This window comes from Vigna angularis, chromosome 10 (genome assembly GCF_016808095.1).
Source record: "Vigna angularis cultivar LongXiaoDou No.4 chromosome 10, ASM1680809v1, whole genome shotgun sequence".
In the NCBI taxonomy this organism is placed as follows: domain Eukaryota; kingdom Viridiplantae; phylum Streptophyta; class Magnoliopsida; order Fabales; family Fabaceae; genus Vigna; species Vigna angularis.
Genome location: NC_068979.1, coordinates 7,657,645 through 7,801,823, shown reverse-complemented (window position 1 = coordinate 7,801,823; position 144,179 = coordinate 7,657,645). Strand labels below are relative to the sequence as shown.

Sequence of the window (144,179 nt, the reverse complement as noted above, 5' to 3'; positions counted from 1 at the left end):
CCTTATATGTGATGAAGGAGTGAGATTGTTTTTGGCGTGGAAAGAAGTTTTAAAGAAGATGAATGAACATGAAAGTTGAGAATTGGTTGTAGGACAGAATCGATTATCTTCTGTTGATAATTGAACCGAAATGGATTATTTGCCCTCTTGATTCACCACAAAATCGGTTTCCTTCACATATAACTTGCACATAATAGATTTTAAAAATAAAAACGAAATCTCATTTGTAAAAAAAAACGATTATCTTATATGTTATAATATAAGACAATCATGCTTTTATATTATATTATATTATATAATACATAATATAATATAATAATAATTATATTCATAATAAATTATAATTTTGTAATTTTAAATAACAAATTCTATATTATTTTAACCTAATTTCTACTATTTATATTTAAATTTATACCACATTTATTCTTAAAGATAAAATATTTTCTTCACCTGTAATCTAGCTAAATGAGTATAAAAAACAAATAAACAATACCTAAAACGTCTTTTCTAAGTAATATTCTCTACAAAAGACACATCAATTATCTTTTTTTCACTAACTTTTTTTTTCTCACAAAAACGTTTAAAACATATATTTCGTCCTTTTTTAATTAAGTAGCCAGTTTAGATGCAATAAATTAATAATTATCCCGAGAAAAGTTGCATATCTTTTAAAATCAGTTCACCATGTACAAATAAAAATGATTTCATATGTATTTAAGCATATCACATAATCTTAAATTAAGGTTATTGATCTTTAAGTTGGAAACCTTATCTCTATATCTAACTTTTATATTGCTTACCACATTGAACTATACAAAATAACTTCTTTAACCACTCCCAATATCGTAGACTTTAATATTTAATTTTTTGTATATAACTAATTTTAAATAATAAAATCCTAAATATATGAGAAAAGTATAGAGGAGAATACAAATTATTAAGATTAAGATTTTAGGAATACTATAACGTAGAGTCCCCACAACTTAATATTAAGATTATGATTAGTCGGATATTGTTCAAAACAATATATTTTATAGGAGATGTGTAGGATAGGGTGTAAACGGCATATTTAGAGAGTGAATCAGCAAATAAGAAAGTATAATATTAGATAAATTAATGGTGCAGTTACGATCAGAAGGGCATATACTTATTTATTTATATAATTTCCTAATCACTCTCCAGCAATCAGTGGCAACACTGCGTCTCCCTAAACTGGACAAAACATTATGGTAAAAGAGTCATTCCACGTCTAAGTGCTGTTTTCTTATATTAATTCACTATCTTACGTTTGTCACTGATACAACCAAATCTCAAGATCCGTCACATACATCCATGGACAACCAAACAGCCCTCATATGAGTCACTCTGCATAATAATTAAAAACTAAAGCATTATTTAGTCACCGCAAATTTAGATGAACTAAAAAAAGATAACATTGAGATGTAATACATATGTCTGATAGAGAAAGATAAAAACATAAAATATTTTTCTATAAATTATAGCATATCTTTCTCTGCATAATTTCATCTTCCATTTTCTGTTGCCCAGTAGACTTTTCTGTTAAACGAAAGGTCACCTTAACATTACCGGCCAAAATCTTTGTTGTTTCTTACTCACAAGTTGCGTATTCTTCTTCTTCTTCTCTCTTTATCACGATGAATTGCGTATCTTCTCGAAAGTTTATTGTTGCTGTAAAGTCAATGGAAAAATCATTTCTAGAAACAAGGAAGCAATAATGCAACTTCTATTTTTTCGTACATTAAAAAAGTTATTAAGATAGTCTAACAATGATTTAATTAGCCAGACTAGACAATACATATCTTGTTATAGTGTCAAAGTAATTAATAATGAATGAAATGACACAATACTGTGTGAAAATACGATGATAGGGAATACAGACATTAAAGTAAGAAGATGTGAAGTCAATATTTTGGATTAATTAAGTGTAACTGTGTGTGAATAGAAATGCAGGGACTATATATGCCTGATATTTCTTTTATGGAAGAAAAGTGCCATATTACTTCCTCGTTAGTCATTTTGATTACATGTTTGAAGTTAGTTTTAAATTTTTTTTTTTAAATATTAACTTTAAACTTAACTTAATTTAACGAAATCGTTTATAAAATTTATATTTACTTATATATTATAAATTAACTTTGTATCTAGTTAATAATGTGTTAACATAAAACTTCCAACTAAAATGTTAGTGAAACTTTGTACAGACCAACGGTGAAAGAGAAATATGCACAGTCTTGGAATGGGAGCTCCCAATATTTTACACGTGACTCTTGTGTTAACGATGATTATCGTTTTATTTAAATACAATGTTTTGATTTCAAGTTTGTTGACACATAGTTAGAGTTAATCATAAAATATTCTTCATTTTAAAAATTAGAGTTTTGTTATAGTTTTTTCAATAATAAAAAAGGAAAAAGAATTTAAACTTTATTTGATCTCAATTTCTAAGTAATGTATGACTATTGAGTATATGGAATAAACTTTCCAATCAAGGACAACGAGAGTTTTTGTCCCTACATACAATGTTAATGCTTCGATCTCAAGACTATTAAGACATCGTTATGATCAATAATCGCATTTTTGAAATATTGTCAATTTTCAAGACTAAAATTTTGTCACAATTTTGTGCTTAAAAAAACATGAATTACTTAGATAATAACACAAACAAAAGCCTACAAACGTGTCACCCAACCTAAATGATAATATAAGTCCACGAATGTAGTATTTGAGTTACCTAGATAATAATAGAAGTTAAACCCAAAAATATAACACTAGAGTTACTTAATTCAACTAATTACTTATTGTTTAAATAATAATACAATAGTTAGTAATAATAAAATGATAATTCATTATAAATAATAACCATAATACTAAACTATCGAAATTAGTTATAATATATATGAATTTTGTTCAAATTAATGTAAGTTTGAACTATTCCAAAATAAAAAGACTTAATAAATCTTGTTGAACAATGTACTTTAGTCTCTTTACTAGATCAAATAAGAACAAATCCTAAACAGATTGAATTTAACTTAAAAAAATAAAGTTAAACTTATTAGGTGGTTAAATAATCCTTCATATCTAAGTATTAATTCGACTTGTTATTGTATGTATAAAGTCTTTAGTGTGTTTAAAAGTTATAGGTTATTCATTGTAATTAGTTTATTTTATATATTTAATTCCTGTAATACTAATAGTAAACTTATATTAAAACAAAACTTAAAACATAATTTTAATATATTTTTGGTTATTTTATTAAATTTGTCAATTGAAATTAGCTTTATATAATAATAAACTTAAACTCTTTCTTTTTTACATTTTTGGCAAGCCAGTTCAAAGATCCATTTTTTACGAAGTAGACTGAACTATCATGTTTTATCACTCTTACTATATATGTGTCCAGCACTAAGAAAACTTCCAATGTTTTCTTGATAGGAACCGTATGATAACGAATCTGACAACAGAAAACAAAAATTAAGCAAATTATATTAAAATCAAATTAAATGGGAACTCTTTAATATCTTAATAATCTCTTTCAATTTGCTGTAAACCAATCCACATAAAAAAATAATGAAAATTAGACTATTTTCCTATTACTAATTTAATTGTTATAAAAATGAACGTGACGAGCTATATAAAACAATTTACGATATGTTTGATTACCTTATGTAAGCTGATTAAATTTTTATATAAATATTATATTTCCTTTTCATTGTAATTAATTATTAATATTTTTCATTTGCAGTCATCTTTAATAAAAAAAAACCACTAGAGTTAAAAGATAATTAAAAAGGTTAAAACTACAAATACTAGAGACATTATGATTTTGTCCGCAAAACAAAAAAAAAAATAAAAAATATATTAAATCATTTTATGTGAGAAGTAAAAATAGTGACATGACATCAGTAACCTAATTAACTTTTAATATGTGTAGGTGACCCATCTTAGAGTGATTATGGATGAGACCGAAGAATGGATGGAGAAAAGGTTGAAATATAGTATAAATGTTAGGAATGTGACATTTCATTAGTAAAATCAAAGGTTTTCTTGCCAGCACAAATCAACGTTAGAATATGTATAAAGTAACATTTTTACTGTTTCAATTGCGTTCCATGTTTATCCAAATTTGCATCTTGAAATCGTTAATATTTTATCCAAGATAAGGTCTGTATCATTTGTCAAACGTTGTTTTTCAAATTTCAATTAGCCCAAGAATGTTTCTTATGTTCTAGATGTGTTTTCTTTTATATTAATTAACTTATTTATAAGTCTTAGAGATGGTTACTGGCATCACCGTTGAGTGGTACAAACATACTTTGCGTCTTTGAACTGAATTCTGAGACAGGGAAAACACGTTGCCGCTTATCGTTCCATTGCTGTAACCAATCAAATTCGAGAAACATATTCTCTTCTGTGTCTTTGTCTAGATATTTAAAGTCAAAATATAGATGCATACACAGAGAAAAAGACGGTCCTATAAAAATGTTATATATAAAGTCAGAAACAATATTGATAATTAAAATTATACCTAATAAAACAATATTTATTAGTTTTTCTTATTATACCTAATAAAACAATATTATATTTCATAATTCCCGAAAAAAATATATTAAAATACTAATACAAAACGAACCCGGAGAGTTAATACTATCTATCGCAGCATTTTTTTTTCATCTACGACCACACATCATAGGTTTGCTGGCACCGTTTATGCCAACCTGTATCACTAGCCATACACGTGTTTAAGTTAATATGTGGGTCCCATTATTTTATACGGTCGTGATTATTTATGTAAAATTTTGTTAAAATTAAATAATAATGACATAATGATTAAATAATTTATATTTTAATATACTATAAATATATAATATATGAAAAAAATCAAATATTTTAAAATTAATATAAAATTTTGTATATGTAATTTATGTTAAATAGATTTTTAATTTTAACATAAGTTTTTTTAAAAAAGTAATCAATAGTTGTATAAGAATTAATGAAAACTACACTGATATTATGATATAGCTGGGGCTGAAAAAGATGGGCTCGTTTTGAGCGCCTCACTTTCTTTGTAACTATTTTTGGTATAGTAGTTTCTTTCTGCACCTCCCTGTTTTGTACGTGTACCTCGTTGGAGTGGTGAAATGTGTCTCCTGTGCTCTGTAATTAAGATGTAATACAAAATTACATCTTATTATAAAAAGAATGAAATTTTTTCCATTGTCAAGGATTAATTGAATTATGCATGCATGTTTACACTTAATATGATCTTTACTTAATCTTATTAAAAATGCTTACACAATCTAAGGTAATGGTAGAACACTGGAAAATTCAATGCATTTATTTTGCATTTTACATATTCTACTAAATTTTATGAGACATTTTTGGAATGCAGGAAGGAAAAAAAAAATCATATACCGACATGATTATGTAATTATTTTTCTAAAAACAATTAAATTTGTTTTCCTATAGTTGAATAATTTTTAATTAACGAATTACTGTTTTCAAAATTTAGATTAAATTTTATTTTAGTTTAGATTAAATTAATGGAAAAAATGTAGTTTAAATTTATTTTATTTTAATCTAAATTATTTAGAGATTTAAAAAGGCTTAAAAGAAAATTAAAATAAATTTTAAAAATAAAAAAACAAAGTAAGAAATAAATTGGAGAAGAAACGGTTTCTCTTTCGTAAAAGTTTGAAAAATTGACAAAATAAGATAAGGAATTTCCTTTCAACAGAGATAATTTATTTAAATGAATAAAAAGAACCTGTATATGAAAAAAACTAAGTATTTATGTGCTGTTGTACTTTGGCCCATTCAGTTTCTATTTGCAGTCCCCTAATTACCGTTAGACTCTCTTTTCTAAATTTTTTTTCTCTCCAAGTATTATTCCTGGCTCTTCTAGGTCTCAAATTCCACACCCAAAATATAAAATAAAATAAAACGAAAACTTATATGACTTTTAAGAGTTTCCATTATTGCTCACATATGTTTAAACCACAAATGCAAAATAAAATGTAAAAACAACAAAAAATAGTAACTGACCAAATAACTTTTTTTTTTTGTACATATTAAATTTAAAAAATCTTTCATTTAAATATTTTGGTATTGAGCATAAATATTTAGTTATTTCTTTAAAAGTTGAAAGTAGATGATTTTAAAATTTCTGAAAAATTTAGACCCGATCTATCCAATAAACTTAGAATATTTAATGGTTGAATTACTAAAATTTAATATATATTTAATTTCGGATAAACGGAATATTTTTTGAAAACATTCTACTAATAATTTATTCCTCAGCCTAAAATAATAATTAAAATTAATTATTTTGAGATGAGAAGGAAAATAAAATTAATAAAATAAGGGGGTTTGGAATTGAAGATTATTTGAGGTGGGGAAGGAGGGTAAGAATAGTTTTATTTATAATTACAGTATTACACATTACAAGAATTACACAAACAGGCCCAGAAAAGCCTTGAACTTAAATGATGTACACTGATGTAACTCTGATACCTCAACTCAATAATCCACACACTATTTCATATGCTCCTCAACGCTAACCTTAACACTATTCTGCTGTGTTCTATGCCACAAATGTAGTTTCAGAGTTCCATACACAGCAAAATGTGCACAACAACGGCTTCACCACAAATGGCAAACCAGATCATCTTAGAGAAAAATCATCATTCTCTTTTCCTCAGTTATCTCAGTCAATCAAACACATCTAATCTACATCTTTCGATGCAAGCGATTCGGGCTCAACACGTTTCGAGAACCGATGCTTGCAGTTCTTAAAAGTCTGCGGAATTCTGGTAAGCTGATCTTTCCATCTTTATCAATGTCGGCTTCCTCGAGCAATGGATCAATGGACCCTCTCAAACCCGTGTGCTGAAAAACCAATAAACCATATCAGTTGCTAGCAGCAAATATGTAAAAGTATAAACTTTGATGAATGATTAAAAACTTATTTAATTATTTTATTGCAGGGCTACTATTTACTATTTTTTAAGGAGAATCTATCGTAAAAAAATGTTCAGGGTGCTTGAGAATAGACATGAGACTGACCATTCTAAGTTCATCTGGAGTAATGTAGCCATCCTTGTCCAAGTCAAATTTCTCAAAAGCAGCTTGTGACCGTTGCTGCCACTTAAAAGAATCATGTTCCTCCAACTGATGTACATGTAATGTAGCTGCTACAAACTCGGAGAAATCCACTAGCCCGTCTGTGTTGCTGTCTATCTGCCGGCACACAACAAAAAGCCACAACGGTGAATAAGAATGATTAGGGGAATCAAATCTATTGTCTCATTAAAAACATACAAAATATTTTGGAAAAAGAGAGAATCCTGTACTGTATATTTTAGAAAGTGAAATTCTCACTTTTCTTTCTCAAGTAAGGATTCTTAACACTCTTTTCTCTACTTCAGAAGTACACTTCATACACTATCCTTAAAGCTAGATAAAGAATATCTCTCAGTATCTGAAATTAAAAGTATTTATCCTTTGTACTGCATATACTAATTAAACACCCAAGAAACTCCATGTTTCATATTTTTAGTCAAAAAATGGCTGAAAAGTAACCAGCAAAAATGTGGTGCCTGCAGAGGATCGTCAGAGATACTAACCGCTTGTAATATCTCTAGCACACGTGATTCTTTCAATTTCCAAGGGAGATCTTGAGCAAGAGCCTGCACAAAATATGGCCTTTAGATCAAAGCAGGGAAAACTATATTTAAGGGGTTGATTGCTCACCAATTGATAAGTAAAGTGTGTGGATTTAATATATTCAGAAAGAAGTTGATTAATGAGTTACCTGTCTCATCTCTTCAAGACTGATAGAACCATTTTTGTCCACGTCTATTGCATCAAACTGATCTTTCAGATCAGACAACTCTTCTTCATTAAGTGTGCTCGCCAATGCCTGCACGATAATCAAGTAACAAATAATTGGCATCAAACAAGTTCCATTGCTTATAACATGCAAAGGTTTGAATTAATTTGTCCTTTCTCACCCTTAGTGCAAACTGTTTCAACCGACTATACTTCACAAACTGTCGCATGTTGTTCAGGACAGATATGTCAATAGGAATCTCTAATGCCTCTCCCCCTTCTCTAACCCATGGATGTGCTGGAAATATAAGAATTCGTGGATGCAACACAACATTAGGGTATGACTTTGGTTTAGATATGTTTAGATAAAGGGGAAAAGTATACAATTAGAATACAGTTTGAATCCAAATTATTAGATTAAGAAAACTCTGTATGGAAACAAAATTAAGCATAATTGCTAAGCAAATACGGAAACTGAAAAATCTATGAAAAGCTGATGCGTTACTGATTCGGTAAACCAAGCTTGACCGAACAAGTAACAGAGTTGAGCAGCTCTAGCTATTTCATAACATGTAAAGACTGTAGGCTACTCACAAATTTTGAAAATGACTATTTAATTACTGCCATTTAGATAACCAGTTTACCTATTGCAAATTTACTTTGTCACTGTTGCATACATGCACAGTAAATTTACATGGTGCAACGACAAGATTGACAAAAGAAAATAAAGACTATGTGGGCTGCAGGCTGACCAACCCTGCCCCGTCGTTGGCCCGGGCGGGTTGGCAGACTCAAATAAACATTTTGCTGTGTTTTTCTGTGCGGGTTAGCGGCCAGCTTGCATGGTCCGTCCCGCTTTGCCATCTCTAAAGATGCTTCCTTTTGACCTAGAGGTCATAGCTTCAAATCCTAGAAACAACCTCACTACTTGTGGAGGTAAGAATAAGTGCATTTACCCTCTCAAAGCACCATAACTGAGAGTCTCATGCACTGGGACACCCCACTTGTTGCCTGCTTGCAGTAATGGTTATGTCCCTCCTTTTTTCTTTTTTCAAGATAACTTTACTGGTCTTTTTGGTATATTTGTAATCAATTGTGTAGTATATTTTTCTTTGTCGTGTACTTCTTTTTCTCTTCGAATTTGTCCATCAACTTTTCTTTTGTACTTCAGTAATTCATTGAATTAAATTCGATTTTATTTAAGCAAACATCATTTTGATAGAACGACAAATTGGTCTCGAGTGGTAAGAAAAAAAATTAAACTTTTGAAATGTGGACATGATCGAAAGTCTAAAATGAGAGCAATTTTTGCAATATGCATAGCTTCAATATTTACCATCATTAAAACTGAAATTTTTTATTTGTTAGGGAAGAAAATCAGCACTTAAACTCAATGTTGATGAACAGCATTCCAAATTATATAAATTCAGTGTTTAAACTTAAAGAATTATTGAAGGCTCGAAAATTTGAGGCAGTGATAAAGCAGTAATTAGTTAGAGGAAAGGCAACTAGATAACATAATAAACAGCCTTCTCATGAAAAGAAATCAGTTGGATACGTACATAGAGCCTGAGCAGCAGTATATCTTGCACGGGGATCTTTTACCAACAATTTCTTCACAAAATCTTTTGCACCATTGCTTATGGTTGGCCATGGTTTCCGCCGAAAATCAGGCTTATTCCGTAAGACCTGAATGTGACAAGTTTTTAAATTAAAAATCAAAAGATTTTCAAATTCTTAATTAAAGGTATGAATGTAAAGTCCAAACATTTATTCTTGTTCCTAAAGAAACAAGAATAGATTAAAATCTCACATAAATTACAGGAGATTCATGTCATAAAATGAAATATACCTCCTTGAAGATACCATCCTCTGTCTTATCCCAAAATGGACGTCTCCCACAAAGTAATATGTATGTAATCACACCAATACTCCATACATCTGACTCAGGACCTGACTTTCGTTTTAACACTTCTGGTGCAACATAGTAAGCACTGCCAACAATGTCTTGAAACCTCTTCCCTGTTCTCAAAGAGAGAAAAATATAACTCCCAAATAAAGATTGCCAGAACATGTTGAATGCAAAGGGGGATAAATAAATTTTTAGTTCAAATAATTTTGCTCACCAGGCTTTATGAAATCAGACAAACCAAAATCGGTAGCTTTTAAAGGTGAATCTTCTCTGGTTGATTTCAAAAGAAAATTCTGCTTGCAAGGAGGAAAAAATTTTAATATATAGTAGCACATACAACTCCATATTACTTAGACATGCCAGAAACTTGAACACACCTCTGGTTTCATGTCCCGATGAACCAACCCATGTAAATGACACTCAGCCGCAACCTTAAGCATCTGCCTTACAACCACAGCTGCATCTTTTTCAGTATAACGACTGTCCTTCCTGATAAACAAGATGGCAGACAGAGTCAAGTTCCACGACAAGAAAATACAAATACTTGGAGGTATTAGGGATCATGGCTCTGAGATTTGAGAAATGTAAACAGTCAGGATCCATTCAGACCCGGGTGCGGGGGATGGGGATCACATCGGGAAACTTACTTGGCCAATATCCGATCTAGCAGTTCTCCACCCTCACATAACCTAAGATGGAAATTGTGATAAAGTTCATGTTGTTAATAACATTGATGTATACATAAAAGAACATAAGAAAACAATACAAAGGATTCGATGTATCAGCTCCCAAAAGATATACCCTGAGTATATTGCAGTTAAGTAATGCCCAAAATCATATGAACACAATGAAACAGCATAAAAAAGAGACTGAACACAAAAGCAACTTACTCCATAACTATGTACACGTATGAATCATCCTCAAAAGCATTGTAGAACTGAACCACATTTTCATGGCCTGTAAGTTCTTTCAATATCTTGACTTCACGCTTAACATCCTCAACCGCTATAGGGAGAACCATCTGCCATCAAATTCTAGGAATGTTTCAGGATCACACGAAACCTCATATTATAACAAATTGGAACATAAATGAGAAGAAAACTCCAAAAAGCGCTCAGAGTAAAACTTCGGAACACAAAACACATATTTCGCATATATTAAAAACAATTGCAGGCATCGCCAACGCTACCCAGATTCATTATTACCCCGCTGCTCTTTTATTTGTAGCGGAAACGGATCAGGATGTGGATTTTCACATCACAATCAGCCCTAACTAGGTCAACCCTAACTAGTTCTACCTTAGTAGTTTTTCACATCTTTGCTGTAGAACGTGTAACACGCTCAAATTCAAACTATTCCGTATGACTTTAATTAGTTCTATCATGACCTTTCAAGAGGATGCTGCCACATAACGGTGAGCTAAAGTTAAAGATAAAACTGAATTATCAATAACTTGTGAACCTTCCTTCTTCAAAGAAGAGGGGCAAAAAAAAAAACCAAGTTGCTTAATATACAAATTGCAGAAAAAAGAATAACTAATCAACCTTCTCGTGGTAGAGAAAAATCGGGCATAAAAACTTCAACCTCGAAATCAGAAATTCGAGCTAGTCGAGGTCAACGACGAACAAAATAAGATGCACTGGGGAATCAGCAGAATTCCAGAAACGCCTGTTCAATTAAATACTGTAACTAAAGCTCATCATTATCCCATATTCCAAATGAATATACCAATCTCCAGAACCAAAATAAGTAGTATCTCCGCGAAACAAAAAAAAAATCATAATTCACCCTGACCCATCAACTAAAATTGGAAAAAGAACATAAATTGATTTCCATTAGGATCTAACAATCACAAAATAATCTAAATTGGGTTTCCTGTATCCGCGGAAGAACAAAATAAACAACACCGAATACCTTGTTCTTCTCGAGTCTCTTAACGGCGACACGATCCCCATTTGCTTTGTCTATCCCAACGTAAGTGTAACCGAATTGGCCGTGTCCCAACAACTTCCCGAGCGAGAATCTCTTGTCAAAGTCTTTCTCGTATCCAAAATCCGTGCGCTTTCCGCAAGGCAGTGTCCCCCCCGGGCGACGCCCGTTCGCTTTCTCCTTGGTGCGTGGGGGCTTCCGCGATTCTTCGCGCCGCCGTTGACCATGCGACGACTGTTGCTTATGCTCCGCGGGCTCTCCCTGCGCAGCCACCGGCTCCGAGCATTTGCGGTTGCGATTGGAAGCACCGGCGTTGTTGCTGCTGGAGCCGCTGACCTTGGTGCTTGAAAAACAGATGCCCATTATGGAAGAATGGCAGAGAGATGAGAGGAAGAATGAGAAGATGTTACCATTCACTGGTTGATTAGCATAGAGAGATATACAGAGAGAAAGAGAATTTAGAGGTTTATGCGTAGAGTGGATGATTGTATGCGTGAGAGAAAGAGAAATAGGAGAAAGGAAAGAAGGAAGCAGGGAGGAGGAAGAAGGGAAGAAGGTGGAAGGTGGTGGTGATGGTCAAAAGAGACTTTTGAATGAAAAAAATGAGAGAGAGAGAAAGAGGAACAGAAAGAATGGCCTTCCCCAAACCAAAACTACTTCCAATAATTCCTTCCCATTGGGAATTGTAAATTTTATTTTTTAATTCTTCATTCTTCAACTTAGCTGTCAGTTCCCCTTGTTAGCCTTTTTTTTTTTCTTTTTCTTTTTGCTTTTATAAACACCTTAAACTTTGTTTCCATTCTTAACTCATTTTCTACATGTTTCATTTATTTTAAGGTTTAGCTCCTAAATTTTGATTCAGGATCTGATCTCATAACCTTGTTTTGGGTTGGTAGCTACTTAAAGAGTTACAAGATTTTTAATATTTATTACCAATATCAAAATATATTCATAACTACATTTTAGGAATCCCAAATCCACCTCTTAAGGAATTGTGTCCCTTTTCTCAATTTTGTTAGAAGGTAGTTGTTTGAAATAAATAAAAAATATGTTTAGTAAAAGCTATCCAACAAACTTAAAGTATAGGTCATTAATTGTGAGATTTAAACATAGTGAAAGAATTTTGTCTTTAAAAATGGTACATTGTGACTCAAAATCTTTAATTATTTTCGAATCATTTTAATTTTTCTATTATTATAAACTTTAACATGAATTTTCTTTATTATTTTCAAATTTTATGACTCAAAATCTTAATTTTCAATAATTCTATATTATTTTTTATAATTAAAATTAAGAATTATTAAGGTGTTTAGTGCACTTTTTCCACTATTATTTTTTAATTTTGAAGTGGTTGAGTACAAAATAAAATAAATACAAAGAGAACATATATCATAAAAATGAAAAAAAAAACGAAAATAAGAAGATGCACCGAATTAAAATAACTCGATACACAGTATCAGCTCAGCAAGATTAATTCGATCATTTGATTATGAAAATTTAAATTAATATTAAATTCTTAGTGCTACTTTAATTTAGAAAAATAAGAGCAAACCTGATCTCATGTGCATAAGAGATAAAAAGGGAATGAATACTAATTCAACATAAATGACTTTAACTTAAATCGATTAATTTTATATGGTTTGTTTACTTTTACTATAAACTTATCAAAAATTTCATATTACAAATTTAAGTGTTATATATATATATATATATATATATATATATATATATATATATATGGGATGTCATTTACATTTTGTTTATTTAACACATATTTCTATATTTTTTATAAAATTGTTATAGTATCAATTAGTCTTACATTTTAGATTACGTTGATATTTTTATTCTTACTTAAATTTTGCACAATAAATTTTCTCAGTTCTCAACAACTTATACCTTCAACACGTTTAATTTTCTTCTTCTTTATAGACATGTATTATACTAAAATCTATTTCTTTCAAAATATAGTTGGCTATAACTGTAAACTATTTTTCTACCAAAATAAATTGTCAAATGATATTTTTTTAATTCATATATATATATATAGGTTTGCTAACTTACATTAAAATGTATTAAATTTTAGTTAACAAAAAATATCATGATATTTTATGGATTGTAACTTTTAAAGTTAAGAATATTTGAATAATTTCTAATTTATTTATTTATTTTTTTAAATTAAAAATAAAAATTATTAAAATAATCATATGTTCAAAGTATGTATTTTTTATGAATACATATTTTTTTGTCAACTAAAATTTGGTATATATATATATATAAAAGTTTATTTATTTTTTAAAATTTTTAATTGATTAAAAATATTTGTGTAATATAAAAACTATTTTCAGTTTAATTATAAAATAAATTATATTGACACCATTTAAAATGTTGCGACATATGTTTCTTTTTTCGATTTATTTGCGGTAATATTTCTTGATTATTTTGAGAAAACTACGTTATGATTTCCTAATTATTTTTCTCATGTAGAAATTATTACTATTGCTAATGTACACTCCATTTGACAATCTTATATTTTAATTGATTACCAGTTCCTCTTAATTTAATATCCAATAAATCATGCCAAAGATTAAAATACTAATAAATACACTAATGTTGACCAAGTCTTACTCTTAAAAATAAACAATATCATTTAATGGAGCAATAATCAAATGAATTGCTATTTCACTGTTGGTTGGTGTCCTGGGTCCTTACCGTTGTTCTTTTCTGACATTTTCATTTCTCTACACTATTTATTATCACATGACATTGACACAAATTTAATATGATTTTACTTTATAATAATTTTATCTACTTATATGTCGTTTAAATCTGTATAAGATTAACAAAAGAATCTACAATTTAAGTATTTAACTTTAACTTATGAATTCAAATTACTAATTTATCAGTTAAGAAATTCACATAGCTTGTTAATATTAATTATAAATCATTGTCACGCAAGCTACAAATTATTTAAATAACATGAAGTGCAAGTATTAAATGCGAGAATGCTATTCTTCAAAGAAACAAAATCTCATACGCCAACCAAATCTAAAAGTAACTCTTGCAGATAAATATATCTGTTTTTATATTTTACTATAGTTAATACTAATTACTTTAATTAACTTATAGCTAGTCATTTGTTAGACTTATGATGTAACATATTTTTCAGTACACGTTCTTAGTCAAAATTGAGTCATTGTGAATCCAGGTAGAAAATACTGCAAAAAAAAAAAAAACTTATTAATACGCTTTTATACTTAAAGGAAAGGAAAGTTATTTATATTATAGATATTAACTCCAAGAATACTTATAAAAATATACTTATTATAATGAACATACTTATAAATATTCTATAAATATCTATAATGAACATACTTATAAATATACTTATAATATTCTATAAGATATTATAGAATATAGTTATAAAAATATTTAAAGTTATTAAATTAGCATTACATATATCGTAATAATGAAGATATATAGATTAAAATTTGAGAAGATAAAAAAGATGAGAATATGGATTATTATTCATGTTGTGTATTGACTGTGTTATGTTAGCAATAGATGAGAAAGAACATTGAGAAGGAGAGTGTGCATTGGGTTGATTGAATTGAGGATATTGTTGTGTGAGTATTTATATATATACCCCTCACAACCAATCAATTATTTATCTATTCTCAAATTTAATTTAATAAGAAATTAGACTTTGACTTCATCACTTGACTCTGGTTTTCCACTGAACTGTGTCTTATTAGGATGCTTCAATTTGAGACAACGCGTGGACTACAAAATTCAAAGATTCCACTCGGACTCAGACTCTAAGCAAGTGAAATTAATATACTACAATTTAATTGAACTTGGACTAACCCTAATAAAATCGTCAAACAAACCCAAAGAAAATTTTGTATTTTTAAAAACAAAATAAATAAGATCCTTCACACGTATTATATGCATAGGTGCGAGATATAAAGAAATTAATGGTGTGGATAATTATAATGTGAGAATATTAGATATAATAGAAAAAATATTCAAATTATTTATTTTAATTATTAAATAATGTGAGATTATTAGATATAATAAAACAAATTGAATAACACTTGTAAGTATGCCTAATCAATAGCGAGTATTAACATGACTGAAGTTTTAAAGTTATTTGTTATACTTAAATGCAGGTTTAGACATTAATGTCTATCACTATGAATCATTATGTTTAGTTGATATCACTACGTACACAGACATGTGAATGTAAAAGTACATGGTTATAAAGGTAAAAGGTCAAATACATTCTTGAAAGTGTGTAACATTATTTTTTTTTCCTTTGAAAAAGTATAATTGTTAAAAAAATCTGTAAATATAAAAAAAGTTGATCAATTCATTGTGATGTTAAAAAAGTTTATTTAAACAATCTTTAAACATACGAGACACTAAAATGCACATATGTACACATGTTTCTTCCATTGGCATAAGTCATTAAATGTCCTTTTACACTAAATTATTAACAAACAAAAAATTAAACTTCTCTTTTTTGGTTTAGTGAACACTATACACTTTCAATTAATATGTTTTATTTATTTTTATTATTATTTACTTATTCTTCGTATTCAATGAACTAATAAACATACCTTTTTTTATTATTTTCTTGATTTTGTAATTAAGTTATATGATTTTTGTTAAGTGAGTATTGATCTAAGTGGGAAAAGAGGACATGGAAGAAGAACGAAAAGTGTGTATTGTGTGATGCAATATGAATGTCTTCATTTAGGTTTTGAGAAGTGGGATACAATTTTTTTTCCACTATATTAGTGTAATTTTAAATAAAAGTTATAATAATGGTAAATTTTTAAAAAGTTACATGAACAACTTGTGATTGTAAAACTAGATTTATTGTGAAAAGATTTCATGTATGCAAGATTTCAAAATTTTTAAAGTGAAATCGTGTTGGTCCTATAAAATTTTTAGATACATATTTTGTTAATTTGTGACAAGAGTAAAACAATTTCAGTATTATATAAAAATAATTAAAGTTGTAACTTTAATTTAAATTAAAATAATAATAAAGGTATCAAAGTCACCCCATAGACGTCCGTTCACGAAAACTCCAACGTAAATAATTGACCGATGGCATAAACGTAAATAATTGAGTCAGAAGACGTCCGTCCTGGAGGGGGACGGACGTCTACTATATATGGACGTCCGTCCCCCTCCAGGACGGACGTTCAAGAGGCTGATGGGTTCACTACCCTGTCAGCCTCTTGAACGTCCGTCCTGGAGGGGGACGGTCGTCTATTATATATGGACGTCCGTCCCCCTCCAGGACGGACGTTCAAGAGGCTAACAGGGTAGTTGAACCCATCAGTCTCTTGAACGTCCGTCCTGGAGGGGGACGGACGTCCATATATAATAGACGACCGTCCCCCTCCAGGACGGACGTTCAAGAGGCTGATGGGTTCAACTACCCTGTCAGCCTCTTGAACGTCCGTCCTGGAGGGGGACGGTCGTCTATTATATATGGACGTCCGTCCCCCTCCAGGACGGACGTTCAAGAGACTGACAGCGTAGTACAACCCGTCAGTCTCTTGAACGTCCGTCCTGGAGGGGGACGGACGTCCATATATAATAGACGACCGTCCCCCTCCAAGACGGACGTTCAAGAGGCTGATGGGTTCAACTACCCTGTCAGCCTCTTGAACGTCCGTCCTGGAGGGGGACGGTCGTCTATTATATATGGACGTCCGTCCCCCTCCAGGACGGACGTTCAAGAGACTGACAGCGTAGTACAACCCGTCAGTCTCTTGAACATCCGTCCTGGAGGGGGACGGACGTCCATATATAATAGACGACCGTCCTCCTCCAGGACGGACGTTCAAGAGGCTGATGGGTTCAACTACCCTGTCAGCCTCTTGAACGTCCGTCCTGAAGGGGGACGGTCGTCTATTATATATGGACGTCCGTCCCCCTTCAGGACGGACGTTCAGGAGGCTGACAGGGTAGTTGGCTGTCAGCCCTTGAACGTCCATTCTAGAGGGGGCCGGACGTCTACTATATTATAGACGTCCGGCCCCCGCCACAACTGACGTTCAAAAGACGTTTAAAATAAAGATACACACTCCAAAACGCGAACCCGCGAGGAGTTATGCGAACCTTTCCCTCTGCGCCTTGCATTTCCAGGTTGGTTTTTATGTGTTTTGGGTCATTTAATCTTACTTTTGTTCCGATTAAATTGTTCAGTGATGACATATCTTTCATTTGGACCGATTAAAAATTGTTTTCGGTGCATTTTGGTGCAGTTTGTTGCGTGTTCTTGGGCGGCGTTTTTTGGCCTACATTTTTAGGTCGTTTACTCCTCCATCTTCTTCCATTTTCGTTCTGAATCTGTTCTTCAGACGTGTTGCAGTGCACAAACAAACGTTCAAACCCGTAATCCTAAATAACCCTAACCCGTAATCCTAAATAACCCTAAATAAGCCGTCTAATAAAGCCCTTTCTGCAGTAGTATATAGACGTCCGAGAGGTCACAGCGGACGTCTATATAGACATCCGGCCTGACACAACAGACGTCCATATAGACGTCCGGCCGGACACAGCGGACGTCCATATAGACGTCCGGCCTGACACAGCGGACGTCTATATAGACGTCCGGGCTGACACAACGGACGTCTACATAGACGTCACCCGCATAGACGTCCGTTGGAGGTCGGACGTTAAAAGGCCTAAAGAACGGACGTCTATGCCCCTTTCTGCACTAGTGTTTATGACTCGTATTTATAAGTTTATTTTAAAAAGTGTCATAAAAGTTTCACTTACCTGTACATACCTAAAATTTTTAAAATTTGTTTACTTGTATATTTTTTGTTTAAAATTTGAACTAAAATAATGAAAACAGTGAAACAATGAGTATAACATTGTGTGTAGTTATTGTAACACGAAGACGATATATAGTTCGAACTTCAAAAAACAGTAACAATATATGAATGATATTTATATTCATTGCCAAAATTAATACAAAATCAGTCACTGTTAATATCATCCAAGACTCCATTTACAAGACAATGGAAAATGTGATTATTTCCAATAGAATGATGTTGGTCATGAATAAAAGTTTATATGATCATGCCAAATGATTTGTGAAAGTTATTTTCATTATCAAAAAGTAACTCATTCGATTCCTTTATCTGATGAAAAAAAAATGATTTGTTTAAACCTTTTGATAAACTCCACATGCTTTGCATAAGTGTGAAAAATAAAAATTTTCATGTAATCAAATGTCTTGCCAAATACAAATCTCACTGTTAGCATACTCCAAGATTTCATTACGCGTAAATTGACTCCTGTACATTATAACGAAATTAATAAAAAAAAAAAAAAAAAAAGACATCTGTATATGTTAGAGACAACACTTTTCCAAAGCATTAACACTTAAATGCAAAAAGCAAACATTAACACTTAAATGCGAAAGCCTAATTTGCTTTCTCCTTCAACAACTAACAACTAGCAGAAAAATACACCCAATATGTCACGTGACTACAAATGATATGGCTTCTTCTCTCCTTCATCAATGGAAAGAGATTAAGACAGTGTTTCCATTTATTTGATAAAAGGTAAAATGAGAGTTTTTGGAAAATAAATTAATATTTTGACACACAAATCTTTTATATTTATTTGATATTTTTTTTCTTTTTAATAAATATTAACTTTTTTATTGGAAAGAGATTAAAATAAAACATAAAATGAGAGTTTTTTAAAAAAATGATATTTTGACACACACAATTTTTTTATATTTATTTGATTTTTTTTTTAGAAAAATATAAATATTAACTTTTTTTATTGTGATTTTATCATTTTAATGTATGTTAAATAAAAAGGTAAATGTATGTCACCGTATATATAATTTTTTAAAATTCACTTCACAAAGTAAACAAAAATAAAAATTAACTTTGTTTGTCAATTTAGTTCATCTCAATTATTATCAATGGGACATGTTTTTATATGTGCAATTATTGGACATGTGGCTACAACTGTGCCAAGTGTTTACAACCATGTGTTTATAAGTGAAAGGCTCACCAAATCTTCCTACACCACATGACGAAATTAAGTAATTTTCCACACATTTAGGAACTTTTAATGATTATATTATTTTTTGGAGGATTACAATCACAACACCATACATTTATAACGCGAATTTGGTCACTTATCCAAATTTTGATTTTATCTTGAAAATTATTATTAAATTATTTTACATTCAATTATTCTTTCATTCTTTTTAATCTCTTACTTGAAAGATATTTATTAAATATTACATTATTAAATTTAAATACTTTAATAATAAAATTAGAAATAAAGGCTGAAATTTAATATTTTAATCAAATCCAAATTTTAAATTCAATTCATTTAAACAAACGTTTCAATATCAACATATGTATTTGCCAAGTTTAAAAAGTAAGACATACTATTCATTTATAACTTATTTGATTTCTACCATATTTGGAGAATGTTCTCATCATGCAATGATCCAACCAAACATCAATCCGTTTATTGTGTTTTAATATATTACTCAAATGAATTAACAACCTTAATCTTCAAATTCTTGTTTTTCTCCAAACTGAATAATGTCTGCCCCTAAAAAGAACGCAGAAATACAAGCCAACAAAGAAAAAACACGTGGGTTAGTTTGGTATCACTTCTATTTTTTATTTTAAAATACTTTATGGGTGTTCCATTCTATCTCAATTAATATATTTAATTTACAGATATATCAGTTAACTATGTTGCTTTTTTATTAAATCATTATTTAGTCTTACAAATATATTTGACATAATAACGTGTTGATGGGATCCTGTATGAATAATAATAATTACAGGGTCAAGTTGACCAAAAGCCCTTTGGCCATTGCCAAGTCAATGAAACTGGTGCTTTTGATTTGTGCAAATATGTCAAAAAAGGAGACAACCTTGGTGTGAACGGATTTAAGTTCACGTGTTGAAGGAAGGCAAATCATAAATCTAGCTAGCCCAGTGATCATAAAACCATGGTCGTTTTTCATGTTTCAATGTCCAATGTCTAGAAACCCATTCTCCCGTATCTTGGGATTCAGAATTTATTTTGGAAGAGTGAAATGAAAATTTGTAATTGTTAAAAAAATAATTAATATTGCAAGCATATTATATTAAAATAATAACTGTTTTTCTAATTAATAACCAATATTCATATGATTCGTGGGTGGTAGGTATAATTGCACATGTGCTTATGTTTTGTGCCAGTAGTCACAGATTCACAATATTGATATACATGAATGATTTACGTAAAAATGCATTTTTTTTAAAGGTTATGTATGCAGAAAGATAAGAGAGAATTAGAAAATAACAGAGGAAATAGTTTATCTACCAAAGCTGATTTAAAGAAGAAAAACAAACAATTAATTAAATAAAGTGTAAACACCATAGAAACCATGTGATTTTAGCAGTCTAACTGTTCGAAAGTCAAATCTATTGACTTATATTATGCAGTGAAGTGTTGGAGATGTAACAAATTAACAACACAGTTGCTGCTCAATCAATATTCTAATTATTCTCACCAGTGTGTTTAATTTAACCTTCATTTGGATGGAAGAAATAAAATAAATAGAACTTTGAATTTTGAATGGATTTTTTTTAAAAAAAATCTCGCATTTTTTCGTTAATGAAATAAGAAACAACATATATTTTTAACTTATTTTGCTAAACAAATTTCTATTTTAGGTTTTGTTCACTTGAATAGATTTGGAAGAGAGAGATTAAGGGGATTTGAAGGTAAAATTTTTTTTGTTTATTAGAGTGGATTTGGAGGTAAATGGAAATGAATTTGGAAGTAAAGTTTATGAGAATTAGTGTAGGATTTGATTGATGTGACAGATTAAAAAAATTTACTTCAAAATTCACTCTCAATTATCTTCAAATTCACTCAAATAAACAATTTACCTTTAAATTCTCTCAAATCCCCTCAATCACTCTCCTCAAACAAAGCTTTAATGATTCAAATAAACAGGCAGAACGTCCCTCTCACCATTATAAAAGGATGGAAAAGCCATATCCCATTGTACTGATTCTCCTTGCACATCTAGTTTTATCTTTTAGTAAAAAATTATATATAAAAAAATAGATAAGTAGTAATTACTATTTACGAAAATATATTTATTATACTATTTATATTTAGTGAATCATTTTCAAATCTTTAATATTTTCTTCTTTGATTTTTCTTAAAATTCGACTTAAAAACTTACTTAATTTTAAAATTTAATATAGAAATTCATAAAATTTTGAAATCTAAGTTAAAAATTTAATAGATTTCAAAATTTACTTAATTTTTAAATTTAATTTAAAAAATTATTGAATTTTAAAATCTAATTTAAAAAATCACTGGATTTTAAAATCTCACTTAGAAACTTATCAAATTTTAAAATTTGATTAAAAAATTTATCAAAATTTGAAATTTGGTGTTTATTTCTTACGGATTTTAGAATCTGTTAAAATTTTTTATGAAATTTTAAAATTCAATATATTTATTTCAGATTTCAAAGTCCGATGAATTTCAAAATTCAATAATTATTTATCTTGAATCTCAAAATTCAGTAAATACTAGTGTAAATATATTTACGTATTTTAATTCATAAATAATTTATTATTAATAATATTATTTATATTATAACTAATATAATATTATTAATGATATTATAATTGATAGTATAATAGTATTAATGATATAATTTTTCATCATTATATAAATAATATATCAATTTTTACTATTTTTATTTCTTATAACAGAATTCATCTAGAAAAATAAATTGTATTCCTTAAGTAATTAATTTAATTCATGATATTTCATCATATTTGCTTATAAATAATTGATCTTTTTTCAAATTAATAATAAACTTTTTTCAAATTAATAATAATTCATGATATTTCAAATTAATTTAAGTCATTTCTATTTCCATCTAGACTACAACGTTTACAAATAAATATAATCGAACAAGACAATTTAATGAAAAAGAGAGTTAAAGAGAAGAGGAACAAGATCAAATCTGATGAAGGAGTGAGATGGAGATAAACAAAGAAAAAAAAGACAAGAAAGAAAGAATAAGACTAAAAATTTATCTTTATTTTTTTTCTAATTTTAATGGTTTGATTTTAAAATAGATAGTAATTTCATTTATGGATTTCTCATCTAATTTCATATTCAAATCCAAAATTTGTATGAATTGTAATTTTATTTAAATTTAATTGTTGTCATTGGTTTTAGTTAAGATTTAATGTTACATTTAGAAATAAAATAGGAAACATAAATCAACTGAAGTAGTTAATCTGACTTTTAAAAAATGATTCCAGTCATAAAATATCAAAATTAGTTGGTGCTTAGTAAAGAGTATATGGTATTAGAATAAGAAATTTTGTCCAAAGCACAAACTTCATTAAAAAAATAGAATTAAATTTTTTGGGAACAAGTTTACTTTTTTTTTCCATTTTTTCAAATTAACATTATGATTTTTTTAAATTATTATCTTTTATTTTTACACAGGCTATTAAATAATTAATATTAATTACATAATTTAATATGTGTTTTAGATATTATTTATTTATTTATTTGTAATTTAAATTTATGATTTTTTTTATCATTTTAGTAAATGATATTTTTAATTTTAAATTAAATTATTGGAAACAAAACTTCTAATGCATTTAAATAAATTCATATTTATAATATTAACTGAAATAATTAATTTAAATAATAACTTAACTTTTCAAATTTTCAATTTTTATTATCAATTAAATTTATCATTATTAAACAATTCAATTAGACAAAAAAATATATTTTTCAAAAATATTATATTACTTAAAAAATAAAAGATAACGATAACATATTATTTTATTAACAATTGTCAACTTAATTTAATTTAATATATATTTTGATATGTTAGATTATTAACTTAAAAAAAATTATTAAAATGATCACAATATTTAAGAAAATTGTAGAATGTTAATAATTTGTATTAATATATTATTATTTTTCATTTTATAACAATTTTTTTTGTTTAATTTAAAATTGATTTCATTATTTCATTTAAAAAAATAAACTCAATAAATAAAAACAAAATATATTTATTTAATTTTAAAATATCAATTACTGTTAACAGAACTATATATCTGATACCATTTAATTATTACAAACAAATTATTGCAATAAATTTAATTTCATAAATATGTATATATTATTTATTATTTAATTAATAAGCACATTTAAATATAAATACACTCAAATCATGATTTCAAATCAATTTTAGATTTTTAATATTTATTATCAAATAATTTAATGTTTTTGAAAAAATCTCCTTATTGACTAAATTTAACAATTTATTTAATTTATTACAACATAAATCTTAAATGTTTCGGAATGTTATACAATATATTTTATTATTATAGTTTTAATTTTTATTTTTTATAATTTTATTTCATTAAAAAATTAAAAAGAAAGTGAAAAAACAGTTTAGAATTCGACTCTAAGAAATCAAATTTTAACGTTTTCTTTACAATAATATGTCAACATGAACCTCAACAAATTTCTCAATAACTTAATTCTAACTAACAAATTGAGTTATTTGGATAAAGATGTAAGAAAATATTTTTTATAGATAAAAATATAAGAAAATATTTTCTATAGATAAACATATAAGAAAATATTTTTTATAAATATAGTATTTTAAGAACTAAAATGTGTTTGACACTTTAGCAAAATTTAATACGTTTGATATGTAAATTTTTTTAACATAATTAAATTAAAAAAAATTAATTAAAAATGTGTTTGACACTTTAGCAAAATTTAATACGTTTGATATGTAAATTTTTTTAACATAATTAAATTAAAAAATATTATATATATTCATTTTACTTGTAGATAAATATATATTAAAATTTCATATATAGATAAATTTTAATTTTGTGTTAAAGTTCAAAAATTAAAAATATATTCAACTCTAAAAAAAATTAAAATTTAATCTGATGTAAATACTAGTTTTTTTTAAGATTATAGAATTTTAAATGGTTGATATTACAAGTTGAATTTTCCATTTACAAGAAGCTAAAACTAGATTCATATAAAAAAAAAATTAGAAATTTGACACAACAACCATAGTCACGTCTCTTTATTTTGAGGTTAACCATCTAAAAAGAAAAAAAAATATTAGGTCTTACTCTTCTTTATCATCATTTAATTCATCAATCAGTACATTATTTGATAATTCATGTTATCATGGTAGTGTGGATCAAAATTCTTGAACAAATTTTCATTTAACAAAAGTAATTTTTTTTTAATTCAATCAAGAGTAATAGTAGAATAACACATTTATATTTATTTAACAAACATTATAAAGATAAAATAATTATAAAAAAGTAAACTTCTATACTTTTGAGAAAAAAATAAAAAATCAAGTAGATTAGTGTCAAATGAATATAATAAATTTGAAGAACTCTAAGTTCTTGACCATGAAGGACTATTCTTATTTGTTGCTTGATTTGTGGTAGGAAAATATGACTTGAACTTACAAGTGAAATTGAACAGCTAATGGATGTTTGTATCTAGGAATAGAACTTGATTAATTAGTAATCTTAGACTCTTGAAATTAATGTATGATTGTTTGTTCAGAATTCAAGAAATTGAAACTTGATAAGTGATCATAAGCTCAATCTCATACTTGATAAGGATCCCCGACAAATTATTGTATGGTGTGTATTTTTGAGGTCACAAATCTCGGGTGACATGTGAACCATGAATGAATGTAGATATTAAACAAAATTATATGTTGCAAAATATCGAGTGATGAGAAATTGAAGGAAATTATTGGTAACACATGTTGAATTTAAAAGAATTAATGCGAACACATGTTCAAGTCTAACAAAAAATATACTTCAAACATACTTCAATTCATATACTTAAGATTTGCATACCTAAAATGTTAAAAGGTCACGTGTCAAAACTTTAGTGCATAATATTTATTAAATTATCTAAAGGGCTTTAATAGTTATTCTTTAACAAATATACTACATATGTGAATCCATATATATGCTTATGTGTCTAATAAATAAAAATGACATACTTGAGGGTTATAAATTTAATTCGTAAGTTATGTTAGATATATTATTTTTATATTTTATTTTTATTTAATTTATTATTATTTTTCATTTATATTTTGGAATAAGATAGAGATAATATATCTTGAAATAAAATTAAAATTTGTGAATTACTAATAGTTTCTTACATAACTAAGTTGAGTCTTAGTTTAGTTTATTACTCTTCACAATTTTTATTTAAAGTGTTATTTTTATATATAGTATCTTATCTTCTCTGTTTACTCAATATATTTTTTTTTCACAAAAGAATAACATGTAAAATAGAACATTTCAAATAGAGTATATATTAACGATGGAGTTATATAGATATTTTTGGTGTTAGAAATTTGAATCATTAATATATTAATATTTAAACTTTAAGTTTTAATTATTGATGATGATTGAATGACTTAAGATATAAAAATATTATATGTTAAATATTTTAATATTAATTAATTAAAAACATATAGAATATTTATACTATTAATTATATCTTTATATATATTTTGTAAAAACAGTGACTTTGATAGATCATAGATACGCCTAGACCAAAATATATGAAAAAAAAAGAACAAATTAATACATTTTTGCTGTCATTTATTAGAATCCCTAACCATTAAATAAGTCTTATGTTGGTATTTTTTAAGATTTTATACATTGAATACTGCATTTTTAATTTGATTGTGTTTAATAATAAAATATAAAAGAATTTTATAAATATCGATAAATGTAGGTATTTTACCTTATTGAATGGATGCACAACATTGTGCTTAATAAGTGTCATTTGACTATCATTTCATCCTACTTTAAAACCAAAGGTTACTTCTTTGATTACGAGTAAAGAGTTCCACTACAATTTTTCTTGTCTTGTTCAAGGAATAAAATAAAGGTTAAAAAAGTTATTACTTTTTTTTGGTTTACTTTTCCCTTTCCATCTCTTACTTTAACCAAACAATACCCAAGAATTGGTTGATATAAACTATTCATAATCAATTCACAAGTTTCAATAAATAAATAGATTCCAACATATCTTGCATCAAGTGATATCACATGTCATGCAAAGAAAAAGTGATATAGAATATACCTGTATGATCATGAGTAAAAACATGAATTCTTACTGAACTGAACTCATTCACTATAGCTATTACAATACACAATGCATTTTGACTGTTCCCATACAAATCATGCGAGTTTTGTAAGTTTTTATTCAAAATATAATTTATTTGATTGATAACATCCCTATCACTGAAGGTAATTTTCGAACTTATCTACTGAATCTAGACTGGGTTAATTATTCAAATTTTAATAATACATAGATAAATAATAAAGTAACAGATTAATTCTCAACACACTTTAAACAGTCATTTACTCGATGATTCACAGATGTATACAAATGTCTTCTACAAATCAATGACCCCTTAATTATACATGTCGGTCCCTCATCATGCTCCTGTAACTAATACTCTACTGTGTATAGCTCTAGCCTATAGCAGAAGAAAAATGAGACCTAATATATAGCAATTTAACAATTGGATTCAACATATTAACTATCACTACTCTGCAAAGCTGGAATATGTACACATATTTACAGTGCTGTTACTTTTCAAGAAAAGACTACCATCAGAACTTAAAACCAGGGATGCCACGTTGGATCCATCATGCACAAGTTCCTAGGGTTCAAGGCTGCTTCAACCAATTCAGTAACACCCCTCTGCACAGGTTGTGGTGGATCCATAACATTCTCCTCCTATATAAAAAAAACATAAATACTCTAGATTAAAATAGCAGGCAGCATAAAATATACTAAATAGGTAGAAACTTGGGATAGATATAGTCAAAATTCTCAAAAAGTATTTTAAATACTATGTTCTAGAACATCAATTGTAGTGAAAAACACGAACTGGCAAACTTATTGATAAATAAGGAATGGGAAAATTGAAAAGGGAGAAAATAAAACGAACAAGTATCAATAATGACCGAGTGTAAGAACATTAGCAGGAGGCAGAAACTTACAATCAGTGATAATGAGTGGTGCTAACAGAAAAAATAGAAATGCAAAAAACCTTCATCCCCTTTCTTTCCTTTTGTCCAAGTAATTATTAAATCCATAAACATGTCCAAAAAGATAAAAGTGGACTGCTTTATTTTAGCTAGGTAACCCGTAAAATACTCAGAAACTTGTTACAAAAGAATTTATCTCCTAGTTCCATCAATCCAGCAATTAAAGAGAAAACCTTAAGTGGAATTTCTAAATTAATTAAATGAAAGGATAAACAATTTCAGAACACTGAGAAGGGAACGCAATTTTGTTTAGTTGCTTAATACCTCTTCAGAAAAATTTTGAGGAGCGATTCCCTTAACCCTCGTAATAACATGTTCCACATTTGTGATAACTTTCTGCTTGAAGTCAACTGGGCTCATGGTACCACCTGCAGCCATAGAGGCCATGGGCATCCCAAGGGGCCTTCTCCAAGACCAAGACAGTAGCTCATCGCGGAAAAACATTGCTAGATGATGCCACAGGTGCTGACTTTGCTGTAATACCAATAATTTAACAGATCAATTGATAGTATTGCATTGGAGAATTCAAGTTTATGTATGCACGCTCAGTTCTTACCTTAGGTGAAGCCACAGCCTGCGCAGCTGCACACATTGAGGATACGATTAGGCCTTCCACGCCATGGGAGAAGAAGGCTTGCATATTCCTTGTCAGTCTAAATGGGACTGGTTCGTTAAACTCAATCAACCCATTTGCATCATATGCAGGATGAAAATCAGTTTGGAATATTTTTCCAGTGTTCTTAGCAAACAAAATCTTATTCGGAGACCTCCCACCAATTTGTAGCATAAAGGACATGAAACTTGAAAGGGCTAACTGGACGGCAAACTGCTTCTTGAAAGCCCAACTATGGTTGCCACTCGGTAGTGTTTTATACATATACTGCGAAAAAATGTTGTCATTAACAAGATTTTTCGTTATCTCATTATAGGCTTGCAGACGAAGATCAACAACAGCTTCTGGTGATATTTGGCCAGAGATAGCTTGGTTCAACTGCTCCTTGAAATAGGTTATCGGAAGATCTGCCTCACGGTCATTCCTTGCACAATGATTCTCATAGACCTCAAGGAAAGTACTATACATCAAATCATCCTCCACCATGCGAACCTGTCCATACAAAAATTCAAGTAAAATTAGAGGATACTTTAAGCAGGTAAAAGTTTAAATTGTAGTCTTGATTTGATAGTCTTTCTTGGTTGCAATCAAGGCCATGGTTCCATCAATCTAAAACTAGTGAAAAGATACAATAATGAACTAAGAAAATTAATTTAACCTGAGACCAAACAGGAATAATTATGGGTGTGTGAATGCATATGTGACGGCGTCTTGATTCCTTGTGCTTCTCAAACATTTGGTTCATCACACGGAAAAGTTGCAATATGCGCTCATCACTTCTAGCATTGGGAGTCAAAGATGTCTGAACAATAAAATGACGTTGGGAGCCATCAGAGCCAATTAGTGTCAAACGGCGAAAACTGCTACCATGCCTCCGCACAATTGGAATATCTGCCGCAACCCTATCCAACTTAACAGTATGATCTGGTGCAATTTCCTGGAACAAAATAAATAAATAGGAATCAGTATGGGATGCACCAAATAGTCCCCGGGTAAACTCGGGGTCAGTTTAAGGAAATATCAATTCTGTAATATATTGTAGTGCAACACATTCAAATTTTGGCAATTTTTGAAAAGAAAAAATTCAGAATCAGTTACCTGATCAGTGAAATATTGCCCAGGAACTTCAACATCAATAACATGGAAGTCCCGCAATACCTTGCTTTCTTCTTCCAGCTTTAATACTGCTGGAAACCGATCCTCAACATTGCTTTGAAGAACATTTTTCCAGTGTTTCAACCGCTCAGTCAGTTGAGAGAGGGTAGATGGAAAAGTGGCAGTGCTTTCTGGATCAAGATCTCGTTCAAAATCCTGTTTGTACTCCCTCACAAAATCAACATGCTTATTTACGGCGTCAGCAGAAAAGCAAGCTCTACAAACACCAGAGAGTTCTTTCTTGAGAGACTGAGGAACTTCAGCCGTTGTAGCTGTTGGATATTTATAGCAGCGATGAAGCAAAGCATTAACCACTGCCAGAAGCCTCTCTTCAGGAAGAGTGACAAATCTTGAACCAATTTCCGTTAGCAAGATCTGTGATATAAAAGTTTTGTTATAATAATCCAAGTAACTTCTATTTTAGGTAACACGTAATGCAGATTTTATTTTCAGATACAATGGCACAATTCACAAAATAGTTATATAAAAAATCATTTTAACTCTTGTGCTAGTTCAATCCACATAAACATGAAAGACGAGCTTCCAGGAAGTACCACACAATTAGACAATTTTGCTACAAATCCACGTATATAAAAATTATCTACTGTCCTTTTTCATGTGGCTTTGTCCATGGTGTATCCCTTTATGTTTACTTTGCTACATTGATTCATAGCTCCATTCAATAAATGTGTACAATTATCTCATCGTTATTCCTAAGTGCTAGCAGCAATGGTTTTACGCATGCAACAGGGAGAAAGGGTGAATGGAGATGGTGAGGTTGAATAGCATCGACTTTAAACAAAGTAAAATAACTTAAAAAGTCTGGAAGATGATGACCTCGAGTTCACTAGCCAAATTAGCATGCTTGCCCCTAAGGGCCTCCATTATATCTTTTGCAGCATCAAAAGCACTGGCAGCTGAAGCCACAAAACCTAAAGCACCAGCAGCACGTCTTAAAGTGTTTTGACCACCTTCATTGAGGTTTGCAGAACCTTGCTGCAAAGGTTGGTCATTTCCATTGTGCATGTTGCTTTCTACACTTGTAGACCTTTCAGGTTCTTGCCCATGTGAGTTTCCACCATCATGAGATCCAATTCCACCCGCAGGCTGGGAGCTTTGGTGAGATTGAATATCAGTTGGCAAGTTACTCCCCCCTGGACCCTGTACTCTTGCATTTCCATCAGCCAACCCACCAAGAGAACCAGTACTAGTACCAGAAACACTCTGTTGTGTTCTTTGTTGAGCCATTGCAATCCTACCAAGTTCAGATTTATTCGCAACATCACGTCGTTCCAGTAAGTATGTGCGCAACCAATAATACAAAGCCTGAAATTCAGGAGAAGAAACTTGTAATAATTTAGGATCTATATAATATGTAATAAACAAATGCAATTATGGAAACACTCACCTGAGGATACAACGTTGCAATCTTCATAAGAACAAGTTTACAGTGAGGAGCTTCGGTCCTCTGAAGAGAGAGCAAGAGCTGTGGAATCCAAGAGAGCCAAACCCAATGTGGTATTTGTTCATAGTACTTATCAAATGCCCTTCCAACAGGCTCATTAGAAGTATCAAAGCTAAGAAGATAAAGCACACGAGCAAGATGGCTTCTTGAATTGGACACACCAAATTTTATACCTTGCAAAAAGCAGCTGACAGCATATTCCAACCAAATCTCTTCATGAGTTTCTCTGTAAGCCTATTTGAAGTAGATGTCAGATAAGTACAAAACTTAGTTAATACTTTATCAGTCATAGAAAGTAACGTGAAAAACAGATACTAATTACCATATCACAGTAGTCTCCCCAGCTTATCCATCCTTTCGGCAAGTTTTTGAAAAGACTAATGGCATTTGAATAAGCAACATTAGTAGACTCGGAATCATTCAATTTTAACAAGAAATCCCCTTTCAGACGGAAAATTTCAGCCTTATGCTTTGCAGGAAAATACTCTAGATTAGTGCTGTTGATCAGATTAATACCACTTGTAAGTTCTCCCTTACTTTCTAGGTATGCCTTTGCTTGTTCAGTAATCTTAACAAACGCTTCCTGTAAATACTTGACAAAGAGCATATCAGATAAAATCTACACAAGTTCTCAAATTTCAGAGTTCAATACAGTCAAATAAAACGTACTGTGAAAATAAAAAAGGTATGTTAATGCTGTACAAATAACATACAGATTAATAAAAAAACTGAACTTGCCATATGATTTTCATGTCAAAATAATCAGAAAAAAAATGTAAAGCGACCCCCAATGGTTAGGCTCATATAATTAAAAATGTACAGATAATGACAAAAATCAGATAATCCTCTAACTACAGATGACCAGATATCCTACCTGCACTTCCATAGTTGAATGGCCGTATAATTTTTCAAGTATGGTGACACAGACATCAAAAAGGCCTTGCTTGCGAGCAATGTGAGCAAGCCTGTTTACAGTCCACGCTTTGTCACGGTAACCAAGATGATGAAGTGCTGAATTTGTGGCACCAAAATCTTTGAAAGCATCAATGACAGAGTTGTACATTTCGTTCCTCCACTGCAGCAAATCATACCAAACAGACATATTATCCCATTCATTTGGGGTTCTAAGTCTCCATGTCTCAAGGATGTCCTTCAGATCAGCATAAAGGTTCCCTTGCACGCCAACCACTGAATTTCCTGAGAGTTTATTTCCATTGGAAATATCTATTAGAATCCTAGCTGACTCTTGAACTTCAACTATTTGTTGGAATTGCTGCAGAAGAGGAATTCTGGAATGAACAGACATTTCAGGCAGCTGCCACCATTGTTCTAGAGCAAGATCAACAGCTTTACCTACCATATTCTCAGCATCCCCCACACCATTTGTATTTTTATCATGAAGAGCAAAGTATGCTTGAATTAGACGAAGCTTTGGAGTTTCTTCCACTTGAGCTTTGGGAATGACATGCTCTTTCATATATGTCCAGTCAGGCAATTTCCAAAGACTGTCAAGCAGAATTTCGTAATTCTCAACACTCTTGCCAAAGTCTGCCAGTGCTTCCCATTGACTAAGTTGACTAGCACAGTATAACCACTGCTCTTCCCATAGACACATCTCAGCCTTAGGCACAGTGTTATTATATGTTCCTTGAGTTGCCTTCACCATGGCTTGATAGAAGAGACTTTGGGCACGATGCCAATAGCCATGCTGAACAAGAGAAAGGCCAGCCCGGGTTTCTGCAGTCACTGATCTCTTCTTCCACAGCCCACATCTCATATCCTCTTCATTGAGCAAACGATAGAGCTCAGCCAGAGACTCGGAGCATTTGGAATCATTGGGGAACAACATAACATGACTTTCCAACAAAGCTAGTGCAATGTGCCATGCATTATAAGTTTTCCCAATATATTTAATAAGCTCGCTTGGCATTCTGGGTTGAGGATGGCTCAACTGAAGCCCTTCTAATAGAGCTTGCACTACATTTGGTCTGTTGGCTTGCTGCTTCTTGTGGTAATCTTTAGACAAAAGATTAATCATAGGTTTTGCAAGTGTTACCTGTTCTTCTTTATGCAATGTAACCCAGACAATTGGAAATACCAGTACCCACAAATGGTACGCAACATTAGCATCTGTGTGAGCTAGCTCTCTCAAGGGAATTAATAGATCAACCACCTGGAAGAAATTTTATCATTGTGAGACTATGAAGTATGTGCCAATAACTGGGCACATCAGATACTTACAAATTTACAATGTGTGACAGAAAACAGTGATAGGCTGTAGTCCTCAATTTGACAAATCCAAAGTATAAGGCCAAAAAAAGTCTCAAAACATTTTAACGTTTTTAACAAACACAAGAACTTTTACACATAACAAGTACTGTGCCACTACCATATCTTGAAACTTCATGATGCAATACAATAACCAGAGCAATAAAACTCACGATCTACAACTTTAATAAAGAGAGTAAAGTAGTACTTAAGTGATTAAACATTCAGTATGTCAGTAGAAACAAGTTAGTTTATATAAGTATTACTTGTAAACCTTTTTCTGTACAGCTAGTAAGTCTCTTTGTACAGATGTAGATTTATTAGGGAGCTACTTAGTACAGCTGTGAGTCTTTATACAGCTGTCAGTAAGCGATGCCTATAAATACATTCTGAACTCATGTTTCAGAACTTGAGATACAATAATAAAAACATTCAGTTCACGTTTAGTTCATTCTTTCAAGTCCTCTTTCAGTTTTATACTAGTACTCAAGCGATTAAACATTCAGTAACCTGGAGTTTGCTCATGCTGTTAAGAAACTGGGCATGCTTATGCACAAGGGTCTCCAGTGTTAGAGGAGCATCCTCAGATCCTTCAAGTACATCATTCACCTTATGTGGCATCCCACTCAATTCCATAATAGAACCTGAAACGAAAAGGGGTTGAACTCTGGCAGAATTTGGAGCTAGTGTAATAGGTTTATCCTCAACCAATATTGCCAGGAGAAGATCAAGGCCTTGCTTGAGCCAGAAGACATCACTCAAAGCCCCCCAGTCTTGAATTTGGATGATAAATTGAAGTCTGGTAAAAAGAGTTTTTCCAAGAGACTCGTGATAGAGAGAGAAAAATTTCATCCTAACTTCTGGATCTTTGGCTCGTAAACCAAGCATATATAGCCTTTCCACCTTCTGAAAAATCTCTTGACGCAAAGGTAAAGGGTATCTGGAAATCATTTAAAAAATAAGACAGAATACATTTCAAGCATAGCACAGATAAACTTAAGATGAATAACTTACTTATTTGAATCTGCACAAATCCCGTATAGAAGTTCAAGATATTTCCTGTCCCACTCTTCCAGAGCAACTGGTGTGAAATTTTGCTTGTCAACTTGTGACAGCTTTTGAAGAAAAGAAACTATCTCCTTGGGGGTGAGAAAGGAACCTGGCGTGATTGGAGTTCCTTGTTTACAGAAGTCATCTTCAACCCACCCTTTAACCACATCAAGTATGCAAAGAAGTACACTAGCATCAATTGCTTTCTCTGAGAGTAAAGCATTCAATATTTGAGACACAGACCGCTTGCACTCAGAAACAACCATCACTCTATCAGTGATAAGTTTCAAAATTGATTTTACATTTGAAATAATTGCTCCAACATCAGCACCTTGACGAGAAGATGTGACTGCTGAATCTGGATCTGTTCTCTGACCCTTATAATGTATGAAAATTTATCAAAACTTGAAACATAAAAACATATCACACGAACTTCTTATAGATTTAAAATACAAATAACACAATCGGCAAGACAAAATATATGTTAATCACACTAGAATGGTCGGATAGATTTGATTTAATACAAGAAAGAAGTCCAAACAACCTTTGTTTTATAACCATGTCTATATAGCACCTTACCAAATAAAAACCAAGGCTGTAGAGTAGGTCTTGCTACATTACACCACGGAATTTAATTGTCAAGCAGCATATATTAACAATATAAATAAATAAAACTTCAATGCATCCAAAAGAAAAATAGAGGAACTGAAACAAACACAACTGCTTCAATCTGAATAAAATTAGAAGTTTATAGTCAGTATAATAAGCTTTTGCTGAGTGAGGTTAAAAAAATTAGATAAAAAAAGCAATTTAAATCATGCATGTGCAGACCGATTTATCATGCATATTTTCCCACTAAATTCTAAGTATTAATTTTGTTTCTACAATCATTTCTATTTTAATATAGAAATTCTTTCTATACCTGAAACTTCATAGAATATTATTAATTCAAAAAGGAAAACCACCATACTTGTCTTAAATGAGGCCCTGCCGCTGAACCCATATCTCGTTGTAGCCGTTGAAGAATGCGAACCAAAATTAAAGGATCAACAAAGTTCCTTTGTACCTCTGTCAAGGTTTTTATGACAAGCAATAGGAAACTAATTGAACTAGCATTATTGTCATCGCTTGCCGTTTGAGGAGCTGTGACAGTGGTAGCATGCTTCTGTATCAAATCATCAAGCTTCTGGTACAATAACTTAACATCTGCAGGTGTGGTAGGTGCTTCTTGAGGAAAAGCAACAAAAATCATCCTCAACAGTGAGCAAAATGATTTGCCAGCATCTAACAGTTTATGCTTGAAACATGGTTCAAGAATCTGGAAGAAAAATACAATTAATATAATAACTGAATCACTGAGGAAATGAAAAAAGAAAAAAAAAACATAACGTTAGACCCACTTGAGAAATCTGATTAATGTTATTTCTTATGAACAAGTGAGGTTGTTTCTCTAACACTTTGTTCATGACATCCAAACCCTGTGCAAGTGCAGTGGATGGATCCTTTGCTTGAGATGGCTGTATACTGCTCAGAAGCTTTTCCAAATAATTAAATTTTACATTAGCATTCGGCCACACCTCCAAAGCTTGTGAAAGTAGCTCCAGAGCTTGTTTGTACATGGCACTTGCCTCTTTGTCCTTTGGTTCTATGACCAGAGCAACCTAATGACATAAATAAGAGATAATCATCAATAACATCCTTATTAAAAACAGAGTGTTTTAAGAGTTGTTGCGAATGCATTGAGAATCTTATCAACAAGCAAACATATTTTGGCCTTGGTATGAAAGTACTCTGTATCATTCACTTTCATTCATATACATACATGTCATTTCTGGACACCCAAGGATAGATGACTATGATTAAGAAGCACAAATATAACTCAGGACACAAATTTGGTAAAAATTTTATTCAGGACATGTAACAGTTATAGAGTAACATAAAATTAAACTAAACTACATAAAAATCTTTAATAAAAGGAGAGAATGTTGAAATAAATATTCTACAAATGAGAAGAAGTCGCAGTAAACATGATAAAATGTTAAAGCTATCTAATTATCATTGTATCCAAGTTGTATAAATTAAGAAATAAAAGTAAATTATTAAAACTCAGCTGAAATTATTCAGTGTCCACACAACTTCATGCCGGGCAGGTACTACTATGTACAATACACAGCCAGCTACAACTTAGAAGTGTCCGTGATTAGGCAAGAGAATATTGTAATATTAAGAAACTAATAAGTTATCTTTTGAACCCTTAATCCACAAAGATGGCAATCATTAGAAAAAGCAGCTGCAATTTCAATACCACAACATTAAATATTGGAAAGTGTGTTTCCAAGATGTTAAATTATCTTGCAATGAATTAGCCAAATGGCATCATCACCATAAAAAACGTAAGAAAGCAGGTTAGAAGTAAGCCTCACTCTGATAAGAAAATTGATAATCATTTCCTCCATTGCAGCATTTGGTTTAAATTCTTCATCAGGTTGAGTGGCAGATCCAGGGGTTTCTACGTTAGTTATTGATGAAGGACCTCCAGGTGACATGACACACATGGATTGCAGGCCAGGTTCTGCTTTTACTCGCTTAGTTGTATCTTCAGGAAATGTAGACCCATCCACAGATCGCTTAGAATCAGCTGAGCTAGGATTAAAGACATCATTGATTTGGTTGGGTGCATCAGAATCGGTAACAACTTTCATCTCATTTTGTCTTTGCCTCTCCCAGTTAACAACTAATCCAGCAAGTTCAATGGCAAGTCGTCTGTTTTCTGCTGTGGTATTATAAGGCAATCCAAGCCGGCTAAGAGAATTCACCATCTGAGGAACAAATTGTGCTCTGCAGCTATAGAAGAGATCGGAATGCCGGACTATAAGTTGGAATATGTGAATAAGATTGGGAATTGAATGACCTTCTTCTACAAGGATTTTCTTAGTGTATCTTATCCATATGGGCATTCGAGAATCACCAAGGGGCAAACGTCGTGGCAGTGCTGGCATTAGAATGTCAAGAGCTTGCTTGACCAACATTTTATTTTCCGGTTGGCAAGTCCTGAGAAGAGCAACAAAAACCTGCAGTTGCAAATCAGAGTCAGGGTATAGATATACATGTTATTTTTTTTTAATTACCATTTTAGTCTTGTTATTTATTTATTTCATTCAATTTGGTCTCAATTTTCATAAAAGGTTCAATCATGTCCCCTAATCTTTAAGAACACGACAATGTGACGACTTTCAATCCAATTAGCAGCAGTGTTATTAAAAAACGAAAATTGATGGATTTATTTTAAAACTAACAACTTCAGTTTCAAGATACGATAGGGTCACATTTTTTAAATTTAGAGACTTGATTGAACCTTTTCATGAGAGATTCAGTTGGATACACAATAAGAGAGTCTTTCAAAACACATTCATATTTCAGATAAAGCCAACAACTTCTGCTTAGCTAGTCTCAGTAATAAATTCAATCTAGAGGCATCTAGTTTCAACCTGAGATCTACAAGTACTCCTAAAACAAAGAAGTTATCTCCAGCTTGTCAAATCCATAAAACTCATAAAAGGATGAGGATGAGCAAACTTTGATTGATGTGTAAATTGACAATTTTGAAGAGCAAGCAAAATATTTTGGTTGCCCCTAGGTTACTAGATCAATTAGTTTAAAGACATACACAGATTGGTGCAAATCAGGCGATGAGCATTCAAAACTCCAAAAATTTGCCATTCATGTAATTTACTCCGGATAAATTTTTGTTCTTGGTTGTATTCATTTTTGTAAAAAAATTTATGCTATCTTGAATTCATTCTGCACGAGATCCTGTTGTTTCTTGAGTTCATTCTGCATGAACTTTTATTGTTTATTGAATTTATTTAGCATGAGTTTCTAATGTTTAGATTCACATGTAGCTTCTCTAGAAGTGAGTATAATTGGAGTTCTTCTGAGATGATAAGTTAATATTAATTAAAGTATATCTCTAGAATAAAATCGCTAGTCTACTACTTGTTTACCATATTTATAATTGCGTATGTTTAGGTTCACACAAAGAGAAGGAATAGGCTAAAGCAAAGCACAATGAATGGTGTACTTGTGATGGCTAATTCAAGATTAGCTAACAAGAAAAGAAAACCAGTTCGTATGATGATGAGTAGTTCATGGAAGATGAAAACTTGGATTTGGATGAAAGCTTAGCTCCTATCGAAGTTGAGGAGGACATGGAACTAGAAATGATGGAATTGAAGGTTATTATGATGCTAACTTGTGATATTATCTTTATAAGGATTTTTTGTGTTGTAACTAGGATAGAATTCCTATTTGGAAATAATAATATGGAGCTATTGGTTTACTGTTTTGTAACTAGGATGGGGTGTTTACACCTATTGACTTCTTTTATATGTTTATTGTATTGTTTTTGTTTGTCATGTTGAATTGATGTTCAATTAAGAGTTTTGAGTAAGATATAATGAATTTCATAAATTTTGTAGGATCTTACAATCTGTCATACGATTATTTAGGATCCACACTTCCCTTTCCGATGATCGTGAGTAAGATCTCGATTTTGCCTACCTTGGTTGTAATAGACTCTTAGAGATGTTAATTTAAATCACATTGTAATAGCCTCACATCTATAACTAACTTTGCTACAGGAATCCTTTCAGCATCTCTACAAATAGGTTTTCCCTGCATGTAGAGACAATTATATTTTTCAGATCAATAATTCTCTCAATACAAACTCAAATATGTCCCTCCGCTCTCTTGAACTCTTCACCACTTTCTCTCATTTACTTTCAGTTTCCCACCTGCTGACGTTTGCAAGATAGTATGAGTAAGGAACATTTAGAAGTCAATGTTTCATACCTGGAGTATTATTTTTTCAGGGGCTTGATATGCCTCCAAGAAATGGCAAACATTCACAAATGCCCATTGTTTGCTGGCTGTGTCTTCTCGCTTAAGATGATTCCACCCAAACTTTATCAGTTCCTTCCTGTGATGGACAAGATCATTCTGAAGATATTTAAGAAGCAAGGTGGCAAGTTGCAGTAGTTCTATTCTTAATGGCTCATCATACTCAGCAGAAACCTACAGAAAAGGGAAACTATGTATTGTGAGACATCATACGTCTATGTCAAAAACAGAATCATTAAGATTTCAACAAAAGGCCAAATGAGAAATTAAACATGATAAGGACATACCTCCTCTGGAGGATCAAGAAGTTTATCAACAATTGTCTTTATAATACCAGGATCAACAACTTCCCAACTTTGACCATTTTGAAAGGCATGTGCAAGCATAGGAAGAATAAGCATTTGCATCACAGTAACCAAATGATCGTGACCAAGTTGTTTTGATTGGAAAAGGCTGAGAAAATGCAGTAAAAGAGCCTTTTTCATGCCTGGAGGATAACCTTCTGCAACCTAAAAGTCAGCAAAAAAAATTAAAATACAAGAAGGAACTCAGATATTAACAGAAATTTCAAAACCGATTATCAAGTACCTCAATAATGTAAAACTCCTTCAGGAATGTGTAGTCAATCCGACTGTGAAATAAGAATATGGTAAGTATATCAAAGAGAACATTCACTTCGTTTTTGTCATGTCTCAAGTAATTAAGAAAGCATTTGACAAGCCATTTACTTTCTTTAACCTGCGATACCATAATGACCATGAAAACAAGTTAACCAGCCAGTTAAAAGACAAGTCAAATTAATGAATATGCAGTTAAAAAACTATCTAAAAGAATAAAATGAAAGATTAGACAAACCATGAGAAAAGAAAAATAAAATTAATCAAAAATCAGCCTCCGACCAAGGTAAAAACTTTAAAATACCATGAATACTCATTTCACAACAGAAAACAAAGCAACATTACTAATTTTGATGATGAAAGAAGTAACGCATACAGTATCCACATTAATTCTCAAATGGCATGTAGATGTAGAACAACAAAATAAAAAATGAAAATAACTATAAATGTAACTTAGCCTCAGATTGTTTGCAAGGAAAAATGAGCTTCAATATACTAAGTAGTAAGGCTAAAATGTTAAGTGATGACATTGCATTGGTGATGCTAAAACATAATTGGAGAGGGGTGGAGATGCAACAAAAAGATATGCCACGAATCTATAAATATTCCTCATGAAAACCAAAGAGAAGATATCTAGAAAAAAAACCAATATATCAATACAAACAATATGGCCAAGGTAGAAAACGTTTAATATGCAAAAGTTAATTCAGAAGTAGACTGCAATGAAGTGGCAACTTCTCCAATATGTGCAAGACCATAAGGCAAAGCCGAGGGTTAATAGATGGCTTAAGAAAAACAAATTTAAAAGTTGGTGACTGAAACTGACAAGTTAATTGACGGAAAATAGCATCAAGAGGATGAGTTTTCAAGGCTAAATATGACTAATCATTCCCTTCTCCAAGCTGTTATTTTGTAAAATCAAATGGTATTGACATGACCAGCGTCTGCAATGCTGAATTGAAAATCCAGAGCCCATCTTCCCATTATTCTACACTATTAAAATTAACTTAGGGCAAAAGCTGATCAGATAAGAAGCAAAGAACACAAACACAATTAAAACTGTTAAATATTTTTACATTCCATGAAATTGAAATAGTTCATGCAATCGTTGAATAATAGAAACAAGAAATCATTAAAAAATACGCAATCAATAATGATGATACAACATTAAAAACATTCTATACTTACTTGCACTAGGTTAAGCTCCTGTTCCTTTTGCAAGCGAGATATTCTTGCAGGTGACTTCCAAACAAGTACCAATGTATCAAACACACTACGATTACTTTGTAACCAACCAGGGATTAATTTAACCAGGGTTTTTATAAGTGCTAATCCCTGAAAGTAAGCATCAGATGTTGTACTGGGAGGAGGAGCAGGTTGATTAGAAGCATCAGTTGATGGTGCAACACTTTCTTCACCTAATAAAGTAGTATGTGTACTTGTGGATGCTGGAGTCATTGTCACATCAGATTTGGGAAGAAATTCAGAGAATGCGCTTGCAAGTATCTTTTGTGGTGATTTTGCAAGTTCATCTCTTAATGGTTGGCCAGCTTCTGAACGAATTATATACATGAAACTAAATTTACAGTAAAAAACAAAAAGAAAAAACGTAAGCAACCAATCTTACGAGGTATATAATTAAAGTTCTGCAATGTAAAACTTACCGCCTGAAATACTTTGGTTCACTTAATCGAGCAAGAAAATAGTCTACTGCAAGGGATGCATATCTATTTAAAAACTTTGTGAGTGGAAGGCGATATGGACTATTGATTTCACTATATACTTGTCCTGGGGGTAGAGCTCCTTCCAAATCAATTGTCAAGGTTACAAGTTCATCCAGGAACTTTGAGGCAGCGGGAGGAAGCAAATGAAAAAGCTCAATTATAGCTACAACAATAGAAAAGACATATCAGCACAAGTATGGTCTGTGGAAGTTGAATTAGATACACTTGCATTAAATAGGTTAAACCATAGATGTAAAACCTGCAGCAATCTTTGGTTCTTCACCAGCCTTCCACGACTTCTGACTTTGTGCCAACTTCTCAGGCTCCAACCACCTCTTGAGATGCTCTAGAAGTTTTCCACCCAAAGTAACATTAAACCAGTTCGATAACAGTTCAAGCAGGCGAGCAAGACCAAGCAGAAGAGGCATACTAAGATTTTTTGTGTGTGCTAAATTCACCAATATAGGCCTAAGGCTGCTTTGTAGAAGTTCTTTGGGCATCCTTTGATTAATAACCTAGGTAAACAGGGTGACAAAGATGTAAATGAGGTTCAAAAATGATTCTATGCTAATACCAATTAGCATGCAAACTAAAGCAAATATTCACACGGATGTTTCCAATGATTCTCAGTCACATGGAACCTTAGGCTTGGCAATCCTAATTCTTATGTAATGCCAATTATTTAAAAAATGTAGTCTTGCATTATTGAATAAAAAGTAATACAACTTTCTGCAAATGATATGGCATTTCAAGCTGACTTTTCTGAAGGTTAAAAAAGTTTTTTTCAAATATTAACGTGTTGCTATCACTTGAGATTGAAAGTAATTCTTGAGGGCTTGATTGATCCCTCTCATAATCTTCTATTTATAAAAATAAATTGATACAAGAATACATGATAATTAGGGTAACCTTAGACACAATATAATCATGATAGGATAACCTAGACACAATATAATCATGATAGGATAACCTAGACACAATATAATCATGATAGGATAACCTAGACACAATATAATCATGATAAATAGGGTAACCTAGACACAATATAATCATGATAAATAGGATAATCCTAAACACAATATAATCATGATAAATAGGGTAACCCTAGACATAATATAATCATAATAAATAGGGTAAATATTCTAACACTCCCCCTCAAGCTGGAGCATACAAATTGTATGTGCCATGCTTGGAATAAATAAACTCAGTCCATAAACCAAATTAGACTCATAAACCAGCATAACCAAAGAGACTCCTCATAAGCTTATGAAGAATAATATTGGACAACCACGAAACTTCATCCAGCACCATGAACCTTCAAGTAGGATGACTTTGACAAGTTGATTTCCATCAAAAGTGAATGATGAGTGGTAGACAACGATAAGGCCTGCATGGCTAAAAGTGACAAAAATGCAAGGACTGCCATCACTGACTGATGAGGCTTGTAGTGGCTGGAAGCGACAAAATTACAGGGAGTGTCATCTTTGACTAATTGGGGCCTGCAGTGGCTGAAAGCAGGAACTGTCATCTCTGACTAGTTGGGGCCTCTGACTAGTGGCTGGAAACATACTCCCCCTCACTGCAGGGACTAAATTGTCACTACTGACTGATGGGGCCTGCAGGGACTAAATTGTCATCATTGACTGATGGAGCCTGCATGGACTAAATTGCCATCACTGACTGATGGGGCCTGTAGTGGCTGGAAACATACTCCCCTCATTGCAGGGACTAAATTGCCATTACTGACTGATGGGGCCTGCAGGGACTAAATTGCCATCACTGACTGATGGAGCCTGCAGGGACTAAATTGTCATCACTGACTAACGAGGTGATGGCTGGAAGCGACAAAACTGCAGGGACTGCCATCACTGACTGACGAGGTGATGGGGGCTTGCAGTGACTGAAAGGACAAAAATGCAGGGACTACCATCACTGACCGATGGGGCATGCAGTGGCTGGAAACATATTGCAATGGCGGAAAACATACTCCCCCCTCACGACAAACGACAGAAATGACGACGCACCCATGACAAATCGTGAAGGTGAAAAATCATAATGGTCTCTAGCATTGACTCTCCTTGGAGACTTGTAAATAAATGACACAAGCCATCAGAAACATCACAACTGCTACAACCAGAGATGGGTCGCGCTCCTCGATGCGCAAAAAACCCCTAACTTCGCCAGAGAAAACGAGACGGCAGCGACGACGGAGGTTGAACAGATGGCGCATGTGGCAGTGCTTGGATGAAAACTAGCCCTCGACACAGACATGGTTGACCATGGCTCAAGGAGGCGATCCAGATCCATTGGTCGTCGGACTAAACTGTGGCGGTGGTCGGCATTAGCGGACGACGTCGGAATGACAGTAAACAGAGGTTGATGGTAACAAACTTATGTGGAAAACTCCTCATAGTGGAAAAATAGTGCCAAGTGGACAAGGACAAACGACGCCAGGCAACTGCAAACGACACCAGACAGCGGCAAACAGTGCCAGACGATTGCGGACAGCAACTAGGGTTTAGAGACTAGATAGAAACCAGAACATGACTGCTCATTGAGGTATTTAAGAAAAGATAAAATTTTTAAGGCCGCCGGTGGCAGCGCTGACCACCGGCGGCAACAAAGACCGAGTAGGAAGAGACTCAGACAACCTGCTCTGATACCAACTTGAGATTGAAAGTAATTCTTGAAGGCTTGATTGATCCCTCTCATAATCTTCTATTTATAAAAATAAATTGATACAAGAGTTCATGATAATTAGGGTAACCTTAGACACAATATAATCATGATAGGGTAACCTAGACACAATATAATCATGATAAATAGGGTAACCTAGACACAATATAATCATGATAAATAGGATAATCCTAAACACAATATAATCATGATAAATAGGGTAACCCTAGACATAATATAATCATGATAAATAAGGTAAATATTCTAACACTATCCATATGGAAGTGTTGGCTAGTTTCCAAGTTGTTTAGAAGTTTCAGATTAATTAGAAGGATTTCACATGTGTCAACAAGTGCAGGGTAATTGTTGATGTCAGAAAAATGTCTGAAACTGCAACCTTCACACAGAATCTGCATCCGTATGTTGAGTCCCTAACCAAAGCAAGGAGGAGGGAGGCAGGAATGTGGATGAATGGATAAGGGAAAGAAGAGAAACGTCAGTTTGTAAAAGGTGAGTTATCTATTCCTATAATTTGAAAAAGAAAATCTCTTCAACAGTTCTGGTGAATCTTAATGATCTATGATCCCATAGATTCATGAGAATAAGGAAAATAGGGAATTGACAAAAATTCTTAAATTCTCACCATAAAATTTGTACTTTTTAGCTTGTGTACCGGTGTTTCATAAACTATTTAACTTGAATTGAAAATATTCAGTATAGCATCCATCCTGGGATCCACTATACAATTATAGCATTTTGGGGTATGGCTGCTCCACTATGGGATTGATAACTATGATTGACACAAATGATAATTGATCATATGCATGAAGAGTTCAAATATTCTATGAAATTACAGGTGTGCATATTGCTAGGAATAAATCTGTACATGTGTTGCAATCAAGCAAATGAAGAAGCATAAGTTATATATCATGAATACTAACTGTACCTGCCGCAGGCCCTCTTTTGCAACAACAACAATTTCTGGAGTTCGACAGGTTAAAGACTTGAAAAACATTGAAATAATCTTGGCACGCAACTCGGAGTGGTTTTGAGTTTTAAAATCAGCCCATGCCATTGTTGTACAAAGCAGTTCAATGCAAGCAGTACGAAGTTTAGTCAATGATGTCATCACTTTAGGGTTGATAAACTTAGCAACCCAGGCAGTGTCATCAGATTCTGCTATTTGCAAGGCTTCTTGCAGGAAGTTAACTAACTCTGGTGTCAACTTGAGAAGAGGTGGCCTCAATGCTAGACAGAAATTCAATGCTGTAACTGTTCCAACCTACACAAGATATAATAAACTAGTAAAAAGATAAAAGCTAAAGAAAGATCAAATAAACCACCATCAGCAAAAGAACATGTACCTGTTGATCAACAGTCTTCAACTTGAGTGATCGCACAATAAGAGGCTGGAGAAAAGGCTGATATAGTGGCTCTAGTAATTCTGACACCTCACTACCAGTCCTACTAGCTAAAAGTGCCAAGCATGATTGTACATTCTTTCTCACAGTGATAGATGCATTCTGGTTGAACAATTCTTGAGCGAGAAAATCAACAACTCCTTGAAAGCTCTGCTTTCGTGCCTCACTGTTAGCTTCATCAACATTATTTACCACTCGAAGAACTTGAGTAAGCACTTGACTTGTCTCCTCTTGCTCCTTGCTAGCATATATGGGAAGCTTTTTAAGAACATATATTAGACCACGCACAATTCTTACTTGAAAAAGGCATAGAGTCTCAACAGTGACCTTTCCAACCAAAGCACCAAGTCCCATGACGCCACCCATTTGAGCTTGCCATGTAAGCCCATAGCAACAGTGCAGAAGACGAGGCAACAGTTGTTCAAATACAGGTACACGAACACTAGGAGGTGGAGAATATACAGGATTCATTGATGGACTAGAGACAATCATAGGTGTACCTGGCCCTCTGGACATTATGAAGTCAGTATGTTTTGAACGAGCAAGAAATACAAGTGTTTCTGCAAACACATTTAAAGCCGCAAGAGCAGCTCTGGCATGAAGCCTGTTTTCATCTGCTAGTACTTCAACTAAAGCATCCAAGAATATTAGGGGGTCCAGCTCCTTCAAATTTGAACAAGCATTGCTTTTTAGCCTAGAACCAACATGAACGTTATTTGAGAGTGATGAACCCCCAAGTGCTGCTACTGATACATTGCTAGATGTAGAATCAATGTGAAATATTACTGCAAAATGTCGACATATATTGACAACAAAATCATCTGTGGGATCTGTGAGATCTGTCTCACCATTGGCAGCAATGACAGTCATCAAAAGAATTTTAAAAACAGACTTCTCAGCCATAAGTTGGGTCTTTGTCTTTACACCTAAGTCGGCCTGAAAATGAAGTGTCATATTTTTGCTAAAATAATAGTATAAACCCATCTAACTTGTACAAGTACTCAGGAAAATATTGGAAAGGATAAAAGACCAGTTACATATTGCAGAAACATTATACTACATATAGACCCATCTAACTTATGTAAGTACTCTCAATATATATTGGGGAGGATAAGAGACCAATTTAAGTAGATAGTACCTAAAGGTAACCACACTTAAATAAGTATATTGTGATGGAGAAAAAAGAAACTAACAGTAATCAACAGTAGCAGAATTTTTATAATTTAATTAGACCATCATGGAAGAGAGATTGATGAATACATTAAACTGAGTTATTTAGCTACACAAATTTATCAAAAGTGTAAGCACAAATTTATACAGGATATTAAGTGTACTTAATAACAAACTAACCTTGACATCCATTAACTCAGACCTCCGCGATGTTTGATCAACTGTAGAAACTAACAATGCAGATAATTGCTTCGACGTAGATCCATCATCAGCAACATTTCCAGGCAAATTGAGCTGAGATGACAGGCACACCCGAAGAAATTTTAGAGCTTGCTTCCGATAGAAAGCATCCATACCACAATTTTTATTCATTACAGCTTCCACAGCAAGATTTATGCATCGATCAAGTGGCACCAAGAATGGAGTTGCAGGCTCAAATGTCAAAATCAGGCGAAGCCCGTGCTCAGGATTCTCCTTACACTCAAGTGCGAGAGGTTCCTTGAGAAATCGTCTGTTTCGGCCTCCTAACTTGCCAAGAAGCTGCAATGCTTTTGCACCCCAAGGATAGGGAGCCGGTCTTAAGTGAGACCACAAGGCAAGAATCACCTCAGACATAACACTAGCCATAATGGGTTCAAGAAAATCAGGATTTAAACTATCAACCCAAAACTCAAGGGTTCTTAGACCAAGACTCACTAATTCATCACTTCCCTTGAGACATAATACCAAAGGCTTCATAAGACGAGAAAGGTATGGTAAAAGAGAGCTTAAACGTGCAGGTAAGGTCAAGCAGAGCTCCAATAAAAGATCTCTCATATCTTCTGCAGTTGGCCCTTCCAACATAGCAAGTAGCATATTGAGGCAGGGCTGCAACATGGGCACCAAGTCACGGAGCAAAAGTTCATATTTGCACCCTGAAAGTGCCTTGAACATTGTACGAAGCAACTGCATGTAGCCAAGAGGTTTTTCTACTTCGGTAGCATTTTTCATGCAAAATTCCATTATAACAGGAGCATGAGGCTGCAAAATCCGTTCAAAATCAGCTGGTGCTTTGGTAACAGCACCAAATATAAATTGAAAGAGATGCAAAACCAGTTTTGCAGCAGGTGAATCTGGTTGCTTCAAGGCATCAAGTTTTCCGCTCACAAGAAAATTAACAAGCACATCTGCAAATGGCCGGTACACTTTTGGGGCTGATAGAAGGGTAGAGAATATATGGACAAGTTGATTGTTGGAGATCATGCAATCAAAAAGCTCAGGCATACACAGAGAGAACATATCCATCAGATCTCGAGGTTCCATGATGGCCAAAATTTGTGAGAAGAGATGCATCATTTCCCTCTCCTCATCCTTCTCCTTGAAAAGAGCTAAACAATGAACACCACTTTTTAAAACACCAGAAGCTTTGCATACCTACAAAAGAATCTTAAGTCAACTTTGCCGTTAAACCTAAAAACGCAGATGTTAAAGTTAAGCCTATCTGTAGTACCTCCTCTTCTCTCATGCCCCTTAAGGCTTGAGGTGGTGATAGATTGGAAGATGGTGAGACAAGAGTCTGTAACGATCCATGGATAGGGAAATTCATATTTGAGAAATAATACATGTGTTAAGTGGCAAGATAAAATCCATGGATAGGGAAATTCATATTTGAGAAATAATACATGTGTTAAGTGGCAAGATAAAATCCACAGGCAGAAATTATTTTCATTACCTGAGGCCTAGGGGAATGTGCATGGGTGATGCTCCATATTATGGTCTTCATTCCTGAAAGTTGTAAGAAAAGTATTTAAAACGTATACATATAATAAAAATGTGTACATTTATGAGACATAAAATAAGGTGTCAAAAGCAATAAAATTACATGGAACATATGGCACTCCTAAAGATAAGAAACTAGTAGGGTTGACAGCAGACCAAATTCAATCAGTAAATCTGACCAAAACCAATTCAAACTAGAGAAACACAGGTTCATTTGAATATTCATATTAAAATGGATCAAAAGAGCTTGACGGGACCAACAACCAAATTGGGTAGAAGATCATTCGATCTCATCCAATGAAGGCGCAATCTTAGTTTTATTTTTTCTATTTTATTTGGATTATTATTAATGGTTATAAAAATTAAGATATATATATATATATATATGAGTGTTTGTGTGCAGATGTGTGTGGCTATGCACGGACGTGTGCACATAATACCAAATTTTATCACTGTTTATTTTCTATAATATTTCATTTTAATAACTAGAACATAATAAATAAATAGAATAAAAAAGTAACAATCTAACGACTTGATCAGATTCCAACCATTTAACCAAGTTGATTTGGGTCAGGTAGGTTGAAAAAATTCAACAGCAAAGATCTAATCCATCCCAGTTACAATTAAACACGTTGGAATTCATTTTGTCAAACCTCATTCAGCCCAAAACATGATCACCCTTAAGTGCAACAGAAGGTTTAAGGACAAATTACCCATCACTAATGTTTTTATCAAATGTTTGCAATCATTTACTTCCTTTGAATGCTCTACAGGAACTTGCAAAGCCAAAACTGCCTGCAAAAGAAAGGACAATATCACACAGAGCCAAAGACAAATGTTGATCTAACCATCATTAAAAACAACATCAATAGTAGCAGTATTTCAACTCAACATATATTATCAAACCATAACTATAAACAATTATGTATTGTCATTTCACAAGAAAAAAACTGGACTCTAGAGACACTAGATTTGTAAACTCCAATGAACAATTGGCTGACATATTCACCAAATCTCAAAGAGGAAAGATGATCAATTATATGACCTATATGTTCTAACTTAAGAGAGAGTGTTATAGTTATAGAAATAAGGATATATGACCTATATGATCTAACTTGAGAGAGTGTTATAATTATAGAAATAAGGATTTGATCTTATATAATATACTATACTATACCATATTTTAGTCATATCTCTAATGGATGTGAGATCTCTAACCTACTTTCTCATGCCAGTGATCAGACATTTCAAGCATGGGACTAGATATTTGTTAATGGTCTAATAGCAAGTGGTACAATAGGTCTAAAAAACCACATTAGGATAGGTTCTAGTGTCATCTTAGACTTTAAGCCTAATACAACCTCAGAACCAGTTTGCAAAATAAGGTTTATACCCACTTATATACTATACTTCAGTCATATATCTAGTTGATGTGAGATCTCCAAAACATCTCTTCATGCCAGTGAATGGAAATCTAAAGCATGGGACTAGATATTTGTGAGGAGATGCCCTTGAAGGAGAGAGAGCTCTCCTATTTTTGTTCTTTTCATTCTATTAAATAAAAATCCTTTCTTTTCTTTCTCGTTTCAATTCTTGGTTCCTAACACAATTACACAAAACCAAGTTACAAAGTCAGGCCTTCACCTGCTTGTATACTAAAGTTTGGTCATATATCTAGTTGACATGGGATCTCCAACACAAAGCAGCACTCTTTTTTCACACTAGAATTTCCAGTCAATTACACAAAAAATAAAGGACAACCCCTCCTCACTTGGCCAAAAATTTTATTTAAAACCCACAAATCCCAACACCCACTAATCTCCCTTTATTATTTCTTTTAAAATACACTTGATAAGTTTGTTTGGGTAGTTCAGTCTGTTGCCCAACAAAAGGTGAGTTAATAGAAGTTGCAGACATGATCACATCAATTTGTACTAGAGGCAGGAAAACAAACCGATCTGGCCTGTTTAAGGCATATCTGCAAAGACCGCATTTTAATTGGATCCAATGTCCACAAAATAAATGGCTTTCTTCTTGAGTCTGTATATGCTCCACAAAAGTCTGTTTGAGGGTATATTTTAAGCATCATATCCTCATCTCTTATAAACAAGAATTAGCAGTTTATTTAAATCCCCCAATATTCACTTAAAATTGCTAAAAAGGAATAAGTAGTCTCTCCTTTATTTCAAAAGTAATTCAAGACGGATAACTGTTAACCATCAAAATTTATTTCCTTTCTCTACAAGTGAGTAATATTTCTTTGTTTATTTCCAAAAAAATGCAAAAATAGCTCAAAACAATGCAAATCATGACAATCTGACGCCATGCCAAATGTGAAGATATAAATATCTAAGTGCCATTATATAGCCTGAAACAAAATCACAAACAGAACTTTTATAATAACCTGCACAGGGAGTTCAAGCTTTGATCTCAAGGTAGCACGATCCTTTCCTTCCTCACCTTCCTCCAAAAGCTATAAAAAAAATAGCAGTAAATCATATTACTAAAAGATTATGAAGATATGCAGTAACAATTACCAACAGATTCAAATTAATAAAAGTAAAATGCAATGAACTGTAAACATTGTGAGACAAATTAGAGATTACTGATCAACCACTGGAGAAAAAAGGGCTCAGGTGGTAAACCAACTCATTATAATTATGCACAATTATAATGAGGCAATAGTTAAACATGACATGGAATTATAAATTGACTCAAGTAACCTGGGGAATTGTCCGTTTGAAAGTACTGAATTTCCCAACAAAAGCATCCAGAATGCGGCCCTATAAAACAACATAATTATCATCAATGCGATAAGTGAATGAAGTAGAATACAAAATTGCAAAAATCTAGCATATATCAAGCAGCAGACCAATAGAATCCTTGCTTCATCTGTAGATTGCTGATCAACCCCTTTCTCAAAAATCGGTTCCACCTATATAAAATAGAAAGAAAACAAGATTTCAAGAATTTAATCAGATAACAAATCCTAATTTTGAGCAAAGGAGAAGACAGAAATAGAGGTTAAATTTTGCATGTCATGTTAGAAGTAATGATGGACAAATAATAACTTTAAAAGAAAAACACTCTAGAAGCAAGCAAAACAAGGTATTATTTAAGAAGAAATTAAAAGATATAGAAAACAATAAATAGTCCAAAGAGAGAGAAGAATAAAAAAAACATAGCGAAAAATAAAAATGATAATACAAACAAACACCCCGACTACATGAGAAACAGTTAGTCAGGCCCTGAACTCCTAAGCTAAAGAAGGCAGCACCCTATGTTTTAAATAATTCAATATGAACATCACAACTAATAGTAGTACTTCTACAAAAGCCCTTGGAGCTAATAGTAGATCAAGACAGAAATTGGAAAATTAAACCAGAGAATAAAATTAATTATATTATTAAGAGAAAGGATAAGCACCAGATTCAACATCAAGCGAGCACAAGTGGTGTGGATGCTCAGTGATAAAGAAGCATCATGCATATTACTTGAGAATAAGTAAATAATTCGCGACAGCTGCAACCATAGAGAGTTCAAATTAGCATGATCACGTCTAGCAGAAACCTTGTCAATTAAAAATATTTGCAGAAACAATTTCTCACAAATTCTATCGACTATAAAAATAATAGAACAATGATTTATATGTAGTTCAGAAGTATTTGGCGTAAATTAGGGAACAAATGTATAAAAAATAACTATGTATTGAACTCCAAGGAGACACTGCTTTTCATTTTAGAACCCTAGAAATCCACCTGCTAGTTTTCTTCTGTTTAAATTAAATGTAGAAACCATCTTTGTATTCGTAAACTAATTAATATTCCTTTCTTGTTTTCCCTAAATTAATTGTTAATTTATTCCCACTATTGGAGTGTACATCCCTTTCTTGGTGAAACATTAGCTATATATGAGGAGAAATTTAATTAAACAGTAGAATAAAGGAAAATTGGACTAACAGATCTTATAATCCAAAATGAAACTCAAACTCATATCCTAAACCCTAAAAAGAAAAAACAATCCAACTAGGCCAGGCTTTGAATCTTTCTCAATATCCAACAGAGAACCCCATTGGACTGGCCATTAGCTAACCATCACTAAAACACTCATAACACTACTTTATTCCATTTAAAACAATAAAACATTATCCATGAAAACATTCATCCTGTCCAATTAAACGCATCAAATTCACATTTGCTACACAGAAGCAAAAAACCTTCTCTATTTTATTCTACACAAAACACATAATTGTTCCAAATTCTCCACATTATATGGCTTGCTGAATTACTCCTCCCTTCTTTTGGTCAACTTTAATTTTTAGTTTCCAACGTATGTTTGGTTGAATTACTATATGGTTCCAAAAGTTATTTTTATTTCTTTAAAAAAAGGATATAATTTGTTTAAGAAAAACCCTCCTTGTAGTCCTTGAAAGAATAATTTGGTCCCCAAATGAAACTTTTTGACATCAAGAGTCCAAAGTTACTGTTTACTGGGACCAAATTATAGTCAATGTCAAAAAGCCATAATTAGATGACTAAGTTGATGTCCCAATCTTCCAATGACCAAATTGATATTTAAAAAAAGATTCCACAAATAATATATAGTTCTATGTTATACAATAGTATTAATCATTAAATAACTGTTTAAGATGGCATGACATTTGAAAGAATCCAATTACTATTCTGCATGAAATTGCTTGAATAACAGACATCTCCTGTCTTAAACAACGTGGAAGAAAATACCATACCTGTGATAAGGAAAGATCTTGCCGAACATGATGTACAATCTCTGCCAAAAGACTATAAGCCAAGGGTCTCAATGTCTCAAAGCATGCCCTTCCAGTCCCAACTAGAACCCTAAAGTTTGAATTATATACAACATTAGAGAACATTCAACAGAGTTGTATAAATGTTCAGATTTATTTACTCTGACTACTCTAAATTCTTAGTTCCCTTTTTAAAATATTCTACTTCATGACAAACATGGATTTATCCATTTAGATCCTCTACCCATAACTCAAAAGTTATACTTTGATCTAGGATCTCAAACATCTAATATTGGAAACACAAATTAAGAACTATTATCTGAGAGGCTACAGGAACATGGATAATAAACGACCCAAATTATGACTCTCAATACAATTGACAGATAACTATCAGATGCAAGTACAGTTCATACAGTTTAATCCTTCTTTACTCAACAAATACACAAGTGTACTTTCAGAAAAATTTAAAACCATCTAGTTTGTACTTTGACTTTGTCAAAAAGGAAAACAGAATCATCAAATGGTTCTCTGGACAAATATGTAATTTGACAGAATAATAATGACATTGGTTTTAAAGTCACATTTAAGCTAATATAGTAGACATAACTTAACAGCCACTCGACACTTAAAAGTTATTCATATTTCATGTAAAATAGTACTGACAGGAGTCCCTTAATTGGACTCCATCTAAAGTGTATCTGCATCAAGATCTCAGAATAGGTCATCATGTTACCTTTCTTCCAGTAGAGTATCTATAAGAGGAAATAAACCTCTCCTGAAATCTGTTCCAAGGACATGTTTCAGAGATATCAATAGCTCCTGCATCCAACATCTTTGTCTTTAAATCAATGAAAGAGAAATCAAAACAGGAAAAAAAAAACAAGAGTAACATCAGTATCACCTTTCTAATGGATACAGAATCAGAGCATGTAACAAGCAAATTCACAATGCTTTTACATATACTTTCTTCATGCGGCCTTATATAATCAGCATAGCTCTTCAATAAATAAGTTAAAAAGGAAACCGTCTGCAATAAAAAAATAAATAAACTAGTGAGTGTATAATTATATTACATTAGGAGAAGAATTAGTTAATGAATGGGGCTTTTCATATTCTCAATTGTACACCCCAAAATAACTATGATATAATAGAATATATATATAAATATATATATATATATACACACACACACATATATATACATATATACATAATATACCCACAGGTGAACCAAATGCCAAAATTGACCATCCTCAAGCTGTCTCTTCCACCTCACTTTTTCTCATAATCACTATCGTTGAAAATCTTAAAGGAATTCCAAAATTAACAAGCGACCAAAGAGATGCAAAAGGTTAGCAGAAAAATTATGAGTAAAAGAATCGTCTTCAATAACTTCAGTTGACTAACTTGTAAACTAATAAAATTTAACTATTCTGCAGATGAAAATTGAGGGTACCATAAAAAGGATGACACAACAGCTAGATATTTAAGGAAACAACTGTGGTTATTTCATTTGAAAATGTGGTCTTTACAATTTGTCATATATGTTCTAAAATGCCCTCAACAAATGGAAATATTTGAGGTCATTGTTTTCTGATGCAACTAATATGTTTTCACTGATAACTACAAAAATGACACCTTGTTTTAGTTTAGAAGGAAATAACAACAAAAAAAGGTTGTCTTCACCATTTCTTTCCCAGGAGTTTGTAAATAGGGAACACAGTGAAAATAATGTGGCACTTTTTTTATTATTAGTGAAAAAAAAAATAACAGAAAATTAAAGCAGACAGCAAATAAAACACCAGCTTTATTTCCCTAGTGACTGGTAGCCAATTTATGCCATGTTATGTGATAGGTGTTGAAAATTCAAAATCCAAGTAGTTGGTGCTCATGACGGTCATGGAGATCCAGAGGATTTTGATGTCATCACATATCTCATAAGCCATACTGAAATATGTTGTACTATTCTTCTAAGTACTAAAAATACTAAAATTTCAACTTACTAATATAATTATTAATAAAATCTAGAGGAAAAAATTTACCCAGCCTTCATTATTACCATAAACACCTACCTTAACCTGCGCACCCTTGAGCTCAATGAAATGAGTTTTCAAATGAGGAGGAACCCTTTCTGGGCCAGGAACTGATATAGCAGCAACCATCAATGGCAATAATTGAGGAATATTGGCTTGCACAAGACGACTGTATAATTGAAACAGAAACATCACCACCAGCGGACTCTCTGTAACTATCTTGAATGAGCGCGTACTTGGATTAAGCTGTGAACCAGTTGCAGTGGTGGTGTTTATACCTTGATCAGAAAGTGAAGTCTCCATGGGCTTGACATCTTCCCCAATCATTGCCATGTTGTCAAAGAAATGGCTAACAGTCAGTTTAAAATTTTGGTAAATCTTGCAGACAAAGTCCAGAAATGGCTGGACCTCATTCTCTAGAGTTGGCCTAAAGTTCCTCAAAAGGTCAAATATTATACGAATACAAATTAGGCCATTCTCTTCATTATCAGTGGTAAGCACTTGCATGGCAACCTTCAAGAGGTCCTGAACAAAGGGGCGAAGAACTTCACTGTGTGGAAGTCTATTCAATATCTCAACTACAATATTCCGAAGTTTGTGCTCTGGATTGTCCACAAACTGTGGCTTCGTAATTTGTAGCAGTATAGCCGAGAATGCCCTGAAGTAGCACTTTAGAAAATTCAAATACTCAGCCGTGTGTGCAATCTCTAGACTGTCCCTAACCTCCATCACCATCTGCAGCCTCCCTGGAATAGCTGTTTTCAACCAGGGAAAAACAATTTTTAAGAAAAAGAAAGGGCTAAATGTCAAAACTACATAAATCTGGAAGCACTTAAATGCCAATAAAACACAGGTATAGTTGAATCCATTTTCCTACTGCAAAAGAACGTGAAAGTAAGCACCAAATGTCAACAACAAAAACAGTGAGCGCTTAATTGCCAATACAACAGGCATATTGGAATCCATTCTCCTATTGCAAAAGAAAATGAAAATAAGTGCACATGTCAAAACAAGAAAAAAAGGATGCATTTAAATGCCAGTACAACACAGGCATAGTTGAATTGAATCCATTTTCCTACTGCAAGAAAACACGAAAAGAAGTGTAAAATATCAAAACGACGAAAACCGAAAGTAATTAAATGCCAATACAACAGAGACGTGGTTGAATCCCTTCCTACTGCAAGAGAACATCATAAGCACCAAATGCCAAAACGACGAAAACTGAAAGTACTTAAATGCCAAAGTATGGCACGGGCATAGTCAAATCTTTTTCTACGGCAAGAGAACATGAAAATAAGCACCAAATGATAAAACAAAGAAAATAAAGGCATTTAAATGCCAATAAAAAACCGGCACAGTTCAATCCATTTTCCTGTGGCAAGAGAACACGAAAATAAGCGCCAAATGTCAAAAGAGCGAAAATTGAAAGCACTTAAATTCCAATACAACACATGCATACTCGAATACAATTCCTTACTGCAAGAGAACATCAAAACAAGAAGAAGAGAGTGAAAGCATCCAGTGTCTAAGTTTCCGCCATAACGCAACCTTTTTTCATTTCAATCCTCTATCAAACAGTAAATATAGCACACAAAATGATAAATAATGATTGTTGCAGGAAGAGAGAGAACATACGGATGTCGGGCTCCACGAGATGACGAGAATGTTGTTCGAAATTCTGAACAGGACTCATTTTGGTACTGTATAAGTGAGAGGGAAATCAAAAAAGACTCGAACCCTAGTTCAATTTTATGAGAGAGGAACGATTCCGAGTCTAAAACGCTTATACTATGATTCTAACTCTAGGGTTCAATGAAGTAACGCTAACCCAAAGGTTCTGCGAGCAACCTAGAGCAGACCTCTCACTCTTGCAATTGAGAGGGAGTGATTTAAACAGAACTGAGAGGAATTGGAGGGTTAAAGAAAGAAGAATTTGCAGCAACTATGAATTAGAGTGTAGAATTTGCTAGGTCTTTAGAAGCAGCATTGAGTGACACTACGTTCCCTCCTCCTCCTTCGAGTGTCGCGTTCTCGTCCTTCTACGGGACTCGACTTGCCACCACCGAGAATTGCACTCGCTCGACCGGGTAGAGCTTTCGTTTTATAAAAATGTCAATTACAATTTTACCCTTGGAAAATTGTTTCTTTTAACTTAAGTTTAATGTCATCAGATTTTATATTCGACTTAATTTTTATTTTTACATATTTTATTATTTTAATCTTAAAATTGTACATTGGGTTTGTTAATTCACTTAGGCTAATGTGAAATCACTTCTAGTTTTAAATTAATTATGTATTTGTTTCAACTTGTGATGTTTATGTGGTGTGAACTTTTTTATGTAGACAAGGAGTTTCAGTGTGTTTAAAATTATCATATAAAAGATACTATATTGTAATTAATTAAATAATTAATACACATAATATACCTTCTTACATCAAATATTTATTTATGAGTTTTGAGCTATATTAGGTTGATCAGTTTTGAGATTAATTTATTCGGGTACTATTCATATTTATCAGTCCAATTCAAGACTGCATGTTTGCTTAGTAATCATCCAAGTTCGGTGATCTGCTATTCGAATCAATGTTTGACTTATCTGAGCTTGTACATGGTTGGTCGCCTTGTTTGGTGATAGGCTAGACTTAGTGTCCTGTTCACCGATATGATGTTTGACTATCCTTACTGGTATGTGTCCAATCTACTTGTTTGTTGGTCGAACGAGCTTAATGACTTGTGCTCCGAACAATGGGTTGACCATCTGAATTGGTTCATGGCAAAACGACTTGTTTAGTGGCAGTTGAGTTTGTTGGTTAACCAATCAAACCATAGGTAACCGTTCGGATTATAATTGATCAAACGTTGTATAACTTAGAAGACAATCATACCATACAATGTTATACCTCAAAAATGTATATTTTATTTTATCACTTAATTTTAATAATTTATTAATTTTATCACTTTCAATTTTGTAAATTTAAAAAGCTTTAAACTTTGCTTGTCTTTGTCATTTAAATCTAAAATTGTACATATTTTACTTACTCATGTTCACATGACGAAAAGAATATGTATATAACCAATGTTTTCGTTTAGAAGAAATTTGAGAAAGAGAAATATTATCGTGAAAAGAAGATTAAATATAAAACATAATTTTGTACACAAAATTTATTAAAATAATAATTAGTATATTTTATCTTAGTTTATATCATAATTTTCAATCTATTTGATTTATTGACCACCAAATATCTTTAATTTACTTTTTATGATTATTAAATAAACAAATCATTTTTAAATGAGTACATGGTAGGAAATTATATTAAATATTTATCAGTATGTGTACAATGAAATAATTTTACTATATATTAACATGAATATGTCAAAACATTTTGATGACTTATACTTATAGTGATTAATTTTTTTAAAAAATACCGAATTATTAGTTATTAATAGATAAAAAAGTATTGAATTGTCTTATTTACGTGTTTAAATACAAAAGTAATCTACAAAGAATAAGTACAAAAAAATAATGTATAATAAATAGTAGTCTATAATTGTGTTAATAAAAATAAATATTATCATAAAATGTTGTTGTTATAATTACGATAATATTACTCAATAAATAAAAAATGATATTATGAATAATTAAAATCAAGAGTCATAAATGATAGGATATTAAACAAAAATTTTGATTTTGTTTAAATTCTCTCTCAAACTGGTGGTGACATGTTCATACCAAGTTTGTCTTTTAACAAGTTAAATATTGTATGAGTGACAAATTTAGCCAAATAGTCTACAATTTGATCAAAAGTAGGAACATAGGTCACAGTTACTTCATTTTGTAGGACTTGATCACGTATGTAGTGCACATTTATCTCAATGTATTTAAACTGTGTGTGCATGACCGGATTAGAAGCAATTGACTTGGCACTTAGGTTATCACACTACAAAATTGGTTTTCTAATCGTTGGTAGTTTTAGCTCTGTCAACAGATATCTAATTCAAGTTACTCCAGTTGCAAGGTTAGTCAGGGCTTTGTATTCTAATTTTGTGTTTGATCGTGACACTACCTTTTATTTTCTTGAAGATTAGGAAACAAGAGTTTCTCTAAGAAATACCTGCCATTGAATTTTTGTCATCAGTACTAGTTGCCCAATCTGCATTAGACTATCTCATTATGTTAAGATCATTTAGGTTGTGTTCACTTTGGGGGAGAGTGAGTGGATGAATTTGAGGGTAAATTTTTTGTTGTTTATTTTGAGTGGATTTGAAGGTAAATGAGAGTGAATTTGGAAGTAAGGTTTGTGAAAATTAGTGAGGGATTTGATTAATGTGACAAATAATTTTTTTTTAATTGGTAGAAATTGAAAATTACCAAAATACCCTTAGTAGTAAAAGTAATATAAAATTGTAATTTTTAATATTATATATAATTGCAAAAATTATTATAAAAAGAGAAAAAATAAATAAATTTTAACATGAAAAAAATTATATTATTATTATTTATTTATTATTATTATTATTTATTATTATTATTTATTATTATTATTATTATTATTATTATTATTATTATTATTATTATTATACAAAGGGGAAAAATGGATAATTGAGAGCAAATACCCTCAAATCTTTGCTATCAGCGAAGATGGAATTAAGGAGTCAACTTTCAAATCATCACCTCCATCTCTTTGCAAATACTTGGAAATGAACACACATAATCTCACTAATCTATCCGCACAAATCGTCATAAACAGTAAAACCCCTTTAAGCGAACACAACATTAAGGGTTTATGTGCAGACATGAGTTCATTGTGTCTTAAAGATATATTATAATTCTTTTTATTCCTTGCTTGTGATCCATGATAAGTGTGCTCATGTATTAACTAAGTTTGTTGATAGCAAAGGCAATGTCTAGCCTTTTGTGGAACAAATATGCAATGCACCTTGTTTGTACAAAGTAACATTGGTCATTGGTTTTCCTTTTGTAGTGAATTATCTATCAGCCTCCATTGGTATTGGACAGGCTAAAACTATTTTCATGTTGAACTTCTCCAGAATATCTTTTATGCACTTAGTTTGCCTTAGTTACATTCCACTATTTCATTCTAGCTTGATTAGGGCTTCCTTAACATTTCCTAGTTCTTTGTCATATTCACAAATCTTTGTCAAGATTGACCAATATCTTCTTCATTTGTACCAATGTTGGTATCACCTGTGATTTCTTCCTGATAACTTATAACATTAATGTCAGGTTTAAGAGTATTATTGATAATGGTACTTACCGAGTAATTAGGAAGTAAAATTGATATAGTTAATTCTTTTAAAGAATTTATTGTGTCAATGAAATCTTCATGAAAAGAGAAGTGTTTCTCATTGAAAATCACATGTTTTGAGATGAAAATTCTCCTAGAGTTAATGCATTTGTATCCTTTGTGTAAATTATTATAACCAAAAAACACATATCTAGTTGTTTGAATTTGGAGCTTATTTTGATTGTACTGTTTGAGACAAGGATAACAGGCACAATCAAAAGGTTTTAAGTTTCCATAGTCAGGTTCTTTCTTGTAAGCAAAAGTTGAGAAGGTTTCCCACCAGTAATGTAGGGGCATTTTGGCTTGTGCTAACAGGGTTATGATTTTATTTTTGATTTAAGAGAAAATATCATGTGAATCTACAAAAAATCATCAATAAAATGAACATAATATTTGAACTCAAATGGAGACAAAATTGGAGTAGGACCCCAAAAATCAATATGGATTAAATTTAAAATTTCACTAGCATGTGAGGAAGAGCCTTTGAAAGATAACATATACAATTTTCGAAATTGATAAGCTTCACAAAATATGAACGAGTCACTAGATCATGTTTTCACATTGCATTCCTTCAAAACCTTTTTTAGAACTTTATTGTTGGGATGTCCAAGTTTCCTATGTCAATTTTCTTTAAGATACATGTAAACATAAGAGTTTTTATTGTCACATAGTTGATACAAATCATTTTTAAGTTCCTCTTTTAGAAGAGCTTTTTTTGTTAGTTTGTCTTTAATAAAACAACAATTTATATCAAACTCAACAAGAATATTATTGTCAGCTGTTAATTTTGAGACACTCGACAAATTTTTGGTGATTTCTAGAACATAAAAAGTATCATGCAAATGAAGATTATTCAATTTTGTTGATCCTGAGGTCATTACTTTTCGTCCTTCACCATTACCAATAAGTAAAGAATTATTACCATTATTTTTACCAAGTTCTTGAATTTTGTGACTTTGGTGAGTCACATGGTTTTTGGCTCCACTATCAAAATATCATTCATGATCTTGGCCTTGATAGGGTGAAGCCATGAATACACCGTGCGTTCCTTGTTCTTCACGATCAACAGAGGAAGTTTTCCCCTGTATAAGACTTATCAAATCAATAATAACATTGTATAACAATGTGATTAATCCTTCTGCATACCTTGCATATTGGTTTAGACATCTCACATCTTCCTCTACCACCTCTCATGTTTCTAAAATTATAACCTCTCCAGTCACTTTGGGATCCAAACCTGTTGCCTCCAGACGCATTATTGGAAGCAAATTTTGCAGAGACATTAAGATTAAAGCTGCAAAAATTATTGAGTTGATCTAATCGACTTCGTTAACAATTAGGTTTGTAATCCAACTCAACTTATGTTAATCTTATCATAAAGTCTGATAACCACGAGATTGTAATTAGAATCCAAACCGTTTAGTGTCTCAATGACTAAATCAGAGTTAAAAATTGTTGAAACTACCAGCTTTAGCTTATCACTAAGGTTTTTCATCTTGTTAAGATATTGTTTCATGTCTCATTTTTGTGTGTTGTGAAATTCATATTTAAGATGGACAATTATGAATCTGGTGTGTGCACCAGCAAGACTTTGAGCTTCATCCCAAAGTTGTTTAAATGTTTCACACTTAAGTAATTTAGTTGCAATGTCAATTGACATGAAATTTACTAGCCATCTTAAAATGGCTTGATTTGGGCTTGTCAATCCTCATAACTAGGATTGGTTATCCACAATGAATTGGTTAATACATTCTATTGTGTCCAACATATAACCATCAAATTTATAACCTCTAATCACTTGTAATATTAGAGATTTTCATAGTGGATATTTGTCTCTCTTCAACTTGACAAGATTGTAGTTAGAAGATCATTTCTTTGGTTGGTAAAGAATGATATGATTGTTGTGGTTATGGATCAAAAGCTTTGATACCAAGATAGAAAAAATATATTGAATTGTCTGATTTACATTAATCATGCATGTGTTTAAGTACAAAAGTGGTGCACAATAAATAATAACATATGATTGTGCTAATAAAAACTCATGCTATTTAATCTTATGTTGATGAATGTTTACAATAATTACTATAATATTACACAATAAATAAAAATTGATATTATAAATAGCTAAAATCGACGGGATATCAAATAAAATATTTTATTTTGTTTAACTTTAATATCAATATTTAAAAAAATATATGTAATCTGGAGAGATTTTGAAGCACGTGTACTAAATAAAATAAATTGATTTTAAACTTTCAAAATTTCATGTAATCTGACATATTATCTTTAATAGGTTTTTATAATTATGTTACAATGTTTTTCTCGATAACATGTATATAATTTACTATAATTATTAGATGGTTACATTATTTATTACTAATAATAATTTTTAATTTTTTATATATATTTTATTTTATTGAGTAGCTTCATTTAAATATTACTTAAACATCAACTCCATGTCAAATATTAAAAATATAAGTTAGAACTTTTAAGATCAGTGTAAATAGGAAAATAAAAGTTTAAGTTATTTAAATCTTGATTTTTATATATAAGACATGAATGTATATATACAAAGAGGGATAACAAGTGATAGATTTTTATAATATCATAACAAAAATATCCAAACACACTCAAAATGAAAAAAAAAAATCACCCAAATGACTCACTCTCATATGTAAAATAACAGTCCTGATAGAAATGACAAATATAGTTCTCTATTTTACACCTTCACTGGTCATAGTATCCACTTTATCAAAATCATGTTTCTTAAATACATTTATTCAGGTTAAGTTAAAGCAAGGCACATAAATAGTTAAACATAAATTTTATTTATCGTCTAAAACATGTGACTTGGCTCGAGAAAAACACTTCAAACTAATTATAAAACGAATTATATGTATTGAATCATAATAAATTCCCAAAAAGTAAATCATCCTTGGGAGTAACACTTTATTACAACCTATGAATAACATTTATTGTCAAACTACCAAAAGTTGTGGTGATGCCTAAAATAAGTTGATTAGAGTAAGTTAAGATAAAACTTTGTCAATTTAGTGGTTATAGAGATTATCTTAAAAGATTTTTTAGATAACAACAAACATGTCTCTCACAAAAGCACATGTGTTCCATTTTTTGTGTTGAAAAGTAAAACAAAAATTCAGAAGTGATATCAAAAAACAAAAAAAAAAATACTAATCTCATTTAAGATATAGTAACTTTTTTATTACACTTTTTCTCAATTCAAAACAAAATAATTTGAACATAATATACTTTGTAAATAAAATTTCATATAAATTATACTTCAATATAAATAAGTAATATTACTACAAAATAAGTCCTAACCTACACCAAAAACCACCACATGCCTATGAAAATAAATTACTCATAATTAATTATATCCATAGCCATTTTTGAAAATAAATAAATTTAACTACTATTAAATTATAAATAAATATGTCTAATTTGACTACTCATGTGACATTTCGAAAGGGTTAATGTTACCATATATGCAATTCTTCAATAGGACATTTTTTATCAACACATTATGAGTCTAATGACCTTTAATAAACTAAATTATCGATTTAAATATAGGTTGAAACAAGCTTAATATTCTCATTGAAATAACGTACGGGTAAGTTTGGGTAAGTTTCTCTCTAACCGTAAGGCCTCCATTATTACAAGTACACATCACAATATATAATAAGTGTCAATTAGGTTACCGTTTTGACACTCAGGGGACATTCAGGGGAGCTCATTGCTAAACATGTTGAAACTTGTTTGAATAATTAGGAGTTGAAGCGAGTCCTTAGTATCACTCTGGATAATGCTACAACAAATGATGTTGGAGTCCAGTACATCGAAAGAAGGATGTTATCATGGAACTGTCTTGTCTTAAAGGGAGAATATGTTTGTATGCATTGTTGTGCTCACATATTAAGTTTGATTGTGAATGATGGCTTAAAAGAGATCAAAGATTCAATTTCAAAAATCCGAAATGCAGTTAAATATGTGAAATCTTCTCCCGCTAGATTTGCTATATTCAAGGCATGTGTTGAACAAGAGGGAATTTCTTATAAAGGCATTGTTTGTCTTGATGTTGAAACCAGGTGAAATTCAACTTACTTGATGTTGGAGGCAAGCTTGAAGTACAAAGATGCCTTTGTCTTGCTAGATATGCAAGATAAGAAATTTGGTGCTGAAATGGCCAAAAGTAATGGTGGTGTGACACTAGAAGAGGATTGGGAATATGTGAGGTATATTCTACCATTTTTAAAGATGTTTTATGACTCTGCCCTACGCATTTCTGGTTCTTCTTATGTCATCAGTCATATGTATAAGAGGTGTTTGGAATTGGTAAAAGGATTCGACAATATTTTGAGAGTAGTGATGAGAGCATAAAATTGATGGCAATGAGGATGAATGACAAGTATGAAAAATATTGGGGAAATCCTAATGGAATTAATATCTTATTATTGATTTTTGTTATGATTGACCTTAGGAGTAAGTTGAATTTTGTTAATTACTTCATTGACTACCTATTTGAATCTAGTATGGCTAGTGATTCGAAATCAAAATTATTGTCATCTTTAAAAACACTTTATGAACAATATCAAGGTATTGAGGAGGGTTCTCAAAGTAGCCAGCAAGAATCTCAACTAGATGATGATGATGATGATCCTCATGGCATGAGTTTCTACCTAAGAGCTACAGGATGTAGATTTGATTATATATCAAAGCTTGATAAATATTTGAGAGAGGATCTTGAACCTTATATAAAGTCAATTGAAAGTCAACTTGACTAGATTTCCTATCCTTGCGAACATGGCTCAAGAGGTGTTAGCCATTCCTATATCTACAGTAGCATCAGAGTGTGCATTCAGTACAAGAGAAAGAGTGGTTAGTCCTTATGGTAGTTGCCTAACACCTAAAATAGTGGAAGTGCTTGTTTGCACACAAGATTGGTTAAAATGAACACCTTTCTCTATACTTTTTGATGAGGATCCTAAAGAACTTGATAAATTTGAGCAATGTGAGATTATATGACAAATTTATATATTTTTTAATTTATATTTTAAGTGTTCAAAAATTATGAAATATTTCATTTATTTTTGTAGAAATAACCTCTCAAGATGAAGTAGGACCTTCAAGTGCTGCTATTAATTTGGATGATTAAAGTTTTGCCACAATTTGTTAGTTATCTAAAGATTCTCTAGCAAGACCAAGAGGTGCTTTTGGACATGCATCTGTGTTTCCAAACAACCCTTTTGATTTCTCGGGGATGGCTGGTCTGCTCAATGTAAATCAGTACCTCTGTATTGTTTTTTCTTATTTGTATCATGTGTATGTTTGGTATAATTCTATTTCTTAATAACTATGGCTTGTTAATTGTTAATTTTTAATGATGTTGTGTATGTTTTCATGCATTTTATGATCGCATACCATCTTATAGATATTGTTGATTTTTACGAATTTTTGCTTTTACATGTCTTGGTGGTTCTCTGGATTTTGAGCGTCTGGGTAATGCATTGTTGCAGGTAACTATTATGTAAACTTCTTACTTATATTTTTTTCACTAACTTTTACCAGTTGATAGAATATAGACTATCTATGATAGGATCCATCTATGTCTGCCATGCTTGAAAATTTGCTAATCCATCAAATAATGACCAGCTTGAAGAAAGAATGACACGCATCAAGGAGGATCCATCACTAAAACATATTTTGGAGCAGATAGAAACCGGTGGTTCTGCGGCTATGATGAGGTTTAGAAAAGCTAAAAATATATTTTTGTTGTCTCACTATTTTGGCATTTCCATATTATTTTTTACTGTAATATGTTATGTCAATTAGCCTCTAAAGTGGTTCTCTTTATTTTAGGTACTGGAATGATGAAAATGTTTTGCGGAAGTTGGGATAGGCAATGGGTCTTGCAAATTCTGGAGACTAGTTTTAAATTTCAGCTTTGCATAGTGAATATTTGCATAGTAATTGTTTGTATTGTTTTTAAGCTTTCTAAATTAATTTGTTACTAGATAGTGTTAAAATCAAATTTTAGAACTAATGCAGTTTTATTAATGTAATTTTACTGGTTAGTGTTGTAATTTTTAGTGTTGTATAGTTAGTGCAGTTCTTGGTTAACAATTAGTATACTTAGTATAGTTAGTAGTTCAAATTATATTGTAGTTTAGTGCAATTTAATATAGTTCAGTTTAGTACAGTTAAATAAAATAAAAAAACAATTCAGTTTAGTTTGACTGAACTGTTTTTTAGTGCAGTTCAGTTTAGACAAACTAGTTTTTAGTTCAATACAGTTTTTAGTAGTAGTGCAATACAGTTCAGTTTGATTTGCCCACCCTTAACTAGATATAATTTGGACCTAAATTTTAGAATTATTTTAACAATTATAATTCTTTAATGTTACGTTTTATTAGTTTTCCTTAATTATTTTATTTCAATGTTATTATTGTGATTTAATTTTTTTGTTTATTTCATATTCAACATTTTGTAAAAAATAATTTTCATTCAACATAAATCCTAGACATACAAGACATTTGTTCAAGTGAAGCTTCATCACTTAATCAAATCCTGTTTGCCAAAATAAACTTGAGCGAGCCTTGATAACATTTAAGTAAGGCTTGACCTTAATCATTGAATATAATTTAAGTAAGGAATGATTTTAATCAATAAATAAGGACCATTCACATAAGTAATTATGATGTTAATGCTTGACTTGTAACCCTTACATATTTTAGTTTTAAGGAAAAAATTTAATAGCCTAGATGTTCTAAATTTAGAATTAGAGAACAAAGAAAAATAAGAAAAATCATATACATAAAGCTAAATTAGTAGAAACATCATGTTTCACTTTTAATCTTTTGGTATATTTTTTTTAATATTTGGTATAAGTATTAATTCATGAGTAGTTAAACAAATTATTCTTTAAGGTTAATATTGTTACATTCATGTAATTTTTTTTTCCTTTTCAACAAAATTGATTAATTATTTAATTGTTTTCCCTTGTTTGTTTTTTAATGTTTGTTTGATCTTATCAATCAACTCATGATTTCATAAATTTAATCTCATGAATACATGATTTTAAAGGAATTACGTCCTGCACCCTTTCATCTTTCTTCATGCACTCATCATTAATGTAAAATTCCAAGAATATCCTTGGAAAATATTTCATTTATCCCTGACCTTTTCCCACTCTATTCTTCTTTACTGTGACATTGGTGATTTGTGTTGGTGGAGTGGTGCCTGCATTGAGTCAATGTGGTGCGCAAAATATGTTTTATTCACTCATTATTTGTTTTGGGTTTAGTTCTTCTTTCGTGTTTTTTTTTTTCCTTTTTCACGAAATACAACATATAGTTTTTTATTTATTATTATTTTTGTTTCCCAATAATGCATTTATGTAACCGTCTCAATCTTTTTATACATAACTATTAAATTTTATAAAAATATAATAATATAAAGTTTTAACCAATTTATTTTTCTAAAACGGTTAAATTAGTATGAAATTTGTAAAAATTGTTCAACCACCAAAGATCGATTCCTCACTTATTTTTTACAACAACAGACTTGTGCAAAAAAGAAGTTTGGAGACATTAGGTTTTTTCAAATTAAACCCTCACCCCATATGTCTTTCCTTATTTCCAACAAAGCTCAACAAATAAATTAGAAATACAAAAAAATAATTCCACGTGAGCTGTCAAATAAGTAGGTAAAAATAAAATAAAGAAATAGTGGGTAAAATATCATTTCTCTAAAGAAAAACTCTTTCATGAGTAAAATAATATATTTAATCAAGAGATAAATACAATATTATTTGAATATGTTTGTTTAATATTTTAATGAATACGTCTAACGGTTAACACTCACTATTTAACTAGAATAATCTATTTATCTTGTCAATATTATTAGTCTTAGAAAAAAAAGCTCCAAAAGTTTAGAATGGTCAAATAATCCAAAGAGAACTTAAAATTAGGTATTAACAACAATAATCATAACAAAAATATGTTTAGATTGAAATATGGAAGTAGGTCTAACTAGAGGGTGTTGGATACCTATTTAAATAGCAATTTGGACGATGCACTCGAATGATAAAACTCTCCTCCTTAAGAACACGAACGTGCCAAGTCTTATTTTCTTTCTGAAAATGTTTTACATGGGCTCCACTAATGCCTGAAATGGAACCAAAAAGAAACTATATGCTATCAAAAATTTCGATATCATACAGATTGAACTAACTAACTAAACTAAACTATGAGGACAGTTCAACCACCCTTGTCAACTTCAATTAACGAAATATCAGTGAAGTGGACGCGAAGAAAAGAAAGGTTTTGTAATTCTACTAATTTTCTTTTCAAGTTACCCAATTATTACACCACCAAAACACATTACTAATGACCCTTAAGATTAGTCCCTTCATCTGTTGTATTAAATGGACCTTTGTCTTCACACATTCTCTCATACATATCTTACCATCGTTATTACCAACTTTCTCATTCTATCACGGTTTAGTTCTACACAAACTGAGGACAACTCGGCAACTAGTTAGCTCAAGAACAAACATACATTCAGTAGGAAAATGGTGATCATGGAACGCACAGAGATTGACACTCGTGCCCCATTCAAGTCTGTCAAAGAAGCAGTTATGTTGTTCGGAGAAAAAGTATTGGTTGGGGAAATTTATGCCAACAAGATCAAAGAGGTTCTCCCATTTCTCTTTCTACTCTTTAGTTTTCATGTATTTTCAGTTAATGAGAAATCATAACAGACACAATAGTTAACAAATTTGTCATACATATTAAGTGTATTTAGATATCGCTAATTGTTTTCTCTTCCTGTATCAATGTATTTACCTTGGTTAAAATATTATTGTGCCTTTTAAGAACATGCATATAACAATTACCTCAGGATTGCAAAAGATGTGTGTAGTTTGTTAATTAATTTTTCTCGTGATCATCATGCATGTGTCTCGACTGATTAAGATGCAAGTTGAAGGGAGTGCACAAACCAGAGGTGGGGCAATGGCAGCTGAGCTGGAAGAAACAAAGCAAAGTCTTGAGGGAGCCAAAGAAGAAGCTAGCATGCTGGTTCAGCGCATCAAGTCCCTGAAGAAGGAACTGGAACAAACAAAGAAAGAACTCGAAGACACAAAAGCAAGGGAGAAAAGGTTGCTGCAGGGACGGGATGATCCAGAGATTGAAGACCTCAAGTTCATTGCAACCAATGTGGAAATCAAAACACCAAGCAATGAGGAGACAGTTGAGTTCCAAAGGAGAAGATATGTGAAATTCGCTAGTCCTCATGCACTTGCTCATGTGATTCCTAACAAGGGTGAATTGCTTGGGAGACCCCCTTCTGTCAAGAAGACTAAGAGGAAGCCACTGATGCCTTTGATAGGATGGCTTTTCTCTAAAAAGAAAGGAAGCCACGAAATTGACTCTCCCAAAGCCTGAAAAGTCCTTCTCACCTTCTTAGTTCCCTAACTTGCCTCTATTCTTCTCAGTTTTCCACAAACATGTGTTGGGTGCCCTCAGTTTCTCAGATTAATAATTACCCCTCGTTTTTTTGTTCTTTGTTTATGAGGCGAAAGTTGGCCCCTCTCAATTTTGTAAATTTGTACTTCTAATTTCCTTACTGAGCTGGCCTGCTTTGGACCTTGCTTGGTAGAACAAGAGCTTCTGGAACAGTATGAATTCGAACATGGGACAATAAAGTGCTTTTGGGTATATTGTATTCTGTATACTCAGTAACATATATCTACATCTACCACTTAGTTTTTTTTTTGGTCAACAACCAAACACAGCACAGAAATCTTTACTTTTTTATCTGTAGAGTCATAAGTCCCTTTATCCGTAACGAGTACTCAGCATACATTAGCCAAAGTCCACTACAAAAACCGACACAATATGTTTGTAAGTCTCAAAACAAAGTTTATCATGGAAGCATTTTTAACTATTTTATTAAATTTTAACTACAAATTAATTAAATTTTAAGAAAAAAGTATTGATGATAAGCACACGCTTATCATCATTGTTAGATTTAAGCTAGCCAACGATAAAAGCTTTATAATAAGTAATAACTATAAGTGATAAATAAAATTTTCACCGATGAGTCTGGAAAAAAAGGCCTAGGAGGTTTTCTGCTAGATACCAGGAAACACGTTCCTCCACAACAAAATTGTAATGTACATTTAAGTTAGATTTTTAAAGGATTAAACAGGAGACTAAATATAAATTTAACATAAAATATTATAATCATCAAAGTATGACCCATACACATCTACAACCAAATACAGACTTTACGCAGAAATGCTATTAAACATGTCCGTTATTCTAAAACTTTAATATTTTCTGCAGATAAAAAATATTCAACACAATCTACAACGAGGACTATATACATAATTATTCATCCTTGATTTTCCAAGTTTGACCCCAAAGGGGGAGCCCAAAAAATTATAAAATGAAAAATCATGTACATTCATAACCAGAGGGTGGTTTTGACAGCTGAGGTAGCCCTTCCACCAAACTTAATTGTCTTCGCAGCTTAACAATGTGAGCTTGCACCTAGGACATTGCAACAAAGTCAACAACTGTTAAAAGACTAAACATTTAAAATAATGCTTTCAAGCTGTAAGACAGAGAGGCCCACATGTGCAACTGCAGTAGTTAAGTTAGTGCTCACTTCATATGCATCCAAAAACAATGCCAAACAAATAAAACATTTAGTGAAAACCACGGACTAAATCATTAGGTTTCACCATCCAATAAAAGCCTTCTAGACTTTGTTAAAAGATTATCTTGATTAGTTGCATATCAGTATCAGTGAATTTAATATATTTACTTTCATATGGTAACCTCATAGCGCATAAAATAATATTACTTTAAGGAACAGGAAGAAACGGCATAACATAGCATAGCATCCACAAGAAACTAATGCAGAATAAAAGCCACTAATAAATCCCTAGAATAAAGCTGCCAAGTTCAAGAGGCATGATAGAATAATTGAATAATAAACAATAACCTGCTGGCGTGCTGCTGCAAGTTTTAAGAGCTCATCCGCCTCAGAGAAGTTCAAGAACCACTGGCTTAGAGAATGATCTTTGGTGTCACCTCTCTCCTTGTCACTCATAGTATCAATTTGTACTGCATAAACCAAAATAAGGGAAAGCTTAAGGGTATAAGTCTTAAGGGGGAAAATTCGAAAAAATGGTAGGAATAGGAATAACATTCAAAGCAAAGTACCAGGACTTGGTAAATTCAAACCAGAAGGAAGCCTAGGCACATTAACAGCAGGATGATTCTGTATACGTGCAAGAAAACCCTCAGAGGGTTCAGGGAAAACAATCTCATTATAAGATTCAACAACTACAGGTTTTTTTGTAGACTGGGGGCCAGATTCATCTTCTGGATATAATTTCAAATGGTGATACCTAAAATATCGAAATTCATGAACATAAATTAGTAAAATAATGTGATCGTCCAAGTACCAAATCCAAGTAATCAGTAGAGAATAAGCCATCTATTTCATGTGTGACGTATTGCTCTTTCTCCTCTGAAGTCTCTAAGTAAAACAAACTACTCAAGTAACCCTAAAAGTATCAGAAATCATGCTAAATAGCATCTCACATATTAAATCAACCTTCAAATTAATTCTTAAAATGTACTCAAATAGTTCGAGAACGAAATTGATGTTTATTCAATCAGAAAAATATGAAGACCTAAAAAGAAACTCACAAATCCAACTGTTTTTCACAGACATCACTGTGGAAATAGAGAGTGATGGCTATTTCAAATTCACCCCAACCACTTTCTGACAACTCAAACGGTGGCGACTCCACAACTCTAGTGGGGTTATTAAAACTAGGATGTAATTGAAACACAACCCGCTTAATCACCACCCCAAGATCTTCATTCGAAGCTCCGCGTACATAGACTGTCCACTTGTGTGACTGGGACCTGGTAGAAACGAAGGATTAGAGACTATAGCCAAATCCAGTGACCCAAGAAAGAAAAAGAAAAAAGACACAAACAGAGACCCAACTTACTCACTGGCCTTCCTACCAAGATAGAATGCAATGGTCCCATACACTATTGGGACACAAATTTCAACATCTTTGATCCTATTGTTCGCATTCTGAACCAAAATAAAATCTTTAGGGAAAAAACTCGGTACCCAAAAACCATAAACGTGGGAAAAAGAAACCAAGAAGGAAAGAATCATCCAGACCAAGAGGAAGAATGAGACAGAATTAGGGTTGACGAAATTGATGATAGAAGCTGATTACCTTCTTGTCTGAATCCTCAGATGGTATTGCGATTTTGAGGCGTGAGGGTTTAATGGCAGAAGCACCATCATCGGACAAATGCTCACCTTGTCTCTTAAGGGGTAACGGTTGAGAGTGAGACATTTGCCAATTTCAGTGTATTGTTTTGGTTTTCCAAAATTGAGAAAGATACAAGCCAGAAGAATGAAGTTTAGGGTTTTACAGAAATTGTGGGCACTCTTACTGCCCGATTCATACGACTAGACTATGCCTTGCTTGTTGATCCTCAGCAGTTGTTCGGTTTTCTTGCTTTACTCTTGAAAAAAAAAATCTGGAATGGTGGTAGCTCTATCTGCGTGACAAAATCCAGATATTTTAACTTAAAAAAAGAAATTCAAATTTTTTAGAAAAAGAAAAGGTGATGAAGAAGAAATAACTCATTTACGAAAATATATTAGAGTATTTAGTCTCAATTTACCTTTGGATCACTGAAAATAAGTTGTAGTTATATTTTCATTACACTAAAGTATATATAATTTTATTATTTTCATGAGTAATTAATTTAGAATAAAATAATAAGACAATTTAAAAGAATATATATTTATAATTATTTAAAAGTAATATTATTAGAAAACATATATTTTGATGATTGAAAATTCTTAATAAACAATAACTTCACTTCTTATTTTAGGATCATTACTCACTTAAGCTAATTCAAATAAAACATCTTTTATTTTGTAAAGTTTGAAATATTAGAGTTTGAAATCTTAGAGTTTTCACACTTTTAATACAATTGTTTCCGGTGTATTTGTGACAATGATTTAAGAGTTAAGACGTGTATATGTTCTTGTAAAAAAATTCATTTTTTTGTAGAAGAACAAAATAAAGTCTGTATAGCTTGTAAGTCTGGGGTCAATGAACAACCACTAGCTGCAAACCGAATGCAAACCAAGAACCACCAAAAAGGTTACCTAAGACAAGCATTTGGCTAAGGGCACTACTACTAGAGACGACCTCTCAACGAGAGAACGATACCAAGGGATGTCGACTTTTAGTAAACAACATACATGCACCTGCCAAACCAAAATATATGATTAATATATAGAAAACGATTACAAGATAACCTTATAAATAAGAGTGAGTAGTAAGTTAATTTTTAGATTCCTTCACCATTCAAATGACTTCTTTCGAGAATAAGATAAAGACTAACTTAAGTGTGAGAGTATTTTTTACAGACACATCATCTCTTGTCCCAAAAACCAAACAAAGGACAATCTTAGTCGAAAATCAAACAAAAGAGAATTAAAGCCAAAAATCAAGCAGATGAGAAACAGCTCAAACACGTTAGAGAAAAGAGTAGAGAAGTGGTCTTGTAAAATTTATGAAGTCCTATAATACCATCTTTCATCTCAAATATAGAAAGTTAGAGATGAATGTTTACTTTGTTTAATGAGTTTTATGACTTCATTTCTCCAAACTTCTTCGTATTTCTAGGAAACAAACATAATTAGGATAAAATGAAGTTAAATAGTCTTTAGCTTAATTTCGAAACACTTTTATAAAAAATTCCAAGCACTTGATCTTTGTCCCATAAGTATGTGACAAACTCGAACACTTCAACCTTTCGGCGATGTTCATGCGTTTTTTTGTGTCCTCTATTGCCGAAGTCGCGAGTTTCAATGTTCTAGTGTAACGCGTTGGGTTGCGAATTGAGTTTTTTAGCTGCAACGTGAGACATAGTAATAGATACAATGACATTGTTGCAGTCATTTGACCCCACGGGCATGATTCTCACGCATGGAAATTTCATCCTTGTCCCATTGATGATGAGCACGGCTGTGAAGATCGACAACATGTTCCTTTGCGTTCAGCTAATGTTTCACATGTTCGGATTGATAATTAGTTGAGTGCAGCTTCTTAGGGACAATGTGATAGTGCTGGAGATTTCACATTTGAATAGAGATAACACAGATTTATAATATGACAATGTGATAGTGTTGGAGATTCCACATTTGAGTAGAGATAACAGATTTATAATATGTGTGACTGCTAATTTCATTTTAGAAACTGATTTTGCAAAAAGCTAAATTAGATTAAAGTTTTCTTCTTAAAATAACATAAGCGTCTTGCGTTGGCTAAATGCGGGCATCAGATAGCTAAAATTGAATTTAGAAAACCAATACAGAGAAACTAAAAACTAAAAACCACACTAAATTACTCTTTCTGTTCTTTACCGAAGTTTTAGTATCTATAATAGCAATCTGAGTTTTAACTAACAGTTTCTGGTGTGATATATCCATTAGTTTTAGTCGTTTTTTTATATTAATATAATAATAATAATAATAATAATAAAGATTATAAGCTAAACAGTATTCAAATAACGTTTGAGAAAATGACATAAACAAGTGAAATAAACTCAAGAATCTAAACCCTAAAGTTAATTGAAATGACATTAATTAACTAGTTAATGATGTGAGGTTAGGATTCAGGCTCAACGTATTTGGAGTAACGAGACACCCCATTCTCATTTTTTTTCTTCCCCGTGAAAGAGCACGCTAAGTTTACATTCCAAGCACAAGTATTTTCTGTGTTCAATCTTAACAACAATAAATGGCACCAGAAAATAAAATCAAGGCATTAATGATGTTTATGGATAACCCTTGTTTAATGCCTCTTCTGGATGAGAGGACCTTGTTCTTCATCCAGTGAAGCTTTCACTTTAGATGCCTCCATTGGTCAGCATAAAACGCAAAGCAACCATCCCTCACGTGCTATGGCATTTACATGTTTGAAGCACTCAAGGCCATTACCTTACATTGTTCATTCAATGCAAGAAGTTGAGCCTCTTTCTTGTCAAGCAGTGCACTCAACCTGACATTCTCTTGCATAAGTTTCTGAACTTCAGCCTCTTTCTGCATCTTCTCACCCTCTAATTGAGTGGTCTTTGCAACTAGCCTGCTCCAGAGGAACATCAGGCAATAAGAAATTAATGTACATATCAGAGGTAGAAATGAACATTGTAAATGACAATTCAAATGAATGTTTAACTGAACCATAGGCAAATGAGTGGATGTTCACAGTCAAGGTGTGTTTGTAAAAGGAAGGGTGATCATGAATTGGCGTTGAGTCATTGACGGCTATACAAACACACACACACACACACACCTAGTCATCAACATTTTACACTAAACCACCACAAGACCTAAGTTATTTTAACATAATAACAGACTTATGGACCAGAAACTTTTGCTTCACATATATGCCTACGACACCACGTTAGTATTTACTTAGGTTCCACAGATTATTTCAGTCATATGAATTTTTCCTTCTAAATAAGAGTCTGAGATAGATCACGGCCATGTGCATAACATTATTCTACAAAAGTAGAATACCTGATCCAATAAAATTTAATGATGCCATGGTGCCAAGTTAACATAAAATAAATCATATATAAAGCACAAAAATGCAGCATGAAGCATACTGAAGCATGTAACTCAAGCAACTTGATTTGGGTTATTATCAAGATGCGTGATAATATTGTTCATATCAATTAATATACTTACTTTTCAAACAGCCTCTCAATAGTTCGAAATTGTTTCTCTGAAGAAAGCAAGGTTTCTCTTACTGTGATTAGACCACTAACGTATGATTTCAGAGACTCAAATTCTCGCTTCACTCTAGAAAGCTCTTCTTCATTTTCAGCAGCTCGTTCTCTCTGTCTGGTTGTTTCTTCCACCAAGTCCTCAACTCTCTGCCGCATTTCATTTAGAATACTGTTTGTATTCAAAGCAAAACGCTCCATTTCCTCTAATTTCACAGACACGTTCTCTAACTGGGTAGACTTCCGCTTAATTTCTTCCTGACTTACACTTACTTTTCCCTTTTCTATTGCAGTTTCTGACTCAGCCAAGAAAACTCTTTTGACAAGGGCTTCCATCACATCTGCAACCATTTGTACAGACTTGAGTATCTCTCCTATATAAGCTGCATCTTGTTTGTCAAAGGAACCATGGTGATGGCTAATTTCCATCCAAGATTCTTCATCTGCGTCATCAAATGAAGAAAGGTCAACATTGCTGGACCAACCTGATAATGGTATCCCATTTTTGTCAACAAAGCCTACCCCCTCCAATTGTTTGATGCCACAAGCTGCATGGGCTAGGTGCGGAACAGCCATGAGCCTAGCTTTTGATTTCAAGTAAGTCAACAATGTAGAAGCAGTCTTGACTCTTTGCCAAAGAACCTCCAATTCCTTTTTTGCTTCTCCATCTGAACCATGATTGCAAGCCTTTACCTCTGTAAATTCTTTCTGCAATACATGTACTTCGGATTGGCTTCTTGTAATCTCTTGCTTCCATGTTTCGTGTGATTCACTCGGCTGGGACTTCACATCTAACAGGTCAGCATTTTCATCTGTTGCCATGCCCTGTCCAGTGTTTCACAGAAATGTCAAGAGCACAATATATACATGGAGGATATGTATTGTGTTAAGAATAAGCTAATAAAGGCCAATATTTCATCGTATGAAACCTTTGGCAAAGTTCCACCAAAGAGTAATCGGGAAGATACTACCTGTTATCTTAAAGTGGGCTTTGAAAGTGATTATATAACTAGAAGTATGCAGCACAGTAAGTTCAAATACATATTAAAACAAAGCAAACAAAGGTAAATCCATTTGTGCTTTATTCAGATACATGTCTGCCAGTGTCCTCATTTCAAACACAAGTACCATGAATACGCCCAAGAACTTTAACATGTTTAAAAATAACGTCTCCGGGAAAGCAACAAGGACAAAATCTATATACTTTGCTTCTTTGAAGCTTCAAAAAGTTAATAGCATCCACCTATATGAACTAGAAGTACTAAAATATTGTAATACAAATAAAAGACAAACATCTCGTTCGTCTGATATCAAACCTCTTGGAATCAGACTTCTACGTCACGCATTACCTGGTTAGCAATGGTTTATGTCTTCAACTTACAGCACACACAAACAGTTGACTCAATCAATGTTTTTTGACATAGAGACACTACCATTACGTTTGAAGCTAGATCTCACAGACAGAGAAAATCGTTCAAGCGGGAAAAAATAAATAATAATAAACAGACAAATAAATAATAATTAGTGTTTCTGACACTATAAAGCAGCCAGAAAAACACAAGTAAGCTTAACCCAGCTGTTAACTCCTGTGAGCTATAACCTCGGAAAACATTTCTCTCTCTCTCTCTCCTTTTTACTTAAAATTAACTTAAGCTTGGATTTTAAGCTGTAGTCAATTCAGCAAAGTTTGGTGAGCAACACAAGCACCGCCCAGGATCAAAACAGCACTTCGAATTGTTAACCAAACAAAATGAACTAAGAAAACAAAACTCTGAACAATCTCATTGCAGTAAAAGAATCAAACGTATTTCAAAAATCAAAAGATCTCGCCCCTTTCTCTAAACTGATCTTGTAGTGGAAGGGGAAAAAATCAAAATTTTACCCCGACCCATAATCAAAGGAACAAAGTTGAGACCGAATATCCCCCCAAAAGTGTTAAAACAGGAAATTGAATGCTTAAAGATAACAAAAGTGATTACAATTGTGGAATCTGGAAAAAGGGGATTAAAGTACAACAAAGCAATCAAGCAAATAAGAAGGTAAGAGGAGCACCTGCTTTGACAAGAAAAAAAGTGAAGATCGGTTGAGTGGAATGAATATTACAGGTCTGAGTTGGATCGTCTTCTCACTTACATGAAAACAGAAAAAAAAGGCGATGAGAACCAGAATCTGCTGTCCGCAACAGTTTGCTGCTTTACCTTTGAAAATGTTTTTTTTTTCTTACTTCCTTGAAATGAAGGTAAATTAGTCTAATACTCTATACTAAGCCATTCCATGATAAATCTTAGTATAGGATGTTTCTTAATCTCTTAATAATTATTTTATGAATTATATCAACATTTTTTATTGATTTATAATAACTTATTTCACACTCAACAATAATTATTATTACAAACTTTAATAAAATTAATACGACATTATGGATAATAACTTATTGATAACATATTTTAAATTTTATACCATTATCATGTGTTTAGTCCATAATAATGTATTTTCTTATTCATAAAATGAGCTAAGTTTAACATTGCTATTTAATACATAAAAATAATAACTATAATAATAGTTGTTAACATTTAAAACTAATTTTTCGAATATTATAAACAAAAAGAGTTTTCCTAAAACATTGAGTAGCAAGTTTGAAGTAATTGAGAAGTTCCGGACAGCCTTGTAGTTGGTAAATTGTTGAAAAACCAAGTGCTACATTTTTTTTTTCAAAAAATGAGTACTTAACGGCTTAATCACAAAGTAGTTTTGATAGCTAAAAGCTAACTACACCAAAACATTGGTTCCTTGCCCCTTTGCTTAGCGAACAAACTTTACATTTTTTTTATCACATAATTCTGTCTAAAACTTGAAGATGCTTCAAATGCATATCTTTTTTTAATGTTTAAAAATGAATTATTTAGTCTCATAAATGTAAAAATTCATTCTATCCTTCAGCGTCATTGTTTAGTCTCTTTGTTGTTGATGAATAACTTCCTTTCTACCTTATTCTTAGGTTTCAATTGTTTTGTTAGTAAAAGCAAATTTAATGACAACCAATACATGAAAAACATGATTATCTAAACAAATTAAAATAACATAAAAATGGTATATCATGACAACTTCATTGTGTTTTTTTTTTTTATATTATAATCAATTATAGGATGATTATATAATAAAAAAAGTATGAGTATTCACTGTGGTTTTTCACTCCCACCATTATTTTATCTATTGAATGGAGCATTGAAAGTTACCTTCATTTCAACCAAGCTTTTATCCTCTGTATTTTCCTTGTTTATCTATGAAAACTGGGTGGATGCTTTTTGAAAATTCAAGTGCAATCTATGATTGAAAATAGGTTGTTTCTTCTAACACCCAAATAAACTATGTTAAAAGGAAAATGGTAATTTAACATATCTATACTTATTTAGTATAATATTTACAATAAAAATGAAAAATAATGTGTCAAGTATGTAAAAATATATTATCTTATATTAAAAAATTAAATATATGTGAAAGTGGATTGTGATATGACTTTCATTTACTACTTCATACATTTGTATATTTTTAATATATATATATATATATATATATATATATATATATATATATATATATATATATATATATATATATATATATATATATATATATATATATATGGTTTGCTAACACGCGTAAGTCTGTTTGTTTTTTAGTTGGTATATTTTAGCAATTTGTATCGGGTTTTAGTAGACAAAAATACCCTTATATATAAGTTTTAAGGTTAAGGGTATTTTAATAATTTTCATTCTCAAAACTAAAAAAAACCTCAAACTCTTACTCACCTCTTTCATTCCTCTCAACCCTTTCTCTTTCATCTCTCTCATTCCAGCATTTTCTCTCTCGTACCCCAACTGTAAAAAAATCAGAAACACTCCTTGTTAAACAATTTCTTACAAAAAATAATTTTATAATGAGTTTTCATTTTATAATTTTTGTCTTATATAATTTTATCTAATTTTCACAAGCATAATGACATATGAAATAATTGGTAATTGGTTTGGAAAAAATCAGAAACACTCGTTATTAAACAATTTATTACAAAAAATGATTTTATAATGGGTTTTCATTTTATAATTTTTGTCTTATCTAATTTTATCTAATTCTCATAAGCATAATGACATCCAAAGAAATTGGTAATTGGCCTAGAAAAAACCAGAAACACTCAGTGGTTAAACAATTTCTTAAATAAATGATTTTATAATGAGTTTTCATTTTATAATTTTTGTCTTATCTAATTTTCAAAAGTAATTGGCTTAGAGGGTTTTTCTTAGAGATGATGCAGATGATGAAATTAGAGAGGTTAGTGAATATGATAAAATTAAAGAGATCTTGAATGAACATTTGCCTCAAGGCGAATATGCCAATGACTTAACTCTTTACAAAGGCAAATTGTTTAACGACGAATGTTTCTGATTTTTTCACTTGGGGATACAGTAGGGTGACAAAGAAAATGTTAGAGTGAGAGAGATGAAAGAGAAAAGGTTGAGAGAATGAGGGAGGTAAGTAAGGGTTTGGGAGTTTAACCTTAAAACTTAGAATTCATGATATATAAGGGTATTTTTGTCTACTAAAACCTGGTACACATTGCTAAAACGTATCAACTGAAAAACAGGCGTATATATATATATATATATATATATATATATATATATATATATATATATATATATATATATATATATATATATATATATATATATATATATATATATATATATATATATATATATATTGAATATGGATATATGGATATTTACTATCATCTTATTTATCTATCTTTACATATTTCATAAAATTACAAATAATTTTTATTATTCATCTTAACTATGTGTATCATATGATCATTTAGTCAGTCATAGATCAGACAATCAGTTATAACTCGGATCGTCTAGCGAGTTATAGTGAATATGGTCGATCATCAAACAAATTGATTGATCATAATTGTTTTCGAACCACCAAATAATATTAATCAATTTAAAAATAAAATATAATTAAACACAATTAGAGTATAATTAGATCAATATTAATTAAAAATTTACATTAAAACTTATAAATAAAAATTTGAAATAAGAAGAGAATATATATACATTTATTATTGCATTAATTATTAAACGGTCAAATATTAAACTGATTTTGATATAAGAATATTTATACCTTCTAAATTATTTAAACGAACAATTTAATATCACTTAAACTTTTGGACAACATTCAAACACATAACACAATCCAACTTGTTCTTGATCTCATATATGAAACTCTATGTATATTGGATAACGAGGTTTAACATTGTGATATTATTGTTTATCTCAAAAGGAGGGAGTGTTGCTCCCTCCACCACCACCAAATGTTCCATGTACCACTCCATACCTAATTTGTCTTTGTTATAAAACGTATGTCAGCATCCGTTTTACCTTCAAAGGATGTTGACATCCGTTTACATAATTTATATTTTAGTTTATTGTTTTTATTTAAAAAACAAAAGAAAACCTTAATGGATGTGGCCACATTCGTTAACGGACGTGGCACATCCGTTTAAGTAATTTTATAAAAAAATATTTAAATAATTTATTAAATAATAATACATAAATTAAATTAATAATAATAATTTTATTAAATAAAATTAAATTAATTCATATATAATTACGTAATAAATTTAAAAAAAATTAAATAATATTTATATATTAATTTAAAATATAATAAATTAATAAACTAAAAACTAAAAAAAAAAACCTCAACGATCCGTTTAAGTAGATTTATAAAAAATCTTTAAATAGTTATTTAAATAATAATACATAAATTAAATTAATATAATTATATTATTAAATAAAATTAAATTAATTTATATATAATTACATAATAAATTTTAAAAAAATTAAATAATATCTATATATTAATTTAAAATACAATAAATTAATAAACTAAAAACTTAAAAAAAAATAAAATTCAACGGATGTCGCCACATCTGTTAACGGATGTAGCACAGTCGTTAAAGTAGATTTATAAAATATATTTAAATAATTATTTAAATAATAATACATAAATTAAATTAATAATTATTATTTTATTAAATAAAATAAAATTAATTGATATATAATTACGTAATAAATTTAAGAAAAATTAAATTATATTTATATATTAATTTAAAATATAATAAATTAATAATAAACTAAAAATTAAAAAAAAAACCTCAATAAATACCGCCACATCCGTTTAAGTAGATTTATAAAAAATATTTAAATAATTATTTAAATAATAATGCATAAATTAAATTAATAATAATAATTTTATTAAATAAAAGAAAATTAATTTATATATAATTACGTAATAAATTTAAAAAATTAAATAATATTTATATATTAATTTAAAATACAATAAATTAATAAACTAAAAACTAAAAAAAAAAAAACTCAACCCACATGGATATGATATATCCATTGAAGAATTTTTTCTAGAATGGATGTCAACGTCCGTTAAAAAAAAATGAGAATGTAAAATATTTTAAAATATAAAGAATAATTTTGAAATTTTATTAAAATGTGCCGGTGGGTGGTTTAGGGCTAACCCTCAAACGAAGTTAACCCTGACACGTTCGTTATTTGAATGGGCTTTTGTGCATTTTGGAGGTCCATCAGTTGTGGATTTGATTCGTCCATGGTAGCCTCATATTTATGAACTGCAACAGGTTCTGAATCTACTTACCTAATATTTTATACATACTAATCTATAATTTTAAATAGAATAACTTAACTATATATATGGAGTAAAAAATGTTATTTTTCATGATCATTTTCAAAATCATAACTAAAATGGTTTCTAATTAATTTATTGTGAAAAAAATATAGTACTATGTTAAGATCAAACACTTATTTTGTTTATATAACATTTTACTTTATAATTTTTTAATTGTTCATATTATCATTTAAAAATAACTTATCTATAACTTTATTAAAAACAACTGAGCATAAAAAGAAGAAGTAACCTACTAGTAACATGCTACCATTTTTAAAGGATATAACCACTTAAAATCCTTTGAAAGCAAAACTTTATTTATTTAATTAAAGAAAAAAATTATTAAAAAAAATTTAACTTTAAATTTAATTCAACCTTACTAATTTAATTTTATAAAATAAAAATTTTATTTATTTATATAATATAAATTTATCTTATATTTAGTTAAAATGATGCACAATTTTCATCTCTTATTTTTATACCAATAATAAATAATCCAATAGTATAATGATAATAGATAATACAAAAAATTTAACAAACAAATTTAAAATAATTTTAATAACACCTATAAAAAGTAGTGGAGAATAATTAATTCTAACAATTAGGGAGAATGTAATGATGCATTGCAAGCAAGTATGTCTCGGGGGCAACAATTGAAAATTCAGCTCGATGAAAGTCTGAAATCTGATACACGACTAGACTTTTCAATGTTTTCATCAATCGGAAAAGGAATCTGCAGAGGATGTTATAAAATAAATAACATTTCATTAATATTCACAGAAAAAAGAATAAAAACTTAAGTACAAGAAGAAAGCCCACGCGCATGGGTTCGTTCTTGCTGTCAAATTCCTTTGTTCTGATTTTGTACAAAAGCCTCGTCGTGTTTACAAATCATAAAAACTTATTAAGGCAATTACAGGTATGAAATTGAAATTTGCAAAACTTCAACCTTAATTAATGTCATGTCTCAACTCTCACTTCCAGCCTATCTCTCTTTTTAAGGGATTTTAAGAAGATACGCATTCAACTTATTAAAAATCACATATTTTCAACTTATTACTTGTACCGTATATTCGTTTAGTCGACCTTTTACAAGTAGACTGACTTTATTTTATCGAGCTCTTACATATCAAACTCTCCATGCCTATATTTTACAAGTTAAGTTTTATAGGTCGATATTTTAGACCATGTCGATTTTTTTTCACGTCGAGTTCTTTAGATCCACTTCTTACATGTTAAACTTCTTGAGATGAATTGGTCTGAGGGTCGGTTGTCCTTCTTTGTTATGCTCTCTTTTGATCTTTAATCCTCTCCGAGAACACGATCCACTCTAATGGGTTGTTGACCTCCAAAAGACACTCCAATGCTCAAATCAAATATGTTTCATAAAGATGTTTATATTTTATTAGAATAGAAAATGATGATTGTACCTAACATCAGTTGTATTATTTATAGAGTTTGTGGCAGTCAAATCCATTGATTAGTTATGAGTATATTTTTAGGGACTCAAACCCAATAATCAATAATTAATACCGTATATTTGTAAAGCGTAAGGTAATCTGACCTATTAATACTGATAATTGCCCATGAATGATTAACTCCGATCAGTATATTTCATATAGTACATAAGCCCCCAAGCAAGCTCTTTTATTCGAAAGAGGTGCGTAGGGATTATTATGAGCTTTAAAAGAGGTCGTTCACGTTGTATTTAGGGAGTCTATCTTCGATGTTTTAAGTCTTCATTGTTCTCTGTACCGAGCGGCGAACTCTAAGAGTTCTTTGGATCTGTTCCCTAGACTGAATAGACTGAACAGAAAATGCTAAGAGTTCTCTTTGACACTTTTTCCTGTGCAAGAGATTTTCACTCAAAAAAATATGCTTTTAAATAAAATAAAGTAAAGGCTTCAATATTTTATAATTTATTTTTATAATGAAAAGGCATTGGAACTTGACAAAGCTGAACCTGTTGAGTAGTTGACTGATAAGAGTTCTTTTTCGAACTTCCTGTGTTGAGCGGGGATTTCTGAAGCCCTTTTTCGGACTTCCCCCGAGCGGCTTGAGGTAAAAGTTATTTTTCTAACTTTCCTGCGTTGAGAGCGGGGATTTTTGAAGTCATTTTTCTGACTTCCCCCGAGCGGTCTTGAGGCAGAAGTCATTTTTCTGACTTCCTGCGTTGAGCCGGGATTTCTGAAGTCATTTTTCTGACTAACCCCGAGCGGTCTTGAGGTAGGAGTCATTTTTCTGCGTTGAGCGGAGATTTCTGAAGTCATTTTTCTGACTTCCCCCCGAACGGCTTGAGACATGAGTCATTTTTCTGACTTCCTACGTTGAGCGAGGTCATTTTTTCTGACTTCCCCCGAGCGGCTTGAAGCAGGAGTCATTTTTCTGACTTCCTGCGTTGAGCGGGGATTTCTGAAGTCTTTTTTCTGACTTCTCCTCGAGCGGCCATTATAACCTGACACAGTTGAAGGTAGGTCTGAACATTTGTGCACATGATATTTTATAATTTATAATTTAAAATTAAGAGTTGGTAGAACCTAACCCAGTGGAGGTATGAACCTTCCTGCACATAATATTTTATAATTTAAAACTAAGAGTCGGTAGAACCTGACAAAGTTGAACGCAGCTCTGAACCATCCTGTGCATAATATTTTATATAATTTAAAATTAAGAGTCGGGTTGAACCTGACAAGGTTGAACGCATTTCTGAACCACCTGTGCATAATATTTTATAATTTATAATTTAAAATTAAGAGTTGGTAGAATTTGACAAGATTGAATGCATTTCTGAACCATCATGTCCATTATATTTTATAATTTATAATTTTAAAACTAAGAGTCGGTAGAACTTAATAAGGTTGAAAGCAACTCTGAACCATCCTGTGCATAATATTTTATAATTTATAATTTAAAATTAAAAGTCGGTAGAACGTGACAATTATTCATAGAGGGATCTATATTTTATTAGGACAGAAAAAGATGATTATACCTTATATAATCAATAATTAATAGCTTATATTTGTAAAACGTGAGGTAATCTGAGCTATTAATACCTGATAATTATTCATGAATGACCATTAACTCCAATCGATATATTTCATATAGTACATTTGTGAATTTGTTTTATTTATGCTGAACTTTTAGAAGAGTTGAGAAAATTGTTGAATTGAATGATAGACCGAACAAAAGTGGGGTTTTTTGTTTCCGTTTTGATGTGTGTCAAAGAGGTTGAAGGTTGGACTAGGTTGTTCCCGTTTCTGATGTGCTTTGTTTGTTTGCAGAACCAAAATCATATCACACAAAAACTAGCATTTATATATGTTTAACTGATGAAAGCAACTATTTACTTTAGAAGCTTGAGAAAATATTACGTGGGGATTTGAATGTAGATGATAGAGAATACAAAGAAAATGAAAAGTTGAGGACAAAAGGTTAGGAGTTTACTCTATATGGTTGTATAAGATGGAAAGAAGAAAAAGGAAAAGAAAATGAGAGCAGTAGACGTAGAAGGCTAAGGAGAGAGAGAGAGATATGGAATGATCTTTGTGATGTATGTTTGGAGATACGGGAAGAAAATTAGTGCAAAGAAGATGATTACCCGTAAGACTAGGGAGTGTACCACTGCGGCTGTGAGGTTTCTCTAGCTTATGAGGTAAGCACTTGAGGAGGATTTTGGAGGAGAGAGATTGGGTTGAAAAATGAAGTGTTGCTGCTAAATCAAAGAGAAGAAGAATGTGAGCTTTTAAAAATAAAATGAACAATAATCTGTGTGTGCGTGAGAGAGATTGCCATGTAAATGCATGATAAGGAAAGCCAAATCTCATGATGGCGGTGTCAAAATCAAGCAAATTATGCAATCTGAAAAAGTTGAAACATTGAGACACGTACACCAAGGATTGAATAACGTTCAAATCAGTAGTATATTGTTTCCAATGTTTTTGTTTTGTATCAAACATCAAATGAACCAGACTGTTACAACAGAATGAGTTCAGAAAGGAAAGATTGAATAGTTCCATCCACACTAGTTTCCCTGATTGGTTCGTTTTTATGTAAAACTTGTACAATGGTACTATTTTACTGTAGACTTATATGCACGAGAGGGAACCCAAAAAGCACTGGCCACTTCTTCTCTTTTCATTTCCCTACTACATACATGTCTTTTTTATTACTATTTTTTTTTTTAAATTTTCGAGTTAAATATGTATAAAACTATAATGTCCCAAGAGAAGCATATGTACGCACCCACATGCCATGACATGACCCAGTGTATCAGTACATAAAATTATGGACATGGATAATTTATTTTATTTATTAATTTATTACAGAGTGGTAGTAGTTTAGAAATCTGCAATGTTACGGTGGAGGAGGATAGTTATCAATAAATAAGGATACGATTGTGAAAATAATTGAAAATAGAAAAATGTGAAAATGGACATAAAATGATGGAGAAGAAAGAGTTGACAGAAGAAAATGAATTTTGTGTGGTTGAGGATTAATAAGTTGAAAGGTACATATAACCAAAACAGAGTTTGAGAAGAAGTGTTTACTTTATTTTTCTGTTTTTGGTGACTGCTGTTGTGTTGAAAGTTCAGGCATGCGAAGAAAGAATTAGAAATGAGCTTTTAGGATATCCCTTTTCTTTCAACACTGTATATTTTCAAAATCTTTGTCACATAGGGTGTAGTCTTGGTTGCACACGCATCATCTACTTCACAAGTACAACTTCAAATTATAAAAAAGCAAAAAGGAAAAACAAGAAAATTGGATGTATGAACATAACATAACATGTACATGCTTGTTGATGCATTGGTTGGGAATGATGAGAAGTTGAGAAATACATTTTTGCCCTCCCTCAACGTCCACAAAGATGAACATAAGATGTAGATGCTTGTTGATATATAAGTACAGTATATCTTGGTAGCATATAGAGTAGGGTTTTGTACATGTATATACACATGTGTGTAGGGGCCATATGTGATATCTCTCGGCTCCATGAAAAGAAGAACCTATTGAACTCCCAAATGACAACCCGCATCATTCCATTCCATTGCCATTCATTCATTCTTTCATTCAGAACATCTACTTTTTTGCTTTCCTTTCATCCAATATATCATTTCATATATTTTTCTACCTTTTTCTACTTTATTTCACATATACCTGGTCATGCCTTTTCGTCCAAGTAATTCCTGATAGTACCCTCACTTTCTAAGCTCTCTTTTGTCCCTTCCCTTTTTATGAACACCACTCTGTCAACCTCAGTCCTTATCTCCCAGATATTTTTTGTGATTTTCTCTCTTTATCACTCCATGTACTATGTGCCTGTGCCTCATCTATAATGACACCTATTATAATAAGTTCATATCATCGCCTCGATCACCTTCATTTCCTCCAATTCAATTCATGCACTCTCCCTCCTCACCTTACCTACCCTCTCATTCTCTTTCTCATTCTCATTCTCATTCTCATTCTCTCTATCCAACAAACAACATTCTTTTTTGTTGCCTTGTCTTTGTTTCCACTCCATGATGGAACCTCAACAACCACAAGGGAGCCAACCAAACGACGAGGGTGCCAGTGGAAAAGGGGGCTTTCTCAGCAGGCAAAGTAGTACACGGTGGACTCCCACAACCGACCAGATTAGAATATTGAAGGACCTTTACTACAACAATGGAATTAGATCCCCAAGTGCAGAACAGATTCAGAGGATCTCTGCTAGGCTGAGGCAGTACGGTAAGATTGAAGGCAAGAATGTCTTTTATTGGTTCCAGAACCACAAAGCTCGAGAAAGGCAGAAGAAAAGGTTCACTTCTGATAATGTGCCCATGCAAAGACCTCCTGCCCCATCTAATGCTCTTCCTTGGAAACCTGATCAAGATCCTCCTATTCATACCAACTATTCTAACATTTCTTCTACGGGTAAACCCTCTCTTCATTTCTCAACTATATACTCTTTTACTATGTCTCTCACCTTTTATTGTGCTTATATATCCAGGGATCTCTTCTGCATCATCTTCTTCTGTTGAGATCATTACTGTCGGACAGATGGGGAATTATGGCTATGGTTCTGTGCCCATGGAGAAAAGTTTTAGGGTAAGTTATAAACGACTCTTAACTTTGGATTTTACATATTAGCCTCAAAGACTTTCTGTAATTTTTTACTCTCCTACCGTTGCTCATCAATGCAAATTTAGCTTTGTGATGCATTAAAATGGAAACTAATATCCATGATCCATCACAGTCCATGTGCAGTGCACAAGTAAGTGATGATCTTTAACAACAAAATGTAGCGACAATCAGTCCTTTACACTGTTCATTCCTTGAAAGTTCCATAAAAGGAAGAGCCAACCCCACCGATCTCTTCACTCTTCTAAAACGACAAAGCAATGTGTGAAAATTTTTTCATGAAATAAAACTACATTTATGTTGAAGCCACCAGCTCGTAAGAGTGAATACAGATAGAATACAAAGTTCAAACAGTAGCTCACCAGATTTAGAAAAATGTTTTGTACAGAGTTATTAAACCATTTCAATCAAGTGTAAGTGTTGATTAATTCTTCATTTGTTTTAAACCCTTATAATTTTTCAGGACTGTTCAATATCTGCTGGGGGTAGCAGTGGCCATGTTGGAATAAACCACAACTTGGGATGGGTTGGCGTGGATCCTTATTCCTCACCCTACGCCAACTTCTTTGGAAAAATAAGGCCAACTGAAGAAACCCTGGAAGAAGAACAAGAAGAGGATGGTGCTGCTGAGATTGAAACTCTCCCTTTATTCCCTATGCACGGTGAGGACATTCATGGCTATTGCAACCTCAAGTCTAATAATTCTTACAACTATGATGGAAACGGCTGGTATCATTCTGAAGACGGCTTCAAGAATGGTTCTCGTGCTTCTTTGGAGCTCAGTCTCAACTCCTACACTCGCAGATCTCCAGATTTAGCTTAAGTATTCATGTATATTATATATATACACTCAACTTAGTCATTATTATAATTATATAAGCAGATGATGATGATGATGATAAACTTTCCTAATTAGTTATCATGTTAAGATTAATTGTAGTTATTAATGTCTCTGTGTGCATGTTTAGTCAGTTATGTTTAATCAGTGGACAAATGTAATGATCTCTAACTGTGTTCGGTTGAAGAGCTGTTCCCAAACTGACACATGTCATGAGCAGAGAACTTAATGGACTGACACTGACTAATTAATCATAGTTATCTTATTTTGTCCATCTTCCCAAACATTCTTTCATTAATTTGCTAATTGAAATGATTGGCTTTAGAACAACAATAATTAATAATAGTGATGATGGAAGATAAGCTTATCTGAAACTGACCATACATAAAACAAAGAACAATACTTAATCTATGCATGCAGCTATTGTCATGTTTTTTGACCTTAAATCCTGTGATTTTTTATGACTTATTGTTTTAGCTTAAGGTAAACAATATGACTGCATCTATTGTATTAAGTTTTGATACACACTAACACATAATTTAAAATAGAACATTTTTTTCTCATTTAGGACTATCATTATCATTGAGCAATGGAGATACCACCTCAATTTTCACTTATTTTAGAACTATTACAATTTTAGGTTATCACTTTATCGATTAGGTTTATTTGTGTGTTTTCTCAATTTTCACAATGAATTACATGTTATACATTTTAACACCAAAATATTATAGTTTGACAAAAAGAATCTGAATTAAACATGAACTAATAGGTTCGGGTGTATGCATACAAGTAACCTAACCAGTTTGATCTTTCCACAAATCTGAAACATTAGATTCCAAACTATAACGTTATTACTTTTCATTTTCAACATTGTTTATAAAGAAATATTTTTATAATTAAGTAACTACCAAAGATTCTATATATGAAAAAACGGATAGAGTTGATTTGATGATCGTATTCAGTGATGATATTTTTTTACACAACTGGTTTATTCGAACAACACTGAAAAAGGATGACATTAAAAAAATACCAGTGATAAAAATATATATAAAAAAGAAGTGATTATAAAGATTTCCTAAATTTGAAATATTATTGGTACAAATTACTTATTTCCTTTCTTACTTTTTTTTTCCACATATGTGTGTGTTTTCCAATAATATTTGTTGGATACGTTATCGAACACTAAATATAACTATATATTTTTACAATATTTCTTATCAACATCACAATAAGAAGCTATATTTTTTCTCTGTACCACAAGTGATTTAGAATTTCTTGCTTAGGAATGAACATAAACTACTTTGCATAGTGATACATGATAATTAATTGGTTGAAACCTATTATAATAACAATTTATTAGAAAAAAAAATGAACATATTATATGTAATTAAGGTTCCAAAACTTTTAATCATTATGTTTGAACATAGAATAAAAAATATCGTTTGTATTTAGAATTTAGACATAAAAAAGGACCAGTTATATTAAAAACTAAGAGTTTTTAGCTTAAGTTCTACTTTATCTTATATTAGAATTATGACATATATCATATTAAATCTCTTCATCTTAGTGAGAGTTGGTTTTCAGGTAAAGAAATATTACGTATATTAGATTAAATATGTTCACTTTAATACGGAACTAGCCTTCATACAAGTAAATATCACATATATTGAATTAAATCTGTTTGCATTAGTGTAGAGTTGATCTTTATGCTATGAATTATATTAGAAAATAGTTTTAAGTTTAATTTAACCTCGCAAAATTAGTTTGTTTGACGAAGTTTATACCTCAGTTATGTATTATAATTTGACTTTATCTCTAGTCGATATGAAACTTTCAATATACCTCTTTACGTTGAGATATAAAAATCTTGAATATATCAGATTAAATTTGTTCGCCTTAGTGCAAGGTTGGTCTTAGTTCCATTAAATATTACATATGTTGAATTAAATATGTTTGTGTGTAGGGTTCGTGTCAAGAAATATTACATGGATTAAATCTTTTACATCAGTGCAGAGTTGAATTGTTAGATATATTGATTTAAATTTGTTAGTCTTAGTGCAGGAGCTAGAAGTTATTACATATATCAGATTAAATTTGTTTATATGAGTGCGTGATTGACCTTGGTGCCAGAAGTTATTACATATATCGGACTAAATCTGTTCACTCACATTAAATCTTTTGTTTCAGTGTGTAATTGATCACTAAGAGTTATTACATATATAAGATTAAATCCATTTATTTTAGTGTGAGATTGATTTTTGTGTCAAGAATTATTTCATATATTAAATTAAATCTGTATGTCTTAATATGACTTTCATGTCATAAATTATTATCATATTAAATCCGTTCACCTTAATGTAAGATAATCTTGTGACATGTAACATGTATAGATTAAACTTGTTCATTTTAGTTCTAAATTGGCCTTAGTAAATATATCAAAATTAAAAACAAATTTATTAGTATATTAGATAAAAAATAAATATAAAAAATTCTTCAATAAATATTAAAATAAGATGAAACAAAATTTAACTAAAGAAATAATTTTATTCGAATCCATAAATTGATGAAAAAAATATTGTTTGTGATTAAAACTAAATATTTTAAAAATTATCGCAAATGAAAAATATTCAAACCAGCGTTCGAATATTAAATATATAGTCCATAATATATATATTGGGAATACCATAAAATAAACTTTTTCATGAAATCAATAACTTGTTTCTAAATATTTATTACATTTAATCAAACCATATTAATCATTTAAATTTTTAAATTATATATATATTTAATATGTGATGATATTAAATAAATTATATAATTTTTTATTTTCTCTTTAGTTTAATTTAATATAATGTCATTTTTACTTTTACCATGTCTAACGAGGGCTCCAAGAAGAGGTTTGGTGTGTACACGGTTTATTTGGGGCGCGTGATCGTGTAAAGTACTGTTTGTGTTTGTAGGGACCACTGAATCCCTATCCTGGTTGGGCAGTGTTGTGGTCTTAAGTCACTGGCAAAATATGTACGGCTAGTTTACTTCTTTCTCTCTCTCTCTTTATCTTATGCTTCAGCTTTATCTTTCTCTGACCATTTTATGGCGTTAGCTATCTATGTACATGACATGACACACATTCATACTGATATGATATGACCACCAAATTGCAGCATAATAAGAAAAAGAGAAAGCAGAAAAAGAGTTAATTATGCATATCATGAGACTGAGAAACCATGGACTCTGCAAACTACCACCCTGCAACTAGGAGAGTATATATTTTGAAGTTTGAACCCACTTCCAACTGCGGCATTTCATATATATATATATATATATATATATATATATATATATATATATATATATATATATATATATATATATATATAACATTATTCTATTCTACTCTTCTTTCAGATTTATAAATTTTCTCTAGTTTTAAAATTAACAGACAAATTATTTTTTAATAATGATATAACCTCCAAAAAGGAACATATTTGAGTGATTTCTAATGTTATTTTGGATGTTTAATAATAAATGGTACATTTCCATCACTCTTCTGCTGCATGCCCTTTCAACAATTTATTCCATTTCCATCATCACCCAACTGTAGTAATATCTGCTTATTCCCCATAGTAGATATCAAGTGTCATCATCAACCACACCCAACTCACCAAACTTATTTTTGAGTCTTTAAACACAATTGATGTAATATTCCGTCGAATGAAACCAAATATTCAATGTTTCAAGTCCAAAATTATGTATAGATTTAAAAATAAAAATAGCATTACTCGGATACTGTAGAGAGTTCGATTTACATTAGTGCAAATAGTTCGAAGTTTAAACCCTAATTTCAGCATCTTAGTTTAAAAAGTAAATTTTCTTTCTTTCTTTTTCATTAATTATACACTATATTTTGTTTTGAAATTTAGTTTAAAATAAATATAGTTGATTATATTACTTTCAATTTCCAGAAAATAAATGTGGCTTAGGGTTTGATTGAACGATATTTTTTATAAAAATTTCTAAAAGAAAAAAAAAAGTTTGTCTATAATTTATAAATTAAACGCATACGTTTGAAAATAAAAATTTAGAAAAACTATATAAAAGAAATTCTATAAAGTGAATTATGCATGTACATGTTATAAAAAAAAAAGTTATTCTGTTTTATTTTCTTATTCTTGTCTCTTAAAACCTCTATAAACTAAGTTTGTCAAAGCATATGTTAACGTATCTACACTCTGATAGAGTACATGCCTTTAGATGACTTATTTAGAGAAAAATAGAAAGCATGCGAAGTATAACTTTTTTATGTATAGTAATATAAACTAACGTTAGAATTTAAGATGGCACACTCATGTCATATTTTAGTTTAAGAAATCTAATTTAAACTAGTTCAAATAATTTAGCTTCTTTAAAAACTTAAATATGATATTTTCACGCTTTATTTTTACCTGCACTTTGCGTTTTATCGCAAAAAATCAAGTAAACTTCTTTTTTTATGTTTGTTTTTCTATTTTTTTTTCACATGAGATATCTTAATTTTGTCTATCTCTATTATATACTTGTTTTCTTTTCTAGCTCTCCATTCTTATCAAATCATATAATCTATAAGAAAAATGATACTTTTAACACATAAATTTTTTTATATTCATTTAACATTATCTTTTCATACTTTTTACTCACTTTATTTTTAAAAAATACAAAAATTTACATTTTATAACTATTTTATCCTCATACCATGTGTCAAATAAATTTAAAAATATGTCATGATACCATTTTTTGTTCAAGTATATATTAAGTCTTAAATGTATCTTTTTGCTGCCCATACATAATTTTTCCTAGTTAATGATAGTTTAAGAATAAAAAGGCGTGAAAGATTTTTGTTTCGAAATCTGATGGTAGGCTTTCTCAAAGAAATAGCCATTCCATGAGATTCACAGAGCATGGAGTATTAACAGAGAACAAAAGAACTAAGTAGCATGTAACCAAGAGATTATTCAACAGCCACAACAGAACGCAATAAGCTCCAAAATATTCTGTTGATTTTGGTTGCGTCTATTGGCATTCATTTAGGAAGGATTTGGTGACTGAACAAACGTAAGAGGTTTCCATTGGTGGGTGTTGGATGCAGGATTTCCCATATTTGGCTCCATATAAAATCACTTCTTCTGTGACTGAAAATCGTCCCATATTTCGTCTGGTGTATAAGGGTGTCCATCTTCTTCCATTATTGATTGATAGGGATTTAGTTGCAAATCGGAGAAGATCTTTGAAGCTTTTTCAGGCATCAAATACGTAATGCCCTTTTGCAGCAACTATAGCCATAGCATTCACAAGATTCCTTCAAATAACTTGTTTAACTTTCCGCTCATAGACAAACGAATGATTACCCTACACTTTACCTATTTAGTTTTTCATGAATACTGAAATTTATTTATCATATTAACGTTCTCTTTAATATATTTCTTCATACATTATGGATCTGGAATTGATTATCTGATTCCGCATACACCTTGCTTTCCGTCAAAGTTTCTATATATGTAGTTGTCTGTCAGATCCATCTGTACACTGTATAGCCATAAACCCAGTTCTGCTAATACAAAGAACAAACGAGCAAGCTAGACTCTTCCATAATAGAATTACTAAAAGAAACATCATTTATTAACAGTCAAGTTTGTCTCTAAAATAACTTTTGTGTGACATAAAGTTTCTGTCCATGTTAATCTTTTTGTCATGCACATAATGATACAATATATCTTATTATGTTAAAAAGGTATGGCATTAACATGCAATATAGTTTTTTTCCCAATGTAATTATAGAGTTTTATTACTCTCTTTTTCATTTCTTGTTCTTCCTTTGTCAACAATATATATGGTTAAAGGATATCTACTTTCTTTTCGTTGTTAACTTAATAATAACTCGAAATTATTAACATTGTTCTCCAATATATGAGTAGTTAATTACTCTCTTTTTCATATTGACAAATCCTTATTTATACATTAACATTGTTCTCCAATATATGAGTAGTTAATTACTCATATAGAGAAATTAATTCGCATTAAACAATTCGCATTTTATACTTTGAATTTAAACAAAACATATATCAAAAGTAATTTAAAGATTAGAGTTTATAAATACAGTATGACCTATGGAACATATTTGATTAAAATTGATTAAAACTATATTGATCTAATCACAAAGCTTAATTTGAAGATTAAATATTATCATAAAGAATTCCTAAAAAAAATAACAGAAATAATATTTTAACACATAAATTTTTTACATTTATGTTATATATTTTTTAAAAAAAGTACAAAAATTCACTTTTTTATATTTTACTTTTATAATGTAAGTTAAATGAATCTAATAGAAAGTAATTATTCTGCTTTTAATAATATATTATCGAAATGAATGCGACAATACACTATTACCAGTATATTGCAAATGAATTCGAAACTTATATTGAGAAAAATTTTGAACTGTACTTTTGGAAGTTGGATACACATTGGATGGTGGCTGTTTACTCCACGATACAGAATCTCAGATTCTGATGTCCCCAAACAATGGGAAAATAAGTACAACCTTAATGTCTGTTTCTGTTTATAATTAAATTCCTGAAAACTATTATCATTTCTCCTACTCGTACGTGGGTGCTTCTCCGTTTCTCAAACTTCTTGCTTACTACTTCAAAAACACGTTGTCCACCATGGATCAAAAATGATAAAAATGAACACATTTTTGTCCAGCTACCAAAAACAACACATAGACACATTATCCTATTGTGTCCCTTCCAAGGATTCCATGTCCATAAAATCAGCAACAGTAACTTGATGGGCTTCATTTCGCAGAAACCATCACAACACGGGCTTTACACTCATTGGCCCGACATATCATAATAAATATTAAATTAACTTATATTGTAACCAATATTATAGACAACAATTATTTGCTCATATATAACAAGAGAATTTTCCTTTTCCTTATTTCATCTTAATACATTTCATTTTTATTAACCACGACCCAAATACAATAGAATGTCTTTCAAGTACATAATTGCTGAAGAAAATAGCCATTCATTAAAACAATCCGAAATTAAGAAGTGTTTTTTCAAATGCCAAGAAAAGGTATTCAACTTTTAATTGCACTGATTTGTCATTATAATAAAGTACAATAAAAGATTGCCAGTACAATCTTCTAACATTGTATATATAAAACATTTTACCATATGCTTTCGGATTAACGGTCTAAAGTTAGTAAGTTGTTTAGGGTTCAAAAGTTATCATGAAGTCTATAGTGTTATTGTTTGTCAAAATTGTTGGAAAGATATATGAAGAAAATAATCTGATATCAAAGTCAGCTTAATTAGTACAAATATTAATAGTATAATAAATATAAATTATGTACCTTCTTATCTCAAACCTATATTTATAGGTTTTAGAATGCACTTTTAATTAACACTGGCCTAATTATGACCCAATTGTAAGTAATCACACTTTACCTCTAACTCGGTCAACATTATAAGATTAATTGTCCTAATTCACGAACGATTGGTTCATTTACATGATTATCTGATCTTCCTGGATTCAAGTAAAGGTTGACCGCCCGATCCATGGTTGACTAGACGATCATACGGTATAATATAATATACGCATTTGGAGAAATTAATTTTTCACCAATTGAGTGGAAGAACATTTTAAAAGTAAAAATATAAAACTAATATTGATGCGTGTTTTTTTTTTCAAAAAATAATGAACGGATTAAGGGATTTTTAGTAAAATACAATTTAAGTTAGTAAGTAAAGATTGGTTGCATTGAAGTATTAGACATTTAATATAAACAATACTAACATATAGAGCCATACATTGATGAAAAGGTGGCCTTTGGAAAAGAAAATATGTATTATATATAAAGAAAATTCTTACTTGCAGGTGCTATTGATGACCTTACAATAGTTAAAGAATCAAAGTTTTAACAATAATAATATATTTCTAATGTGAGTTTCAGTCTCATCATGATTTCTAAGCCATGTTTGTTTATAATTTTTTTTTATTACCGGTTCTTTGGCATGAAAGACAAGAACATCCATGATAAAAAAAATCGTCATCTGAAGAGCAAGAATGATTATAATATTCAAGTAAAAAAAAAGGAGAATAACAATGATTGGTAGTGCTTTCAATATTGTTGAATCAACGGGGTCGAAATCACACACCGGCAAAAAATTCTAATTCACCATCGCCGAAGGGGACACACCGGAAAATGGTTGGCCCATTAACTCAAAACATGCATGAGCATTAATTCTGCATCTACCACTTTGTCCACTTCCTACGAACAACCTTTCACAAACGAAAACCAAACACATAGGAAAAAACAAAACAAACACAATTAATGAACAAAATGTATTGTTATCTACACATTGCTTAATTCAACTTCACAAACGCATAAAAATCCGGAATTCTCCGTCCACATCTCACACCCTGCGTACATACATCAGTGGAGCCAAATATTACAAATCCATCATATCAAATTACAAAGAAAAAAGAAGAGCAAGAACAAAGAAAATAAAAAAAATGGAACTAGTATTTTTAATGTTGTTACATGACATGACGGTGGTCGAAACTACAGAGCAATAAAACACTATCAGTGAGGGTTTTGATTAACAGGTGTCGGTGGCAGCCTTTTTCTTAATGAACTCGATGCAATCTGCTACGGCTTCACTGTGCTGAGGGTCATGGGGGCTGCAGCGACGGTGTTGGCGTTCGCCGTCGCCGGAGCCACGGTGGTTGGTGTTGGCCTTTGAAAGTGCAGATAGCATCATTAAGCGGAACACTGCTTCTCTGAAACGCTCTAATAAGGTCATTGGAGATGGTGCTTTGTTCTTGCAGGAGTTGCTTTTCAAACGGGGCATGCACTGACCCTTCATCATGTTTTTCTTTCCTCTGTTCAATGCTCCTAATCTATGGATCTGTTAGCAGGAGATAAGTATATATACACACATATATAAGTACAATACATGTGTTACTTTTGTTCGTATATTTTTATTATGTTTTGTGAGTGTTAATTCTAAAGAAAAATGTATTTTTTAATTTATTCAAACATTTGCTTAATAAACTCATTAATACGCTAAAAAGAATATCCAAAACAGAAAATGAGATAGATAAATAACATAAGATAAAAGTTCAATATAATAAAAGACGAGAGAGAAAACACCCAAAGAAAGAGAGAAAAATTGTGAAAGAATGAAAAAAATAGGTGAATGTGGACATTAAATTTAGAGAAAATCTTCTTTGAAAAGAAAATAAAAGAGAGTGCACGATTAATTTGTATAAAATTAAATAAAAAATTTATAGTTATCGCATTTTCTTTTATATATATAAAGAGAGAATCTATTGCTTGGAACAATCGTTTATAAATACATGTTTGCATAGTTGTTTTATAGGGGATTCATGTGCGTGAGCTTTTTGGCTCGTTTGGATGGCTATTCCTGTTTTATAAGGGAATTTAGTTGAATAGTGCGTGACTTATTGCAAATGACCTGTGTTCGATTTCTCAGTATAAAAAAAAACCAATAAATCTTAAATTAGTTGGTTGAATATTTATACTAATAATAAATTAAAAGAAAAATCTTTTTATGCAATATACGTCTATATATATTTTTTCAAAAGTAAAGTAAAAGAGAAAGAAAAATGGAAGGAAAATAATGAAACATGTTGTAGTAATTATTTAATAATAGTTAAGAGCAACAATGTCCAACGAAGGATATATCACAAAATGGGAAGTATAGGATAATTTATTTCTACTCACAACTGAGAAAAGTAATGTTGCTTTTAGTTAGAAAATTTCATTATTAGAAATAAAGAAGAAAAGAATGAAGCAAAATATGATTTGAATCGAGAATAATGACAGAAAATATAGGGCCTAATACAGTTCACTATTTAGTTTATTTTTTACATGGAATCTAGCTGGAATTGTTACTATGGCATTCCAACTAAGAAAGTTTGACTATTATGTTGAGTGTGCATGGAAACTGTGATTGTTGAACGTAATCTTTTTTGCTATTAGGTTTTGTTAATTAAAGATATGTGTAGTACTACAACACAGAATTAGAATATAAATAATGGGTGAAAGTATATGTTGAGCCAAAAAGCAATGGGTGATTACGAAGGTCGTCGTGGTCACGGAAAGTAGAAAAATGAGCCATGCTCATGACTCATGTTATTCTTGTATTCAGATTTTGTCTTTCACGGGAAGGCCTCACATGGTTACATGTGCTCATTTAGACAAATTTAAAAAATGGGAAAGTTTATTTCGTAATTTATAAAATTGAGATAGTTGACTTCTTTTTTATAGATATAGGAAGACTGAATTATAGTAATGAATTTAACGATATTTTCATAAAATTATAAAATTATGAAAATGTGAAGTTGTTATGAATTAGGGTGATTTTTTTTCTAAATTTTTTGAATGAAAGTTGTCAAAATTCATAACGATTTTCATTTTGAATTAAAGTTATTATGACTTAATTATTCAAGAAAAAATTGATATAATTAAAATCATCATGAATCATGACTATTTTGGTTCACTATAAATCGAAAATCGAAAATCAGATAATTTTAATTCAAATTAGAATTAGTCATTGGTCCGACAACTTTTATTCAACAAATTTAAAAAAAAAATTGTCATAAGTGATAATAATTTCACATTTTCATAATTTTATCAAAGAAATTATAAGATAATGATTTCAATTAGAAAATCGTCAAAACTCATGACTTACCTTAAATCTGAAAAAAGAAATCAATAATCTCATTTTTATAAATTACAAAATAAATAATCTCAATTATAAAAATTTGCCGCTCATTTACTTTAAATATTAATTCCATCTCTTCAATTACTCACACATCCTATGGTTTCATGCATCATTCAATTCTATGCATTATGTTTAATTATCCAGGGATAATAAGCAAATATAAACTTCAAGATAGAACATTTTTGCATTAAATATCTTATCGGATGTACTAGAAATATAAGAGACTACGATATATTTTTAATATAAAACTTTAAAATTTAATGTTTATAATTTTTGTTCTTGTATGTCATTCAATTTTATCATTTATACTTATGTGTTTAATCACTGATTCCTGGACTTTAGCATATTTTCTAACCCTCTTAACACCTAATCTTTTAAAATAATCATTAGTTTTACATTTAACAATTAAACAGAGAATTGTATTTTGAATCCATGATTTCATACCTTAGCTTTCTGACGCAATGTTCTATGTTGATTGGTGGAATATGGCTGGGTTTGATTATGATAGCTTTTAACTTCTTTTTTATGTGAATGAGTAGTTTCAAAATGATTGATTAATGTTTCAATGTTTATTTTTTATATATTGATTAATATTTTTAATTGCTAATAAAATAACAAAAAAATATTTTAATTTTGTCCAATGATAAATATTGTTGTTTTGAAATGTTTGGTAATATATGTATTCTAATTAAGAAAAAAAGAAGTAAAGACATTTAAAAGAATCGATTTTAAATGAATATTTATTTTTTAGAGTCTTTATTTGTTTTTTTAAAAAAATGAGATATACTTTAAACATCAATAAAAATAAAATGGAAAGGGTATTTCAACAAGATACGGCTAATACATAAATAGATACTTATAATCATATTAGAGTTGCATAGAAGTTCATTACAAGATGTACTTTTGTACATTTTTAGTTTTTTTTTTTTCATTTTAAATTTCTTAACTAATATTCTTATAGAAGGCGGGTGTTTATTTAACATTTCTTTGAATAAAGACGACGAAATTTTATAATTTCATAGTCGCAGTTATTATATATTGTTATTTGATTAAGAGTTGAGTTCAGCTAATAATGTATTACTAAATAAATTTATTGAAAAAATATTATCTATAGTGTCAAGAACGAAAATTTTATTTTAATAATATAAATAACATAAAATAGCTGTATTTTCTTTTTAAAACACTTGGTTCCGATCAAACAAAGAAAGACGACGTTGATTGTAGTGAAAATTTCTCTCATTTCTTATCTATTTTCGAAGAAAAAAATACGATAATCAAAGAAGAAAAAATGTCATGTTTTTCAATGAGGACAAGTGAATTTACTTTTTTAATCATTACATTATTACATTAATGAATAAAAAAGTAAAATTATCACTAATAATTTGATACTATTTATTCTTTTTTTACTTTTTCACTTTTCATTCTATATTCAAAATAAGGTAACGAATTCAAGGATGAATAAAGAGTATAACCTATATAATAATAGACTATTTTTTTAATATTTGTAAAACAATCATTATATTTGTACCGAACATTATATTTCTTGCAAATAACAGTACATTCTTTTATGGTAAATCCTGACTATTTTTTATAGTTAGCGTATTTAAATTTTGTCACTACAAAATACAATATGATAATGAGATTTATATTATTTATATGTAAATTAATTTTATTTTTGATTGAAGTTGGGACATTCCATAAAGAGTTAATAATGAGAATATCCCTCGCGGTTAAATTTTGAAGTGTGTACTTTAAGTACTTTGTGCAATAAATACAAGAGCTTGTAGAAGGTCCTTTATGTAGCCTTCAATGGGCGACGTGTGTGTGTGTGTATATATATATATATATATATATATATATATATATATATATATATATATATATATATATATATATATATATATATATATATATATATATATATATATATATATATATATTTATTTGTATAGTATGATATCTAAATCGAGGGGTTATCAATCATAATTGATCGACCAATCGCCCTACCAACTATAGAAACGACTCGTCAGCTATTCACTATATTAAGCGCTCGTCAATTATCTTATAATTGACAGTACACGTCAAACATCCACAAGCAAGCCAAAGCGCTTGTCAAAAGTCAAGCGACATATGACACTCAGTCAGCCAAATCAAGTCAAGACCAGCGAACGCTCAGAACGGTTGTCAAAGGTTAAGCGACACAAGCCAGTATCCGCGAACGCTCGATTACGTTAAATGAGGTTGGGCCAATTAGCCCAACACTTAAATAATTGGATCAGTAGTCCAGATGGTCCAATCAGAGAAGAAATCGTCAACAATATCTAACCGTAATAATGCAGGTTACGGAACCAACTAACAAAATATCAAGGCCACGTGGATCATAGGCAAGTAACTGAATTTACCAACTAACCAGATTTTAAGGTAATCAGTTATTTTATTTTCAGGCTAAATACAGGAGAACCTAAGAGAAAAAGGTCCGTTTTTCACTCTAAGAAAAAGAGATTACATTACGAGAAATTCACTGATTAAAGAACAAAAGTTCTATCACTCATATATGACTTTGGCAACGGAGTATCTTCACAGGTACCCTCATTCTCATTGAAAAGGACATATTATACGGTGCGAGAAGTGTGAGCAAGACTGACAAACGTATAGGAGAGATACCACATCATCAACAAGGTTCGCATATCAGTCCCAACAATTATATTGAAACATATATATATATATATATATATATATATATATATATATATATATATATATATATATATATATATATATATATATATATATATATATATATATATAAGGAGAAAGCAAGTGTGTGACAAGGATTTACAGGAAGTGAGAGAATTGATTGGTTTCGACATTACTGTTTGTGCGACCTTAACGTCTGCCCTAATTTGTCTTGTTACAGAACTTTTGGAGACAAAAGTAACATGGCTTCACATGTTTATCATTTCATTTAGTCGCCATTAATCAAAACACCCAATGCCTTCTTCTGATTATTATAGTATGCTACATATTGTAATTAATGATTCTTAGATTAATTTTTGGTTTGGAGCAGATGATATGAAAAGGGAAGGTTGATGTATGACGAACATGCAAGATGGTTTGAAAGTATAAAGAAAAGAAGGGGAAAAAAGAAAAATAATGAGAAGAGAGAGAGATACTTCCTCCAACATAATCCACTGTACTGCAAAAATGAGGGGAAAAATGTTTTTGTTTTTAGGATAATGAGATACCATAACTAATTATAAATCAACCTCAATTTATCTTGGGTGTATTATTTTTTTAATTTTTCTGTTCTTATTATAAATATTAAAAAAATAAGATTAATATTAATAAATACAATTATTAATGACAAATAATTTTTTTTATTTTTATTCATTTATTTTCATCTAAATAATATATTTTTTACTTCTCGGTTAAAAATGTCTATCTTTTAACACCAAACCTTATAGTTTCCCATGATCAGATTTTTATTGTTCTATCTTCCTTTCCATAGGTATCAAAGGAGAAAGAAAATAAAAGAATTTATTGAATCAAGAGATATACGTTTACACATAAAAAAAAAGATAATTATATATAATAGTAATGACAAACTGAAAAATAAACAAACAAAAATAATGATTATATATATATATATATATATATATATATATATATATTATATTTTATTCTAATATATTTTTTAATTAGATAATAGATGTTTATAAGTATAAACTTGTTGGTGAAATGATTGAAGACAATTAAAAAGGAAGTACAATTTTGACATAAATAGGATGCCAGTCATTTTATCCATATATATTTTATTTAAATGGACAAAATGGAATTAAGTTTCGTCTTTCATACTAATGTAGTGGCTAAATCATGAATAAAATAACAATCAATATTTATATATTTAAATCTCTAACTGTTAAAGCAATTAGATGTAAGGAACATAACTTATTTGTTATCACATAAGAGTAAAATTGTGACAATTAAAACTTCAAGATATTTGGGTAATTGTCCAAACCCCTTCATGATAAAACAAATACTTTGATTTTATCAAAGATTTGAACACAAATTCTATCTTGTTTGACAAACTTTCAAAAAATTTAAAAATTATAAAAAAAAACACAAAAATCAATTATTTATTTCTTGGTGTCTAAACAATTGTCTTAGTCTGTATCATCGTATACTAAAAGATGAATTTTGACGGAGGTTGGAAAAAAGATAATTCAACCCAAAGTGAACTTTAAGTATTGTAACAAGCGATGACGTTAAATGTGTGGTCAATGGATTATTCATGTACTAACTTAACTATTGAATATTGCAAATGTAATGTTTGGTCCAAAAATTGGTAAGTACACAAGTTTTTAAATTAATCTTTTTGTAGAGATCTTCGAAAGAGTCACTAGCTTTGGGTTATTGCGTAATAGGTTTGCTATTATCAAACAAATATATTTTCTCTAACTAAAGGAAATATTACCGGATCTGGCAATTTCCAAGTTCTGGAAGTATTTGAGAAAGTCAAGAAATAAAAATATATATAATATTATATTATCTTATCTTGCTTAATATTTATTTATTTAAATTTCAACTTGAAACATTTGTTTTATTTTATTATTAGTTTTACATGCGTGTATTAGTAATATAAGGATCATAATTTATTATGATTCCAAATAAAATTTAGAATAAATAATTATTACATTTTACATGTGTTCAAGATATTATATCAATTAACTAGAGACAAGTAAAAGTATATAAGTAGATACAAATCTCATTATATAAGTTAGCTAGTTTGGTAAGATTGATTTAGGTTTTATTTCTTAAGATGGTATTAAAATTATCTAAAATATATCATAATGAGATTTGTTATTTGTTAGACTAATCATGCTATCCACTATCATATCACTATCGAAGTATTCACTGATTTCTAGTTTAACAATCAATATGTATATGTCTTAGTGTGAGTGAGGTGTGTTGGAGATTCCAAAGACTAATGATAGAACAAGTTTATAATATATAAATAGATATACATTTTATTTCACAATCTAATTTTTTAAAGTTAAATTAGACTTAAAACTTTACCTTATAAACTAGTTTTATATGATTGAGTTAAGTTTAAAGTTAACTTTTTAAAATATTATCAAAGTCATCCAAATTTTATCTAATAAAGTTTATTATTTGTTGAACTTATTTTATTGCCAGTGTTGAATCAACTAATGTTTTTAATATATATATATATATATATATATATATATATTTCTTTTTTCTTCTACATGTCTTTGTTCATTAGAAATAAAATAAATTTATGCATAAAAGGTTCACTCTAATTTTACATAGCAGTTTTATAAAATTAAATTAAATTTATTTATTTAAATAATATGTATAATTTATATTTATTTATTATTAAAAAATTATATAGAAGTAAGTATAACGACAATAAAAAAATATTAAATACTGAACTATCATTAATTAAAGAACAATTGATTGACATGAAATTTTAGACATTCACCCAATTAAAGTTATAAATGACAAAATAATAAATAATTTAATAAAATTAGAAATATCCATCAAACAGTCATATCATTAATAATATATATAACATAATTAATAAGATTAAGTTAGAGATATTCACCCTAGTGAATAATTACAATCATAAATAGTATAAATAAGTAAATAAGATAATGAGGTTGTTGGACTCATGTATCTTGGAATTGAGTGATGTGACATTATTTATAGATCACCTTCCTAATTATTACACTTGGTTAAGGTTTTGTTTACATGTGTAGATTTGTGGGAGATGATTTGAGGGAGAGGATTTAAGGGTAAAATTTTTGTTGTTTGTTTGAGTGAATTTGGAGGTAATTGAGAATAAATTTGGAAATAAAGTTTGTGAGAATTAGTGTAGGATTTGATTGATCTGACAGATAAAAAGAAATTGTTTAATTATTAGAAATTGAAGATTACCAAAATATCTCTAATTATAAAAGTAATATAAAATGATAATTGTAAATGTTATATTTAATTGTAAAAATGTTTATAAAAAAAATAAAAAATATTTTTTATAGATTATATTATATTTGAATTTGAATTTGACTATTTAAGAAAATGTTTTTTTATTTACTAATCAATAAAGTGAAATAATATTTGCTAATGTAAAGTTACTTTTTAACTATGTATAATGTAAAAATAAAACAATTGTGATGTTAAAAGAAACATTATATAAAATATTTTGTCAATAGAGACAAAACAATGTTCCCTTCACATCATATAAAGTTGGACAGGAGGAGTAATTGTGCTGCATGTGATCTCTGCTTGTTCATAGGGATAGAAAAGATTTTTCACCATAATCACCTCCAAATCTTATTGCATTCCTGGATGAAAAAAGCACCTCATCCCACAAATCAGCGAGAATCATTCGTTGTAAATCCTTTAATGTAAACACAATTATTTTCTAAATTCATCTTCTCAATTTCCTCCTAACAGTATTTTCTCTTCAAGTGAACACACTCTAAATCTTAATTTGATTTTGTAACTTCCTTTTTGATTGACCAGGATGTTAAGATATTAAGAAAGAGTGGCCTCAAAATTTTATCACTTATTTTGTTGTACTTTATTCCAATTTCTCAATTTCCGCAAATCCTACTTATAGGTCGAATTTATCGTGATTACATTTTATGATATTTCAATTTGATTTGTTAATCTCACCAACTTATTTTGATTTCTTTATTTAATTGATAACTATGGACAAGGATAAGGTGGTCTGCGGGCTTATCCTTCCTTCCGTTTTGTTTTTTTGTTTTTTTTTTTCTATCAAATTCTTCTACTTTAATACTTTTATATTGTCACTATATATATGGAAATAAGTTTAATAAAATAACGTTACACCATTGCTCTCAAGCCAATGTGCCTGCCTGTCTTCTTTAACTACTAATGAAATGGGTCCTATGGTTGAACCATTGAAAGTGTTGGCTTATCGTCATGCTCAAGAACAAAGTTTGAGAAAAGGGATTTAAAGATAAAGTATATTCGAAATTGTTCTTTCATGTTTATGACATATAAATGGTGCCTGCCATAACGACTTGCGTTGCGATGATGGAACATAAATAGGAAGAGAAGAAGAGAAAGAAATAAAAGAAAAATAATTTTTTATTGTTAAGTAATATATATATATATATATATATATATATATATATATATATATATATATATTTCTAATACTAAAAGGATATATAATATAAGACGATATATAATGTGATTAGATAACCTTTGGCATAAAAAGGTGTGATTACCTTATTTGAATAACTTTTCTTGGAGAAAACAAATTGACAAATTACGATTATTGAAAAAAATTGACATGACTTAATTATTTTAAAACTTGACAAAAGTTCATTTCAAACCATTTAATGAAAAATTATATATACTCAACATGATCTCAATTATAGACTTACATTCAAGCGGATGTTTTTCATTGGAAAGTGAGAGATTTGATTTTCCAACTTCTATATTATTAGATAGATGAATACACTTTTCTATAATTGTTTTTGTGTCATTTTATAATCATAAACTCTATACTTTAATAATAAAAATATTTATTCATTTCAACAAATAAATAATTACACTATCTTTAATAAAAATAACTACATATTTTTCTTACTAAAACAATTATTTAGAGTGGTAACACACATACTAACCATTTTTATCGAATATCCTATAGCTTTTGTTTATTTTATCATTTTGTTTATTTTTTGTTTTTAGTTATTCATGACCTGGAACAAAAGATAATTAAATGGGCAAGGGAGTGTGTTATATGTTCGTTTGTCTCTTTTTAAAATTTTAATCACCTTTAGTCATTACAACCACTTTTAAATTATGTATACATATATTTACAGTGCTAGAAAGAAAAAATTGGTAAAATAAATATAATACAACTAATTTATTATAATGGATAAAATTTATTATTATTTTAAAGTCCCGCAGATATAACTTTAGAAAAGATATAAAAAGAAACAGAAAGAGTATTTAACTGAAAAATTATACATAGATACTCAAGGTGTTAAATAACAATAATATTAAGAATTCTGGATAATAAAAAATAACAATAAATATTGATTAGGTGTTTTTGAAATAATAAATATTTATATTTCATTACTCTGTTTAATTCCCCTGGCATACAGAGAAAAAGCAGTAGAATACAAAAATGTACTTAAGTTTCCAACAAAATGTGAAATTTTAGTAATATTTAGTTATTGAGCAGCTTCATACATGGAACATGCTTTTGTCTTCTTGGTTCAGACCTTTACTTTTGTTGCAGGGTTTATGAAATCGTTGTTTTAATCCTTTCTTAACATAAGAAGAAAATAATAATAATAATAATAATATTCAATCACTGCCCATTATAAAAGCTTCGTATAACACATTCTTATTAGGCCAATTTGAAGGGACTTTGACAGTAACGGCCTACCAACAAACATAGGTTTTAATCACAATTGACTTCTACAGTGTCTATTGATTTAGACTCCTTTCATCTTTTAGTACATTTTTTTTTCACTTGTCTCAAATAGAACATAAATACTTATTCCATAAAAAAGATAATTGCATAAATTATTCGGTTTGATTAAATTTCAGATATAATCTAACTCAGATATATTAGATTTATTTACATATGAACACATGAAAAAGTTTAGAAGTACGTCATCAATATATTATAGAACAATCCATAAAAAGATAATTGTATATAAACACACCATCTAACAATCTAGTAAACTTGTTTTGTTTAATTATTGTCAAGTCAACACTCCAATGATAATATACTCAGTAGTTATTTAATTTTGGTTTCGTCTAATAAATTTACATAACTTTACATATTTATATAATCTCAGTCTTGTAAACGTAAGAGTAATCAAATATGTCAATATACCAAAATTCAAATTATATTATATTCATGTAAAACACAAACCTAGTCTCAATTCTATATATCATATTTCATCACACAACTTAGTCATGTACAATCATACAATTAACAATTACAATATATCAATCATGTAAAAATTGTGTCATTAGTTTCTCTTACTTGAAAGATGGATTAAACAACCAAAGAACTCTTATAACCACCCTTATCACATGAAATTCTATCTGCTCTTATGAACAACACAAATACGATCAGGACACACCATTTGGACCACTGATAAGCTCAGACTAACAAAGAAAACTCAAATACTACATACGAATAAAAAAGGATATCATGCAAAGAAAGAACAAACAAACAAACAAAAATTGACAAAAAATCAACTACTTTATTGAAGAAACTTATCAAACATAGATTGAGAGCTCGTCGTAAAGCGAAAAACCTCTAGAAAAAAGATTTTAGAGAAAATATGTATTTTTAAATAATTATAAATGTTGGAAGTCTCTATCGATAAGGCCAATTTAGAGTATATGAGTAAGTGCAAATTTCATCTTACAAACTAATTTTATGGAGTTAAGTTAAGTTTAAAGTTCACTTCTTAACAATAAAATTTCTATTTATAATTTAAACTTTTAATATTAAAATAATCAAGTATCTCTAATTTAAATATACTATCAATTCTAAAATATAATTTTCTATATTCTTACTATATGTCTTTATATAACCTTTTTAAATTTATTTTATTTTATTATTGGAAAATAAAAATAATAATGTATGCAATGAAAATTCCAATATATTTTTAGGTTGATTATAATAAGTTTATTATCTTAAAAGAGATTTTTAGGTTAATTATATGATACTTTTAAAAGGGCATATAGAAACTTAAAACTACATGTGTAACAATTAAATTGGTCAAAGACCCAACAAATTCTAAATTTGTCTACTTACCTTCTCCTTCTCTTTGAAAGGTATTATAGTCATATTTTGTTTGTATTTAGAGATTATTTAGAATTTGATTTTTTATGAATGATTCTTTGACAAGATTCCAAGAATTATGAAAAATTTACAACCAAATTTATTCCTGCGCCTTGTTTAGAGTTGGAATTTTTTTGTTCAGTACTCTTTCACATCTTTATTAATATAATTAGATTCACATATATTTCATTTCTAAAGTTTAATTATATTTTTCAGAAAATAATTTAAATTTTTATTGGAAAAAATATAAAAATAATATTTAAAATTATAGAAATATAGAAATTTTGTTGAAAAAAAATTATTTAGAAAAAAAATATAAAAATAGAAAATTAAAAATATAACAAAATATCAAAATTTTAATTGAAATTTATAAAATTCTAAAATAGAAAAAGTATTAAAATTTATCAAATATTTAGAAAATATATGAAAACAGAAATTTAAAAATGTAGCAAAATATATAATTTTTAATTGAAATTCATAAAATTTTGAAAATAGAAAAAAATATAGAAATTTATTTAAGAAATTTAATTTTAGAAAAATATTAAAATATAGTAATTTAAGATATTTGAAATAGATTTGATTATTTTATTGTATTTAAATATGTAAATGTAAAGAATTTTTTTAAGGATTTAGTGTTTTTATATTTAATTATTTAAATGTGAAGATGTTTTCTCTTACAATTTTTTCTGCAGCTTTTAAATCTTTTTCGACATAGTTGGAGGTTTTTTTCTATCATAGCACATTTTGTTGTTCAAATTATTTTAAAAAATAAATAAATTTATATTACTCAAACTTCTTAAAACTAAAAAAAAGTTTGCATAGAAAAGCTCCAAATTTTATTTCTATATTTGTTTTCTAAATAAAACTTTTTAATATATTTTAATAATTTTTATATGTTATAAATTTTATAAATTTGAATTAAAAAATTTGATATTTTGTTATATTTTTAAATTAAAATTTTTATATTCTTTTCTAATTAAAGAATTTTTTTTCTAAACAAAATTTCTATATTTTTTTAGTTTTAAATGTTCATTTTTATATTTTTTATAATATATATATATATATATATATATGTTTTTTTTTTATTTTTTTTTTTCAAATAAAAAATTGTGTTAATATTAAAAGGTAGTTTAGAAGATAAAATTGATGATAATAAAAATATGAAAGAGTTTACCGCTGAAAATTTTCTATAAGAGTCATGTAAGAAAAAAAATATGTGAGTTGATATAAGGTTGGATTAAAAGTCTCAATAATAAAAAAGTTAGACAGTTTGCTGATACATTATTCAATTATCATGTAAAAATTTATGTAACAACCTATCTGACAAACGCCTCAATCTTTCAATACCACCTTCAAGATTTTATAATAAGGTTTACGATTGAAGTTATAAAATTTGTTGTAGATATATTTTAGTATTGATACTTGGTAATGAAAGTTTGTGTAAAAGGAAATATTACTTTTTAATTCATTTGAAGCTTTTGATTAATATAGATATTTATATGTGCTGAAGATTTTACTTGATGTTTGAGACTTCTAGCATTTTGTTTTAGTGAATCCAACAGTGCCCATTTATTAAGAAGTCTAAGTTGAAGATATTTTTTATCAACCCAATTCAGTTCATAACCTATAACTCCTACCACAAATGCCGTTGATAAAGTTAACTTGAACTTGGATATTTCTAGCAGATTTCCTCCTTCTAAGTGAGAATTGCATGTGTTTAAGTACCAGTCTCGTCTTAAATAGAGACTGCTTCTGTTATATTAACAAAGTACACGGCTCAGAATAGCAGTATTTGGTAGTGTCATTGTACATGATTGCTTCAAAATAGTAAAATATAACACTACAGGACGAGGAACCCAAAATGGCAATGCAATTGAATGCTATGATAAATAGCTCTAGGACATGTTCCATATAGGCTTTAAGCTTTCCTTCAATTTGAAAACGATTTTCACCTTATCTATGTTTCCTACACGCCTAATTAACTGATTAGTTGTGAAAGTGTCAATTTGGTATATGGCAATTAAGGTAGATACCAAAACCAAAACATATCAACGAAAGTACCATGTTTGAAGCATAAAATCTAGCCACTTAATGCAATAGAGACACGTCTGAAAATACCATGTTTATTTTTACTATGTTTGGGACTCTATCTGTACTAATTAACACTGTTGAATTTGATCAGATTACAAACTAAAGAAGGAGAACGTATATTGTGCCACTTGCTCTTTATGATTACTTGGCGAAAATGCTGAGATGCAGCATCCAGCAGGAGCAAGAAAAGATGGAAAACTGAATGTGTGCAAGTCAAAAATTCCGACATGATAAAAGGATGAGTGAATGGAGACAAAGTGATGGAAAAATTTTGAGTTAAGAGGAAAAGTGGCCCACAATGTCTATTGGGGAAGGAGCAGGCAAACAAACGTTCACTGGTGTTGGAACTTGCGTTCCCTGATAAACAAGTTTAGCCTAAAACACTTTGGTCTGCTACCAGTCCCCACACCCACATGACTTTGGTTCTCTCTTTCACTGTAATATCTCACCATAAATACCCCTCCACTCTATCCCATAATCCACACTTCTCAAACCCTCTCAGACACAAAAAAATTCTAAGTTTGAAGGTGCAAGAGCAACATAATGGCCATCAAAAAATCCAATAAACTACCACAAGCTGTTGTTCTCAAGCAAATTGTCAAAAGATGCTCAAGTTTTGGCAAGAAGCAGACTTACAATGAAGAGGGTCTCCCTGATGATGTACCAAAAGGCCATTTTGCTGTCTATGTTGGGGAGAACAGAACCAGATACATTATCCCAATCTCATGGCTGGCTCATCCACAGTTTCAAAGCCTGCTCCAAAGAGCTGAGGAGGAGTTTGGCTTCAACCATGACATGGGACTTACCATACCCTGTGATGAAGTTGCATTTCAGTCCTTAACCTCCATGATGAGATAGGAAAGGAGGAACTACATATTTGAGAAGCGGAGGATTATAGTCACATACATCCCTTTTCAAGTGGTGATTCGCTAGTTAAAAGGTCCCTTTGTCAAGTGGTGCTTATGACTGGTCACTACTGTTAACATTTTACTTTTGTTGTTGCTATTGTATATACTATAGATATATAGATTGAAGTCCAAGCGTATTTATTCCTTGGCAATGTCATTTGTATCTTTGATGAGTGGTGATTTAAGCAATGTTGTTCATGGGGGGTGTTACCCTGTTGAATATTTTGATATCCTCTTTGCTATAATTTGCATTTGTCTGCTTTTTATATTAGCTTGAACGAGCTTGTTAATTAAATCCAAAGATATTGTTTGACATTCAAAACTGGCAAAGTTAAGCAATATGTATTTTCAAAGGTATTAAAATTACAGTGGTTATGGTGATTCAAAGGTATTAGGAGGAAAAGGGAATAAGCAAATGATGCAAGGGGTTCGGTTGTTGTCTTTTCAAGCTCCATTTTCTCAAATCCCAAACAAATTTGAGTTTCATCAGTTACCAGAGTTCTGATATTCTTGAAAGATGAAAGTCAAGTGGTGCATCAATAGTTGATGAAAGATGGAGATAGACAGGTTGTAACACAATTCTAAAACTGCAAGTTTATTAGCATTAATAAAGCAATATAAAACTGCAATGCACATATTTCTTACTAATCATGCACGATACATAATGGATCATTATGTCACATCCCTTTCAGATATGATGCGGGTACACTACATTCTCTCTCTCTTTCTCTGAATAGAAAGAATTTCATTGACCAAAAGAATAATCACTGCAAATAGGACAAGCAGAGAGCGAAGTAGCCTTGCAAGTTGCATGAAAAAGTATGCTTAGCCATCACTAGGATTGAACTCCTTTCATGCATTGCCATCTTTCTATCTCATCTAACGTCACCTTAAATCCAACTAACCAAAACTAGATGTGCTTAAATTCCTCGTCACAGATCATGAATAAGGTTTGTTTGTGTTTTTCTTTCGTAAAGGTCATATTATATACAGTTTTATTTACCTTAAGTTATATAATTATTTCTTACAAAGAAAGCTTTTTCATTCATATACAATATATAGTTTATCCAATCAGAAGGCTAATATGAAAATGGACATTCTCAATAATGTATGTTTTCATTTACTCTTACAGCCGACACAAGGGACAACGACTATACCTGTCCTTACAATTTCAAGTACTGAGATATTTTTCCTTCTAAATTACCTGAAAATTCTAGTACATGCATGGACCCCATATTAGTATATACTCAGCAAACGTGTAAATTCCATATTTCACCATAATTAAATTATACAAATGTGTCTTCTTAATCTGTCTGCAACCTTGCACATGGAAATGAGGGCGTCGTGGTTCATCAAATGGGGTCCCCTCAACAATTAAACACAGTCCTTTTGTCCCTTCCTTGATTAACAAATGACAAAACCTAATTATCTTAAGCCACAGAAATAAATCAGCTTGTTTTCTTTGATTTTGTTAGTCTGCTATACGATATGGACAAGTGTGTCACAGACAGTCACAAGCCCAGTCAGAGAAGATTTGATTCATTTTAAGCTCAGAGGTTTAAATTAATTTGGTTGCCAGTCACCTAATAATGTCATCGGATGTCTGCTTATATAGAGGACAAAAAATTAGGGATCGATTAATCACTGTATAATTGTCTTTGCCAGAACATTAATTATCACAACCAATGATATTTGTAGTAATACTTATTTGCCCAAAAAGAAAAGGACAAAAATTTAAAATAATACCAACACTTTCCGATGAGAAAAAGGAAATATTGACAACTTAACCACTAAAGTTCTCATGTGAAAGTACAATTGTACAGGACATGAACTCTTTATGTTGTCGACCTATTCTATCATAATTATGAAGGTAAGCATGGATCATTCTGTTCAGTTGCTCCTATGAAATGTTAGATGAACTTTTCATCATCTTCTAGTAAATATTCACTGCTTCAAATTATTTTGATCATCACTGGAACATGATTTGTTTTCATTGAAACATGTATCCTATTCTGAGAACTAAACTCAATAATCTTGCAGGTATGTAAAGTGATAAGCCTTAATTAGTAAACTCCATCCCAAGAGCTCTAGAAAATCATCATTAAAGCCAAAAATAATAAATGCAAATGGAAAAGTTGAACTAATCATAGCGTTGAAGTTTATGAATTTTAAAAGCATCCAAAGGCAGAAGAAGTTGAAGAAAATAATAAATGTCAAATATTGACTTGTATATGGAGATGTACTTTATAGACAAGACTTGCTTTTATACGCTGTTTTCCAAATCTAAACCCTGGTTTCGATTATTTGAAGAAGGACATAAGGTAGGTTCGGTTGCTGAAGAAATAGTAGGGCAGACATGTCAAGTTCATGAACACAAGCAAACCCTGCGTGCCCACGTACCCATTTTTTTTTCTGTATTTTCAATGTACTACACTCTTCAAAACAAAGGCTCAACCACTATGAAATTATAAAATAGGTATTTCAAGTATATATGTCTCCCAAAATTCAAACTTCATGTTCAACTATGACCTCTGCTTGCATGATTTAATGCAGACAAAGCAATGGCTTTCTCTTCTTTGGGTGCTTTTGCTTCCATCCAAACGTGGATTCCAGGTGCATCCTAAAATATTGTCCGCACAGTTTCGACTACGGATTTCAATTTTAATTGAGTTTCCACGTGAAATGTTTTCAATTTTTCATTTTTCAACGCAAAAATTAGTGTATATGCTTAGCTTTTCCTCCTTTTTTAATTTGCTGATTTTCCATTTCATTCGAGCTTATCAACACACGTGTTGGGTCCATGTTTTTCATGGACAGACCATAAAAATTCCACTTCTAATAAAGACTGTCTAACAAAAAATATTCCCAAGTCTAACTCTCTTCTAATATTATAATTGGTAAAAGAAGAAAGTTTCTACATATGATGAAATTGAAATAATGTTTAGTTTTGACCTTTTGTATAATATGTACCAATGTTTCCATCCTAGCTACATAGTCATATGTACTCTTATTTTTTATTTTGACCTAGTTTCATTTGGAGAAAAATAATACTAAACTATTTTGGATTGGACCCTACATCATTATAACTTAACTTATGGTGCCCACTTTTTAGAGTTAAGAAAATAATATTCCTCCTCATCATTATCTTTAATTTGGGTTTAATTGTAAACTCGTTCTCTGTATTTTATCAAATCCATAATTTTGACTTCCAACTTTTTTCCATCACTTCCTCAATTTTAATAGTTATATATAGATTTGGTTTTTTTAGTTTTTTTTTATATATAATCTTGATTCTTTAGTTATTCATAAATTTATTCAATTTTAAGTTTAGATATATGTAGTTTTTTTTCTCGATTTGGACATCATGTGGTAGATTAAGGAAAATAACGTAACGCCGAACTTGCGGCATTTTATTAAAATTGAAAACAATATTAGATACAGAATTGAGGAAGATGACGTTTCCAAAACTGAAAAATTGAGCAAGGTTATTGTATCAGTAGGGACCGGACGCCAAATAGGTCGGACGTCCACGTAACCATAATAGACCAAACACGCTACCCTTCTGCTTACCATCAGGAAGGGTTGGGCGTGGTAGGCCGGACGCCCGTACGTCCACGATCACGCTCGTACGTCCACGATCACACAACTTTACCGCTTGCCACCTGTAGAAACTGCAACTCGCATAAAGCCAGCCGGTCATACCGCTAACCAACCAGGTTGCCTGTATGGGTCGGCCGGTCATAAGGTCAAACCTCGCGAGACCGGCCGGCCACATCGCTAATTAACTAGGTTTAAGGTAAGTAGTGGTTAAAAGTTATTGGGCTGAATTTGGGTCGTGATTAACTTTTCACTAATCTCAAGCCCATGGCGAAAACTATAAATACAGATTCAGGGTGAGTGGTAGATAGGTTGCATTTACTGCGCATTTATTACTGTTCTATCGAGAAAGCCATTGCTCTCAAACTGACTTTGGCATCGGAGAATCTTTCGCAGGTCTCCTACCCGCGCGTTAAGAAGAAAATTGAGGAGCGAGGACGGAGAGCCAGACATACGGAGTACGAGTAGTGAAGGACGTGGAGGCATTGGATAACTCAGCCCCTCACAACCGAAACAGTTATGGATAATAAAAAATTTGGAGAATAAAATTCTATTAAAAATAAAAAATTACGGATAATTAAAAATTAGAGTTAAAATTGTAAGAAAACTAGAAACCAAAATTATAAATTATAAATTTTATGAAATATGTAAACTAAAACCTGTACTGTTTAAAGTTGTTAATCCCGTTCCCATATGTTTTATTTTTATTTTTTTTTTAACATCTCATTTTTAATAATGAAATACTACTAAAATGAATATTACATATATGATAATGAAACCACTATAAGAAAATAAACTTACGAAAACAAGATCTACACATGTAGAATCATCTAACTTTCCAACTGCTTCCTCCTCACCTTTTACTGGAACAACTGACATGACTGCATCCCTAAGCTCAAATCATTAAGGTGATCATCGCAAAGAGAAAACATCACAAAGACAAATAATACAAAAACAAGGGTAAGCCAGTTTACAATTAAAGAATGATATATATATATAAACTCATTTAAACAGGTTACATACAACAAACATATCACTACACAGTCATCAAACACTTTATGCATGACACTTATTATGAATGAACTGTTCGAACTTAGAATAAATGTCGAGTTATGGCGGGTTGTGCACTTGTGGTAGTCACTACTACTTTGCAAAGCTCTCGCCAATTGGGTTTCACCCTACCATACATCACAAGGTTAACGCCCTTTTGCCAAATGGAGAAAGGCTCGGACCTCCTGCTACTCTCACCTCAAATCTTTCTATTTGAGAATGTATGACCATTAGAGTATATGGATAACCCCTAATACTAAGCTCCCTGCATTCATACTAATACACTTGAAACCACTACTAAGAAGTTCTTCCTTGGAACTCTTTTCCACAACTTTGAAACCCTTGATATCACTTCACCTTTACATCGAAGCCATTTGAAACCATATACATATAACCTTTCATCATTTACATTGCATACAAACATATATAACATTGATTATACTTCAAAGGACCATAAACAACCCAACAAGTTGTAAAAAAATAACATGAAACCATTCCATATACATTAATACACAAGAACAATCCAAGACGAATCACTAAACAACACAAAACCCCTTAAACTCATACTTAGGCAAGGAAAAAAGCTTTGAAACCCTCACCAACAGCTTTGGAAGGGTCCAAAACTCTCCAAAACGACCTAAAGAACGTCTAAAACGGACATCCAAAACCCTGAACCCCCCCCCCCCCCCCCCCCCCACGGAAACTTGGTGCCCAGTAGCGCTCAACACCCAGGGGCTGACGCCTCTAGAAACGGGTGCTCAGGCGCTATTAGTAAGACCAAGACTCAATTTTCTCACTTTGAACTCTTACAAGCTACTTAATTTCAATTCTACACTTTTAAACCTTCATATAAGTTTATAACCTACATACACAAGTCTAAATACACTTGCTAGCACACTCCAATACCTCAGTTTCGTCCCAACTCTCCTACTTTCCATTTCCAACCCTTAAAACTCCTAAAATGGACTAAAACTCAACTTTTGAAGTCATTAACACTTCCATAACAGATTTTACTGGTTTTTAGCACCTAAACAAGTCCTAATATGTATATAACAATAGACCTCCAACCTTCCAAAACAGTTTATACTCACTACTCCAAAATCTCACTACTCAAAACCCCCTTTTTATATACCAAAAACACTTGAAAACTTCAACTATAAACTCTCATTTTGCTACAAAACAATTTTCAATCATCTAGCCTTCCTAACAAGTCCCAATTTATCTTATGACAACACCTAGACAATAGTTTCCTCACATCAGTCCCAAATTCTCAAACTCACACATACAAACCCCATTTTAGGCATAAAACCAAATAATTTCACAATTTCTCATCACAATCATTTGGAATTCAGTTTCACAAACACTTTCACATTATTACAATCACAAACACTTCATAATACCAGATATCATCATTTATACCTATCAAATTCTATATTACTATCACAATTTCATCCAATACATCATATTATTCTTATATATTATATTTTAATATAAATAAACATAATTTAAGACAAATATAGCTTTCCTTACCTTAAAAGGAACTCCTACAACTCTAAGAAGTCCCAACTGTTGCTTCCACTGCAAGGAATTCTAGAAAAGTCAATAACTCATCAATTGGTGATCGGAATCAAACCTTAGAATCTCAAATTGAATAAGAGTCAAGAAAGAAACACTTTTGATACATGCAAGAACAAATTTCTCTACATGATCATAGATCGGAATTAAAATGAAAAAAGAGATAAAAACTTACTTGTTTTAAAGAAAGAACTGATTTGGTAGAAGTGGAGATTACTCCGCCATGATCTCCTAAGTACCTCCTGATCGTTAAACAGATGATCGAGGAGTTATAACTTTTAAAGAAAAGATAGAAAACTCTAAAAAAATGGTTTCTAGAAAGATGGTACATTTTAAAGTAGTGAAACTCGTTTATAAAATTATTTATAATTAAACCATTTAATATTAAAATAATCGAGTCTCACTGTTTTTAAATTATCATCACTTCTAAAATACTATTTTCTGGAATTTTAGAGTTTTATTATGAAATATTATTTTCTGGAGTTTTAGAGTTTTATTATGATTAGATGACTGAGAAACATTGAAAACTCCAAGATGTTTGGGTCTCAATTCTTAATACATTACACTCGTAATTTTGTAACCTTTAATCAAATTTAATTGTTAGAAAGAGTACGTTAATCTTTTACTTGTAATGAATATAAATGCGTTAATATCTTATTAAGTTTATCTATTTAGACTACATGCAAAACCTGCGCAAATGTAGAATTTAAGTTTACATTTTTAGATGCAATTTTTTTAGCTCAATAGGCTAAAATAGTTTAATCCAAGACTGTCTACAATTAGAAAACACCGAGTATAAAAAATAAGTTAATCTGATTTATATGAGTTATGACTCGTTATAAGTTAAGTTAAAGATAAGATAATTTAATTTGATATATTTTATGATAAATAAAAAATTTTGTAATTTGTTTCATTCATTAATGAAGGGATAAATTAAGTGAGTTGACTATTTTCAATTGTTTTATATATTTATTATAATATAATCATAACTAATTAATTAAACTATTATTTTTTTTCTATAGCAATATAAGGAGGATATTCACCTATTTCATTTAACATTAATTATAAGTAAAAATTAATATTTTAAAAACACTAAACGAGGATATTCACCTATTTCATTTAACATTAATTATAAGTAAAAATTAATATTTTAAAAACACTAAATAAAAATCAAAATATTAACTTAAATAATTCAAATATTATCAAACAGTATTCAAGTATTAAAAAATAGTGTTAATCTACATGCTAACTTATTTTCCATTCGATTTAAAAAATATATTATATAATTCAATTTGACTTGTAAGAATATATTTCCACTCGTGATAAAAGATGTAAAAGAATATTTTTAAAATTTAAATGAAAATTTTAATCTATTTAGAGTTAGTTATTTTATGTGCAAATAAGTGAACATTGGAAGAGCATACTTGACAAGTTATAATATTAAACATATTTTATTTAGATTTGGAGTTGCCTTTTGAGACACTTAAACGTGATTATTAATTTTATTTATTGATCAACCTTTTAATGGTTTATGGGTCAGGCATATAGTATAGCCCATAGTTTTGTGATGCAAAACCTGTGTGGACATATCTTCCTGTACCTCCTTTTTTTCTTCTGGCAGCTCCATAAATCCACTTTACCTTTATTTTTACCATCTCCGGTTGCATGAATAACTTTTACATTTTTATTGTAATTTTTGTAAGGGACAATTTAAGAATTATAAATACTTTGGGGTGCAGGAAGAAATCAACGAGGTGCGGGAAGAAAAAGCCTATCTGTATGTATGCTAAAAGGAAGTCCATTAAAAGTGGTGTAAAATTGATGGATTAATTTCACTACATACTAATCCTTTTATCCAACCATAGTACTACTACTACCCTCATCCCAATTAAAACAGTCATATATTCTCAACAAGTGCATTAAATAAAGTTAAAATGTTCGGAGATTCCTATTTTTACGGATTCGTATCAATTGGATCTTAGTATTCTCAAAATTCTCAATTAAGTCCATGTTTTGGTAAAATTGACTCAATAAAACCCTTGCCATTAAATACGTGGCAGAGTAATAGGTGATTACGTGGATTTATTTTAAGAGTAGATTTATTTTAAGTTTTAAATATAATATATGTTGCCTCTCTCATTCTCTTCCGTGCCATGGATTCCAGTACCCCCAAAGTTTTTTTCTTTCTTCTTCTCCTTTGGTCTTTCAATCGCCGGATAATTTCTTCGTCAAACTTACAGTGGTCGTGGTCGGATAAAATAAAATAAAAAAGAAAAGGAGAAAGATGAAGATGGGTAACTATAACATGACCGGTCCCCTCCCTCTCCCTGTCGTCGCCATGATCGCCCCCTTGCAGAAATGTAGAGTGCATCGTACAAAAAATTAACAGTTATTTGATCAGCATCTAAAATTTAAAATAAAATAAAATAAAACCCAAATTCATTCAGTGAAGATGGTAAAACAAAAACATGCTCAAAATTAAACAGAGAAAAAGAATGCAACGAAGTCAGCATCAAAATTGAATGCAGAGAAACTCAATCCAGTAGATGATTGAAATCCAAATATGGCAAAGAAACCCTATGGGAAAGTAAAAAGTGTTGGAATAGGAAGAGAACCGAGGGTTTGGACCGAGTGCGCCTAACCGAACGGTTTATGATGCCAAGTGTATCTAACCGAGCGGTAATGCTTCAGCACCGAACGCTATGGACACACCAGCAGAACACTGCAGCATAGACGACCGAGAACGACCCAGCAAGAACACGAACAACACCGAACGGTCAAGCCCTTTACACCGAACGGTCAAGGAGGTGAGCAGAGAAAGGAAGAGTAAAACTCAAACGCAATGAATTCTCGTATATTCAAAAAATTTAGTACAACCCAGCCTTCTCGAGGGTTTTGCGGTGGGTGGTGGCCATGGAGACACTGTCGAGGACGGCGTCAACGGTGACGCTTTTGCTCGTTGAGAGGAACTTTCATAAATTTTATAATCCCCTGCACTCTGAACCACGCTGATACTGCCCGTACCGCCAGAATTCGACGTCGTTTCCAGTGCTGGTGATTCGATTTCGATGATGGATCTCCGACCAGAACCGGAACTCGCTTGAACATCGAGAGTGGCAGCGTTCCTTGGCGTCGGAATACATGCAAGGAAGGATTTCACCGAGGAGGTTTGCGTGGAGGACAATGACCTTTTCTTTCTTCTCTCCCGTTCTTCTTCGTTGTCGTCCTCGAGGAGTTCGGTAGGGTTTGGAGAGGGATGATTGGGGGCCTAAATTGCACGACGTGTTTGGGTTGTGGTTTTGGGATTTGGGGCTTAGGTTTAGGGTTGGCGGTTTCGCTGGAAGTGGCGAGGGAAGGTATTTTGGGCGGATGAAGAGATTTAAAGAGAGAAGAAGACAATGATTTGGGTTTAGAAAGAGATTGAAAGAGAGAAGATGACGATTTTGGTTGTGGAAGAGATTGAAAGAGCAACGATTTAGGTTGAGGAAGAGAGGAAAACGACGTCGTCGTTTTGGATGGGGTTGTTGTTGTTGTTCTTCCATTACAACAACGACAAGGAACATCTGATTTTCTTAAATTTTATAATTTAAAATTTTATAAATATCCACGTAGTAACCGCATTTGTGCCACGTTACACATAAAAGATACCTCAGCATGCCACCTCGTAAGAAAGTTAACGTCGTCCACAACAATTAACGTCAAGTGCTTTATTGAGTCAATTTTACCAAAACAGGGACCCAATTGAGAATTTTGACAATACAAAGATTCAATTGATACGAATCTGTAAAAATAGGAATCTCCGAAAACATTTTACCTTACATAAAAATAGTGAGAGAGTTGTGTGGTTAATCAATTGACGACAAATTGAAAAAAGAAAATACAACTAAAAGAACATAATTTGTTTTTGGACAAATTAGAAAGGATAGTTTTGTAGATGAATTTGGAAAAGTATAATTATTAAAAGGTAGCAATTAATTTAATATTTAAAATTATATTTAAATTTTAATGCATTGAACTATTCTAACCGAGTCAAAAGTTATACTTTGTTATTAAGTGTATTTTTTTATTTTAATGTATTATAGTTAAGTATAATGATTTTATTGTGACTTAACCTCTAGTTCTTGGAATAATTTTTTGACAATTGTTTCACTATAAACTAAACTCGTGATTTTGACTTTCATAGATTTATTAAAGAAAAAATTGTTATAAGTCACATCACTTATCTCATAATATATTCTATAAGAGAAACAAGATTAAATCATAATCAAATATTGGTGTATAGATTATTTATACTATTAAGTAGGGATAATTGCATTATAGCTACAAGTTATAGCATGTAATGATATACTTAATCCAACAATTAAAAAAACAAAGAAAAAATGTGCATTATGGCATAAGAAGTTTAATGATCTTTTAAGGATGACAAGGTGTCATAGATAGAGTTATGATATGTTTATTTATGAATAAGAGTAATATCCGAAGTTTTTAATTATGTATCGTGTTTTCGAAAAATAAAAATAAAAACCATTTTGTTCTTAGTATCTCCTCTTTAAAAGAAAGTTAAAATTAGAAGAAATAGTTTTGATGTAGTTGGAGGATTCACCGGACATATATTTGAAAAGCTTGTAAATCTATTTGTTCTCCGTTGCATTATCACATTATTAATACTAAATAACATAGTTTATTGTAATTTTTTATCAATTACTTTTTTTTTTATAAAATAAGATCTTATTACATTAAAAATAATATCTTATTCCATGAGCATAAAAGAAAGTTTTTCTTCTCAATTCGATATACTTATTATTAAATATTTTATTAAAGATATTTATATTATAGAATTGAATATATTTTATGGAATTTGTTATATTTTTAGAGTTTTGTATGCTTTGTGAAAGGGAAATGTCCACAAATAATTCTAACTTTGTTATAATTTTGAAGTTTTTTACACTTTGTTATATTTTCAGAGTTTTATACTCTATATTTTCAGAATTTTGTAGGCTAAAAATGTAAAAAAAGAATTAGAATACACTCGTTGTTTTAGATGTTGCACCCATAACAAAAGGAACAAACCTAAAAATGAAAAAAAAGTATAATATATATATATATATATATCAAACATTCCTTATCCACCATCCAACACCTTTTATAGCTAATCTTTCTACCTCTTCAAATACTTATGTGAATTTAAGTTAAATAGTACAATAACAATAGTACACATTGCTTTTTTGTTCGGTGCCATCATCAAGTAACGTAACTCATTTATCTCTCTGCCTGTAGCACTTATTTAATTTAATATTATTCCATCTTCTTTTATCCTAAGTGGCCCCACCAAATTGCATCAACTCACTTTCACGTAGACTAATCTTATTCCTTGGAATTCCTTATTATTTTAATATAATAAAACCATCTCTCTGCATTCATTCTTTCGTCAATATAAGAAAACAGAGGACAAATATATTATCTTTAATGTAATTTGCAATCAATTTTCAAAAACCCCTCGTATACCTTTTTTTTATATATACATAAGCATTTAATGGCTGCATGATATGTATATTTACTCATAAAAACCGAAACAAACAGTGGGATTACACCGAGACTGACACTCATATAACCCAAACAAAACCCAGGTTAGCATCCATACAATGTGTTCATTATCACCAACATCTCAAGGAACCAAAACAATGGTATACAAACTCATAAATAGCAACCCATACTAGAAAGAAACTCAAGCTAACTCCTCCTACCTCAAAAGATCCAAGCTTCTTTTTGTCTCACTTGCAGTCCAAAAGTCTCCCTCTTCAAGTTTTCCCTTTCTCTCTAATGGCACTAGTGCAAAATGGGGCTAAGAACACGGGTCATACGTCTTGGTTTCAAAAAATAGAAGCATATATAAAGACAGTGACATTTTTGCAATTTAAACGAACTTATACACCTCGATTGTAGGGGAACTGAAGCATAAAAACCAAATTACCTCGGTTAAAAGCCAAACCGAGGCGTAATGTTCTGCCACTTCCCACCTAAAACTGGATATTCAACTGACAACTTTTTGAAATTGCCCTACTGCCTTGTTTCTCTGACCAACCGAGACAGAAAGGTTTTGTACACTGCCCTTAGGTATCCTTTCTCGCGAGCCTTGGGTATCCTCCATTTTTTATTTCTCTTCTTCATTCGAAATCCAGAAGCTTAAAGCTTCTGCTCTTTTTCTTCATCGCGGTGGACTTAACGTTGATGACGAGTGCGGCGAGGCACGACAAGGTCGTGGCGAGGTCGCGGCGAGGGCGTCCTGCAGCAGTGGTGTTTCTGCGAGGGTTCAAACTCCAGCTTCTTTCTTCACTCTTATCTTTCCCGACTTCACAAGAAGGGGAGGCATCAACCTTCATCTTTTCTTCTCTCTGTTCTGGTTTTGCCTTGCAGGAGCCTTCCTTCTTCCCCAAATCGTTCTCAGTTCTGGTTCTTTCTCGCAAGGAGGGAATGTGAGTTCAAAATTATGGTGCGACCCAACTCCACAACACGTGGATTCGTTCGCTGGCGTCTCTACGGCGGAGAATGTCTCGGTCTGCCAGAGTTTAGCGCCGGTGCATTGCATTCTAGGGTTTCGATTTGGGACTTTGGGGTCCTGTTCTTGCGTTCTTAATTAGGAATGTTCTTGTGTATCTGAAATTGAAAAAGAATGAAATTAGAGTTTTGATCTTGTTATATTTTTTCGATTTGAGAAGGTGAGATTTTCCATTTTTTGAATTTGGGTCTGGGATTTTTGTTTGATCTGCGTTTGGGTTTCTTTAAGAGCTTCGTTGCATCTGCGTTGGGTTTGATCGTTAGGAATTCCACCTTCGAGGTAGCCAGTAGCCAGTGACGACAAACAAGTTCAGACTGGATGGCAGTAGACTCTTTGGTTGGGGCGGATTGAGCTTAGTTGGGTCTTATGCAATTTTGGTCATCTTCTGTTGTGTCGCACACTTCAAGACCTTTGTGTCGCATTCACCGCCATTTTAGTTTTCTCTCTCTGCTCTTATAGTTGAAATAAATATGCCAAAGTTGTGTTTAGGAAAATAGTGCAGTAACCAGTGGTGTGTAATTAATTATGTTCAGGTGTAAAGGTGAATGGATTTGCCTGCAAGGCAGAGACGAATGTGACAAAAGATGATTTCTTCTTTGCTGGTTTAGCCAAACCTGGAGTTATGAACAACACATTGGGATCTTTGGTTACTGCAGCCAATGTGGAAAAAATTCCAGGACTTAACACATTGGGAGTGTCTTTCTCTAGAATAGACTATAAAGCTGGGGGACTTAACCCATCTCACACACGCCCTCGTGCCACTGAGATTTTGTTTGTGTTGGATGGTCAATTAGACGTGGGGTTTATTACCACAGCCAAAAAGCTCATCGCAAAGTCCATTAAGAAAGGTGAAATCTTTGTGTTCCCGAAAGGTTTGGTGCATTATCAGAAGAACAGTGGAGATAAGCTTGCTTTAGTGCTTCCCGCTTTCAACAGCCAACTTCTTGGAACATTTTCTGTAGCTGTAGCTCTACTGCTCAAAAACCACTATATTGCCTCGGTTCAGGTCCCAACCGAGGCAGTAGAATCTGGGTTGACTTTTTGCCTCGCCTGTATATGCCTCGGTTGAGGAACCGCTGCCTGTGGACGAAAATAACTGTTGTCGTTTCCCTTGACTGCACTAGTGTGGCTTCACGCGGTACACACACAACTTCCTCACCGTTCTCTCTTCTTTGCCGCTTCCTTTCTGTTATATCTATATAACTCCCCTCCCCCTCTATCCTAAAATCCTAAAATATTTGAACTCCAAAATAACCAACATCCCTTCTTTTTCGGTCCTCTCCCCCTTTTTCTTTAATTCATTCCAAAAACCTAATATTATGTTTTATTTTCATGGTCTATTCTTTATCCAAAATACGTGTGCCCCAAACCTAGAAAAAATCTGCACCAAAAATTTCCTTTTTAAACCTTCTCATATGCCCTCTCAACATTCACAACATTCATGACAACCATGCCACAATCTTTTCTGCTAACGTAATGCACAAAAAGCATATATGACTCATACCCACAATAATTAATATACCCATAAAAATAAAATAAATAAATAAATAAATAAAATGTGAAGAAACTTTTGAAATAGCATGAGACCCATTGTGTGATTAACTAGGAATGAGATTAATTAAATAAGGGGTGTGTGTGTTTAGTAAAGATTTAATTAAGTGTTTCTATTAATTTAATCTTGATATCATATTTGCATTTAGCAAATATATGTTTGATTGTTTCATATTTTTGGTTGATTTGAAATAGTTATAATAATTGTTTGATTATTGGCTTGTGAATACCATTATGTGATGGATAATTTTCGGAGGAGTTGTGAGACGACATAGTTCCGGGTATGAAGCTGAGTATGGGAGACTTGTCGTGTGGTGGTATGCGGGTGAAAAAAAGACAGGGTGTTGTGGGATCGTTGCACCGTACCCAGTAAATTCAGGATGACTCTTTTGACCGTGGATGTGGGAAAGAGATTCTCTTCGGCCATGGATGCGGGAATATATGTGCATATTTTTGGTATGATATGAAATAGTTATGTTTTTATTAATTTAATCTGGATATGATATTTGCATTTAGCAAATATATGTTTGATTGTTTCATATTTTTGGTTGATTTGAAATAGTTATAATAATTGTTTGATTATTGGCTTGTGAATACCATTATGTGGTGGACAATTTTCGGAGGAGTTGTGAGACGACATAGTTTCGGGTATGAAGCTGAGTATGGGAGACTTGTCGTGTGGTGGTATGCGGGTGAAAATAAGACAAGGTGTTGTGGGATTGTTGCATCGTACCCTGAAAATTCAGGATGACTCTTTTGGCCGTGGATGCGGGAAATATATTCTCTTCGACCGTGGATGCGGGAAGATGATGAGTTCGAGTTGATGACTCTTTCAGCTGTAGATGCGAGAAAGAGATTCTCTTTGATTGTGGATGTGGGAAGAGGATAGGTCCGGTGACGAATGAGGGGATGACTCAAACTAGTTAGTTTTGATGAACGGGAAGTACGGTAGGGTACAGGGGGATAGACTACTTATTGCTGATGATGATGAGTAACCATGTTGAAATTGTAGGCGTGTTGTTGTTGTTTTATATTTGTGAGGAATATCTAGCGTGTATGTGTGTTATGTTATTTGTTTATGATTGATTCTCAGTTAGCTCACTCCTATGTTTGTGGTTGTGGTTTCCACTTGTAATGACCGATTATTTCGAGAACAGATGATTGTGTAGATATTTCAGTTGTGTTACAACACGACGAGCAAATTGAGAAGGAGTTGGAGAATTTATGGGTTATTTTAAATAAATTATTTTACTGGAAATTCTATTCTGTAATAAATTGAAATTATGATTTATTTTTGGTTAATTGTAAAAAATTATTAAATTTGGATTTTTTATGATTTACATTTTTTTTCAAAATTTTACTTGTAACCATGACATAAAAAAAAGTTGTTACAAATGGTGTGTAAAAAATGTTTGATATTATGGTATATATATATATATATATATATATATATATATATATAGTTATGCTTTCTTTATTTTTAGGTTTGTTTATAACTCATTTTTTTTTATTTTTCCTATGTAGAGAGACTGTAATAAAGCCGTGGTTACAAGTTTGACTTTTAGCTATAAAAGATTACTAAGAAACCATAATCTAAAACAATGAGTAAATCCTAAAGTTTTTTACATTTGTAGGGTACAAAACTCTGAAAATATAACCAAACATACAAAACTTTGAAAATATAATAAAGTTAGAATTGTTTGTGGACATTTTCCTTTGACAAAGGTACAAAACTCTGAAAATATAACAAATAATAAAAATTATGAAAATAAAAAAGTTAATATTTAAGAAACATAAATAAACAATAAAAATTGTAAGCATAGGGGTCGCTGTTAAACAATTTATCTTTGTAAAGAGTTTAATAGTTGGCATTTCGCCTTTAAACAAAGGTTCATTCAAGATCTCTTCAATTTCATCATCTTCACAAACCTGTCCAATCTCATCATCTTCGGACATTGAATCATCATTTCTAAAAAACAATTCAGACCAATTATCAATTCCTTCGGATGTTATTATGCTTGTGAAAATTTAGAGAAAAGTCCAACCTAAAAATTTAGTAAAATAAAATAAACATGAGTAATGATTTATCACACCAGTAACATTCTTCACCTTGCAAATTAATATGATTTCTCAAAGCATATCAATTATTTCGTTATTCATGTAACGTCCCAAAAATATACATCATGCATATATAATAAAGACGTTATCATACGTAATATGATAAAGCAGTCAAGAGTAATATTAAGGATTACAGTCATCCTCAGAATAGAGCGGAAATTACAACAAGGGTAGATAGAATTTCTCCATGAAAAACGGAGAGAAAATAAACTTAGAATACACACGAGTTTATTCCAAACATTAAGAACCACGAAGAGAAACTAGCTAAACTAAGCTGCAGCACTGCTGTCCCCATCAAGAGCTGCTTTCAAAGTATCCTCATCACCATCTGCTCTCATCCAAGTGGATGATCATCGCCAAAGAATCATACCCAAACAGCACACAACACAAACAATGCAAGGGTGAGCTAGATATAAAAAGCATGTTATACAATTTAACGTGATATACAAAAGTCAATCATACATGGTAAATCAATATCACAAGACTTATTACATTAAACCCCGACTTGTTACTTTATATCCCGACTCGTCCGGACCAGAATGATTACCGAGCTATGGCGGGTCTTGCACTCGTGGTGGCTTTATGGAACTTGAGCACTCCCGCTCTGGCACTCCCGCCTGGTGAAACTTTGGGCACTCCCGCCCGGCCACAATCACGAGGTTAATCCGTTATCACTCACCTTGGATCATATGGAAGCATCCAAGACTAGGACCTTCTGCTACTCCTCACCACATGTTCAATCCTCTCTACATGAGAAGAAAGACCATTGGAGTTTCAGGATGACCCCCAAAACTGAGCTACCATGTAATCATTCTATACAACCCCAAAACACCACCATGTATCCTCTCCTTGAGGATCATGGAATTACGTCCATGAATCATATTGTTACTTTGAAACTTAACCACAATTATGAATAATCAGATAGCGCCATATTAACACAACAAATCCGACATATTTCATACATTCACATATTTCATGTCATAGATAATATTCCAAACATTGGTACATAATTCAATCCAAAAGCAAAGGAACTTAAAATTCAACATATTTGTAAAATACTATTTGGACGAGCACTATTCACTGGACACTATTGGACGAACGCTCACTCACTGTTTGGACGAACGCTCAACTATTCGGACGAACGCCAACTATTCGGACGAACGCTCAACTATTCGGACGAACGCTCACTCACTGTTTGGACGAACGCTCAACTATTCTGACGAACGCTCACTCACTGTTTGGACGAACGCTCAACTATTCGGACGAAAGCCAACTATTTGGACGAACGACAACTATTTGGACGAACGCTGCTTGGAACGAACGCTCACTATTTGGACGAACGACAACTATTTGGACGAACGCTGCTTGGAACGAACGCTCACTATTTGGACGAACGACAACTATTTGGACGAACGCTGCTTGGAACGAACGCTCACTATTTGGACGAACGTTCAACATGCAACTCAAGGACGAACGCTCACTATTGCATCGCGCGCTCAGGCGCGACATGCCAGGCGCGACTCTTCCAGAGGCTGGGGCGCCTGGGCGCGACAGGGGAGCCCGGGCGAGAATTCTGCAGAATGCAGAATTCTGCAGATTTGAGGCCAGAACCTCGTTTTACCATTTTCAACCCTTTTTATTAACTTCTAACACCCTAAATTCATGTTTTATACTAGATTGGACTTACCTAATTGATTATAAACGTTCCTTATTCAATTCTTAAGGGATTCATACTCCAATTCAACCATAAAACACCAATTTTCACAACTTAGATACTCAAAATCCAATTCTACCACTTTACACCTATTTTGATCAATTTGATGGCTCTAACAAGTCATAATACAGTGGGTGAAACTGTTCCAAAGGCTCAATAACACTCTAGATCCCAAATACTCAAAATCACTACCTCGCTTCCTCTCCAAAAAAACTAAAAAGCTATGAAATTCCAATTTCCTTCAATTCCAAAACATACAAGATTTCATACATGAATCAACACATCAATTTCAGTCCAACCATACATACAACCACAATTTTCCAGCATCCTACTCATGCAACCACTATCAACATCCAGAAAATCCAACTCCCCTTACCTCTTGAAGACCTCCTAGCAAATCTTGAATGCAGTGAAATTCCAAACGTTCTCTGCCTCACCACTGGATGCAGCAAGCTTCCTCTTCTCCTTCTCCCGTACGTGCAGTAAGTTTTCTCCTTCCTCCAGATGCAGAATCCAAAACTCCCTTCAATCCCTGGTTCTCTCTTTAAGAAGAAAGGAATTGGTGTACTCCACTGCTGGTGCCAGCTCAGCCGTCCCCTTCTCCATCCTCAGTGCTCAATCCCACTATGAAGGTAAGTGATGATGGTGCTTGGAGCACTTCTTGGTGGCTGGAACACTCCAAGGTGGGGAGACCCACCACCATCCACTGCTGCCCACTTGAAGCTCCACTAGTCGCCCACTTTGAACCCTTCCCTACCACATCCAATTACAGCCGTTTTCCCCCAACTTTCCCTGCCAAACGGACGCTCGGTCCTTACATTCTCCCCAACAACAAAATTTTCGTCCTCGAAAATTAGGCTTAACAGAATAAGTAGGGGTAAGCTTCTCTCATCTCGTCCTCTAACTCCCAGGTAGAGTCACCCGTTCCACTGCTCCAGATAACTTTGACAAGTCTGACATCTCTTCCTCTAAGTTGTTTGTTTTGACTCTCCTCAATCCTTATTGGTTGCACCTCAATTGACAAATCTTCTCTGACTTGCACATCGTCAACTTCGAGCACATGAGACGGATCAGACATGTATTTTCTCAACTGAGATACATGGAACATTGGATGCAAGTTAGCTAACCGAGGTGGCATGGCTATCTCATAAGCTACGGGTCCTACTCGTCGAAGAATCTGGTAAGGACCAAGATATCTAGGAGAAAGTTTCCTAGCACGAATGGCTCTTCCTACACCTGTAGTAGGAGTCACTCGAAGGAACACATGATCCCCAACTACAAATTCTAACGGTTTGCGTCTCCGATCAGCATAGGACTTCTGCCGACTCTGAGATGCTCGCATCCTCTCTTGTATCAGCTTCACCTTCTCTGTAGTCTGCTGAACTATCTCTGGTCCCGTCAAAACTGCTTCTCCATCCTGAAACCAACAAAGAGGTGTTCTATAGCGCCTCCCATACAACGCTTCAAACGGTGCCATGCCGATACTAGCCTGGTAGCTGTTGTTGTAAGTGAACTCAACCAGTGGCAATATCTCATCCCATACCCCTAAGTGATCCAAAATGCAAGTCCTCAACAAATCTTCAAGCGATTGGATCGTCCGCTCAGACTGTCCATCTGTTTGGGGATGATAAGCCGAGCTCATCTGTAGTCTACTTCCCATCTCACTATGAAGAGTTTGCCAAAATCTGGACGTGAACCTCGGGTCTCTATCCGATACAATACTCGAAGGCACTCCATGCAACCTTACTATCTCCTTAACATACAGCTGCGCCAACTTCGCCATAGACATTCTCAAATCGATCGCCAAGAAGTGAGCACTCTTGGTCAATCGGTCCACTATTACCCATATTGCATCATGCCTTCGGATAGTGCGTGGCAAATGGGTAACAAAGTCCATAGCGATGCTATCCCATTTCCACTCTGGAATTTGTAATGGCTGCATTAAACCTCCCGGTCTCTGATGCTCTATCTTCGCTTTCTGACAAGTCAAACAAGAAGCGACGAACTGAGCTACATCTCTCTTCATACCGGACCACCAAAAAGACTCCTTGAGGTCTTGATACATTTTAGTCATGCCAGGATGCATGCTAAAACGGCTTTTATGACCTTCCTCAAGGATTAACCTCTTCATTTCTGAATTGCTAGGGATACAGACTCTGCCTTTAAATCTTAAGATACCATCAGTCCCCAAAGCAAAATCTTTTCCTTGCTCAGTCCCAATCAAACTGGATGACGTTTGGAGCTCAACATCCTTCGACTGCTCTTCTTTAACACGCTTCAACAAGTCATTGGACACCACCAAATTACTGCATCTGATGCTGTCAGCTCCAAATTCTACCTGCAACCTCAAATTTCTGAAGCTTTCCACCAACTCTAACTCTCTGACCATTAAGGCTGAAATATGCACTGACTTCCTGCTCAATGCATCTGCCACCACATTAGCCTTCCCAGGGTGATAAAGGAGATCGAAATCAAAATCTTTAAGAAACTCCATCCACCTCCTTTGCCTCATATTAAGCTCCTTCTGATCAAAGAGGTATTTCAAGCTCTTATGATCACTAAACACCTGAAATTGCGCGCCATACAGATAGTGTCTCCAAATCTTCAAAGCAAAGACCACAGCTGCCAATTCCAAGTCATGAGTGGGGTAATTCTTCTCATGAACCTTAAGTTGCCTTGATGCATATGCCACTACCTTCTTCTCCTGCATCAGTACACACCCTAATCCCTGATGAGAGGCATCACAAAAAACCTCAAAAGGTTTACCTGTGTCAGGGATAACCAAAACTGGTGCACTGGTCAATCTGCTCTTCAGCTCTTGGAAGCTAGTCTCACAACGGTCGGTCCAAACAAAAGGTTGATCCTTCCTAGTCAGTTTTGTTAACGGTGCCACAATCCGGGAAAAGCTCTCAATAAAACGACGATAGTAGCCCGCTAGACCCACAAAGCTCCTGATTTCAGTAACAGCCTTAGGTCTCTCCCACTGAAGTACTGCTTGCACCTTAGCGGGATCAACAGCAATTCCTCCAGTTGAAATCACATGCCCAAGAAAAGAAATTTCTTCCATCCAAAACTCACACTTGGACAGCTTGGCATACAATCTTCTTTCTCTCAGCACTTCAAGTACTGCCCTAAGGTGATTTTCATGTTCTTCCCGAGTTTTAGAATAGAAAAGTATGTCATCAATAAACACCACTACGAACTTGTCTAAGAAGGGTCTGAAAATTCGATTCATATAGTCCATGAATATGGCTGGAGCATTAGTCACACCAAAAGGCATAACCACATACTCATAGTGACCATATCTAGACCTGAACGCCGTCTTTTGCACATCATCTTCTTTCACCAAAATCTGATGATAACCCGACCTCAGATCAATCTTAGAGAATACCGTGGCTCCGTGTAGTTGATCCATCAGATCATCAATCCTTGGCAACGGATACTTGTTCTTGATCGTCAACTTATTCAGCTGTCGATAATCAACACACAACCTCGAACTACCATCCTTCTTCTTTACTAGCAACACTGGCGCACCCCATGGCGAAGCACTTGGCCGGATAAACTGTTTCTCTAACAACTCTTCAATCTGCTTCTTCAACTCAGCCAGCTCAGCTGGAGCCATCCGATAAGGGGCTATGGATACTGGTCCTGCTCCTGAGACCAGATCAATAGAGAACTCAACTTCTCGCGGAGGAGGTAAACCAGGAACTTCTTCAGGGAAAACATCCATGAAGTCATTCACAACCAGAAGGTCTACACTCTGGTTCACAAGCGCTGAAGAATTCAAACCAGAAGTCCCATCCTCATGGAACATGATTAGAAAACAACTGGCTCCCTCGAAGATGTCTTGTCTCAAAACACCGAGTGTCAATGACATGTCTTCATCTTCTTCGGGAAATATTAGCTTCTTGCCGCCACAATCTAAAAGAATACGACTGGCTGCCAACCAATCCATTCCCAAAATTACCTCTAGCTCCTGCAGAGGTAAGCAAATAAGGTTCACTCTGAACCTGCGGCCCTCTACCTCAATAGGACACCTGGAGCACACATTAGATGTCCTGACTAACCCAGCTGCTGGTGTAGACACCACCAGATCACACGGAAGCTCTCTGACAACTAAACCAAGCCTCTCCACACAAGCCTTAGACACAAAAGAATGTGTCGCCCCCGAATCAAACAAAGTCACACACGATGCTCCAAATAACAAACAACTGCTGACAATTAAATTACCTGCACTGGCTGCCTCAGTCCCGGTCAATGCATATACTCTCCCTGCTGCCTGAGGTCTGTGCCCACCCCTCTGAATAGATCTGCCAGCCTGGCCTGGCTGTGGTCCTACCCTCCTAGTAGTAGGACAGTCTCTGGCATAATGTCCCTCTTGCCGGCAGATATTACACCTCCTATACCCTTCTAACTGAGGGCAGGAATTCTGGAAGTGCGGTCCACCACACTTGAAGCATCTAACGGAACTGGCAAAACTGGATCGTCCCGATGACTGAGAGGAGGAATCCCTGAATCCGGATGAAGAAGGTCTAGAAAAAGGAGTCCTTCTGGAAATGGATCCTCCCCGGGACATCACAGGTCCACCAACCCTAAGGGGTTGGCTCTGTTGTTTCTGAGGCCCCTCTGGTTCTCCCTTGGTCTTTTCCATATCACGGGCCATCTCTACCAAAGCAGAGAATTCTCTAATGCGCAATCCCTTCACCAGAAGCTTTATATCTTTCCTCAAGCCATTCTCAAACTTGCGACACTGCCATTCCTCATTAATCTTCATGGTGTAGAAGCGAAGCAGGTGCTTAAAACTGTTTGCATACTCTGATACTGATCTGCTGCCCTGAGTCAACTCAAGAAACTCTATCTCCTTAGCAAACCTGACACTGTCTGGGAAGTATTCAGTGTAGAATTTAGTCCTGAACATCTCCCAAGTGATAGCAGTCCCGTTACTCTCCAAGATCGTCTTCACACTGTTCCACCAATGTCCCGCTTCACCTGTCAGCAAGTATTGGGTGTAAGCCAGCTTCTTCTCATCAGGACATCCCTTGGCTTCGAATATCCTCTCCATGTCCCCAAACCAGTGATCGGCTTCATCAGGGCTACACTTACCAGTGAATCTCGCTGGGCGATGTTGCAGAAAGCTCTCTAAGCTCCACTCTTGTGCAGGAATCACAACTGAAGAAACACTCGGAGGAGTCCTAGCATTAGTCATAAATTCCATCAACTCCCTCTGAGTGTTCTCGGAAGACACTCTCGCGTTCTCCGCCGATACCCTTGCGGCTTCAAGATTTTGCAATGCAAAGGTATTCTGTTGAATCAACTCAGTATTCTGCTGTTGCAACGTCTGGAGCACCTCATTCAGCATCTGATTAGAGCCAAGTTGATCGACTCGCGGAGGAGAACGATGTGGAGACGTGGGTGCCATCTTCTGCCCACACAGAGAGAAAAACCATTAGATTGATTCAAGCTAACACAACTTCCTATACGAGACTAGAGTACGCAATCACAAACGAAGCACACTCATAACCTACAGGTTTCTAAGGAAGAAACTGCTCTGATACCACTAATGTAACGTCCCAAAAATATACATCATGCATATATAATAAAGACGTTATCATACGTAATATGATAAAGCAGTCAAGAGTAATATTAAGGATTACAGTCATCCTCAGAATAGAGCGGAAATTACAACAAGGGTAGATAGAATTTCTCCATGAAAAACGGAGAGAAAATAAACTTAGAATACACACGAGTTTATTCCAAACATTAAGAACCACGAAGAGAAACTAGCTAAACTAAGCTGCAGCACTGCTGTCCCCATCAAGAGCTGCTTTCAAAGTATCCTCATCACCATCTGCTCTCATCCAAGTGGATGATCATCGCCAAAGAATCATACCCAAACAGCACACAACACAAACAATGCAAGGGTGAGCTAGATATAAAAAGCATGTTATACAATTTAACGTGATATACAAAAGTCAATCATACATGGTAAATCAATATCACAAGACTTATTACATTAAACCCCGACTTGTTACTTTATATCCCGACTCGTCCGGACCAGAATGATTACCGAGCTATGGCGGGTCTTGCACTCGTGGTGGCTTTATGGAACTTGAGCACTCCCGCTCTGGCAATCCCGCCTGGTGAAACTTTGGGCACTCCCGCCCGGCCACAATCACGAGGTTAATCCGTTATCACTCACCTTGGATCATATGGAAGCATCCAAGACTAGGACCTCCTGCTACTCCTCACCACATGTTCAATCCTCTCTACATGAGAAGAAAGACCATTGGAGTTTCAGGATGACCCCCAAAACTGAGCTACCATGTAATCATTCTATACAACCCCAAAACACCACCATGTATCCTCTCCTTGAGGATCATGGAATTACGTCCATGAATCATATTGTTACTTTGAAACTTAACCACAATTATGAATAATCAGATAGCGCCATATTAACACAACAAATCCGACATATTTCATACATTCACATATTTCATGTCATAGATAATATTCCAAACATTGGTACATAATTCAATCCAAAAGCAAAGGAACTTAAAATTCAACATATTTGTAAAATACTATTTGGACGAGCACTATTCACTGGACACTATTGGACGAACGCTCACTCACTGTTTGGACGAACGCTCAACTATTCGGACGAACGCCAACTATTCGGACGAACGTTCAACATGCAACTCAAGGACGAACGCTCACTATTGCATCGCGCGCTCAGGCGCGACATGCCAGGCGCGACTCTTCCAGAGGCTGGGGCGCCTGGGCGCGACAGGGGCGCCCGGGCGAGAATTCTGCAGAATGCAGAATTCTGCAGATTTGAGGCCAGAACCTCGTTTTACCATTTTCAACCCTTTTTATTAACTTCTAACACCCTAAATTCATGTTTTATACTAGATTGGACTTACCTAATTGATTATAAACGTTCCTTATTCAATTCTTAAGGAATTCATACTCCAATTCAACCATAAAACACCAATTTTCACAACTTAGATACTCAAAATCCAATTCTACCACTTTACACCTATTTTGATCAATTTGATGGCTCTAACAAGTCATAATACAGTGGGTGAAACTGTTCCAAAGGCTCAATAACACTCTAGATCCCAAATACTCAAAATCACTACCTCACTTCCTCTCCAAATAACTAAAAAGCTATGAAATTTCAATTTCCTTCAATTCCAAAACATACAAGATTTCATACATGAATCAACACATCAATTTCAGTCCAACCATACATACAACCACAATTTTCCAGCATCCTACTCATGCAACCACTATCAACATCCAGAAAATCCAACTCCCCTTACCTCTTGAAGACCTCCTAGCAAATCTTGAATGCAGTGAAATTCCAAACGTTCTCTGCCTCACCACTGGATGCAGCAAGCTTCCTCTTCTCCTTCTCCCGTACGTGCAGTAAGTTCTCTCCTTCCTCCAGATGCAGAATCCAAAACTCCCTTCAATCCCTGGTTCTCTCTTTAAGAAGAAAGGAATTGGTGTACTCCACTGCTGGTGCCAGCTCAGCCGTCCCCTTCTCCATCCTCAGTGCTCAATCCCACTATGAAGGTAAGTGATGATGGTGCTTGGAGCACTTCTTGGTGGCTGGAACACTCCAAGGTGGGGAGACCCACCACCATCCACTGCTGCCCACTTGAAGCTCCACTAGTCGCCCACTTTGAACCCTTCCCTACCACATCCAATTACAGCCGTTTTCCCCCAACTTTCCCTGCCAAACGGACGCTCGGTCCTTACATGCATGATCCAATAAATTCTTGATAAAATATTACTAAAACATTATGAATCAACCTAACATATAACCTATTATTTTTTGCAGTTAAAACGATTATCCAAGAATTAATCATGCAAAAGAAATGGAGACATATGGCTTAAAACGAAGCTAAGTGTAGCTACAGTTTCAACAAACCTACAGAATTCCTTCATAAAAGTTTTTCAAAAGTATATAGATATTAACATGGAGAAAACGTTTGTTATCTGAACTGGGACCATCAACAAGGATCCATGACGCCACCATAGTCGACCCTGACAAGGTAAATGACGAGCACTACTTACTACAAAATTGACAACTGCATCATTCTTTGTTCTTCTGTAAAAAGTTCAAGGGTTTATGGCTTCTCACCTTGTGCCAAGTGGACAATGCATCCATAATAATAACATCATCGCCAACACCTTGCTTCGAACAACTCCTCCAACACTGTTCATGATGTCGACGCTTCAACTTTGTGATCCTTAAAGCAAACACTTAGTTGCCGTTGAAACCACAAGTAGTGGTCACGTATTTCTCTATCTATGATTCCAAAATTAACCGCAAATAAAACTATGGTGTTAAATGTCATATGTGATATAATTTCTAAAAATATAACTTTTTCTGAATGTCATGTCCCAATACAGGGTTGTGACTGGCACCAAAGTTTTGGTGACATGATCCATTTTAATTAAACTTTGTCCAAACTATGATTAATTAATAGGGAAGAGTGTAATAAAAGAACTTATGAATGAAGCTTTCTGACCAATTAGAATGGAGACATATCCAGCAATCGTCAAATGCACACAACTATAGATATGTTTTCACACGTAAACTAACAGTTGCATACCATTCATCAGGTAAATAAAACAAAATATGTGTTTTATCTTGATTTATTCTAATCTGTTTATCAAACGAAATTTGACAATTAATCGTCCAATATGGAAAATGCAGTGGATCAAATGCAACAAGTGCACAATAATTAATTGTATTAATCATTAAACAGTATGGTCACTGTGATTACCAGGAATATAAAGCATTTATCATATATCTCAACAGACTATGATATAGTAACAATTATTTTTGACAACTTTTTGTGTGTTACTGTTTTATTGACCAATTATAAATTATCCGTTGTAAAAAAAACATTTTCTTATCTTAAAATATGAAACATTATTATCCCCTGCTTATTATAGTTAGGAAATGTCTTATCTATACTATAATTATTCTTTAAAAAATAGTGTTACCAATTATTCTAGTTATAGTTAGAATAATAATCGTAGTTTTAAATGGAACCTTACTAAAAAAACATCCTCTTTTATGGTTTGAAATGAAACAACTGATGAAATATTTTTTAAGAAAACGAGCCTTTTCCGGTATTTATAGTATCGAAACAATTAATTGAACTCATATAATTTTAGGAAAATGATACTCGAACAACCAAATTTGACAACATTTGGACACAGCACACGTGTCAGCGTTTGAGCGGCCCACGTTTTGGTTGGAAAAAGCTGCTGCAGTCTGAGAATTTATGATGAAACCTGGACGTGGCGAGGACGGGCACACGGGCACGGGCAGTTTGGGGTGTGCGTTTCAAAAATTAAAATGAAAATGAAATATCACTTGGAAAGGGAGCGGTTAGGGGTTTTTGTTTGGCGTTTGAAATTTGAATTTCATTTTTGAACAATTTTAGAGAGAAGTGAAGGTTGAGAGAGAGAGTGAGAGCCCGAGAGAGTTGGAGAAAGGGAGTTCGAGAGAGAGAGAGGTCCGACGGATTGCTTACCGGAGTGCCGCCGGACAACGTTGAAGGCCGTGTCGGAGCTATTCAACCCCTCCAGCCGGTTCCGATTCACGGTCGCCGCAGCTCCGACGTTGGCCAACGATACGAAGGCGGCATCGTCTTCCCTCCAACCCAGCGAACTAGGGGCGCGTTCTGAGTCTCGATTCGTCCCACCTGCTTCCCTCCCTGTGCCGGACCTTTGCATTCACCGCCGGAGCATCGCCGGAGTGCCGCCGGAGTGTCGACTGTTCGGTGGACGAAAAAGAGGGGTTTAGGTTTAGGTTTCTTTCCCATTTGGGGAGGTTTAGGGTTTGGTTTCTTTCCCATTTTCATGTATTGAACTGAGTCTCTTTGAAATTTTCTAGTTGAATCTGTTTCTCCACTCAAGTTTCTTATTCATTTTACGCTTTAACTGTTCATTGTACTGCAAGTTTTACTGTTCATCATCTCTTTCACGCTGCCATGGTAGGATTTTATTGTTCATGCTTGCTTTCAGTCGCTGGTTCCATTCAAGTTTGTGTTTCTGGGTTTGCGTTTTATGCTTAAGTTTAATTTGTGCATGAACGTAAGGTCATACTACGCGTTTTATGGTTCCATTCAAACTTTGATGTTTCAGCCTAAGCGTTCGGTTTTGGTGTTTTAGACTGAGCACGGTGGCAGCAACTTGGCGGTTTGGGTGGAAGGTTTCTGAGGAAGATGATGACGGTGTTGAACTGGTCACGGTGGAGAGTTACAGTGGTGCAATGGTGATGAAGGTGCTAGACGGTAGTATTGAGGATGGCAATGGTGGCTGAGGGGGCTTGGGATGATGACGGCTGTGACTCAAAGATGGGTTCCTGGTGGTCCCGTGGAGGTGCAACCTGGTGGCTGATGAGTGAAGTGGTCACGGTATTTGGCGGGGGTCAGAGGTGGTGATTGAATATGCCGTGAAAATGGATAATGATGTTGGTGGTGGAGTTCGGTTTGAATATGCCCAGGTGACCTTGCTGGAGATTCCGTTTCATACCGAACGCTCACAGTCTGAATCATACCGAACGCTCACAATCAGTAACACAGAACCAAGAGCGAGCGTTAAAAGCATATGCAATTTCGAGCGTTCGTTCGTTTTGGTTTAGTGATCGGGGCGTTCGTCCTTAAAGAGACCGAACGTTCAATCACACAGTACAAAGAATGGTTCCTTGGGCATTGTCAACACTCAATTTCGTCCAGGTTGATTAATAAATTTACTTTCATCATAAAGAAAAAATAAAATAAAAATAAATAAAATAAAATAAAATAAAATAAAATAAAAAAAATAAAAAAATAAAAAATTAATAAAAAAAAGAAGGAAGAAAGGACGTTCGGCTTTTGACTGTTGCTGTGACCGTTCGTCCTCAACTGTGAGCCGTTAGGACGTTAGGAGCGCATCATTTGGCTGTCAGCATCGAGAAGAGAACGCCCATCCAACAGCAAGCCAGGACGCTCGTCCAGCGCGCAGCGTAGAGGACGCTCGGCCAGCGCTCAGAGAAGGCTCGTCCAGCGCGGAGAGGACGCTCGTCCAGAAAGTGGACGCTCGTCCAGAGAGCGGAGATCGCTCGCCCAGCTAGCGGAGAACGCTCGCCCAGCTAGCGGAGAACGCTCGCACAGACGCTTGGCGCCCAGAGGGGACGCTCGTCCAGCGCGCAGCGGACGCTCGTCCAGCGCGCAGAGGACGCTCGTCCAGCGCGCACAGGAGGCTCGTCCAGCAAGTGGACGCTCGTCCAGCAAGTGGACGCTCGTCCAGTAAGTGAACGCTCGTCCAGTAAGTGGACGCTCGTCCAGAGAGCGGAGATCGCTCGCCCAGCTAGCGAACAACGCTGACTGAGGACGCTCGTCCAGACGCTTGTCGCCTAGAGGGGACGCTCGTCTAGCGCGCACAGAGGAGGCTCGAACGGTAGATGTAAGTATAAATGAAGGAGCCATTCGATCTCTAACAGACCGAACGGTATGAAGATTAAGAACGAACGGTCGATAAACAACAAGCATGAACACAGAGACAAGCCGAACGTCACAGAGGAAGTAAAAATCAGATGAAAGATGGACGAACGACTCTAACAGTGACGTTAAAGACCGAACGGTTTGACAGGCAGAAACAGTAAACGTGCAGAATTCAAAACCAGCAGAAACGCAATTGCAGGAACAGTAAACTCGCACAATAAAGCTATCAGTACAAACAAACGTAAAAATTAAATTTCAAACAATCAACAACAGTATAAATTAAATGGCAGACACACAACAACACAGATCAGATTTCAGAAGAAATTTAATCGCATCAGTAGAATAAAATTGACAATTTAGTAAAAGGAAATTAAATGACATTGTTCATTCAAATTAAAATTCATTACAATACAGAAAGCCAAATTCTCAAGTCTCGTTCTGGTGCTG

The 144,179-nt window shown here is 32.3% G+C and overlaps 7 protein-coding genes, 2 long non-coding RNA genes and 1 pseudogene across 13 annotated transcripts in view; 3 read left to right on the top strand and 7 right to left on the bottom strand.

Annotated features, from left to right (window-relative positions):
• Positions 1-6,403: 6,403 nt before the first annotated feature.
• Positions 6,404-12,356, bottom strand: LOC108321301 (calcium-dependent protein kinase 28). The gene is made up of 12 exons (XM_017553014.2): positions 11,675-12,356; positions 10,651-10,781; positions 10,408-10,449; positions 10,138-10,249; positions 9,975-10,053; positions 9,701-9,870; positions 9,411-9,537; positions 8,031-8,146; positions 7,832-7,939; positions 7,644-7,706; positions 7,084-7,257; positions 6,404-6,906 (listed from the first exon to the last, which is right to left on the bottom strand). Exons 1-12 carry the CDS (start codon positions 12,050-12,052, stop codon positions 6,748-6,750), a joined length of 1,659 nt encoding a protein of 552 aa, XP_017408503.1. The 5' UTR covers positions 12,053-12,356; the 3' UTR covers positions 6,404-6,747.
• A 14,795-nt stretch (positions 12,357-27,151) lies between these two features.
• LOC108321254 (uncharacterized) lies at positions 27,152-57,574 on the bottom strand. 4 transcript variants are annotated; one of them, XM_052869564.1, is made up of 36 exons: positions 57,126-57,574; positions 55,530-56,245; positions 54,359-54,484; positions 54,191-54,276; positions 53,440-53,548; positions 52,119-52,214; positions 51,565-51,627; positions 51,416-51,475; positions 51,097-51,165; positions 49,406-49,487; positions 48,646-48,698; positions 48,424-48,489; positions 48,027-48,347; positions 47,115-47,954; positions 45,708-46,700; positions 45,290-45,625; positions 41,927-42,182; positions 41,608-41,830; positions 41,132-41,519; positions 39,915-40,064; positions 39,614-39,835; positions 39,279-39,500; positions 36,851-37,498; positions 35,828-36,088; positions 35,398-35,745; positions 34,392-34,804; positions 33,888-34,317; positions 31,984-33,282; positions 31,432-31,701; positions 31,053-31,343; positions 30,482-30,970; positions 29,588-30,019; positions 29,148-29,426; positions 28,433-28,981; positions 28,141-28,350; positions 27,152-27,562 (listed from the first exon to the last, which is right to left on the bottom strand). In XM_052869564.1, the coding sequence occupies exons 1-36, from the start codon at positions 57,181-57,183 to the stop codon at positions 27,443-27,445; spliced, it is 11,574 nt and encodes a 3,857-aa protein (XP_052725524.1). In that variant the 5' UTR covers positions 57,184-57,574; the 3' UTR covers positions 27,152-27,442. The 4 variants fall into 4 exon arrangements, with proteins under 4 accessions (XP_052725524.1, XP_052725521.1, XP_052725522.1 ...); XM_052869561.1 differs by having other exon boundaries at positions 47,115-48,347; XM_052869562.1 differs by having other exon boundaries at positions 31,432-31,692; positions 47,115-48,347.
• Positions 57,575-69,219: 11,645 nt separating this feature from the next.
• On the top strand, positions 69,220-70,586 carry LOC108321272 (WEB family protein At2g17940). The gene is made up of 2 exons (XM_017552972.2): positions 69,220-69,510; positions 69,791-70,586. The coding sequence occupies exons 1-2, from the start codon at positions 69,388-69,390 to the stop codon at positions 70,259-70,261; spliced, it is 594 nt and encodes a 197-aa protein (XP_017408461.1). The 5' UTR covers positions 69,220-69,387; the 3' UTR covers positions 70,262-70,586.
• A 452-nt stretch (positions 70,587-71,038) lies between these two features.
• Positions 71,039-73,431, bottom strand: LOC108321262 (transcription initiation factor TFIID subunit 14b). Of its 2 annotated transcripts, XM_017552959.2 has the most exons (6): positions 73,093-73,431; positions 72,853-72,941; positions 72,542-72,763; positions 72,050-72,237; positions 71,829-71,950; positions 71,039-71,371 (listed from the first exon to the last, which is right to left on the bottom strand). In XM_017552959.2, the coding sequence occupies exons 1-6, from the start codon at positions 73,213-73,215 to the stop codon at positions 71,276-71,278; spliced, it is 840 nt and encodes a 279-aa protein (XP_017408448.1). In that variant the 5' UTR covers positions 73,216-73,431; the 3' UTR covers positions 71,039-71,275. The 2 variants fall into 2 exon arrangements, with proteins under 2 accessions (XP_017408448.1, XP_017408449.1); XM_017552960.2 differs by lacking the exon at positions 72,853-72,941.
• Positions 73,432-75,570: 2,139 nt separating this feature from the next.
• LOC108321242 (uncharacterized) lies at positions 75,571-78,907 on the bottom strand. The gene is made up of 3 exons (XM_017552935.2): positions 78,725-78,907; positions 76,635-77,497; positions 75,571-76,026 (listed from the first exon to the last, which is right to left on the bottom strand). The coding sequence occupies exons 2-3, from the start codon at positions 77,492-77,494 to the stop codon at positions 75,852-75,854; spliced, it is 1,035 nt and encodes a 344-aa protein (XP_017408424.1). The 5' UTR covers positions 77,495-77,497; positions 78,725-78,907; the 3' UTR covers positions 75,571-75,851.
• Positions 78,908-88,882: 9,975 nt separating this feature from the next.
• On the top strand, positions 88,883-90,374 carry LOC108321251 (protein WUSCHEL). The gene is made up of 3 exons (XM_017552947.2): positions 88,883-89,344; positions 89,421-89,518; positions 90,015-90,374. Exons 1-3 carry the CDS (start codon positions 88,951-88,953, stop codon positions 90,372-90,374), a joined length of 852 nt encoding a protein of 283 aa, XP_017408436.2. The 5' UTR covers positions 88,883-88,950.
• Positions 90,375-98,748: 8,374 nt separating this feature from the next.
• LOC128194310 (uncharacterized) lies at positions 98,749-99,416 on the bottom strand. Its single transcript, XR_008245683.1, has 2 exons — positions 98,980-99,416; positions 98,749-98,858 (listed from the first exon to the last, which is right to left on the bottom strand). It is a non-coding gene; the product is annotated as an uncharacterized LOC128194310 (long non-coding RNA).
• A 14,188-nt stretch (positions 99,417-113,604) lies between these two features.
• LOC108321277 (protein SMALL AUXIN UP-REGULATED RNA 12) lies at positions 113,605-114,268 on the top strand. Its single transcript, XM_017552975.2, has one exon. It carries the CDS (start codon positions 113,697-113,699, stop codon positions 114,009-114,011), a length of 315 nt encoding a protein of 104 aa, XP_017408464.1. The 5' UTR covers positions 113,605-113,696; the 3' UTR covers positions 114,012-114,268.
• An 8,407-nt stretch (positions 114,269-122,675) lies between these two features.
• On the bottom strand, positions 122,676-123,939 carry LOC128194370 (uncharacterized; annotated as a pseudogene).
• Positions 123,940-144,155: 20,216 nt separating this feature from the next.
• Positions 144,156-144,179, bottom strand: part of LOC128194309 (uncharacterized) — a 2,990-nt gene continuing 2,966 nt past the window's right edge. The window contains exon 3 of the long non-coding RNA XR_008245682.1: positions 144,156-144,179. This exon is cut by the window's right edge and continues 346 nt beyond it. This is a non-coding gene — a long non-coding RNA (uncharacterized LOC128194309).

Coding starts and splice junctions, on each gene's coding strand:
- LOC108321301 (XM_017553014.2), bottom strand. CDS start 12,052: ATGGGCATCTGTTTTTCAAGCACCAAGGTCAGCGGCTCCAGCAGCAAC. Junction 9,871..9,974: donor GTCTGATTTCATAAAGCCTG/GTGAGCAAAATT, acceptor CTTTGAGAACAG/GGAAGAGGTTTCAAGACATT. Junction 7,258..7,643: donor TGCTAGAGATATTACAAGCG/GTTAGTATCTCT, acceptor GTGTGCCGGCAG/ATAGACAGCAACACAGACGG.
- LOC108321254 (XM_052869561.1), bottom strand. CDS start 57,183: ATGAGTCCTGTTCAGAATTTCGAACAACATTCTCGTCATCTCGTGGAG. Junction 48,490..48,645: donor CACATTCCCCTAGGCCTCAG/GTAATGAAAATA, acceptor GGATCGTTACAG/ACTCTTGTCTCACCATCTTC. Junction 34,805..35,397: donor CAGGGCCTCATTTAAGACAA/GTATGGTGGTTT, acceptor ATACATTATAAG/GGTCAGAGAACAGATCCAGA.
- LOC108321272 (XM_017552972.2), top strand. CDS start 69,388: ATGGTGATCATGGAACGCACAGAGATTGACACTCGTGCCCCATTCAAG. Junction 69,511..69,790: donor ATGCCAACAAGATCAAAGAG/GTTCTCCCATTT, acceptor CGACTGATTAAG/ATGCAAGTTGAAGGGAGTGC.
- LOC108321262 (XM_017552959.2), bottom strand. CDS start 73,215: ATGTCTCACTCTCAACCGTTACCCCTTAAGAGACAAGGTGAGCATTTG. Junction 72,238..72,541: donor TGTGAAAAACAGTTGGATTT/GTGAGTTTCTTT, acceptor TCGATATTTTAG/GTATCACCATTTGAAATTAT. Junction 71,951..72,049: donor TTTGAATTTACCAAGTCCTG/GTACTTTGCTTT, acceptor TGGTTTATGCAG/TACAAATTGATACTATGAGT.
- LOC108321242 (XM_017552935.2), bottom strand. CDS start 77,494: ATGGCAACAGATGAAAATGCTGACCTGTTAGATGTGAAGTCCCAGCCG. Junction 76,027..76,634: donor ATTGAGAGGCTGTTTGAAAA/GTAAGTATATTA, acceptor CCTCTGGAGCAG/GCTAGTTGCAAAGACCACTC.
- LOC108321251 (XM_017552947.2), top strand. CDS start 88,951: ATGATGGAACCTCAACAACCACAAGGGAGCCAACCAAACGACGAGGGT. Junction 89,345..89,420: donor TTCTAACATTTCTTCTACGG/GTAAACCCTCTC, acceptor TTATATATCCAG/GGATCTCTTCTGCATCATCT. Junction 89,519..90,014: donor CCATGGAGAAAAGTTTTAGG/GTAAGTTATAAA, acceptor ATAATTTTTCAG/GACTGTTCAATATCTGCTGG.
- LOC108321277 (XM_017552975.2), top strand. CDS start 113,697: ATGGCCATCAAAAAATCCAATAAACTACCACAAGCTGTTGTTCTCAAG.